We start from the raw sequence: 110,000 nt of genomic DNA, 5'->3' as shown, positions 1-110,000 counted from the left end.
CAAAAAAACACACATGACCCAGATGTGTTTATTGTTTAAAGGCCATTTGACTCTTGACTGCTGTAAGTGACGTGTTAAGTCACACACAGGTCGGCTGAATCAGTTTTTCTCTTTTAAGTCCCTTTTAAGGGCTTTTTAAGTCCTTTTTAAGTCCCTTTTTAAGTCCTTTTTCAAGTCCCTTTTCAAGTCCTTTTTTAAGTGCCTTTTAAGGGCTTTTTAAATTCCTTTTTAAGTCCTTTTTAAGTCATTTTTAAGTTCTTTTTTAAGTCCTTTTTTAAGTCCTTTTTTAAGTCCTTTTTTAAGTCCTTTTTTAAGTCCTTTTAAGGGCTTTTTGAGTGCTTTTTTACGTCCTTTTTTACGTCCTTTTTTACGTCCTTTTTTAAGTCCTTTTAAAGTCCTTTTTTAAGTGCTTTTTTAAGTGCTTTTGTCTCCTCTAAATATGGTTTACCTATTTTTGCTTTTTTCCTAAATTGAAATGGCTTTAATCATCAAATTGTGCTGCTTTGTGAAGCACTTTGTAACTTAGAATTTTGAAAAGTGCTCTATAAATAAAGTTTCTTATTATTATTATTATTATAATTATTACTATTAGTAGTAGTAGCAGTATTAGTAGAAGTATTAAGTGATTTTAAGGATATAAATGGCCAAAATAAAAGATAATCAATTGCTGAGTCATTAAATAAACAACCAAATACTTTACTATAAACTCTGACCTTTCTTATAACTATAATGTTAAGAATATGTATTTATTTTAAATGTAATAATTTGCTTTTAGATTAAAATTTTAGATTTAGTTTCAGGATGTGCAGAGTTTATGTATTTTACTTTTCACATATTTTGAATCTGTGTTTGAAAAACTGACTTTAAAACCTTTGAAACAGTGTTTTTTTTAATGCAATCAGCTTATTTAACTACTTCTGTGCAGACAACACTTACAGTAATGCTTCTTGTTGTCTATCATGCATTCTCCAAACATACAGTGAAGCAGTTTAACACAGTTTTTGAAGATGATGAAGAAAAAAGAAAACATTCAGTCTTGTGTTAAGAAATAATTTTAAAAAACAACAAAACAAAAATGCAACTAAATTGACTCCTTGTGTTGTTTGTCTTTCTGCTGCTGTGCTGTACAGGAAAATAGGGTAAGGCTGATTTCAGTGACGTCATATTTGTCAGATTTAAAGTTACTACGAGGAACTTTTGAACTGGTTATGAAACAGTGTCGTGATGATGACAGTGATATGACCAACATAAGCAAAGAAAACAAAAAAGATATTCACCGTAGAATCAGATGGAAAGATTTACACGTACATTACAGGAGCGGAAAAGAAGAGAGCAAGAAAAAAACAACTAAGTTTAACCTTCCTGTCGTCCTCCCGGGTCAAATTGACCCCGTCTGTTTTGACTGTTCCTTCTTTCCTTCCTTCCTTCTGTCCTTCCTCCCTCCTTCCTCCTCTATTTCTTTCCTTCTTCTCCCTTTCCTCCCTTCCTTCTTTCCTCCCTCCATCCCCTTTCTTCCTTCCTTCTGTCCTTCCTCCCTCCCTCCTTCCTTACTTCCTTCCTTCTTTTCCTTCCTCCCTTCCTACCTCCCTCCTTTTCTTCCTCCCTTCCTACCTCCCTCCCTTCCTTCCTCCCTCCTTTTCTTCCTCCCTTCCTACCTCCCTCCCTTCTTTCCTCCCTCCTTTTCTTCCTTCCTTCCTTCCTCCTTTCCTTCCTTCCTTCCTTTCCATCCTTCTTCCTCCCTTCCTTCCTTCTTCCTTCCTTCTTCCCTCCTTTCCTCCGTCCTTTTCTTCCTTCCTTCCTTCCTTCCTTCCTTCCATCTTTCCTTCTTTCCTTCTTCCTTCCTTCCTTCCTTCCTTCCTTCTTTCCTTCCTTCCTTCCTTCCTTCTTTCCTTCCTTCCTCCCTCCTTTCCATCCTTCTTCCTCCCTCCCTTCCTTGACTCGAGGACAACAGGAGGGTTAAAAAAAGAACAATTAAAATATTAAATATTAAATATAAAAAATGAATAGTGTCTAGTTAGTTAGTTTCTTTTACTCGCTTCCTAAACAAGTCTGGGGGGGGAAACACTACCGCTTTTGTCCACAGGGGGCGTTTAGATCAACGTAACACAAAATAAATGTTCCTTGTAGTAACTTTAACAACATATTCACCTGTAGAGCTGCAAGATGTGGACATAAAAATATATAATAAAGACAAATGAATGTGTGTGTCACATGAAAGTGTTGAAATGAACATTTCAGGTTAACTCAACACAAATGTTTCCTCCTGTTGTCTTCAGGTCAAGGAAGGAAGGAAGGAAGGAAAGGAGGGATGGAGGAAAAGAGGAAGGAAGGAAGGAAAGGAGTAAGGAGGGAGGAAGGAGGGAAGGAAGAAAGGAAAGGAGTAAGGAGGAAGGAAGGAAAGGAGTAAGGAGGGAGGGAGGAAAAGAGGAAGGAGAGAAGGAAGAAAGGAAAGGAGTAAGGAAGGAGGGAGGAAAAGAGGAAGGGAGGAAGGAGAGAAGGAAGGGAGGGAGGAAGGAATGAAAGGAGTAAGGAGGGAGGGAGGAAGGAAGGAAAGGAGGAAAAGAGGAAGGGAGGAAAGAAGGAAAGGAGTAAGGAGGGAGGGAGGATAAGAGGAAGGAAGGGTGGAAGGAAAGGAGGAAGGAAGGAGGAGGGAGCAAAGAAAGAGGGAAGGAGGGGAGAACGAAGGAAAAATTAAAGAAAGAGAGAGGAAGGAAGGAACAGGAGGGTTAATATCTTTGCACACGTTTCTAAAGAGTTTTGGGACTCGCTCACAACAACTGTAACAAAGTGTGCCAACAGGAGATCAAAGGATTATAATGTTCTGACATTTCAGCCCTTTGTGATGTTTTTCACTGTGAGAAAATCATGTCAGAGTAACTATAATAAAATATATATATATATATAAAAACATCTTGCAGCTCTGTACACAAACCTGCATATACCTGGTGTGTGTGTGTGTGTGTGTGTGTGTGTGTGTGTGTGTGTGTGTGTGTGTGTGTGTGTGTGTGTGTGTGTGTGTGTGTGTGTGTGTGTTTGTCCTGCTGAAATGTGGCTTTGGGATCGCTGCTGTTTGCTGTGGAGAGTCTGTTCAATGTTAAATCAGCTGTGTAGCACAATTAAAATACTTTAATCGAAATCAGCCAATAATAATAATATTAATAGTAGTGGATGAAACAAATTTTTAGTGTGTTTTAGAGTGGGATTTCTTTAGTCTAATGCCTGTAAAAATGCTTCCAGTACAACACTACATACTGTGTGTTTTTACTTATAGTTCTACACAATAAAAGACGTTTGTTTTCACTCTGTCTTTGTGAAGATTATCTTTTGAGCTTTGTGACAAACAAATGGTTCAGGATTAAGCCGGCACTTCAAAAAGCAGGTTGTGTGTCTGCTCGTGATTACAGTAACAGACATGTGACGACGAGGGAGAAACAGTTAGTTCACATGTTATTCTACTGATGAGAAAGAGTAACAACAACTATAATTAACCCTCCTGTCGTCCTCCAGGGTCAAATTGACCCCGTCTCTTTTGACTGTTAATTTGTTCTTCCCCTCCTTCCCTCTTTCTTTGCTCCCTCCTCCTTCCATACTTCTTTCCTCACTTCCTTCCTTCCTTCCATCCATCCTTCCTTCCTTCCTCCCTCCCTCCCTCCTTACTCCTTTCCTTCCTTCCTTCCTTCCTTCCTCCCTCCTTTCCTCCCTCTCTCCCTCCCTTCCTCCTTTCCTTCCTTCGTTGATTCCTTCCTTCCTTCAGCCTTTCCTTCTTTGCTTCCTCCTTTCCTTCCTTCTCTCCTTCCTTCCTTCCTTCCTTCCTTCCTCCTCCTTTCCTCCCTCGCTCCCTCCTTTCCTTCCTTCGTTGATTCCTTCCTTCCTTCATCCTTTCCTTCCTTTCCTTCCTCCTTTCCTTCCTTCTCTCCTTACTTCCTTCCTCTTTTCCTCCTTACTCCTTTCCTTCCTTCCTTACTTTCTTCCTTCCTCCTTATCTCCCTCCCTCCCTCCTTACTCCTTTCCTTCCTTCCTTCCTTCTTCCCTTCCTCCCTTCCTTTTCTCCTTCCTTCCTTCCTTCCTTCCTTCCTTCCTTCCTCCCTCCTATCCTCCCTCTCTCCCTCCCTTCATCCTTTCCTTCCTTCCTCCCTTCCTTCCTTCTGTCCTTACTTCCTTCCTCTTTTCCTCCTTACTCCTTTCCTTCCTTCCTCCTTATCTCCCTCCCTCCCTCCTTACTTCTTTCCTTTCCTTCCTTCCTTCTTTCCTCCCTTCCTCCTGTCCTTCCTTGACCTGAGGACAACAGGAGGGTTAAAGGGTTATAAAAGATGCCTCTATGTTACGGTCTTCTTTTAAATGATTATTCATTCACTTGGCATGTGTGTGTTCTGGATGCTACTTCCCTCCTTTTCTCCTTTTCCTTCCCTCCTTACCTGCCTTGTCACTCACATATTCATTCATTTAGTTATTAAAATCTTCATAATCATGGTTGTGATTTGACCTGGTCGTCCTGGCGTCTCTTAAATCCTGCAGGATCCCGTTTCGGACCATCGTTGTGAGCCTGCTGTCCCATCAGGTCTTGCTCCAAAACCTGTACGACATCCTGCTGGAGGAGTTCGTCAAGCACCCTGAAGTTAACGAGAAGGCGACGCCTGTGACCTCCGACTCCAAGCCGCCGTCTGCAGGCTTCCTGCGCTACATCTCTATGACTAATTTATCCATCATCCTGGATCTGCTGCTGGACTCCTACAGGTCACTGCACCAGTCTGTCATATATGAAGCGTTGGATGGATTTAATGATGCATTTCTAACGTGCAGCTGACTGATAAGTTGGTGTCGTCTCCTTCTGCAGGACGGCGCGGGACTTTGACACTCGGCCAGGCCTGAAGTACCTGCTGATGAAAGTGTCGGGTGTTTGCGGAGCGGCTAACCTTTACCGTCAGTCTGCCATGAGCTTCAACCTGTACTTCCAGGCGCTGCTGTGTGCAACACTGAGCCAGGCCGACACCATGACGGCACAGCAGGTAGGAACCAATCAGAAGGACTTCTCAGTAGTTTTAATGATGTTTTGTATCGTAAGCTCCACTTTTACTATAACTCTGCAGCTCCAGTCTGCTCTGCACTCCTTTCACTGTGTCTTTTAGCTTGTTGTTTTGGTTTAATGACTTACAACTTCAATGCTTTGGTGTTTTCAGCTCTGATAACTATACACTATAAACTTCTCACTATACTACTATACAGTCTGCAATTATTGTATTTCTTTTATAACGTTGTACTTGGACTCTGAGTGATTTTATTTCTTGTTGCTTGTTGTTTTGCCTTTAATTTTCTTGTCTTCCTTTGCTCTTTAGTGTGCTTTGTAAGAACTTTTTTAAAAGGTGCTCTACAAATAAATGTATTATTATAACAGGTGCGGTAAGTATACATGGGTCACGTGATCAATCATCACAATTAAAGCGAACATCAGGCAATAATGCAACAGATATGTGTGTCAGAATTTGGTGAAGATCAAACCAGAGCTAACAGGAAAGTCAATAGTGGACTTTAAATTCTGGGGTGGCCAGAAACTCCTAATTTAATAACTAATGTGTTATTAAATACACAACTAACAACTTACTAATAATTTCAGCTTAGTTTTATTTCTGTTTGTTATTTTATAAATGTTTTTTTTTACTTCTGCTTTTGTGTTTTTGGTAGGTTTAATGAAAGAAGTTCAGAGCAGGTATTTTTATATGTTTGCAACAAACGTCTCGTATTACTAAAACATCAAAACTAACTCATTGATTTCATTTATTGAGATTTTTTAAAATTATCTAATACTCTTTTCTTCATTCTACCCCGTGCATCTTAGCAACCACTCAGATTTTCACCTAATGAAGCAATCACATAGCACCATCATGGCAACCACCTAGCAACGCCGTGATAACCACCTAGCAACGTTGTGATAACCACCTAGCAACGCTGTTATAACCACATAGCAACGCCGTGATAACCACCTAGCGACGCCGTGATAACCACCTAGCAACGTCGTGATAACCACCTAGCAACGCCGTGATAACCACCTAGCAACGTTGTGATAACCACCTAGCAACGCTGTTATAACCACATAGCAACGCTGTTATAACCACATAGCAACGCCGTGATAACCACCTAGCAACGTCGTGATAACCACCTAGCAACGTCGTGATAACCACCTAGCAACATCTTAGTCCCCACTTTAAAGATGCTTCCAAAAAAACTCTCTTTCATTCATGTTGTTACCTTTCATTATAATCAGGTGAAGAGGATCTTGTACGAGGAAGAGGAGGGGAGCTCTGACTCCTCTCACCCCGGCTCTGCTTCCTCAGAGGATGAAGACATATTTGAAGAAACAGCACAGGTGACACATTTATACAATTAAACTGATTCTCAGTTAAAGAATGATTTGATAATTTCTAATCAGGAAAAAAAATCTCATCTGGACAAATTTGTTTCCCTTTTTATTTGAAATAAAAAAAGAGGAAGAAGAACTGTGTAGTTAAAATGAGCGGTGATGGCAATGAAAGCTAAATATGCAAAGAAAAACTGTGCAGAGGAGAGAAAGAAAATAATTGTTATTGCACAGATTCAAGTGAAAGAAAATATATATGTATATTATATGTATATTGCACACTTGAATTGAAATTAGTAGTATACAAGTATATATATTGGACATTAAAAAGTGCAGTGTGTCAAATTGTTCAGGTTGGGGAACAACAACTATAACAGATTTGTGTGGATTAGTAATTTCCCCTCTTTTTATTCATTTCCTCTTCAGTTTGTTCCATTTTTATTGAGGACAGTCCTCAACTTTTCACCCTCCTAATATAACGAGGATCCCTTGTGTTGTTAAAATATAAAAAGCAACTCACCCACTTGACTCTGTCTCCTCTCTGGCAGGTCAGCCCCCCTCGCGGCCGTGAAAAGCGTCATCAGTGGCGAGCCCCGAACCCGTCGCTCAGCGTGCAGCCTCTGGGCAGCGCCGACTGGGCCTGGCTGGTGAAACGCCTCTACAAGCTGTGCATGGATCTGTGCAACAGCTACATCCAGATGCACCGCGACCTGGAGAGCACGCTGGAGGAGACGCAGCTGCTGAGAGCAGGAGTAGCAGGAGGAGGAGATCACGTCTTCTTCCTGCCTCTCTTCCCGTCCGAGACTTCCACCCCGACGTCGGCTGGCGGGCTTTCGGCGAGGGGGACGCCTTCGGAGGAATCCAGGTCTCAGACGGCGGACATTAGCACAGCGTCACCAGGAGACACGCCAACACCCAGCCCAGGATACAGGTCCGACTTTATTCATCAAACACGTCAGATGAGGAGAATGTGTTGTGTTTTTCCACAGTAGGTACTGATCATTAGTGGTCTCCCAACTGAATACATGACTATACTGGATGAATCATTGAAAAATACAGCTGCCATGTAACAAGCAAGGGCTTTTAAAATTGTTCCCTATCATATTACTAAAAGTCTAATGTGTTTTGGTTGCTTATTCCATCTTGTATATCTGATGAAATAAACAGGCCTCAGTTTTAATCCACTCCTGCTTTATGTAGGTAAATGCAGGATTTTAGTCTATTTTCATATCTATGTGCATAACAGTCTTTGTGTACTAAGCTCATGTCAAGTCATTTTTATTTGTATACTCCATTTAAAAAAGAAAACAAAACATGCATATTTTTGAGATTAGGAAAAAAGAGCAATAAGCAACATAAGAGAAATGTGCAGGAGGAGCCATTTAAACCATTAAGGGCTTATCAGGTGGCCCTACTATGGTGAGACATATTACATAAAAACTTACATACAAATACATAAAAAGGCTAAACAAAAACATATCATAAGGTAAAGGTTGGTGTGTTTGATGGGAACCTGACACAAGATTAACTAGGATGAATGAGCTTCTTATTTTACAGCCACAGTCACATTATTAAAAGTCCACCTAGAGGAAATTTGTATAGGGTGTTTTTACAGATCTCAAGTGTTAAAATGGCTCAAATTGGACCCTGAACAGTATGTAAAGGTAAAGTCAGTGTGAACAACAATAGAGTAGCAGTTTTTCCTTTGTTCAGGGCCGAGTCAACAGATGTATAAACCATCCCGAGGGACCGCAGCTCAAATCCTGTCGTCCTCCTGTTCGGTAGATAACAACAGTCTGTAGAGTCGTCTGTCAAATAAAATCAATCATTCCATTTCTCTCTTCTCTCAGCTGCACTGGCAGTCTGCCTCACCACTTCCGCACGGGAGAGAGGAGAGACTCCGTCATCACAGGAGGCTCGGTGGGAGCAATCCCCAGCAGCTCGGGACCCGGGAGGAGAAAGGAATGGTGGGAAAGCGCCGGGAACAAACTGTACACCATCGCCACGGACAAAACCATCAGCAAACTGATGATGGAGTACAAACGCAGGAAACAGCAGCAGCAGCCGCAGCAGCAGAGCCACGTCAACCTGTTCATGAAGGAGCAGGGCCGGGCGGCGTCGGCGGCAGGAGGAGTCGGAGGGGAGAGGAGGGGTCCGGTGGAGCAGCAGAGGCTCCCGCAGAGGCCCCAGCAGCTGGTGGACCAGCAGGGGCCAGCGTTGAGGCACTCAGTCAGTGCAGGGCCAGAAGTCTTGAGGCAGGAGAAACGGCCACGGTCTGGATCCACCATCAGCTCCCACAGCATCTCACTGAGGGATTCTGAGGCTCAGATACAGGTGTGGAGGATTAAAGAGGAACAGCTACAATTTAGTTTTTATTTAATGTTAACAGCAAACAATTCATAAAGACAAAAATTATTCTTTGTTTGCCTCAAAAAACACAAATTATATTGAAATCACGTTGAATAAGACACAGTTTATTGCAGCTTTTGTCACTTTTTTCAGCTAATCTGAGGTGAAGTCATTGGTTAAGATTTTAGGTTTGCTTATATTAAATTAAACATTAAAGTTGGTGAGTTGAATCAGGTATAATTTTTTCCTGTGTATAATAAAATGTTACTAAATCTGAGGAGAATTCACCCACAAAAAAGCAGATTTTTTTTTCCCCACTTTCTTACTTCACTGATTATGCATTTCAGATAGTAGTGGGTTAAATTGACACATTTGTGAAACATTTAGGATACAGAAAAGTTATTTTCTTTGGGATTAAAACTGGAATTAGATTAGATGACATTAGGTTAAAGCAACGATTAACATTAAGGCCGGTTTAGGACTTTATGTTAAACATTCAAGTTAGTTGATGGTTACTAAACAAATTGATGATCGCAAAAGCTGTTGAACTGCTGTCAAATACAACACAGCTGACTGAGAACTGTTAAATATCCAGTCGCTGCAGGACACATATTATATACATATACTTATTATACAGGAAATGAGCCTAAAATACTTCTAAAAACAGCAAATTCGTTACTTTGTTTTGATCTAAAAACACCAAATGAATCTAAATTTAGAGAAAACTGACATGTGAAGTCAAATTTGTGTGTTAATATCATAGACTGTATATAAGAAATGGACGTAACATCCATGACGTCACCCATTGGTTTGTGGACTGCTGCTCGGAGGCCAATAGTATCGGATCTGAGCAGTGCCATCTTGAACATTTCAGGTGCATGCTGGGAAAAATTAAAACACGGATTCTACTTATATGGGCATCAGGAGGAGCATGAGGCGCCCTCCTGCACCTGTGAACCAATCTACCTGTCAATCACAACGTAGCCACGCCCTAATGCATACCCTGCTTTATCGTCAAATATAAAATCAGGGAGGCCAAAATGTCCCAAATGAACATCATACTGCATTGAAGAAGGCTTTAAACTAGCGATTGAGACCATAAACACATTTTGAAAACGTTTACTGAGGTTAGAAATCAAGTGAGAAGTTGGCCAATTCTCCATTGACTTGTAAGACGGAAGTCCTTTTGACACCAAAACAGTCGCCCCCTGGTGGCCTTTTGATAGAATGCAGCTTTAAGTTACTTCCGCGTTGGCCTCATTTCAGAGGACCGGAACTCCCCGCCTGGTAAATATGTGTAAGACAATAACCATTATTAAAATAATCTTCCTCTCCCCCTTTCCTGCAGGCATGGACCAACATGGTCTTGACTCTCCTCAATCAGGTCCTCCTCCTGTCAGACTCGTCCTTCCTGGCGCTCCAGCCGGTGCTCTACCCGTGCCTCAGCCAGCTCTCCTGCCACGTGACCGACGCCCGGGTCCGCCAGGCACTGCGCGAGTGGCTGGGCCGCGTCGGCAGACTCTATGACATCATCGTGTGACATCGCTGCGAGGGGAAAGAGAACGCGGAGGTATCGGTCGCACATCGGTCACTGAGGGACGTAAACTGATGGAGGAGGGATTAGATCGGTGGAGTGGAGACTCGTTTGGCGCCGTCACGTGATGATGTTCGCATGCAGTAGATTTGATTGATTGAAGAGCTGATTGGTTGACGCGAAGCAGAGGATGTGACATCATAGCGTCACAATACAACAGATTGGTGGAACGATGGAGGGTTTGACTGATGTTATCATATTGATTGATCGATTGAATGATTGATTGATTGCACTTTTTGAGGGGAACAGATAGGATACTGTCTGGACTCTGATTGGCCGACATCACATGACATCAGTTTTTAAGATATGATTGGCTGATGGAGTATTTCACTGGATTGTCAAGGATTCTTTGTGTAATGGAAGTTATTTGATAGCGAATGAGTCATTTCTGCCTCTTGTTCTTACGCTGATCTCCACACACACACACACACACACACACACACACACATACACATACAATTAGTGTGTCAGAGCCGTTAAACATGATGATGTAAGTTAAACTAATTTCGGTCATCGTTATCATCACAGTATTGTCATTTTCTGCAACATGCTCCCATTATGATGATAAATCATGTTGAATCTCTGCAGCTCTAACTGCACACGTGTCAATTCATGTTCATTGTTCATTTCATTAAATCAATCGGCCATTATTCTTGTTATTAAGTATAAAGTTCTTTGTTTATGTTAGGTTTCGATAATGCTGAAAAACAAATATTTGGTGTTATGTCAGTTCTAAACCCCATTATAGGTCAAAGCTTTGGTTTACAACAAATAGATTAGGTTAAAATTATAATATTTGTAATATTTAATGTAACAGGGATGATGTTGCCTCATCAGATCTCAGTCAAATTAAAACGTTTCCTTAAATTGCTTGAAAATTATGGCACCAACAAAAAAACGCCTGCTTCTTGACAATATGTACAAAATCAAATATCACAATATTTTTGACCAAATACCTCGATATCGATATCGCAACGATATTAGAGATGACTCTTGGTGCTTTTCACAAGATATATAAACAATGACATCACTTGACTATAATCCAGCCTTTAAAAACCCAGAAGATAATACTTATGACGTATTACGATTATCTACTACGATATCCAAAATCCAGTCTCATATCACAATAATTATGTAACATTGATATATTGTCCAGCTCTAAATCCCAGCACTAAAACTGATGCTAAACTATTATATAATGACAGTTTGATAAATGTGGTCCTTGATGAGCATGCGACAATCAACATTTCTCATCGCACTGGATCTGATTTTATGTGGTTTGGCACGTGGAAGTAAAGGAAGTTAGACAGCTGGACAAAGAAGTGTTTCTGAGTCACCAGCGGAGACTAGAGGAGTGCGGAGTACAAACACCCACTACACAGTGCTTTATAACCGACCAAATCATTATGTCAAGACCAGATTTAAACTAAACTCATCATCACTGATTATGTAATGATGATGCAAAACAGATTTGGTGTGATTGACGGGCAACAAATGGAAAAAAATTAAAACCATGAGTTTAAATAGTGTGAAGTTATGGGGTTTTTTTTTGCTAATGGGATTTTGAGATGATGAAGCAGCAGTGTTGAGGCAAATCCTCTCGAGCTGTGGCATTTATCTACCAATCAGGACTTACTGTATCATCACCTGGTGGCTTTTCACCTGTCTGTCCTCCAGGTTTTTAAATACTTCAGCATCCACTAAAAAAAAACAACCTTATTTTTGCTGATCTGTTGAAGTAGTAATGGTACGTTCCATTTGTACTCGAAAGTCAGATTTCCCAGTCCCAGTCCCAGAAATTTGAACTGGAATGCCCCCTGAATTGGATTTCCGACTCCATGGATCGGATGAACCTCGTCAGCCCCAACCTCAAAATCCATTGTGGTTGCCCCGCACTTCAGCTATGTGAAAGTTGAAATAACATCCTATTTATTAGCAGTTTGGTCTTATTTGCGTCTCATTAAATCAGGCGTACACACAGCACTAGAACTGGGCGATACGGACAGAATCAAATATCACTATTTTTTGACCAAATACCTCGAAATCGATATTTTGACAATATTATAGGGATGACTATCGGTGCTTCCACAAAATATTCACACAATGAGATTTTTGATAAAGGCAGATAATAGGACAGTCTGTTAAGTTCAGAAAATGCGGCCTTTAAAAGCAGGAAAAGACACCATATCACGATATTACGATATTCAAAATCTAAGACGATATCTATAAAATATCACGATATCGATATAACATCGATTTATTGCCCAACCCTAAACAGCACGGTCCAACTTCTTTCTGTGGATGTGTTGCTATGGTGATTGTATGAGAACAATACAGCGAAATGTGTCTTTATCAACTGGTTTATCAATGGTTAACCTGGCTAGAACTGGTTTTCTGACTTCTAAAGTGGAACCAATCAAACTGGGGTGTGACGCCATTCCCGACTTCCGACTTCCGAGATAAATGGAACAAAGCATAATGTCTCACCTTGCTGCAATGATGTAGGAGTGTTGTCCACACTTACCATAACCAACAGTGATGAAACAGGCTTTAAACTTTCAATTCAAAGAGAAATTACAATCAGGATGAAACTTCTTTTTCTTTTTATTGGGATTTTTCTGTTTTGCCATTTACATCATTAATTCATTCTCATCATTAAAGGACCAGTGTGTAGGATTTCCCCCTCCCCCTCCTCTTCCAAGCGTTCTTATGTTGTTCTTATTTTCAGGTGATTATACGCTAACTAAAACATACTATATTCCATTTTTGCCGAGTCTGTTCCTGCTAAATGCCAATTAATTCTACACACTGCACCTTTAACCTTTGTGTCGTCCTCCCGGGTCAAATTGACCCCATCTGTTTTGACTGTTCCTTCTTTCCTCCGTTTCTTCCTTCTGTCCTTCCTTCTGCCCTGGAAACTAGTTATTATTAGGTTTCGGTCAATATTGCGGTCAGGCTGCAGTTCCTCTTTTGATATCGTGGTTGAGTCATCGACCTGCAGTTACGTCAGCCAGGTGTAACTTCCTGAAAAACACTTCAAAACACACACACACAACTCTTGCACAAGATAATAACATCTTTAGAAAGTATAAAGACAACATATGAGATAACGTATATACAATTATTCCAACACTTACTCCCTCCTTATTTCCTTCCTTCCTCCCTTCCTTCCTTCCTCCCTCCCTCCTTTCCTTCTTCCTTCCTTCCTTCTTTCCTCCGTCCTCCCTTCCTTCTTTCTTTCCTTCCTTCCTCCCTCCTTTCCTTCAGTCCTTCCTTCTTCCTCCCTTCCTTCCTCCCTCCTTTCCTTCTTTCTTCCTCCCTCCCTTCCTTCCTCTCTCCTTTCCTCCCTCCTTTCCTTCCTTCCTTCCTTCCTTCCTCCCTCCCTCCCTCCTTTCCTTCCTCATTTCCTCCCTTCCCTCCTTGACTCGAGGACAACAGGAGGGTTAATTGATGTAACACTGCCTTTGTAAACTCTCTGCACACTTGCTTCAGGGGGAATTTGGAAGAAAAGCTGATTTAATGTTGTGATGAAAACACCAAAGACGACGCCAAAAGCAAACCTAAAGAATCTTGGAGATCATTTGCATCAAAAAACAAACAAATCTTTTTAAAAAAAACACCTGCTTTTTTTTAACATTGTGTTGTTTAAAAATCAGAGAGTGAGGCCATGTTACACCTGATGGATAATTGATGCTATTTTAAAGGAGGGGACAAAAAAAAGATGATGCAAATCTGTGTTTTGCATTTGTTCTGATTGTATGTGAATATTTTCTATATCCAGCTTTAAAATAACGTTCTGTCTCATTCACCTACACACGAATGTCTTGGTTTATTATTTAACTTAACTTAACTTAACTTAACGCCTGAAATGACTGTTTTTACCAGAATGGAGCAATCAAGTATTTATTTTAACCAAATGCCACATACACTTAATGTATTTTAATGTTTAATGCCTATAATATTATATACATGTTACTATTTTGCAGTTAATGTATGTACATGTATTTATGTAAATTATGTATGATTTAAGATATTTAATGTGTTGTAGGCTACTGAGCGTATTCTATTATTTTCTTTTTTCACTTGTTATATTCTTACTTGATGCAGTATGTGCTTGTAATATCTGATACAGTGCCTTTTTTTGTGTGTGTGTTTTTTTTTTGGAGTAGTGACACTGACACAAGCAAGGCACTACTGACACTGTCGGTGTTTGAGGTTTGGGGTTTGATTCCCACTTGGGCTGCTGTTGATGCTTTTTAAATATATTCTCCATCCCAAATTACTCAAGATCCACATTCCTTCTTCTGTACACATCCAACTACTTTTCTTCTTTCTTTTGATCGATTAATTCATCTTTTAGTCAATAAAATGTCACTTTCCCCTTTCCGTAATCCAGAGACAGAGGCTCTGTTCGAAACCGCATACTTTTCTACTACTCGTACTAACTGTGACGTCATTTGAAGTATGTAGTGTGTTTCAACTGCGTAGTATGAGATTTAGAGTATGCGAGAAGTTCCCGGATGGTTTACTAGATTCTCCAGAAATGCGGAGTATGCATCAAGAGCTGACTACTCACACTCAAATTACCCAAGATGCAACGTAACTTCTGAAAAAACCCCAAAATACAAACGTCACAGATCAAGTTAGCTACAGCGAGGGTATGTTCGCTTCCTGTTTTCAAAATAAAAGCACCAATTCTATCGTTATGGTTTTCTTAATAATAAAAGGTAACGGGTGTTTTATTCTGTGAAAATGACCGGTCGTGCGTTACTCGCTACGGCTAACTCCGAATTCGCAGGAACAAAACTTTAAACAGGTGTTATTTGGACAAATTAGCGTCACATTGTGGATCTAAAGGGCTACTTTACTTTCCCGCCTAAAAAGGTTAGAAATGTCTGATTTCCGCTTGGGTAGGAACGAAATGCATTGTGGGTTATCGTGTAGTTTACTACAGTGTAAATGGTCTGCTTACTATCTGGTCGTTTAGTGTGTAGTATAGAAGTATGTAGTATATAAGTATATAGTATGTAGTATGTAGTATGCGGTTTCGAACACAGCCACTAATTCACCTGTTACACATCAAGCTCCAATTAGTTTTTTCTCAATTAATTAAGTCTGTCTATGTGTCTGTCCCTATTAAATAAACCATAATAATTAGTCATATCTTTGGCATGAGTCCAGAAATATGCCATTTACAATTCTGTCAATCAAAAAAAAGCAACAAAATGTTCATTTTGAGAAGATAAAATCTAGCTTTCATAACACCGTATGACAAATAATCAATTATCTAAATATATAAAGGACATTTGCTGGGGATGTTCTCCATTCTCCAGAGAATGATAATGTTTTTTGACCCCTTTATTTTTCCTTTAGCACCACCATCAAATCACCTGTAGACAGAAAATATCAACATCTGATTGATACAATTGAATCTGATTGATTTAAATGACCACCTACAGCCAATAAAAGTTTATTATATGTATTTTTTTAAAAATCTATATTATTGATAAGATTCTAAAAATAGCTAAATTTTATGTTTTTTGGCCATGTTTTATTATAATAGGATGTAATGACCATTGTAGCCTCTGGGGGACATTACAAATACTTTTTATTTGTTCATATTTCAATACAGAAGATCTTAGAAGCATCTCGACTATCAGCAGAAATCTGCCAGTTTTTCTTTGTTTGTTATCAAGAACAATGTAGACCAAAGAAAATAAACTTGCACCCTGTTATACTGCATCATAACACATGCATAGCTACAATTTCTGCTTTGTAACAACCTGCAGAATCAGCTGAATCAGGACTGACCTGCATTCGTGCTACCGAGCATTTTAGGACAGATTATGAATGAAAGGAGTGTTTAACTGATGCTAACTTCAGCTCAGACCATATTGAGGGCAGACAGTCAGACAGGCCAGCCAGGGCGGAGCATCTGAAGCTCCAAAGAAGATTTACTCTTTCGTTCGTCATGTCAGCAGCTGGGGTTTTTGGGGGTGTTTTTTTAAAAATTCCCTTTCATTTGTACTCGTTGCGCTCTCTTTCCAACTTTCTCACTGGTGAACACTTTCGTCTCTCATGGAAGACAATCGCAGTGTTGTGAGTGAAATGGGACAAAAAAAAAGGGAACAGCCTTGGCTCCTTTCTCACCTCTGCACATCTGGCAGGTCATGTTGTGAAGCTGGTATGATGTCAGATTAGGACAATTATTAAAATTGGCAGAATGATGTTGGGGGGAGGTTAAGGGTTTTTTTTGACGCTATTTGACCATTGTAGAGCAGTTCTGATGAAGCATACTGGCTTGTTAAAAGTTAAAATTATCAATCTGTTTATAGTGTGCTAACTGAGCATGCTAATTTTGCAGATAGTTGCTCATAAACCAAAAAAACTGAGACAAATTAAGAGTCAGAAAATCAACATGTATTACAAATTCATCCTGAGGGCGACAAGAATGAATAATCTGTCGAGACATTTCACTCAAAACCAAAAATATCAACCTTGTGGTGGTGCTAGAGGGAGAGTGGAGGGGTGTCAACAATACAACAGACATGACTATCCTTAGATTGGCTAAAAATGTCTTTTTGACCCCCATATTGCAGGTTTGCAGGTCAGTATTACTCAGTTTTCTCTTGAAGAAAGCAGACTGCAAATATAATTACTAACTCAAAAAAAGTGGATTTAGTGTTTCATTAGAAAGGTGTTTTTAATGGAGCTCACAGAAGCCCAGATTTTAACATCATTCCCATGCTAGAAATGGTATAAAGTCACTTTTCGCCTACAATTTTTGCCGTCACACTGAGGTTAGATCAAATAACAGTGTCTCTGAAAACTTCCCGCCCCAGTTCCCTACTTGGAAATCATCCTTTGCACTTTTGCTCCCAGGAAGTAGTAATTTTCCTCCGTCTAGTGAATAAAAAAAAAAACAGCATTAGTGTCTGTCCCATCTTGTCTCTACTGTCCTGCTGCTGTCCCGTCCTCCTCCTCCTCCTCCTCCTCCTCTCAGTGTCCCTGACCTGTCCCTATTTGTCCTTATTCTCTGTTTGAGAGCGAGCAGCGAGTGGACAGATGTTGTCGGCCATCAGTGTGATCAGCAGCAGCAGCAGCAGCAAGGGAAGGATTTAGTTGGTGTTAAATCCATGACGGCGTTTCCATCTGAAAAAAAAAAAAAGTAGTCGACTAATGTGTCAGTGTCATGCAACGATTCTCCGCCAACATGTTGTGTGTCAGCTTCCACTCTGCCTGGTTTTCACACCATGCACATTCTCTCTGATGTTACTGTATGACATCGTTCACACGTGATGGTTATTTCTTACTTCTTGACTCCAAAGAGGAAATCAAATCTTTGATGTGCACTTCTTGCACGTTTTTACTACTAATGCGCATTTGACATATTAGAGCAGAGATTAAGACCAGATTGAATGATGAATGTAGTGACTGTGGCACGCCGAAGATCATCGCTGGCACAAAACTTCATCTGCACTCTAAGCAGATTTGATGCACTTGGGTATATAACTCAGTACTAAAGAGCAGAAGCAAATCCGTCCGCTGTCACGTGTTCCATCACTAAAACAATTTTATGTGAAAGTCTTTGTTAGATTTTAAGCTCTTATTTGCCAGCCTGTTAGCTCCATCTTCTATCGCCGTGCCCGAAAACTGTAATTGCATTTCTATTATTCATTTTCAGTAAAATCATCTACATTTTTGTGCATTTGAGTGATTATAGGGACTCTGAACTAACCTAAGAGGAAGTGACCTATTATACTGATTTTTCTCGATGCTCAGGCAGATTGATGAGAATTGACTGAGCAAAAGGGGGGAGGGAGGAAATCTTTAGTTAACAATGTTTGCATCCAAGTTTTGTAGAACGGATCTGATGAATGAGCGACAGTCAGGGAGGTTAAATGACTGTCTGCCTGTCTGAGAGCGTGGGAGTATAAAAGCAAAGCAGCTTTGACTCGAGGCAAAACACGGCATCGTCCTGTTGTCTGACACCGACGGAAAAAATATATATACATGACCCAGACATCTGACACAGTTTCTAAGAGAGGAGGATCACATGTCGGAGCGCAGCATCAGAATATATAGAAACCAGAGGAAGCAAGCAAGTCAACTAACGACTAATCTTTCCTGACGAAAAAAAGGCATATGTAGACTTTAAAATCAAGACATATTTTCTGTGTTTAATCCTTCAGTTTGATCCATGTCCAAGATTTTTTTTTTCTTTTTATGGAGGGGATTTTTTTGATAGAAGATGGTGTTGAAATTCATGCAATACAAAAAAAGACCATGTAAACTTGCATTTTCAATTCAAAATGATTGTTATTCTTGAGTATAGCTGCACCTTACGCACATAGAACAGCTCTGAAGGCACAAAGTCCTAGTCCTTTAGTTAAATATCTAAATTCCATCGTCCTCCTGTTGTGAGGGGTTGTGAAGGTTGGTACATTAGTTTAATTGTCCGTCCTTGCTCCTGACCTGGTCTGTGATGTGCCGATAATCATCAACCATGATGGATATTGCTGTAATTAGTGTTTCCATCTGTTACTCTGTATTGTTGATGTTGTTCTTGAGTGTGTATGCAGCTCTATGAAGACAAATATTGCACTCAAACGTGTCTTTAGGACTGTAAATTACCATTATTTTGATTACCAATTAATCTGGTCACTATTTTCTTGATTGATCGATTGGTTGTTTCATGTATACAATGAAAGAAAATGGTGAAAAAATGTTGGACACGGTTCCGACAGCCCAGGACGACACCATGAAATCAGATTTCTTTCTTAAAAATTACTATTGACTCTAAATGGACTCAAAACAGCTACTCAAGTATCACAATAGTTGGCGATTAATTGTCTAGCAATCAATTAAAATGACTTTATTGTTGCAGCTCGGGATGTCTTAAGGGGACATTTGGTGTTTTTTTTAGGTCTAACAAAAGTGTTGAATGCATTCCCTTCATCTTAAAACATTTGCAAAAGTATTTTAAATGCATCGTTTTCAAGCACATTTATTAGTTCACAGTCCAATTCTTAACGGCTTTTTCTAGCCACACCGTCATAAAACAATTGCTCCATAGAAGCTGCTAGAAGTCAGAAACACCACAAAGTACTTTTAAACTGTATTAGGGTCTAACATGTAGTAAAATAAAAGAAGAAATCGTAGTAATTGGATTGATAAATGGCGATCTATGTTAGTTTATTCAGCAGTGATAGTTTCTCTACTAGGCTTCTTTAAACCTAAAGTGCACGACTGTAACTAAGATAGCATCGGACTGAATTTGTATCTTCCCCGATTTTCTTCGCCATTTTCACAGCAGACATTTTGTCATAGTAGAAAAATAGAAAAAGCACAAGTGTTACATGGTCTTAAAGTCCGACCCAAAAACGTACAATGTCAAGATTGTTGTCTCCAGTTCAGGTTGAATTAGTTTGGGGTTAGTTGGGGTTTTTTTTTGGTCCTAGATATTTGTTTGTCCACTACACGCCTACATGTACCTACCAGGCGGGGAGATCCGCTCCTCTGAAATGATGCCAACGCGGAAGTACCTTAAAACTGCATTCTATCAAAAGGCCACCAGGGGGCGACCGTTTTGGTGTCAAAAGGACTTCCGTCTCTATACAAGTCAATGGAGAATTCACCAACTTCTCACTTGATTTCTAACCTCAGTAAACGTTTTCAAAATGTGTTTATGGTCTCAATCGCTAGTTTAAAGCCTTCTTCAATGCAGTATGATGTTCATTTGGGACATTTTGGCCTCCCTGATTTTATATGTGATGATAAAGCAGGGTATGCATTAGGGCGTGGCTACGTCGTGATTGACAGGTCGATTGGTTCACAGGTTCAGGAGGGCGCCTCATGCTCCTCCTGATGCCCATATAAGTAGAATCTGTGTTTTATTTTTCCCAGCATGCACCTAAAATTTTCAAGATGGCGCTGCTCAGATCCGAAACTATTGGCTTCCAAGCAGCAGTCCACAAACCAATGGGTGACGTCACGGATGTTATGTCCATTTCTTATATACAGTCTATGGTACCTACATATGTTTTTGTTGCTCAGACAAGATGGCATCTACTGTATGTATATAATGCAAACAGACCCTTTGAATGATAAAGAGACTGGACTGGATTTTTGCAATGGCACAGCTGTAAAATGTATGACATGTCCTTCAGTATCCCTGCAGACAGTCCTGTACATTCAGTCAGGTCGGTATGTTTGGCGGTTTGCTTCCTTCGCTGACCACGAAACGCTCCGCAGCTCAGACCGACATCAGCAGCTCGGCTAATATTGTGACTGTGATTTCTAAAAGTGTATTTCTTTATTTTCCTGCTTTTGATATGAAAGAAAAAGCACCTGTAATCTTTCTTCACGATGTTTCTAACCTGCTCTGGCTTCGCTGCCCCTCTTCTTCCTCCGAGCTCCGTCTTACATTTGTGTATCTGCTGTATGTTTCAAAACGCTTTTTCCAGCAGGCCTGTTTGCTCTGTGTGTTGTACAATAAAAGCAGTTTATCTCATGTGTTGTGTTCTCATGTCGTACATCCTGTTTCATATCCTCACATCTATGATAACTGTCCCACAGATTGTTATCTTTGCAAATTACAAAAAAAACAGTTCAGTTCAACAGGTCATTGTCAGAAAATCAATGTATTTACAGCAGATTACAATAATAAGCATCAACAAATTTGGTGATATTAATATGTAGAAACTAATTTAAATCCAGCAAATACCACGATTTAAGTTTTTCTGTAGATAATATTTACTTTCCCCGCCTCCCAGAAGTATATTCACATCTATAAACTGAGCTAAGATTTCTGGTAGCTGATCACATGACTTTTATGTGTTGGTGTTGCTTTGTGGAGCAATCACACACTCCTCCATTCTCACATCTTTTACACACACACACACACACACACACAGTTTGTTGTGCTGCTACTGACCACTCCCTGCAGCTGTAAATCCCCCCATCAGGACCAGTGACGTTTCTCCTCTCTGCTGGACACACTGACTGTCTGCTGCCCTCATTTTCTCCCCCCCTCCCTCCCCTCCCCTCCCCTCCTCATCCTCCTCGTCCTGCTCCTCACAGTCATTATTTCAGCCTGATCACTTCATCCCTGCAGTCAGTGTCCCTCTGAGCTGTCAACGAACTTGTCCTCCTCATCTCAACGTCCACCGTACCTCCTCTGAGCGCTCTCGGCCCCTATGGCCCCTGGCTCCGGCTGGGCTTCAGTACCCTCCACCATGCGGTCTCTGCTGGACAGCAGCTGGATGAAGTTTGGACCTGCAGGCCGGGACTCTCTGGACTGGTCGCCTGGACCCTCGGCTCTGCCCTCCACCGACAGACAGGCAACAGTGAGTTTATTTCATGTTGACTGACCAGCTCTTTTTTTATTCAATTCACCATTCGATCAAAATGTTCAAAATAGTGAACATTTAAAACTCCAGTAGATATGTGTACAGATTCACATATACATGGCTGCACATACGGTTTGTGCAAATGATGGCATTATGGAATTTGGCCAACAAGATGATATAACAAGATATGTCAAAAACGGGATGAATGCCAGATGAAGTCGTAATCTGATAGTGTTAAATGTTGTGAGTTATCGTAGCCAGCCAGAGCATAATAAAATTCAAAAAGCTGAAATGTTTAAGGATTTTTTTTTCTCCTTTTCTACTGAAATATAACTACATCATAAACTCTATTTTTATTTCAGGGCAAGTGTTACATGTGAAGATTATTTTCTACACTGATTTTTTTTTTACTCTCTGTTTTTAATTTACTGACACAATAAAGTGAACTTACTCCATTTAAAATTTTAAAAAATGTCTCAAATTACTTAAAAATTAAATTAATAAAGATCTGTTTCTTCCAGTAGCCAGTTTACTTTTCCCTGGCCACACATGAAGAAGAGAAGAACTTTAAGTCATTCCCTATGCAAAATAAAAATAGCAATAATCTTAAAAAAATAATAATAATAGTATTCTTTGCTTAGATTTAAATGCTCATCTTTTTTTCTTTTTTTCATATTCATTATGCATTTAAATTTAACACAAGTATGCAGTAGGATATTTAGTGGCTCCTTTAATAATAATAATAATAATAATGACTTCGATTTATATAGCGCCTTTCAAGGTACCCAAGGTCGCTTTACAAGAGTGGGAGTAGGGGGGTAGGGGCAGGGTGGGGGTTTAGGGAGGGTAGGCAAGAGAGAAGAGGTGTGTTTTGAGGTGCTTTTGGAACTGTGACAGAGAAGTAGCGGAACGGATAGGAGGGGGCAGGGTGTTCCAAAGGGTAGGGGCAATTACACAGAAAGCCCTGTCACCAAAGGTCTTGAGTCTGGTGCGGGGAGTGCAGAGTAAGTCCTTGCTGGTGGAGCGCAGGGACCGTGACTGGGTGTACTGGTGGAGGAGGTCGGTGATGTACTTGGGTGCCAGTGAGTGAAGTGATTTGTAGGTGAGGAGGAGGATTTTGTAGCTGATGCGTTGTTTGATTGGCAGCCAGTGGAGTTTCTTGAGGATGGGGGTGATGTGCTGCCACATAAGATTAATTTATGAGTTAGAGGCCGAACAGATGTTTGTGACAGAGAGTGCCCTCTGTTGGCCAGATGTTATCCGAAGCACAACTGACTCCAGTGATTAATGAATGTTGATTTACTCTCTTATTTTTCCCCCCACTATTATTATTTTAGGGTTATTATTAGTTTCTCAGTGTCTCTATCGTCTGCTTTCAACAACTACTTCTAACAACTAGCAAGTTTATTTCAGTTTAAGAGCACAACCATGAAAATCCTGCATGTGAATTAAAAGAACTGAGGTTTCATAGGCTTTTTAATATGTGAATAGTTTGCTAGTTTGTCATGTGGCAGTTGTAACATCAGATGTGAAAATGCTCAATTCACAGCTTAAACAGTGAAGGATTTAAGGATTATTATTGTCAGTCCAGCCATGTAGATACATGAAAGAGAACAAATTAGACTACTCATGTCCCAGTTATCATAGTAAAAAAGATACAAATATATAATAAAGAAAGAAAAGCTACACAAAAGGCGTAATGAGTCAATAAATAAAAAAGGCTGCATTGACATGAGGAATATAATAGTTAAAATCATGATAAAAGTAGCAGCAGGGTGGTAGCATAAGTCTGAATGAATGAATGGTAGTCAAACTATAGACAAACAAATGTAGACATAAAAACGTTAAATTTTATATAAAATGTGTAATATGCCAATATAAAATCTAAGTAAATATAGAGGTGTAAAATATGTGATTATACACTTAACTCTATTAGATTAGTAGGTTCTATAGTTTTGTTGATTGCTGCTGAGAGGAGCGATGATGTTCATGTTTTATCTCTACATGTGTTGTATGCAGAGCTTTACTGACTCTGAACAGGACATCAGGAATAATCACTTAATCACAAAGTATGCATTCATACTATCACACATTTCTTTATGTTCACACATGAAAAGCAACATGTATCCAAAATAACTTACTTAACTAAGAGTAAAATGTGATATTAAATGGAATATATAATAGTCTGTTCTTTACGTCTGACTTAACAGGCCCACCAGAGTTCAGGCGAGGCCATCAGCACAGGATCCGTCATCTACATCACCATAGCGACCGTCTCCTTCCTCCTCCTCTTCCTCAGCGCCCTGGGTTTTCTGATGTGGCGTCGCAGGCAGGGCTTCAGCCTCAGTGGAAAGCTGGGACTGGCCAACGTGATCGCCCTGGAGGACCTGCAGGACCCGGAGAGGAACTGCGAGCTGCTGTCCTCCATCCGACGCAGCAGGGAGCAGCACCAGATGCCCAACTCAAACTCCGAGCAGGACGTGAATGACGGTGTCTTCCTCATGGTCTACCTGCCGTCGCCGTACGAACACACGCTCACCAGGATCGCCAGAGCTGCGAGCACCAAAAGCTCCAAATCCTTCGAGGGTTTGGAGCTGCTGCCGCCGAGCCCTGGACCAGAGTTCGGCAGCGGATACGGAGAGGATGAGACGAGGCTGAAAGATGAGGCGACGGAACAAGAAGAAATTAAAGACTGATTCAAGCCTGGAAGGAAAATACAATGTAGAGGATAGTAAGAAGAAAAAAAAGCGAAGAGATAGAAACCGTCCCTTTCCAACAACAGCATCAACCTCTTTGCAGATCTGTGTAGATTATTGGATGTACATGAGGAAAGACTGGATGTTTTTGGAAAATACATAGGACAGATTTAGCAAACTGGAATCCAGGACACATTATCTGTCATCAAAGCATCCATTCACTGGGGAAAATATCCTTTTAAGACACATTCAAAGCGTCAAAGCAGCTGAAAAGTCATGACTGATACAAAATTTGGGGGTTTGAGGTGTCTTGTGTCGATGATGTTCTGTTACAGGAATCAAACTTGGACAGTCTTTTTATACTCATCCTGCAGCATAAAAATGACTGAAGAAGGTGCAATGTTTTTAAATTAACCTTTTTACAGTGTAAATCCCTCATGCATAACCTGGAAGTTGTTTTGTTTGCACCTAGGATTGTAAAATAAAATGTACATCTTTCTATTTTTTACTCTTTTAATGTGTGTTCTATCTGTAAAGGTGCGTTCAGACAGGGTGCGATGAACGCGACAAATGAGAATCTCATTTGTCGCGCCATCGCTTGAGTTTCGACGCCTGACCATTTTGTGACCATAATGTAAAATTCGGGAATATATAAGGGAAAGCCAGCTGGGCTATACGTCATGGCGATGTCGCCGCAAAAGTTCAACATTTTCAACTCGAACGATGAAGCGATGGACGCGATTTTTCGGCGTGAATTTGCGTCTAATCCATAGACTGTATATAAAATGGACGTAACATCTGTGACGTCACCCATTGGTTTGTGGACTGCTGCTTGGAAGCGAATAGTTTCAGATCTGAGCAGCGCCATCTTGAAAATTTCCAGTGCATGCCACGTAAAAAAAAACACGGATTCTACTTATATGGGCATCAGGAGGAGCAAGAGGCGCCCTCCTGAACCTGTGAACCAATCAACCTGTCAATCACGACGTAGCCACGCCCTAATGCATACCCTGCTTTATCGTCAAATATAAAATCAGGGAGGCCAAAATGTCCCAAATGAACATCATACTGCATTGAAGAAGGCTTTAAACTAGCGATTGAGACCATAAACACATTTTGAAACTTTTACTGAGGTTAGAAGTCAAGTGAGAAGTTGGTGAATTCTCCATTGACTTGTATAGAGACGGAAGTCATTTTGACACCAAAACGGTCGCCCCCTGGTGGCCTTTTGATAGAATGCAGTTTTAAGTTACTTCCGCGTTCGCATCATTTCAGAGGACCGGAGCTCCCCGCCTGGTGTAATCGCGTGTGGCGCGACATCGGGTCATTGCGCCCTGTCTGAACGCACCTTAACACTGCAGTAGCATCTGTTTAGACTTGTATCTTCCCCACATTGAGCATCAATAGCAGTTTTACAATCCATCATGAAAAACAGGAAAATCTTTATTTTGTAATAATGAGATTTGTATTTCTATTTTACTGTGTGATATTTGCAGTGCAGTTCATTTTCTGTCTCATTGTTTGAACTCTGGATACAATGACTGACAATAAAGTGGAGACGTCTGATTTCTTCAGTTCACTCTGTTTTGAAATCATATTTAAAGTGTAATTAAGTCAAAACATTTACTCGATTTACTCGACTCATAAGATAAAAAGTGTTTTGTTTCTTTTCTTTTTTTTTAACTTAAGCCAGTTTGTGATTTCTAAATTAATTAAATTTTCCAAGAAAGCTTCAATTAAATCTTTTAACCTTTGTGTCGTCCAGCCGGGTCAAATTGACTCCGTCTGTTTTGACTGTTCCTTCTTTCCTCCCTTCCTTCTTTCCGTCTGTCCTTCCTCCCTCCCTCCTTCTCTCTTTCCTTCCTCTCTCTTTCCTCCTTCCTTCTTTCCTTCCACCATCCCCCTTTCTTTCTTCCTTCTGTCCTTCCTTCATCTCTCCTTCCTTTTTTCCTTCCTCCCTTGCTTCTTGCCTCCCTCCCTCCTTCTCTCTTTCTTTCCTCCCCCTACCTTCCTCCCTTCCTTCTTTCCTTCTTTGCTTCCTTCCTCTTTTCCTTTCTCCCTCCCTCCCTCCTTCCTTCTTTCTTCCCTCCCTCCCTCCTTCCTTCCTTCCTTCCTTCCTTCCTTCCTTCCTTCCTTCCTTCCTTCCTCCTTCCTTCCTTCCTTCCTCCGTCCTTCCTTCCTCCCTTCCTTCTTTCCTTTCCTTCCTGCCCTCCTTCCCTCCCTCCTTTCCTTCTTTCTTCCCTCCCCCCTTCCATCCTTCCTTCCTCCCTCCCTTCCGTCTTCTTCCCTTCCTTCCTTGACTCGAGGACAACAGGAGGGTTAATCACAATAAAAATCTATTTTTTATATTATTTTATATTTTATATTTTATATACTATTATTATATTTTAAGAAATAAATGAGTGTAGGGGGAAAAGTAATGACTATTTCTCTATCAGGCCTCCAGGCCTCGTCCCAGTCTGGGCTGCACGGATCCCTCCGTACTTGTAAAGATATTTAAAAAGGGTGCAAAAGTGTTTATAAAAGTTGATGTTCCATTTTTTTGGACTAATCATGATAGTAGATGTAAGAATAAAAAAAGGGTTAGGACATAAATATCTTAAGGCATAAAAGAGAGAATTTAAAAGGAGAGAACACAAGAAAGTTTAGGATTTTAAATCACTGGAGCACAGGAATATAAATAAGTGCTAAAATTGGGTTAGTGGGTTAGGGTTAGGGTTGTTGTTAGGGTTAGGGTTGTTAGGGTTAGGTTAGGGTTAGGATTAGCGTTGGGGTTGTTGTTAGCATTAGAATTAGGGTTGTAGGGTTAGGGTTAGCGTTGGAGTTGTTGTTAGGGTTGTAGGGTTAGGGTTAGCATTAGTGTTGTTGTTAGGGTTAGGGTTGTTGTTAGGGTTAGGGTTGTTAGGGTTGGGGTTGGGGTTCAGGTGTTGTGTGGTAACATAAGGTGCACTGGCCTACAGACTTGGGCTACCCATGTCCCAAACAGAAACGTGGTGTGGAGTTGAAACATGGGGATTATGGCAGGTCAATGTAGCGTTAGGGTTGTTAGGGTTAGGTTAGGGTTACGATTAGGGTTAGGGTTAGGGTTGGGGTTGAGGTTCAGGTGTTGCGTGGTAACATAAGGTGCACTGGCCTACAGACTTGGGCTATCCATGTCCCAAACAGAAACGTGGTGTGGAGTTTAAACATTGGGATTATGGCAGGTCAATGGAGCGTTAGGGTTGTTGTTAGGGTTAGGGTTGTTTTTAGGGTTAGGGTTAAGGTTGTTGTTAGGGTTAGGGTTGTTAGGGTTAGGTTAGGGTTGGGGTTGGGATTGGGGTTCAGGTGTTGTGTGGTAACATAAGGTGCACTGGCCTACAGACTTGACCTACCCATGTTCCAAACAGAAACGTGGTGTGGAGTTGAAACATGGGGATTATGGCAGGTCAATGTAGAGTTAGAGATGTTGTTAGGTTTGGGGTTGGGGTTGGGGTTCAGGGGTTGTACTGGCCTACAGACTTGGGCTACCCATGTCCTAAACAGAAAGTGATATGGAGTGCTAGATAGATCCCACACACAGGGGAGCAGCCAACACGGCCACCCAAAGAACAAAATCTAAAAACCAGGTATGCAAGGGCGTTATGGTGTTGGTTTAAAATTGGTTAATTTGGTTGTGTTGCTAAATAAAATCATGTTAATCACTATAAATTTGTAAAAAAGTACATACATTTCTAACGTGTTTGTGGGTGAACAGATGTGGGAGGGTAAGCATGCATGGTTAAAAGTGATTTAAAACATGAAATAATATATACATATAATAAGAAAGGTAATAATATATACACACACACACATATAGTAAAAGCAATTATACACACACTAAATTCATAAAATCTCCCAATCTGTTCACCCCAAATTACTCATATATTTATTCATAAATTGTCAAATAAAGAAATAATAAAGACAATATATAAATAAATAGCAATATAATTATTAAACGATAATATACAACAATACATCCAACAGTTATGTTTAAAACCAAAGTGTGCCTGGTGTTTGTTTAAAAAAAACTTTATTAGTGGACAAAAAAAAAAAAAAAAAGGAAGGGGGATTAAATAATGGGAGACAGACAGTGTTATATGTTTTTATTTTCATTTTGGTCCGCTTTCTAGGGGGCACCTGTGGGAAAATGGTTATGTGTGAGAGAGAAGCTGGGTGGATAGATAAAGGAGGGATAGAGGTGAGTGGGGTAGGGGAAGGGGGTTGGGATTAGGGTTAGTGTTAGGGTAAGGGGTTAGGGTGGGGGGTAGAGGTTAGGGTAAGGGGTTGGGGTTAGGATAAGGGTTTGGGAGTTAGGGTTAGGGTAAGGGGTTGGGGTAAGGGGTTGGGGTAAGGGTAAGGGGTAGGTCTAGGGTAAGGGTAAGGGTAGAGGTTAGGGTTAGGGTAAGGGTGGAGGGTAAAGGTTAGGGTAAGGGATTGCGGTGAGGGTAAGGGGTGGGGTTGGGGTAAGGGGTAGATGTAGTGTTAGGGTTAGGGTTGTTGTTAGGATTAGCGTTAGGGTTGTTAGGGTTAGGGTTGTGATTAGGGTTCTAGGGTTAGGATTAGGGTTGTTGTTAGGGTTAGCGTTGGGGTTGTTGTAAGGGTTAGGGTTAGCGTTGGGGTTGTAGGGTTAGGGTTAGCGTTAGCGTTAGGGTTGTTGTTACGGTTAGGGATTAGGGTTAGGGTTAGGGTTAGCGTTAATCTTTGGACAACTTTTCTTTTGTCTGTCTGCCAATGAGTGGGACAGTTGCTTGCTCTTTTTGTTCCTGTCAGTGGACGGTATATGAAACAGAGGTGTATCTTTGCGTTCTAGCCAAAGGTTAATCCCCAGTCGACAAACAAGGTACTGATTCCCATTGCTCCTTGCAGACCGAGAGAGAGGAGTTATTTATGTTGTGATCTGTGTTCCTCACACTAAGCCTCTAACTGGGAATCCAGATAGGAAGCAAGACAGACTTTTGGACGTTTATGTTAACAAAACCAGCCATTTTTCAGCAGGGACAGCGGACAGTCTTCACCAGGCTGACCGACAGAAGACATTTACTGAACCAAAACAGTTTTCATGTTGTAGCCACAGTTTGTATTTAGTGATTCATTCATTTTATTTCCCTACTGTCTGTAGCAAGTGAGAGGAACCTACCTGTAGTGAAACAGGCCTGATCACAGGCAGAGTTGGAGGCTTTATCATTCAATGTAAGGTGTACTATATCTTATTACATCTCTAAGACCTCTTGTTGGTTGTTCTTCACTCCAGACTCAAAACTAAAGGAGGCTTTTCAAATTGAGTCTCCTGCACTCTGAAACTGTCATTGGATTTAGGATCTGTGGACATCTTTAAAACACTAACCCTAACCCTAACCCAACAGCTACTTTAATAGCCTATTACTCTTAGTGTCTTTTATATATTATTATTATATATATGTCTTTTATCTTGTATTGTGAAGCACATTGCAATGTCTGATGTTATGCCCCAGTCTAGGGGTGCCTAGGGCATAACGTGAATGAGCCCCCGTCTTCTCCAAATCCCAAATAGCCACAAGCCAAATTTTGTTTGGGTATAACAAAATATTTATTTATACAAATTAATAACTAAACTTATAGATATATAATATAAACTTCAGGGTGGACCAAGGCCAAAATAACAAACAAAACAATCCTATCTAAAAAGTAAGAAAATAGCCCTAAGAAAACAAATTACAAATCTTACCTTCCTATCTAAGAAAAACAAGAGAAAACACAGTAAACAAAACTGGCAGTCCACCCTTACTTCTCACAACTTAACTATCAACTATATACAATATCCATCAAGACAGAACGACAGTGTGGCCGGTTGGGAGAGGAAGAGGACGGGGAAATGCCTGCTGCCCACCAGACGGTCGCCATCTTGGCTCCTTTTGTAGGGGTTGGTTTCCGGCTGCAGCCAACCACAGGCCAGGGCTCAAACCTCGTCCACCAGTCACCTCCACGTCCTGGCACAGTCATCTATGAATGTCAAAATCAAAAAGAAAAAGGCACAGGGCACACAAGCACACAGCAGACCGAACAAAATAATGACCACAGTCATAACACTGATATAGAAAGATGCTATTTAAATAGACCCTGCTTACTTATTTACACTATGTTCATCATTGCTTACCTTCTTTTCTTTTTTGTTGGATGATTCATGCACATAGATAAGCTTACTTAGTAAAACCAAAGTGGATTTTTGTAGAAAAACCACAGGAAGGTTATCAAGAAACCACCATGACGCACGAATGCAGGTACATATACTGATGCAGATTATCTGTCTACAGACACCAAAAACACAGTGGATGTTTTCATTCACTATGAGATGGACAGATAGCATGTGTCATATGTGTGTCTCAGTTTACAGGACTGTTGTGACTGGACATTTTACATAGTGTACAAAAACAATAATTTGAATTAATCAAATAATTTCTAGATGTTGCCCAACCCTCGTTACAGGTGTATGTTTGTACATGTAACCTTTCCATGTCCTAGATCAAATTCTCTAAAAATGATTCACTTATGGAAACATTTTGTTTTAAGGAGAAATTACTTAATAAACACAACATTCAGAAACATGAATAAGTTTAGAGCAGCATGTTTAGTCTAAACTTCCCAGATTCAGTCAAGAAAGCACCATGGTCAAAGCAGTAATCCTTCTCCTCCCCTTTCCCGTGCTCATCTTCTCTGTGGTTGGAATCTTTAAAGCCATAGACAAGAGGGGTCATAGACAAGATTTTAGCCTCTGTGTGTTGTTGCAGGATGGAAACACAACAGGAATAGCAGCAGATCATCATGTAAATGATGACAGCATGTAGACAGTCAGCTCTGTGTAGGCAGAGGAAGTTATCAGAGTAAAGGAAGGGAGAAATTAGTAATTACTGTTATATTTAGGCATGTTGTTTAAATGATGATTCCAGTGTATTTCATCATTGCATATTTCCCATGAATGAGGTTTAAGAGTCATGCTCGCTTTGCAGCCTTATTAACCTATAGAGATTCAAGGAAGCAAGAACTCACTCAAAGCTTTCTGATTAAACATGATTTTTACACATTGTAATTCAGTTTGTTTCAGAGTCTTAATGAAAGGCTCCTCCAGACAGACTGCAGATCAATTTCTTTACATTTATTAAAGGCATGTTCTATAAAGTTGCTTTTTATTCCTAATTGTGATGCTTTCATTTTTTGTTTTTATGTATGTTTAGGTTATTTAAGTGACTTATTTATTTGTGTCTGTTTATTTTATTCATGTGTTATGTGTGTACAGCAGAGAAAAGTGTCATATAAATAAAGTTATTATGGAATAAGAGGAATAACAACAAAGGCCTTTAAAGTAAGCAACTCACTTTAAGTTGTGCATTCAGCCTGTTTTTTTGACGTGTGGCCAGCTCTGACATCTCTCCATAAAGTTATTAAACAGTGAGCAAGTTAAATTAGACTTTTTCCTCCATCTATCATCACCCTAAGAGAGCTTTTCGGCAGATAAATTCTGTCACCCTACGACTCATAATTGAGAATGACATCACCGGACCAGGCAGTCTGACAGGAGACTAGCCGACCTGGGCCATCTTCACAGCACCCTGCCCGGACCGGCGACGCTCTCTGAGATCTTCCACTTGGCATGCATACGCGTGGTTATGAAGGATGGACAGCTGGGGCCCTACATTGATGAAAGTAGGCTCCAAACATTGCATTAATCAAAGGTTTCCACATAATTACATATCCTTCATTTTAAATTCATCTTTCACCATCACCATTCATTCATGTATTGTGTTTTGCAAACAGTTTTAATGTTGGATTCACAGTTTGTTATTTATTGATTCATTCATTTTATTACCCTACTGTCTGTAGTCAGATCACAGGCAGACTGGGAGCATTGATCATTCAATGTAAGGTGTACTATATCTTATTATATCTCTAAAGTCCTCTTGTTGGTTGTTCCTCACTCCAAACTCAAAACTAAAGGAGACTGTGACTTTGAGGCTGAACATTGAGGCTCCTACATTATGGAACTGTTTCCCACTGGATTTAGGATATGTGGACAACTTTACAAAGCAGCTATCAAATAGCTACTTTACCTATTTGATTTATTATTCTTATAGTCTTTTTTATATATTACTATGTCTTTTATCTTGTATTGTGAAGCACTTTGTAATGTCTGATCTAGAAAGGTGCTATTTATATGTTTTGTTATATGCCACGTACACATAGATAAGCTTACTTAGTAGAACCAAACTGCCTTTTCATAGAAAAACCACAGGAAACATTAGTCATTAAGAAACCATGATGCAGAAGTGCATGTCAAATATAGATGTAGATTATCTGTCCACATACACTAAACACACAGTGGATATATTCTGCACACTGACTGGATGCAGAGGACAGAAAACAGACATCAGCATACAGAAGTCATTCAGGTTGTGGTCCTGCAGCTTTCAAAGGTACATTAACAACATTTATCACTTTCTTATTGATTAACAGACAGATCAGAGATATTGGTACATGTAGAAATTTAGGACGAGAAAACTGAAAGAGTCATTAAGATCAATATGCAGTTTTACGCATTTTTTGTATGTAATGCTTAATGTTTTGGGGTCGCTGTATATATACTCTACAGTCTTTGCGTGTATTTATGTGTGTGTGTGTGTGTGTGTGTGTGTGTGTGTGTGTGTGTGTGTGTGTATTTCTCTTCATAACCTCATAGGTCTATGAAGAATGGAGGATCTGTACAGCAACAACAGCTATCATGGTAGTGGTGTATTTGAGCTACAGATTCGACTACGTATTGTGTGTTGGATCGTCATCGTCATCGGTCTTCCTTTGATCATACTGGCCATCTACTATCTATATTCTCTGGTGCGTACATTATACCATATATTCATGTTTTTGTCTGTCAGTGAAGGATCTCAATAGATTTTGGGGTTAAAAGATTTGGCTGGCAATATTCTATCTTCTTTTTTTCAGCAAATCTCATGTGGAGAGCTAAATCAGCAATAAACTGATCCCACTTACAAGTGTTGTGCGTGTTTCTAAAGCCTGATATATCTTCCTCTGTGCAGTAGACCTCTGCTGTTGCCAAAAACTATTAAGAACATGTCAATGAACAGTCGCACAGGGTGACATGTTCTTTTGTTCCTGGTTACTGTAACTTATTTAGGATCAAGATAAATCAGATTTGGATACATGCACACATGCTTGGTGGTTTGGCTCTGCACATGACATTTGTTGACAAAGAAAAAATAAGAAAAATGTATATAAAATGCTGGTCAAGTCCTTTAAAGGCAGGTGTTAAAGGTAGGTGTATTTAATAAATAATTAAAATAACTCAAAGTAGATCATAGATGGGATCATCATCTTTTTTGAAGTTTTTTATATAGGGATCAATCAGTAGTCTTTACTGATGAGGGGTTTTCATAAGGTTTTTATAGTATGTAGTATTATTTAGTAGTATCGTTAGGACTGATATGGTTAGTTACCATCTGTGTTACTTTTTACTTAAAACAACCTTTTTGTTCATTTGTAATGACTCTGTTATACAATTTAGACATTATTGTGCACAAACAGTCATTTGAATTAATCAAATAATTTCAAGATGTTGCTCAGTCCTAGTTACAGGTGTATGTTTATACATGTAACCTGGCCATGTCCTAGATTATATTCTCTTAAAATGATTGACTTGTGGAAACACACACTGCTTTACATTTTGTTTTGTGGAGAACACAATATTCAGAGACATGACTAAGTTCAGAGCAGCATGTTTACAATTGAAGTGCTTTTTCTATTCATGTTCACCTGCAGGTACGTCATAATCACGTTGCTCCAATCTACGTCATCAACCTCCTCATCTCTGACCTTATTCAGCTCTGTTGCATGGCCACAATGTTGGGAAAACCCAAGTTTGATCAGGCTGACATCATCTTGTTAATTCACCTCCTTGGTGTAATGGCCAGTGTCGGCTTCATGGTCTGTATTTCCCTGGAAAGGTAACTATCTGTTTTCTTATTATGTGTGTACTTGCTAGGGTTGTCACTTTTTCAAAAATGTTTGAACAAAATTGCAACGACCTGCAATTAATGTATTAATATGAATGTTGCTGACACCAGACTGAGTGTGCTGAATAATATGCAGTCAAATGAGGTTGTACATTTGGTGCTGCTCTGCTCTTCTGTGTTGCCTCCACCTCCACTGGCTCAGTGGGTTGGTTAGCTAGCATGTTTTACAGAGTGGACTAATAGCCTTATCTTTGATCCTGACTTTGAACCCAAAATACTTCTACACACAGCTCTTCAGATGGATTGGTGTTGTAGTTGTTCGTTAAGGAGAGCTCTGCTCACTATTATCCTCCATTTTAACAAAACAACCACATATTAACAGTACCTCAGTTCATTGATAGATCAACAGGGCATGCAACAGGTCGAGCTGGCAGGTTTAAGAGCGCCCTCTGCTGGATCATAAAGAAAACTACTTCAAATGGTCCTACACAGACTGCAGCCTACATTCCAGCAGATCATTACAGCTGTAATATGAACTTTTCACCCCTGTGACAATAAAAAGGGGAGTCACACAGGTATTCATTACTGCAAGAGTAAATATAATCAGAAAACAACAGATAGGTAGGGTAAGCTGTAAAACCAGTCATCTAGGAAGTAGATGAGTGTGTGTGTGTGTGTGTGTGTGTGTGTGTGTGTGTGTGTGTGTGTGTGTGTGTGTGTGTGTGTGTGTGTGTGTGTGTGTGTGTGTGTGTGTGTGTGTGTGTGTGTGTGTGTGTGTGTGTGTGACAAGGTAAATGAACCAAGAAAGCAATGCAGGAGTGTTTTGGGGAGAGGAGATCCTGGCACACTGGGTCCAGGTGTGTCTCATCCTGCTAATCAGGAACCTCCCCTGCAGACAGAACACAGCAGTAACAAGAGCAGCAAAGCAGAGGAACCGTCACAACCCCACATTCAAACTAATGTTTACATTTAAAATAAGCAGTGGCAGCCCTAGTACTTGCATGCGTTTGATCATTAATTCTCATCAGATGTTTCTATCTTGTATTACAGGTATTTGCTCATCGCCTGGCCTCTGTGGTACCACTCCAGACGGACCATCAAGAGCTCATTGGTGGTCTGTGTTGTGGTCTGGGTTTTTGCTTTGGTCGTTATCTGTTCTGTCCTATTCATTGACAATAAACTCCTTCTCATTGGAATAATCCTTCTCCTCCCCTTCCCCGTGCTCATCTTCTCTGTGGTTGGGATCTTTAAAGGCCTGTCTGCTGCCATCTCGGTCTCCTCTGAAGAAAAACGACGAATTGTTGGAGCAACAATTCTGGTGTTGCTTAATTACACACTGCTGTTTCTGCCTTTCATAATTGGTACCATAACACCAAATGTTATTACGACTAACCCTTTGGCATTCGTCTTCTTAAATCCTCTTGGAGACTTGGTTCTGTATGTTTTCATGAGAAAAGGGGCCATAGACAAGATTTTAGCCTCTCTGTGTTGTTGCAGGATGGAAACACAGCAGCAGCAGATCATTGCTGTAAATGATGATAGAATGAAGACAGTCAGCTCTGTGTAGGGAGAGAAAGTTATCAGAGTAAAGGAAGGAAGAAATTCAGACAGTCAATTTAAAAAAAGTTTCTGTAGAAGCTCTGCCTCTTAGAATTTAAGCTCATATACTCATTTGCAACAGCAAATGTTGTGTTTTATTGTTATATGTCATCACTCAACATATATATTGTAGCCTGTTTGCATGCAGAGAACACAACATCACACTTGCTGCAGATTTCAAAGGTAAAATTTATGTCACATTGCTTTTTTTTAAATGAACACACGTGCGTACAGTTATTGTTAACATTGCTCTGTTGATAGATATAAGTACATAATGTTTTATGACATTTATAACATGATTTATAAGAAAGGTAACAGAAATAAATGAATATGCACACTTGATTTATATTTATTCATTTCTCCACAGGGACAATGTACATCATTCCACATTTTTCAAAGAACTAAAAACGTAAATGTACCCAATTGCAGCCAAGAATCCGGTACATAGGTGTTATTGTGGTTTTGATTGATCATAATGAATGACAGTGGTAGATATATGGACATTTAAGGGGTTAAAGTGCTGTAGTGCTGATATCCAAGTGCTGTCAGTTACAGAGTAAAGTACACGATAAAAAAAAAAAGGTATAGCGACACTGATATACAGATGAATATTTGACGCAATGGATAATATCACAAGCTTTTAACATACAACACATTATTAAAGATGTACTATGCAGGACTTTAATTTGAATTTAAAGAGCACGGTCTATACCTGCTCTATATGTAAAATACCTTGAGATGACTTTGGCACTATATAAATAAAGATTTCGTTCACTTACTGATTGATTGATTGATTGATTGATCGATTTGTTGGTTGGTGTATTGGAGTACTTGCAGTATTCAAAGCCTCCTCATCAACTCTGTGAGAAAGAGAAACAGAGACAGAGAAAGAGAGAGAGAGAACAGTTGTGGTTGAGTGAGCTATAGTATGAATAAAAGAGAGTGAGCAATATGGAGTTAGATTTGTAAATACCAATTCTGTTTAAATACCAATTCTAATTGAATCAGGAAATGTATTGGTTGATTCATGGATCAAACACCTGTTGTGAATTTTGCCGTTAAGCTCCTTGTTAGAGAACAGCAAGTTGTGCAGAAAGTACTGAAACATTGAACTGTTGGACATGTGCATTCAAAATTTTAGAGAAGGTCACATTAAGTTCACCTGTAAAGGTTATAGTGGATTTTAGGCCGAATATCCCTGACTTTTTGTGAGTAGTGAGTTATATATATAAATATATATATATATATATATATATATATATATATATGGGTCAATGACGTATAAGGATTTGGAACAACTCAATTGTAGAATAATAAAAAACAAGCATATCTAATGCAGTAGTTCAAACATTCAGAATGTTGTGTACCTGAAGATCCATATTATACATTTGAAATTAAGTGATTTTAGTGGGTTTTTTCAAGAATAATTGGCACTGGCCTTTAAAAAAGTCATGTGGTGCGACCATGATTCATCTTGAAATAAATTAATTTACTTAACACGCTTCACATCTTTTTTTTTTTTACAAGTTTTCAGTAATATAAAGTGTTTGGAAACAAAGTATTTGCATTTTTTAAACATTTTTTGTAAATGATGATCTTTTATTTATATAAGATATTTCAAGATGAATCATGGTCGCACCACATGACTTTTTTTTCAGGCCAGTGCCAATTAATCTTGAAAAACCCACTAAAATCACTTTCAAATTGTAATATGAATTTTCAGGTACACAACATTCTGAATGTTTGAACGACTGCATTAGATATGCTTGTTTTTATTATTTAAAATTGAGTTGTTGAAAATCCTTATACGTCATTGACCCATATATACACTACTGGTCAAAAGTTTTAGAACACCCCAATTGTGCCAGTTTTGTATTGAAATTCAAGCCGTTCAAGTCAAATGAATAGCTTGAAATGGTATAAAAGTAAGTGGTGAACTGCCACAGGTAAAAAAAAAAAGGTAAGGTTAAAATTGAAAATTATACAAAAAGACTTAAAAGTGTAGGTCTTTCCTACAGAGAAATTGCAAAGAAAGTCAAGGTGTCAAGGTCTGGCAGACCCAAATCCACAACAGAGTCAGAAGACAAGTTTCTGAGAGTCAACAGCTTGCGTGATAGGCGGCTCACAGGACAACAGCTTCAAGCACAGCTTCATAGTGGTCGTAGTAAGCAAGTCTCAGTTTCAACTGTGAAGAGAAAACTTCGAGTTGCAGGTTTGACAGGTCGAGTTGCAGCAAGAAAGCCGTCAGAATAAGAAGAAGAGGCTTGCCTCGGCCATGAAACACCACCAATGGACTACTGAAGACTGGAAGAAGGTGTTATGGACTGATGAATCAAAATTTTAAATATTCTGTTCATCACGCAGGAGTTTTGTACGCCGTCGAGTAGAAAGGATGGTTCCTCAGTGTGTGATATTAACTGTCCAACATGGAGTAGAAAGGATGGTTCCTCAGTGTGTGACATTAACTGTTAAACATGGAGGAGGAAGCATGATGGTCTGGGGCTGTTTTTCTGGATCCAGGGTCGGCTACCACAGCATTCTGCAGCGATGCCATGCAGAACCCTCTGGTATGCACGTAGTTGGTCAGGGGTTCATCCTACAGCAAGATAATGACCCAAAACATAAGTCCAAGCTATGACACAACTACCTTAGGAAAAAAGACCATGATGGTAAGCTTGAAAACATTTTTTCAATAAAAAACTGGAAAAATTGGGGTGTTCTAAAACTTTTGACCGGTAGTGTACATATCTGTGTGTGTGTGTAGCAGAACCTCCAGCCTATTGATGTCTCAGATTTCTCAGATATCTATGTATTCCCACAGTTGACCAGCCACACCCAGAGGAGGAGGAGATAGTGAGAGACGAGTGTGATCCAGCAGAAGGTTTACATAACATTACTTTATAGTATATACTTTGTTTGGAGTTAAGATTTGTTTGGTTTATGTTACAATTGTTTATGTACATTTCTCATCAGTTAATTTATGAAGAAGCATCTTAACTAGGGATGCTCAATATTGACTTTTCTGCCGATATTCTGATATTGTCCATATCTTATTTTCCGATACGATACCTTTACAGGAACGTCCTCTCACTCGGTCCTCTCAGCTGTTGTGTCTCCAGCAGAGTAGGACCCAATACACCAACCAACAAATCAATCAATCAATCAACAAATCAATCAATCAATGTTTATTTATATAGTGCCAAATCACAAAAAAGGTCACCTCAAGATATTTTATATATAGAGCAGGAATAGACCGTGCTCTTTAAATTCAAATTAAAGTCCTGCATAGTACATCTTTTATAATGTGTTGTATTTTAAAAGCTTGTGACATTATCCATTGTGTCAAATATTCATCTGTATATCAGTGTGCATATTCATTTATTTCTGTTACCTTTCTTATAAATTGTATGTTATAAATGTCATAAAACATTATGTACTTATATCTATCAACAGAGCAATGTTAACAATAACTGTACGCACGTATGTTCATTTTTTAAAAAGCAATGTGACATGAATTGTACATTTGAAAGCTGCAGCAACTGTGATGTTGTGTTCTCTGCATGCAAACAGTCTACAATATATATGTTGAGTGATGACACCCAGTAGCTTTGTGATTATCTACATCTTATCCAAGGAGGGGAAAAAAGATAGGAAGGCATGCATATGAATAGTATATCATCATTTTAACTATTTATATGGTGCTTTTCAAAAACAGATGATAAATGTGCTGTACACACATAACATACAATAAAGTAATGAAAGTAATGGGGAAAAAAGACAAGGTGTCCATTAAAGCAACTATTTGCTTATATTTGATTATAACAGATATGAATATAGAATCAGTATGAATCAATAAAACAAGTGTGATGTTGTGTTCTCTGCATGCAAACAGTCTACAATATATATGTTGAGTGATGACACCCAGTAGCTTTGTGATTATCATTTTAACTATTTATATGGTGCTTTTCAAAAACAGAGTTACAATGTGCTGTACACACATAACATACAATAAAGTAATGAAAGTCATGGGGAAAAAAGACAAGGTGTCAATTAAAGCAACTATTACAGATATGAATATAAAATCAATATACATGAATAAAACACACAAAAAGTACATGATTAAGTAAAAACCAAAATGAAAACAGCAATAGAAATATCACAACTAGAAAATTCCTGGGAAATTTTGAGTGCCACGGGGCTGCCGGGACGAGTACACGATTTATTTCCAGAGTTCAAAAGTCACCCTGATCATAACAAACTTTTATGAAATTGTTAAGTAAATCTTATCATTAAGAGAGTAGATTTTATATAGTTTTTATGACTGGAAATCTGCTTGAAAATTGACTGGAAATAAATCATATACTCATCCCGGTTCAAAAGTCACCCTGCATATTCTGGTAGTCAGTATCAAGTGTAATGTACTTTATTCTCAACTTAACATACCTGAAAATATTAAGTAAATTTTAATCATATTTAAACATAAATAATATCTTTTTAAACTAATTATAGTCCCTGTAAAGTAAGAATAAATATGTGTTCTGAGTTTGACATACCACAGAAAAGTGTGTTGTTAACCACCCTGCCAAATGTGAATGATTAAAGAAATCGCTAAATATGTGAAATTAGGCTTCAAAGTTGTGTAAAAATCAGCCTCTAGTCTCTGCTCCCAAGCGCTGTGGGCGTTCCCGCCAAGTTCGCTGAAGCCCCGCCCCCTACCGAGTGTCACCTGTCAATCAAAGTCACCACCTCTGTGGGCGTTCCCGCCGAGTTCGCTGAAGCCACGCCCCCTACAGAGTGTCACCTGTCAATCAAAGCCACCACCTCTACCCTAAACATGGATGCTATTACTGAGAGCTAGCTCGGTTAGCTGGCAAAACAGACAGGAATTAGCCAATCACAAAAAAGTAGGTCAGTTTCTGCCCAGCAACAGGCTGCCAAGGACAGCAGAGGTTCTGCGGTTGCTACGGTGATTTGAGAATTTGCTTGGAAAAAACTTCTCAAAATGCCCCAGAATTTGGCTTCTGACAAAGTCCCGAACAATTACAAACTGTGAGAAAACCATAACTCCCGTCCAAAAACCGAAAACACCGTGTGAGACAGAGAAGCCGGCAGATTCTGACAGTGTTTATTTTATTCAGATATTCCTTAAAATGAGAGTGTAAGCTCAGTGCGAAGACAGAGTGAGATTCTTTTGAAAAAAAAACCCCGATTACATTAGGGTCAATGGGGAGCGAGACAGGTATTGCCGCCGGTCTCGGCCCCCCCGTTTAAATTTTGTGCATGCCCCGCCTGTCAATGTCACATTTTATCAATCCCAACACCTATGTCTACATTTTGACCAAAAATTATTTGTCTCCTTTTTACGGTTTGGCCGTGAGCTCGAGTTAAAAATAAAAATGAAGTTTATATTTTACTGTTTCTCGCACTCAAGCAAACTGACGCTTCCACTCTAACTTTGAAGAAAAAGTGATTTCCACTCCTAGTTTGACTGCTCATAGTTTAAAAATTTTACATGTTATGTAAAAACAGTTTGGTGTTTTGGAGAGAGCACAAGTTTTCCTCCGTTTGAAAGTTTGAATCACATTTCTACGTGCAGGTATGAGAGAGCTAGGTGACTCCGAAAAAAGGGGAAATTTGGGGGTTTGAAAAAAAAATTCCCATTTATTTTCAATGGAGAATTTTCCCAGTATTTTGGGAATAAATTTGGGAAAAATGTATTACCAAATAAAAAAATAAAAAAGTGAACATTCCAAATAATAGCAGCCTTTCCTGATCGAGACTCATTTTTTGATGTATATATTGTCGGGGTTTTCTCAAAGCTGCGGGAGGAGTTACACGCCGAAATTTGGCGGAGGACTAAGAATAAGTATGAGGAAGATTAATGCACTCTCTCTGCAGTGTTACTGCTGAGAGAGTGCCTCGGAGCTTAGCACCCATGGCACTAATTAAGAATAAAAAGCATCTTTATACAACATCTCTTGTCTACCTTTCTAGCATGAGCTTGAATAAATGTAAAGGCAGCCAAAGCCTCACACATGTAAAGAAACTGCAATCTGTCCTGGATGTAGATCCCTAAGAAATGAGCCGTAATGGCTGCTACACGCAACTAGTTTCTGTGTTTACTTTCATTAAGACTTTAAAACAAGCAATTGAAATGAACAATGTTAAAATCTTGTCTATTCGGAAAGCTTTGATTGAGTTCTTGTTTCCCTGAATCTCTATAATAAGGCTGCAAAGTGAGCATGACTCATAAAACCATATGTATGGAAAATATGCAATGATGAAATAAACTGGAATCATATAAACAACATGCCTACATATAACCATAAAACACAACATTTGCTGTTGCAAATGAGTATATGAGCTTAACTTTTTAGAGGCAGAGCTTCTAAAGAAACTTCTTTTTTTTAAATTGACTGTCTGAATTTCTTCCTTACTTTACTCTCTCCCTACACAGAGCTGACTGTCGTAATGCTTTTATCATTTACAGCAATGGTCTGCTGCTGCTGTGTTTCCATCCTACAACAACACAGAGAGGCTAAAATCTTGTCTATGGCCCCTTTTCTCATAAAAACATACAGAACCAAGACTCCAAGCGGATTGAAGCAGATGAATGCATAAGGGTTAGTCATAATGACATTTGGTGTTATGCTACCAATTATGAAAGGCAGAAACAGCAGTGTGTAATTAAGCAACACCAGAATTGTTGCTCCAACAATTCGTCGTTTTTCCTCAGAGGAGACCGAGATGGCAGCAGACAGGCCTTTAATGATCCCAACCACAGAGAAGATGAGCACGGGGAAGGGGAGGAGGAGGATTACTCCAATGGGCTTGTAACGTTCAATGTGTTCCAAGTCACTGATTCCGACAAAACAGGAAATGACCAAAGCTAAGACCCAGACCACAACACAGACCATCAATGAGACCTTGATGGTTCGTCTGGAGCGGTACCACAGAGGCCAGGCGATGAGCAAATACCTGTAATAAAATATAGAAACATAGCTCATCTTAATATCATCAGTTCCAGTATAATCAGGATGATTCAGAAATATGATGAAACACATTGGTTTGAATGTGGGGTTGTGACGGTTCCTCTGCTTTGCTGCTCTTGTTACTGCTGTGATCTGTCTGCAGGGGAGGTTCCTGATTAGCAGGATGAGACACACCTGGACCCTGTGTGCCAGGCTCTCCTCTCCCCAACACAATCCTGCATTGCTTTCTTGGTACATTTACCTTGACTCACACATACACACACACACTCATCCACATTCTAGATGACTGTTTTTACAGACTAACCCTACCTATCTGTTGTTTCCTGTAGATGTTCACTATTCTGTTTTGATTATATTTACTCTTGCAGTAATGAATACTCGTGTGACTCCTTTTTTTGCCAGTCTAGACTCTAGGGGTGAAAATTTCATATTCAAGCTGTAATGAGCTGCTGGAATGTAGGCTGCAGTCTGTGTCAGACCATTTGAAGTAGTTTTCTTTATGATCCAGCAGAGGGCGCTCTTAAACTTCACCAGGTCAACCTGTTGCATGCCATTGATCTATCAATGAACTGAGGTACTGTTAATATGTGGTTGTTTTGTTAAAATGGAGGATAATAGTGAGCGGAGCTCTCCTTAACGAACAACTACAACACCAACCCATCTGAAGAGCTGTGTGTGGAAGTATTTTGGGTTCAAAGTCAGGATCAAAGATAAGGCTATTAGTCCACTCTGTAAAACATGCTGGCCTTTTGATAGAATGCAGTTTTAAATTACTTCCGCGTTGGCATCATTTCAGAGGACCGGAACTCCCCGCCTGGTAATTTCCCAGAGTGTTATATGGAATGTGACACATGTGACTCTGCTTCCTGTAAGTTTAATGTTAAAGTCAATATCTGACACATACAAACTTCTTATCAGATATTTCAGCAGTTGAGCTTCCTGAGTTTTCTAGATAAATAAATACTGCATACTGTTTGCCTGTGTTTGTGTGTTTTAAACACTAAAAGTAAAGTGAGGATGCCTTCAAAAATAATATCATTAGTTGTTTATTTATCAGTTAACTTATTATAAAGTTGAATAAAGAGCAGAAACTTAAATGAAATCAGTATTTGTTGTGAGCAGCTTTCCCTTTAATACAGCAGCAGTTCTCCTCGTACACCTGCACACAGTTTTTCAGGTACTCGGCAGGTCGGTTGTTGTTCCTCCATCTTGGAGAAGTTGGCAAAGTCCTTCTTCTTCTGTAGATTTCAGCATCTCAGCTGCTTCTGTCTCTTCATGTAATCCCAGACTGACTCCATGATGTTGAGATCAGGGCTCTGTGGGGGCCAAACCATCAGCTACAGGACTCCTTGTTCTTCTTGTTGATGAAGATTGTTCTTTATGACTCTGGCTGCATGTTAAATCATGACTTACTTATTTTAAGTGTGTTTTATGAGTCACTGCTTCCTGATACTATTCTCCTAATGTGTTTCTATTTTATTTTAATGTATTGGAGCTCAGTGTGACACACAGTGAACATCATCTAACAAGTGACACAAAGTCAACATCAACTTTATAAATATTGTGAAGAAAATTGTGTTTGCATCCACATATTAAATGCTACATAAATAACAATACCATTGTGGAATATACAATACATACAAAATACAGTTAGGAATTGACTTACATTAATTATAAGTAGGAACAATCAAATAATTAAATACAATGTATGAGAAACCAAAAAATGCCTTAAGAACTTATTAATGCTGTCGATGTGTCTACGGTCTTCAGGGTCTTTGCTGTTTCCCTCTCAGCTGTTGTCTGTGATGTCATACATTAGTCCAGTTTGAGTAGTTGGTCTCTATGGTGTACCTGAAGAGATTTTAAATGTATACTATCCGGGACCTTCCTAATAAACAATATATACACTTATAACCCACTAGTGTTTGGCAGTCTATTTATCCACAGAGACTCTGTCCTCTGCCTGTAAATTATTATTTTCATATTACTTTGCTGCGTTCAGGACACTTCTGGGCATCAACCTTTGTGCAGTAGGTGTGTAGCCCCAAGCTAAAAGCTCATAGGATGTGAGGTCAGGACTCGTAGCATAGTGATGAGGTTACATCTGACCTCGTCTCTCCTCTCGTTTTGTTCTCTTCAGTGTTGCTCACTCTCTTTATTCACACTATAGCTCACTCAACCACCACTGTTTTCTCTCTCTCTCTCACTCTCTCTTTCTCTCTTTCTCACAGAGTTGGGGAGGAGGCTTTGAATACTGCAAATACTACAAACACAAACCAACAAATCAATCAATCAATCAATCAATCAATCAATCAATCAATCAATCAATCAATCAATCAATCAGTCTTTATTTATATAGCGCCAAATCACAAAAAAAGTCATCTCAAGGTATTTTACATATAGAGCAGGTATAGACCGTTCTATTTAAATTCAAATTAAAGTCCTGCATAGTACATGTTTAATAATGTGTTGTATTTTAAAAGCTTGTGATATTATCCATTGTGTCAAATATTCATCTGTATATCAGTGTGCATATTCATTTATTTCTGTTACCTTTCTTATAAATCGTATGTTATAAATGTCATAAAACATTATGTACTTATATCTATCCACAGAGCAATGTTAACAATAACTGTATGCACATTGTTGTTCTTCATTTATGTAATTGCTACTTTATACCACAAGGCGGCACCGTAGTGATGTAAAGACGGTGATACGCAGTAGAGTTAGAGTGAGATACAATTTCCAAGATGGCTACTACCCTGTACATGTGCTAAGTTGTTACTGAATTATGTTTTGTTATTTTCTGTTGCATCCTAAGTAAACGGCACTTGTTGAGACTTTGGTGTACTTTTCATTTATGAGTCAACAGTACACACATTTTTTTAAAAGCAATGTGACATGAATTTTACCTTTGAAAGCTGCAGCAAGTGTGATGTTGTTTTCTCTTCATGCAAACAGGCTACAATATATATGTTGAGTGATGACACCCAGTAGCTTTGTGATTATCTACATCTTATCTGAGGAGGGGAAAAAAGATAGGCAGGAATGCATTTGAATAGTATATCATAATTTTAACTATTTATATGGTGCTTTTCAAAAACAGAGTTACAAAGTGCTGTACACACATAACATACAATAAAGTAATGAAAATCATGGGGAAAAAAGACAAGGTGTCAATTAAAGCAACTATTACCGATATGAATATAAAATCAATATACATGAATAAAACATAAAAAGTAAATGACTAAGTAAAAACCAAAATGAAAACAGCAATAGAAATGTCACATTTAAGAATAAAAAACATCTTTATACAACATCTCTTGTCTACCTTTGTAGCATGAGCTTGAATAAATGTAAAGGCAGCCAAAGCCTCACACATGTAAAGAAACTGCAATCTGTCCTGGATGTAGATCCCTAAGAAATGAGCCGTAATGGCTGCTACAGGCAACTAGTTTCTATGTTTACTTTCATTAAGACTTCAAAACAAGCAATTGAAATTAACAATGTTAAAATCGTGTCTTGTCTTGTCTTGGGAAAGTTTTGATTGAGTTCTTGTTTCCCTGAATCTCTATAATAAGGCAGCAAAGCGAGCGTGACTCATAAAACCACATTTATGGGAAATATGCAATAATGAAATAAACTGGAATTATCATATAAACAACATGCCTACATATAACCATAAAACACAACATTTGCTGTTGCAAATGAGTATATGAGCTTAAATTCTAAGAGGCAGAGCTTCTACAGAAACTTTTTCTTTTAAATTGACTGTCTGAATTTCTTCCTTCCTTTACTCTGATAACTTTCTCTCCCTACACAGAGCTGACTGTCCTCATGCTATCATCATTTACAGCAATGATCTGCTGCTGTGTTTCCATCCTGCAACAACACACAGAGGCTAAAATCTTGTCTACAGCCCCTTTTCTCATGAAAACATACAGAACCAAGTCTCCAAGAGGATTGAAGAAGATGAATGCCAAAGGGTTAGTCGTAATAAAATTTGGTGTTATGGTACCAATTATGAAAGGCAGAAACAGCAGTGTGTAATTAAGCAACACCAGAATTGTTGCTCCAACAATTCGTTGTTTTTCCTCGGAGGAGACCGAGATGGCAGCAGACAGGCCTTTAAAGATCCCAACCACAGAGAAGATGAGCACGGGGAAGGGGAGGAGGAGGATTATTCCAATGGGCGTGAGTTCACTGGCAATGAATAGGACAGAACAGTTGACGACCAAAGTTAAGACCCAGACCACAACACAGACCACCAATGAACTCTTTATGGTCCGTCTGGAGCGGTACCACAGAGGCCAGGCGATGAGCAAATACCTGTAATACAAGATAGAAACATAGATCATCTGAATACCATCAGTTCCAGTATAATCAGGACCTCAAGGATGATTCAGAAATACATTGAGAATTAATGATCAAACACATGCAAGTGCATGCACTAGGGGCTGTCACTGCTTATTTTAAATTTAAACATTAGTTTGAATGTGGGGTTGTGATGGTTCCTCTGCTTTGCTGCTCTTGTTACTGCTGTGATCTGTCTGCAGGGGAAGTTCCTGATTAGCAGGATGAGACACACCTGGACCCAGTGTGCCAGGCTCTCCTCTCCCCAAAACACTCCTGCATTGCTTTCTTGGTTCATTTACCTTGACACACACACACACACACACACACACACACACACACACACACACACACACACACACACACACACACACACACACACACACACAGTCACTCGTCTACTTCCTAGATGACTGGTTTTACAGACTAATCCTACCTATCTGTTGTTACCTGTTAATTTTCACTATACTGTTTTGATTATATTTACTCTTGCAGTAATGAATACCTGTGTGATTCCCCTTTTTATTGTCACAGGGGTGAAAAGTTCATATTCAAGCTGTAATGAGCTGCTGGAATGTAGGCTGCAGTCTGTGTCAGACCATTTGAAGCAGTTTTCTTTATGATCCAGCAGAGGGCGCTCTTAAACTTTACCAGCTCGACCTGTTGCATGCCCTGTTGATCTATCAATGAACTGAGGTACTGTTAATATGTGGTTGTTTTGTTAAAATGGAGGATAATAGTGAGCGGAGCTCTCCTTAACGAACAACTACAACACCAACCCATCTGAAGAGCTGTGTGTGGCAAAGATAAGGCTATTAGTCCACCTTGTAAAACATGCTAGCTAACCAATCCACTGAGTTAGTGGAGGTGGAGGCAACACAGAAGAGCAGAGCAGCACCAAATGTACAACCTCATTTGACTGCATATTATTCAGCACACTCAGTCTGGTGTCAGCAACATTCATATTAATAAATTAATTGCAGGTCGTTGCAATTTTGTTCAAACATTTTTGAAAAAGTGACAACCCTAGCAAGTATACACATAATAAGAAAACAGATAGTTACCTTTCCAGGGAAATACAGACCATGAAGCCGACACTGGCCATTACACCAATGAGGTGAATTGACACGATGATGTTGACCCAATCAAGCTTGGGTTTTCCCAACATTGTGGCCATGCAACAGAGCTGAATAAGGTCAGAGATGAGGAGGTTGATGACGTAGATTGGAGCAATGTGATTATGACGTACCTGCAGGTGAACATGAATAGAAAAAGCACTTCAATCGTAAACATGCTGCTCTGAACTTAGTCATGTCTCTGAATATTGTGTTCTCCACAAAACAAAATGTAAAGCAGTGTGTGTTTCCACAAGTTCAATCAATTTAAGAGAATATAATCTGGGACATGGCCAGGTTACATGTATAAACATACACCTGTAACTAGGATTGGGCAACATCTTGAAATTATTTGATTAATTCAGATGATTGCACAATAATGTCTAAATTACAAATGAACAAAAGGTTGTTTTAAGTCAAAAAGTAACACAGATGGTAACTAACCATATCAGTCCTAACAATACTACTAAATAATAATACTAAATACTATAAAAACCTAATGAAAACCCCTGATCATTAAAGACTACTGATTGATCCCTATATTAAAGGGAACCTTTACAATTACATTTGCAACTAACAGTTATTTTAATTATTTATTAAATACACCTACCTTTAACACCTGCCTTAAAAGGACTTGACCAGTATTTTTTGTACATTTTTCTTATTTCTTCTTTGTCAACAAATGTCATGTGCAGAGCCAAACCACCAAGCATGTGTGCATGTATCCAAATCTGATTTATCTTGATCCTAAATAAGTTACAATAACCAGGAACAAAAGAACATGTCACCCTGTGTGGCTGTTCATGTTCTTAATAGTTTTTGGCAACAGCAGAGGTCTACTGCACAGAGGAAGATATATCAGGCGTTAGAAACACGCACAACACTGATAAGTGGGATCAATTCATTGCTGATTAGCTCTGCACATTTGCTGAAAATAAGAATATAGAAAATTGCCAGCCAAATATTTGAACCCCAAAATTTATTAAGATCCTTCACTGACAGACAAAAACATAAATATCTGGTATAATGTACGCACCAGAGAATATAGATAGTAGATGGCCAGTATGATCAAAGGAAGACCGATGACGATGACGATCCAACACTCAATACGTAGTCGAATCGGTAGCTCAAATACATCCCTACCATGAGAGCTGTTGTTCTGTAACATGTTGTTGCTGTACTGTTCCTCCATTCTTCATAGACTTATAAGGTTATAAAGAGAAATACACACACACACACACACCCATATAAATACACGCAAAGACTGTAGAGTATATATACAGCAACCCCAAAACATTAAACATTACATACAAAAAAATGCGTAAAACTGCATATTCATCTTAATGACTCTTTCAATTTTCTTGTCCTAAATTTCTACATGTACCAATACCTCTGAACTGTCTGTTAATCAATAAGAAAGTGATAAATGTAGTTAATGTACCTTTGAAAGCTGCAGGACCACAACCTGAATGACTTCTGTATGCTGATGTCTGTTTTCTGTCCTCTGCATCCAGTCAGTGTGCAGAATATATCCACTGTGTGTTTGGTGTATGTCGACAGATGACATGCACTTCTGCATCATGGTTTCTTAATAGCCAATGTCTTCCTGTGGTTTTTCTATGAAAAGGCAGTTTGGTTTTACTAAGTAAGCTTATCTATGTGCACATAGCATCCAACAAAAAGGGAAAAACAAGTCAAGCAAGCATGAACATAGTGTAATCAATTGAGCAGAGTTAATTTAAATAGCACCTTTCCAGATCAGACATTACAAAGTTCTTCACAATACAAGATAAAAGACATAGTAATGTATAAAAAAGACTATAAGAACTCTCCAGGAGTATGGGGTATCGCACCCCCTGATACGGGCCGTCCGTTCCCTTTACAACCGGTTTCAGAGCTTGGTCCGCGTTGCCGGAAGAAAGTCGGACTCGTTTCCGGTAAGGGTTGGACTCCGCCAGGGCTGCCCTTTGTCACCGATTCTGTTCATAATCTTTATGGACAGGATTTATAGGTGTTGAGGGGGTCCGGTTTGGTGACCTCAGGATTGGGTCACTGCTTTTTGCAGATGATGTGGTCCTGTTGGCTTCATCGGACTGTGACCTCCAACTCTCACTGGATCGGTTCGCCATCGAGTGTGAAGCGGCCAGGATGAGAATCAGCACTTTCAAATCCGAGTCCATGGTCCTCAGCCGGAAAAGGGTGGAGTGCACTGTCCGGGTCAGGGATGAAATCCTGCCCAAGTGGATGAGTTCAAGTACCTCAAGGTCTTGTTCATGTGTGAGGGAAGGATGGAGCGTGAGATCGACAGACGGATCACTGCAGCGTCTGCAGTAATGCAGACTCTGCACAGATCCGTCGTGGTGAAGAGAGAGTTGAGCCGAAAGGCACAGCTCTCGATTTACCAGTCAATCGTTGTTCCTACCCTCACCTATGGTCATGAGCTTTGGGTAGTGACCGAAAGAACAAGATCGCGGGTGCAAGCGGCCGAAATGAGCTTCCTCCGTAGGGTGGCTGGGCTCTCCCTTAGAGATAGGGTGAGAAGCTTGGTCATCCGGGAGGAGCTCGGAGTAGACCTGCTGCTCCTCCGCGTTGAGAGGAGCCAGATGAGGTGGTTGGGGCATCTAGTTAGGATGCCTCCTGGACGCCTCCCTGGTGAGGTGTTCAGGGCACGTCCCACCGGTAGGAGACCCCGGGGAAGACCCAGGACACACTGGAGAGACTATGTCTCTCGGCTGGCCTGGGAACGCCTCGGGATCCCCCGGGAAGAGCTGGACGAAGTGGCTGGGGAGAGGGAAGTCTGAGCTTTCCCTGCTTAGGCTGCTGCCCCCGCGACCCGACCCCAGATATGCGGCAGAAGATGGATGGATGGATGGACTATAAAATCAATAGATTAAATAGGTAAAGTAGCTATTCTGTAACGTGTTGTTGCTGTACTGTTCCTCCATTCTTCATAGACCTCTGAGGTTATAAAGAGAAATACACACACACACACACACACACACACACACACACACACATAAATACACGCAAAGACTGTAGAGTATACATACAGCAACCCCAAAACATTAAGCATTACATACAAAAAAATGCGTAAAACTGTATATTCATCTTAATGGCTGTTTCAGTTTTCTTGTCCTAAATTTCTACATGTACCTCTGAACTGGTCAAACATCTCTTTTTTAAATGATCCTGTTTACTGAAGCAGCTGGTGATGTTCATATTAAAATCCTTAATAAAAAGAGTTTAATCTGTTAATCATATTTAGAAACAATATGTACGTATATGAGTGAAAGAAAAATGTGTGAGTGTGTCTTCAGAGCTTCATGCTTGCAACACTTTTTCTTCCGTTTTAATCTTAATTTTAGGGTGTTACATAATCACAATTTCCTAGAATGTGAAAAGAAGAAGAATGAAAAGCAGCTTTAAAAAATATGCCTTATCTCTTGTCTACCTGTCTACCATGAGCTTGAATAAATGTAAAGGCAGCCAGAGCCTCACACATGTAAAAGTCCAGCTCCTTCACAGGCTCAGTCTCGAGACATCAAAGAGAGTGCAGAAAGCCTCCTTACTGCAAATACGCCTTTTTTAAAAAAAGGAAGTATTCTTTCTCTTACTTTTCTTATTTTGACTTCCCCACTGGGCTTTTGGTTACAGCCATCACTGTCAATTTCCAGCTAAGTGATCATTTTCCCCACATTCCACAAAACAAAATGTAAAGCAGTGTGTGTTTCCACAAGTTCAATCATTTTAAGAGAATATAATCTAGGACATGGCCAGGTTACATGTATAAACATACACCTGTAACTAAGGCTGGGCAACATCTTGGAATTATTTGATTAATTCCATTTATTGTTTTTGCACAATAATGTCTTGGTGTTGATTTGGCTCTGCACATGAGATTTGCCAAAATACGAAAAATATAGAAAATTGCCAGCCAAGTCCTTTCACCCCAAAATCTATTAAGATCCTTCACTGACACACAAAATTAAAAATATCTGGAATAATGTACACACCAGAGAATACAGATAGTAGATGGCCAGTTTGATCAAAGGAGGACAGATTATGATCATGATCCAACACACAATACGTAGTTCAATTGTGAGCTCAATTACACCCCTTTCATCATAGCTGTTGTTCTGTAACATGTTGTTGCTGTACAGTTCCTCTATTGTTCATAGACCTATGAGGTTATGAAGAGGAATACACACACACACACACACACACACACCCGCAAAGAGGCAAAGAGAGTATATATACAGCGACCCCAAAATATTAAGCATTACATACAAAAAAACTGCATCTTGATTTTAATGACTGTTTCAGTTTTCTTGTATTAAATTTCTACATGTACCAATACCTCTGAACTTGTCTGTTAATCAACAATAAAGTGATAAATGTAGTTAATGTACCTTTGAAAGCTGCAGGACCACAACCTGAATGATTTCTGTATGCTGATGTCTGTTTTCTGTCCTCTGCATCCAGTCAGTGTGCAGAATATATCCACTGTGACCTGTATTTGACATTTCATTTCTGCATCATGGTTTATTAATAACCAATGTCTTCCTGTGGTTTTTCTATCTAAATGCATTTTGGTAAAGAATTGTGTGTGTTTCTGTAACAATAAAGCACAACAATACAGACTGATTAGTAATTAAGAATCTAGCATGGATATCAAAGCAAACCTAAGCCATAATTTACACACATAACAGCTAACATACAGAGCTGAAAGCTAGTGAGAATGGTGGAAAATGAGTGAACACTGAATAAATTCTCAAACAGCACAACATATGAATTACTGTCACTAGAACAGTCATTAATTAACAAGTATGTACATTTGTATAAGCAACAGAAAATAGCAAATGAAATGTGCAGAAGAATTATCTAGCATGATGCAATAGCATAACATTCATAAACTAATAGAGATCTAGCAGAGCATAACAAACATAAGGAATCTGTAACTCACATTTTTTGGATGCAAACTAAAAAAAAAGTGCATTAGACTTCGCCGTGGTCTGGGGAAGGTGAGGTCCTGCTGTCGTCTCTGTCTCTGTGTCACCTCTCTAGTTTGTAATGAGCTGCTGGAATGTAGGCACACTGTCAGATCATATGAAGTAGTTTTCTTTATGATCCAGCAGAGGGCGCTCCAAAACTTCACTAGCACAGGCTGTTGCATTCCCTGTTTTCCTATCAATGAACTAAGGTAATGTTAGTGTGAAATTGTATTGTTAAAATGGAGGATTATAGTGAGCAGAGCTGTCCTAAATGGACAACTACAACACCAAACCATCTGAAGAGCTGCACGTGGAAGTTCGTCAACACAAGAAACAAGAGAAATGCTGTCAATAAAAGATGACAGCTGATCAGCTGATTTAGGGCCAGTTTTACATTTTTAACTAACACAGTAATGGTCGTACTGAGCTGATTTCTGCTCAGCGGACGTTTGGCCATGCAGGTCTGATAGGTGAGCCATGAGATAAACACGCTGGACCTGCTGCTGCTGCTGGTCTGGCCGTTAATGAAGCAGGATGACGGTCACAGTGACAACGTCAACTGCTGGATGAAAACGCTGAAATCTGTCGATTGAGAGGTATGGACGGTAATTTAATGTTTAGTTATGTCGTAGTTCCCTCTGTATGTGTAGGAAAACTTTATCTAGCACTAAGTAGCAGCTAAAAGACGAACTACACTGCACTAGCTAGCTTAGCAGCCTGCAAACCAAGTTAAGCATTTAACATCAGCGTTTATTTAAGCATTTATTGTTTTTTTTAATTGTTATTTGGATACCGCCATGAAATATGAAACACTGTTTTCTGGACGGAAGACTGAGGGTTTTTTTTGCAGATGTGTGTGTTCAATAGAGCTAATGTTATATTTCTGACCAACCAGTGTGTGAAATATAGTGTGACAGTCTAGATTTAAGTAGCTATAACACAAGAACATACTGTGATTTATTTATTTGCTCTGTGATTTAAAGACTTTTTTCTTTCGGAGATAAAGGACTATTTGTTTGTATCAGTTAGCAATTATCAGTTTACATATTTTTAGACATTTAAATAGGCAGAGGCAGAGCAAATTGCATTCAAATGCCACAAATGCTTGAGATGCAATATGTGTTAATTGTGTTATTAAAAGTGATCGAAGATGTCGGTAGTTATGTAAAAGTAAACCTTTGTAGATACTATAAATAGACATAATTAGGCACATTGTTGACACCTCCTTTCTTTTTGACATTTTAATGGAGTCAAAGCTGTTATTTAAGGGGTTCCAGAGCCCCACGAACACCTGTATTTTGCACACTGATTCTAACCCAATCTGACAATGATCCTGCTTGTCGTTTGTAGTTATAGCTATTACTTCAAATTGACTGACTGATTGATTGATTGATTGAGTGATTGAATTACATTTCCCCCTGGGATGTTAAGAGAATAGCTATGAAGAGAAGCAGAGATATTCAGAGCTTCTTCAAAAAAAAAGAAAAGTCAAGTCAGCAGTCTAGGTACAGCAGTAGTGATGAAGTCAGTAGTCAATTGAAGTCAGTTGAAGTCAGTAGTCAGTTGAAGTCAGTTGAAGTCAGTAGTCAATTGAAGTCAGTAGAGTCAGTAGAAGTATTGTTTCTAAATATTTGCTTTGATTTTGATAAGCTGCTTGTTTTTTATTGCTTATATCATTAAACACACTCACACACACTCTGATGGTTTTTATACTGCCAATAAAAGTATTTGGGTTAAAATTACGGTTCCACTTGCGTCCTTCGTGCGATCAGATAAAAGGACTCTCCAAGCCAAGCTCCCGGGCTGCCCCAGCCCGCCCCTGGGCATGACGACATCATCACCTTAATTTACTTTGTTGGTCTAATGGCCAGTGTCGGCTTCATGGTCTGTATTTCTCTGGAAAGGTAACTATCTGTTTTCCCAGTATGTGTGTACATGCATGTGTCTGATCACATTTCTGAATCATACTTGAGGTCCTGATTATATTGGAACTGATGATATTGAGATCTATGTTTCTATCTTGTATTACAGGCATTTGCTCATCGCCTGGCCTCTGTGGTACCGCTTCGGACGACCCATCAAGGTCTCAGCGGTGGTCTGTGTTGTGGTCTGGGTCATAGCTTTGTTTACTGGCTGTTTTGTCAGATTCAGTCACGATAGAACCATGGTCAAAGCAGTCAACTTCCTCCTCCCCTTCCCTGTGCTCATCTTCTCAGTGGTTGGGACCTTTAAAGCTCAGTCTGCTGCCATCTCGGTCTCCTCTGAGGAAAAACGGCGAATTGTTGGAGCAACAATTCTGGTGTTGCTTAATTACACACTGCTGTTCCTGCCTTTCATCATTTTGGGCATAACACAAACTTATACTTCAACTACACCTCGTACATTCATCTATCTCAATCCTCTTGGAGACTTGGTTCTTTATGTTTTCATGAGAAAAGGGGCCATAGACAAGCTATTGGCCTCTGTGTGTTGTTGCAGGATGGAAACACAACAGGAATAGCAGCAGATCATCACTGTAAATGATGACAGCATGTAGACCAGGGGTATGTGAAGGTCCAGAACATCATAATGTCCTTGTTATTTTGCAGTACCTTGAAGTAGCATTGTGGTTACATCAGCATCTGTGTCTAGTGGCTAGATTGTAGACTGTCAAATAAACACAGTATAATTCATTTATTAGTATTTACACTGAACTTGAGGTCTTGAGCTGGCCTCTGGACGGATGAACATGTAGCTTCCTGTTCAGTCTGGATTAAAAGCTCTGTTTTCATTGTCCACTTTCCCTTTTTTTTAGCATTCCATGTGAAATAGTTACCTCTTATCTGCCACCTCTCTGCTGACAGTCGAGTTTCTCCGCATGTCCGAAAGCACGGATTTGATTGGATGATTAGCGTCACGTGAGGAGATTCTTGCTATGCATAATGGTCTGTGAGTTTCTGAGGGCCGCTCCACTTTTACTGTAATAGCTGGAGAAGCAAAATTTTACAATCCTCAATATTTCATCAGTTATATGCCTATTAGTGACCTCTGATGTTGACAGTCAGCTCCGTGTTGGCAGAGAAAGCTAACAGAGTAAAGGAAGGGAGAAATTCAAGTAAATAGAAAGGAAAGAGATACAAGCTGGCCCGGATCTACCATCTGTGATGTGAGAAAAAAATACTCACAGAAATAGACACACTGTCTTGATGTTGATTATTATTGTTGTTTTTATGCAAAGCAGATAAAGTCTCACGATTGACGGCTGGTAAAGTGACGATTGGTCAGCATGTCACAATGCACTGTGGTTAGATTGTATCATCTGGTGGTTGGGGAAAATGATCACTTATCTGGAAATTGACAGTGATGGCTGTAACCAAAAGCCGAGTGGGGAAGTAAAAAAAGAGAAGTAAGTGAAAGAATAATTTCTTCTTTTTTTTTTAAAGGTGTATTTACAGTAAGGAGGCTTTCTGCACTCTCTTTGATGTCTCGAGACTGAGCCTGTGAAGGAGCTAGACTTTTACATGTGTGAGGCTCTGGCTGCCTTTACATTTATTCAAGCTCATGGTAGACAGGTAGACAAGAGATCAGGCATATTTTTTAAAGCTGCTTTTCATTCTTCTTCTTTTCACGTTCTAGGAAATTGTGATTATAGATTAAGAAATTAGCAAATGTGATTATGCAACACCCTGAAATTAAGATTAAAACGGAAGAAAAAGTGTTGCAAGCATGAAGCTCTGAGAACGCGACTGATGGAAAGTCACACACACATCTTTCGTTCACTCATATACGTACATATTGTTTCTAAATATGATTAACGGATTCAACTCATTTTATTATAGATTTTAATATGAACATCACCAGCTGCTTCAGTAAACAGGATCATTTAAAAAAGAGATGTGTGCTCCAATCAATGAGGAAAAAAACAAAGTCTCAATACAGTAGTATTTAAAGTTTTTATTATAAAGCTGTCACACTTCATGTAATACTCAGAACAGTTCATACAACCATTTATACATTTTCATACTTAACTTCCTGCACACTTCCAAAAAGCTACAAGAAGCGTTTGGTTTTTCAGATCTAGAAGGGGTCACTTGGGTCTGATATGCACCTTGCAGGTACTGATTCCCATTGCTCCTTGCAGACCGAGGGAGAGGAGTTATTTATGTTGTGACCTGTGTTCTTCACACTAAGCCTCTAACTGGAATCCAGATAGGAAGCAAGACATACTTTTGGACGTCTCTGTTAACAAAACCAGCCATCTTTCAGCAGGGACAGCGGACGGCCTTCACCAGGCTGACCGACAGCAGAAAGTTACTGAACCAAAACAGTTTTCATGTTGGATCCACAGTTTGTATTTATTGATTCATTCATTTTATTTTCCTACTGTCTTTACAAGCGAGAGGAACCTGCCTGTAGTGAAACAGGCCTGATCACAGGCAGACTGGAGCCTTGATCATTCAATATAAGGTGCACTATATCTTATTATATCTTGTTGGTTGTTCCTCACTCCAGACTCAAAACTAAAGGTGATTGTGCCTTTAAAATTGAGGCTCCTAAACTTTAGAACTGTCTCCCACTGGATTTAGGATCTGTGGACATCTTTGATAAACAGCCACCAACTAGCTATCTGGATTTAATTTTTTATTCTTATTGTCTTTTTTTTATATTACTATGTCTTTCATCTTGTATTGTGAAGCACTTTGTAATGTCTGATCTGGAAAGGTGCTATTTAAATTAACTCTATGTGCACATAGATAAGCTTACTTAGTAAAACCAAACTGTCTTCAATAGAAAAAACACAGGAAGACATTGGTTATTAAGAAACCATGATGCAGAAGTGCATGTCATCTGTCGACATACACCAAACACACAGTGGATATATTCTGCACACTGACTGGATGCAGAGTACAGAAAACAGACATCAGCATACAGAAGTCATTCAGGTTGTGGTCCTGCAGCTTTCAAAGGTACATTAACTACATTTATCACTTTCTCATTGATTAACAGACAGTTCAGAGGTATTGGTACATGTAGAAATCTAGGACAAGAAAATTGAAAGAGTCATTAAGATCAATATGCAGAAAAGTGATGTGGTGTCTTACTACTGAAGTGCATTTGATCAATGATACTATCTGTTTGCTAAGAAATATATTAGTATGTACTGTATGTGACATTTGACTGAATCTGAAATTAGGTGAGTTAAATGATTCCACTGCTCACTATGTTAACTGCACATTTCTGTGTGCAATGTTGTTTAATGTTTTGGGTTCACTGTATTTGTACTCTGCAGTCGTTGATATCACTGATAGTATATATATTTATAGGATATATGTTTTACAAAACTTCTTTCCTCTTTATAACCTGATAGGTCTCTGAAGAATGGAGGAATGGTACAGCAACAACACATTACAGAACAACAGCGTTTTAGATATTTCTCATGATTTGTACAACTACAGTTATGATTATTTTGATGATTTCTTTTTTAATATCGACCCATCTTTGCTCAACACTGAGGAATATATTGCCTGTTGGATCGTCATCGTCATCGGTCTTCCTTTGATCATACTGGCCATCTACTATCTGTATTCTCTGGTGCGTACATTATACCAGATATTCACGTTTTTGTCTGTCAATGAAGGATCTTAATAGATTTTGGGGTTAAAGGACTTTTTTTTTTTAAAGGAATTTTCTATATTCTTTTTTTCAGCAAATCTAATGTGCAGAGCCAAATCAGCAATGAACTGATCCCACTTATATGTGTTGTGCGTGTTTCTAAAGCCTGATATATCTTCATCTGTGCAGTAGACCTCTGCTGTTGCCAAAAACTATTAAGAACATGTCAATGAACAGCCGCACTATATGATATGTTCTTTTGTTCCTGGTTATTGTAACTTATTTAGGATCAAGATAAATCAGATTTGGATACATGCACACATGCTTGGTGGTTTGGCTCTGCACATGACATTTGTTGACAAAGAAGAAATAAGAAAAATGTACAAAAAATATTGGTCAAGTCCTTTTAAAGGCAGGTGTTAAAGGTAGGTGTATTTAATAAATAATTAAAATAACTCAAAGTAGATCACAGATGGGATCATTTTTAACTTTTTTGAAGTTTTTATATATAAGGATCAATCAGTAGTCTTTACTGATCAGGGGTTTTCATTAGGTTTTTATAGTATGTAGTATTATTATTTAGTAGTATTGTTAGGACTGATATGGTTAGTTACCATCTGTGTTACTTTTTGACTTAAAACAACCTTTTGTTCATTTGTAATTTAGACATTATTGTGCACAAACAGTCATTTGAATTAATCAAATAATTTCAAGATGTTGCCCAATCCTAGTTACAGGTGTATGTTTATACATGTAACCTGGCCATGTCCTAGATTATATTCTCTTAAATTGATTGAACTTGTGGAAACACACACTGCTTTACATTTTGTTTTGTGGAGAACACAATATTCAGAGACATGACTAAGTTCAGAGCAGCATGTTTACGATTGAAGTGCTTTTTCTATTCATGTTCACCTGCAGGTACGTCATAATCACATTGCTCCAATCTACGTCATCAACCTCCTCATCTCTGACCTCATTCAGCTCTGTTGCATGGCCACATTGTTGGGAAAACCCAAGGGTGTTCTGTTCCTCATCAACGCATTAATTCACAGCATTGGTGTAATGGCCAGTGTCGGCTTCATGGTCTGTATTTCCCTGGAAAGGTAACTATCTGTTTTCTTATTATGTGTGTACTTGCTAGGGTTGTCACTATTTCAAAAATGTTTGAACAAAATTGCAACGACCTGCAATTAATGTATTAATATGAATGTCGCCGACGCCAGACTGAGTGTGCTGAATAATATGCAGTCAAATGAGGTTGTACATTTGGTGCTGCTCTGCTCTTCTGTGTTGCCTCCACCTCCACTGGCTCAGTGGGTTGGTTAGCTAGCATGTTTTACAGAGTGGACTAATAGCCTTATCTTTGATCCTGACTTTGAACCCAAAATACTTCCACACACAGCTCTTCAGATGGTTTGGTGTTTGGTTACCTTTGTTTATTAGTAGGTCAACAGGGCATGCAACAGGTTGACCTGGGGAAGTTTTAGACTGCCCTCTGCTGGATCATAAAGAAAACTACTTCAAATGGTCTGACACAGACTGCAGCCTACATTCCAGCAGCTCATTACAGCTTGAATATGAACTTTTCACCCCTGTGGCAAAAAGGGGAATCACACAGGTATTCATTACTGCAAGAGTAAATATAATCAAAACATAACAGTGAAAATTAACAGGAAACAACAGATAGGTAGGGTTAGTCTGTAAAACCAGTCATCTAGGAAATGGATGAGTGAGTGTGTGTGTGTGTGTGTGTGTGTGTGTGTGTGTGTGTGTGTGTGTGTGTGTGTGTGTGTGTGTGTACTAGGTATTCCTAATGTTGTGGGGACTTAAATCTGTTCACACAGTTATGTTATGGGGACTCGCCTGTCTTATGGGGACAAAAAGCAAGTCCCCTTAAGGTAAATGATTTATTTTAGGGTGAAGACTTGATTTAAAGTTAATATAAGTTTAGGGGTTATGTTAAGTTTAGGATAAGGGTTAAGATTAGGCATGTAGTGGTTATGGTTACGGTTAGGATAAGTGTCCAGTAAATGAATGTAAGTCAATGTAATGTCCCCTGAAGTGATGGAAACATGGTGTGTGTGTGTGTGTGTGTGTGTGTGTGTATGTGTGTATGTGTGTGTGTGTGTGTGTGTGTGTGTGTGTGTGTGTGTGTGTGTGTGTGTGTGTGTGTGTTGGGGAGAGGAGAGCCTGGCACACTGGGTCCAGGTGTGTCTCATCCTGCTAATCAGGAACCTCCCCTGCAGACAGAACACAGCAGTAACAAGAGCAGCAAAGCAGAGGAACCGTCACAACCCCACATTCATACTAATGTGTCTCATCCTTAATTCTCATCATATTTCTGAATCATCCTGATTATACTGGAACTGATGATATTAAGGTGATCTATGTTTCTATCTTGTATTACAGGTATTTGCTCATCGCCTGGCCTCTGTGGTACCGCTCCAGACGGACCATGAAGGTCTCAGTGGTGGTCTGTGTTGTGGTCTGGGTCTTAGCTTTGGTCGTTACTTGTTCTGTCCTATTCATTGCCAGTGAAGACACGCCCATTGCAGTAATCCTCCTCCTCCCCTTCCCCGTGCTCATCTTCTCTGTGGTTGGGATCTTTAAAGGCCTGTCTGCTGCCATCTCGGTCTCCTCTGAGGAAAAACGACGAATTGTTGGAGCAACAATTCTGGTGTTGCTTAATTACACACTGCTGTTCCTGCCTTTCATAATTGTTACCATAACACAAGATCATACTATGACTATCCCTTATGCATTAATCTACTTCAATCCTCTTGGAGACTTGGTTCTGTATGTTTTCATGAGAAAAGGGGCCATAGACAAGATTTTAGCCTCTGTGTGTTGTTGCAGGATGGAAACACAGCAGCAGCAGACCATTGCTGTAAATGATGATAGCACGAAGACAGTCAGCTCTGTGTAGGGAGAGAAAGTTATCAGAGTAAAGGAAGGAAGAAATTCAGACAGTCAATTAAAAAAAAGTTTCTGTAGAAGCTCTGCCTCTAAAAAGTTAAGCTCATATACTCATTTGCAATAGCAAATGTTGTTTTTTATGGTTATATGTAGGCATGTTGTTTAAATGATGATTCCAGTTTATTTCATCATTGCATTTTTCCCATAAATGTAGTTTTATGAGTCACGCTCGCTTTGCAGCCTTATTATAAAGATTCAGGGAAACAAGAACTCAATCAAAGCTTTCCGAATAGACAAGATTTTTAACACTGTTCATTTCAATTGCTTGTTTTGAAGTCTTAATGAAAGTAAACATAGAAACTAGTTGCCTGTTGCAGCCATTACGGCTCATTTCTTGGGGATCTACATCCAGGACAGATTGCAGTTTCCTTACATGTGTGAGACTGTGGCTGCCTTTACATTTATTCAGGCTCATGCTACAAAGGTAGACAAGAGATGTTGTATAAAGATGTTTTTTATTCTTAATTGTGATATTTCTATTGATGTTTTCATTTAGGTTTTTACTTAGTCATTTACTTTTTATGTGTTTAATTCATGTATATTGATTTTATATTCATATCTGTAATAGTTGCTTTAATTGACACCTTGTCTTTTTTCCCCATGATTTTCATTACTTTATTGTATGTTATGTGTGTACAGCACTTTGTAACTTTGTAACTTTGAAAAGTACCATATAAATAGTTAAAATGATGATATACTATTCAAATGCATGCCTGCCTATCTTTTTTCCCCTCCTCAGATAAGATGTAGATAATCACAAAGCTACTGGGTGTCATCACTCAACATATATATTGTAGCCTGTTTGCATGCTGAGAAAACAACATCACACTTCTGCAGCTTTCAAAGGTAAAATTCATGTCACATTGCTTTTTAAAAAATGTGTGTAGTGTTGACTCATAAATGAAAAGTACACCAAAGTCTCAACAATTGCCGTTTACTTAGGATGCAACAGAAAATAACAAAACATAATTCAGTAACAACTTAGCACATGTACAGGGTAGTAGCCATCTTGGAAATTGTATCTCACTCTAACTCTACTGCGTATCACCGTCTTTACATCACTACGGTGCCGCCTTGTGGTATAAAGTAGCAATTACATAAATGAAGAACAACAATGTGCATACAGTTATTGTTAACATTGCTCTGTGGATAGATATAAGTACATAATGTTTTATGACATTTATAACATACGATTTATAAGAAAGGTAACAGAAATAAATGAATATGCACACTGATATACAGATGAATATTTGACGCAATGGATAATGTCACAAGCTTTTAAAATACAACACATTATTAAAGACGTACTATGCAGGACTTTAATTTGAATTTAAAGAGCACGGTCTATACCTGCTCTATATGTAAAATACCTTGAGATGACTTTTTTCGTGATTTGGCCCTATATAAATAAAGACTGATTGATTGATTGATTGATTGATTTGTTGGTTGGTTTTTGTAGTATTTGCAGTATTCAAAGCCTCCTCCCCAACTCTGTGAGAGAGAGAGAGAGAGAGAGAGAGAGAGAGAGAGAGAGTGTCAGTATCCTTGCATGTTCATTGACACCTGCTGGACATTTTGTGTGTTGCAACCATGTGCTTTTGTTTGTTTTGGGTAATGACTCCGCCCTCACCTGTCATGCTTCCATGTGGTCATTGTCGGCCATTTTGTGCTCACCTGTACTCCGTTAAGTCCTAATGATTAGGCCTACTTATTCTGTGCTCTGTCAGCCCCAGTTTGTCAGATTGTCCCAGTCTTTTGTTCTGAGCACATCTACCGTTGTTGCCTGCTTTGCCTGTCTGCCAACCTGCTTGTTTGTACTCTGCCTGTGAACCTGGTTTTTGGATTTTGCCTGCCGATTTGGATTATCTGCCTGTTTGGACTGCTTATTTGGACCTGACCCTTGCCTGCCTCTAGACCACTCTTTGGACTGCCCTCTAGTTTGTCAGCTCTTCTCCTGTTTCAGTTTTGTGGCCAAGAGCCTGCATTTTTGTTGAGTTTTTTCACCGTTTGACGGGACATTCTTTGTTGGAGTTGTTTTTTGACTTTTTCTGTTCAATTAAAAATTCTTGAATTTGGAACTTTCTGCATTTGGGTCCGAACTTTCTACAAAACCTGACAGAGAGAGAGTGAGAAGTGTGAATAAAGAGTGAGCAACACTGACAAGAACAAAACAAGAGAGGGGAGACGAGGACAGATGTAACCTTGTCACTATGCTACGAGTCCTGACCTCACATCCTATGAGCTGTTATTAGCTTGGGGCTACACACCTACTGCACAAAGGTTGATGCCCAGAAGTGTCCTGAACGCAACAAAGTAATATGAAAATAATAATTTACAGGCAGAGGACAAGGTCTCCGTGGATAAATAGACTGCCAAACACTAGTGGGTTATAAGTCTATATATTGTTTATTAGGAAGGTCCTGGATAGTATACCTTTAAAATCTCTGCAGGTACACCTTAGAGACCAACTACTCAAACTGGACTAATGTATGACATCACAGACAACAGCTGAGAGGGAAACAGCAAAGACCCTGAAGACCGTAGACACATCGACAGCATTAATAAGTTCTTAAGGCATTTTTTGGTTTCTCATACATTGTATTTAGTTATTTGATTGTTCCTACTTATAATTAATGTAAGTCAATTCCTAACTGTATTTTGTATGTATTGTATATTCCACAATGGTATTGTTATTCATGTAGCATTTAATATGTGGCTGCAACACAATTTTCTTCACAATATTTATAAAGTTGATGTTGACTTTGTGTCACTTGTTAGATGATGTTCACTGTGTGTCACACTGAGCTCCAATACATTAAAATAAAATAGAAACACATTAGGAGAATAGTATCAGGAAGCAGTGACTCATAAAACACACTTAAAATAAGTAAGTCATGATTTAAGGTTGGTTGTAGGGAAAAATTCACATTATTGACCTGCTTCATGCAGTGGTTTCCCACACATACAATACTGTTCAAAAGGTTTGGGCACTTTTTCTTATCTATCATGCAATACCATCATCCCAAATGTATTCTGCATTGTGACAATGAGTCCAAACATGCAGCCAGAGTCATAAAGAACAATTTTCATCAACAAGAAGAACAAGGAGTCCTGTAGCTGATGGTTTGGCCCCCACAGAGCTCTGATCTCAACATCATGGAGTCAGTCTGGGATTACATGAAGAGACAGAAGCAGCTGAGATGCTGAAATCTACAGAAGAAGAAGGACTGTGCCAACTTCTCCAAGATGGAGGAACAACAACCGACCTGCCGAGTACCTGAAAAACTGTGTGCAGGTGTACGAGGAGAACTGCTGCTGTATTAAAGGCAAAGTTGCTCACAACATATACTGATTTCATTTAAGTTTCTGCTCTTTATTCAACTTTGTAACAAGTTAACTGATAAATAAACAACTAATGATATTATTTTTGAAGGCATCCTCACTTTACTTTTAGTGTTTAAAACACACAAACATAGGCAAACAGTATGCAGTATTTATTTATCTAGAAAACTCAGGAAGCTCAACTGCTGAAATATCTGATAAGAAGTTTGTACGTGTCAGATATTGACTTTAACATTAAACTTACAGGAAGCAGAGTCACATGTGTCACATTGCTAGGAAATTAGCAAATGTTATTATGTAACATCCTAAAATTAAGATTTAAACGGAAGATAAAGTGTTGCAAGCATGAAGCTCTGAAGACAAGACTGACCCTAACCCTAACCAGGCAGAATGGGAGCCTTGATCATTCAATGTAAGGTGTATTATATCTTATTACATCTCTAAGACCTAATGTTGGTTGTTCCTCACTCCAGACTCAAAACTAAAGGAGACTGTGCCTTTAAACTGTCTCCCACTGGATTTAGGATCTGTGGACCTCTTTGATTACCAGCCACCAACTAGCTACTTAATCGCTATTTAGTGTTTTATTCTTATCATCTTTCTATTTTTTTTATTATTATTGTGAAGCACTTTGTGATGTGTGAAATAGCTATTTAAATTAACTGTGCTTACTGAGTTACACTATATTCATGCTTGATTAGCCACATAGATAAGCTTACTAAAAAAAAAAAAAAAGAGAGAAAAAAAAAGTAGAGAGGACATTGGTTATCACGAAACCATCATGACACACAAATGCATGTCAAATACAGATGTAGATTATCTGTCCACAGACACCAAAACACACAGTGGATATATTCTGCACACTGACTGGATGCAGAGGACAGAAAACAGACATCAGCATACAGAAGTCATTCAGGTTGTGGTCCTGCAGCTTTCAAAGGTACATTTACTACATTTATAACTTTCTTATTGATTAACAGACAGTTCAGAGGTATTGGTACATGTAGAAATTTAGCACAAGAAAACTGAAACAATCATTAAGATGAATGTGCAGAAAGGTGATGTGTTCACTTACTATTGAAGTGCATTTGATCAATGATACTATCAGTTTGCTAAGAAATATATTAGAATATACTGTATCTGACATTTGACTGAATCTGAAATTAGTTAACTGCACATTTCTGTTTGAATGTTTTGTGTAATGTTTCGGGTTCACTGTATGTATATATATATATATATATTTATTTATTTTTTAATATGTCCTCCTCTTCACAACCTGATAGGACTCTGAAGAATGGAGGAACTGCACAGCAACAACACGTTACAGAACAACAGCTCTCATGATTATGATTATGATTATTATCATGATTATGATTTTCTCCCATTTGAGCTAAAGATTGTGTGTTGGATCGTCATCGTCATCTGTCTTCCTTTGATCATACTGGCCATCTACTATCTGTATTATCTGGTGCGTACATTATACCAGATATTATATAGTGAAGGATCTTAAAAGATTTTGGGGTTAAAAAGACTTTGCTGGCAATATTCTATATTTGTCTTATTTTAAGCAAATCTCATGTGCAGAGCTAAACCAGTAATTAACTGATCCCACTTACAAGTGTTGTGCGTGTTTCTAAAGCCTGATATATCTTCCTCTGTTCAGTAGACCTCTGCTGTTATCCAAAAACTATTAAGAACATGTCAATGAACAGCCGCACTGGATGACATGTTCTTTTGTTCCTGGTTACTGTAACTTATTTAAGATCAAGATAAATCAGATTGTGATACATGCACACATGCTTGGTGGTTTGGCTCTGCACATGACATTTGTTGACAAAGAAGAAATAAAAAAAATGTACAAAAATGAGTGTCCTTAAAAAAATAGTCCTTTAAAGGCAGGTGTATTTAATAATAATAATGCTAATTTAATTGTAAAGGTGCCCTTTAATAAACTCAAAGTCAAAACTCAAAGTAGATCATAGATGGGATAATTTTTAACTTTTTTTTAAAGTTTTTAATATAGGGATCAATCAGTAGTCTTTACTGATCAGGGTGTTTTCATTAGGTTTTTATAGTATTTAGTATTATTATTTAGTAGTATTGTTAGGACTTATATGGTTAGTTACCATCTGTGTTACTTTTTGACTTAAAACAACCTTTTTGTTCATTTGTAATAACTCTGTTATACAATTTAGACATTATTGTGCACAAAAAATCATTTGAATTAATCAAATAATTTCAAGATGTTGCTCAGTCCTAGTTACAGGTGTATGTTTATACATGTAACCTGGCCATGTCCTAGATTATATTCTCTTAAAATGATTGAACTTGTGGAAACACACACTGCTTTACATTTTGTTTTGTGGAGAACACAATATTCAGAGACATGACTAAGTTCAGAGCAGCATGTTTACAATTGAAGTGCTTTTTCTATTCATGTTCACCTGCAGGTACGTCATAATCACGTTGCTCCAATCTACGTCATCAACCTCCTCATCTCTGACCTTATTCAGCTCTGTTGCATGGCCACATTGTTGGGAAAACTCAAGTTTGTTTGGGTCGACATCATCTTCTCAATTCACAACATTGGTGTAATGGCCAGTGTTGGCTTCATGGTCTGTATTTCCCTGGAAAGGTAACTATCTGTTTTCTTATTATGTGTGTACTTGCTAGGGTTGTCACTTTTTCAAAAATGTTTAAACAAAATTGTGAAGACTTGCAATTAATTTATTAATATGAATGTTGCTGTCGCCAGACTGAGTGTGCTGAATAATATGCAGTCAAATGAGGTTGTTCATTTGGTGCTGCTCTGCTCTTCTGTGTTGCCTCCACCTCCACTGGCTCAGTGGATTGGTTAGCTAGCATGTTTTACAGAGTGGACTAATAGCCTTATCTTTGATCCTGACTTTGAACCCAAAATACTTCCACACACAGCTCTTCAGATAGTTTGGTGTTTGGTTACCTTTGTTTATTAGTAGGTCAACAGGGCATGCAACAGGTTGACCTGGGGAAGTTTTAGACTGCCCTCTGCTGGATCATAAAGGAAACTACTTCAAATGATCTGACACAGACTGCAGCCTACATTCCAGCAGCTCATTACAGCTTGAATATGAACTTTTCACCCCTGTGACAATAAAAAGGGGAGTCACACAGGTATTCATTACTGCAAGAGTAAATATAGTCAAACCAGAATAGTGAAAATTAACAGGAAACAACAGATAGGTAGGGTTAGTCTGTGAAACCAGTCATCTAGGAAGTAGATGTGTGTGTGTGTGTGTGTGTGTGTGTGTGTGTGTGTGTGTGTGTGTGTGTGTGTGTGTGTGTGTGTGTGTGTGTGTGTGTGTGTGTGTGTGTGTGTGTGTGTGTGTGTGTGTGTGTGTGTGTGTGTGTGTGTGAGACAAGGTAAATGAACCAAGAAAGCAATGCAGGAGTGTTGGGGAGAGGAGAGCCTGGCACACTGGGTCCAGGTGTGTCTCATCCTGCTAATCAGGAACCTCCCCTGCAGACAGAACACAGCAGTAACAAGAGCAGCAAAGCAGAGGAACCGTCACAACCCCACATTCAAACTAACATTGTTGAGGTCCCAATTATGCTGGAACTGATGATATTCAGATGATCTATGTTTCTATCTTGTATTACAGGTATTTGCTCATCGCCTTGCCTCTGTGGTACCGCTCCAGACGAACCATGAAGGTCTCAGTGGTGGTCTGTGTTGTGGTCTGGGTCTTAGCTTTGGTCGTTATCTGTTCTGACATATTAAGTCAGGGTGGACCCATGCCCATTGCAGTAATCCTTCTCCTCCCCTTCCCCGTGCTCATCTTCTCTGTGGTTGGGATCTTTAAAGGCCTGTCTGCTGCCATCTCGGTCTCCTCTGAGGAAAAACGACGAATTGTTGGAGCAACAATTCTGGTGTTGCTTAATTACACACTGCTGTTTCTGCCTTTCATAATTGGTACCATAACACACGATTATACTATGACTGACCCTTTGGCATTCATCTTCTTCAATCCTCTTGGAGACTTGGTTCTGTATGTGTTCATGAGAAAAGGGGCCATAGACAAGATTTTAGCCTCTCTGTGTTGTTGCAGGATGGAAACACAACAGCAGCAGATCATTACTGTAAATGATGACAGCATGAAGACAGTCAGCTCTGTGTAGGTAGAGGAAGCTAATATAGTAAAGAAAGGGAGAAATTAAGGAAAATACAAAAGCAAGGTGGACAAGATCGTCACTGATATACAGTAAGACACCTGACAGTCAATTAAAAACAAATGTTTCTGTAGAAGCTCTGTCTCTTTAAAATTAAGCTCACATACTGCATCAGCAATTTTTTTTTATGGATATATTTAGGCATGTTGGTTAAAGGGGCACCCTAACCCTAATTTCAACATTGTATATTTCAAATAAATGCGGCTTTATGGGTCATGCTCACGTTTTACTCCCCAGCCTTGTTATATAGATTTAGGAAAATGAGGACTGAATCAAAGTTTCACTTCAATTGTTTGTTTCAGAGTCTTAATGAACACAGAAACTAGTTGCATGTAGCAGCCATTACGGCTCATTTCTTAGGGATCTACATCCAGGACAGATTGCAGAACATTATTTTACATGTGTGAGGTTGTGGCTGCTTTTACATTTATTCAAGCTCATGGTAGAGAGGTAGACACGAGATCAGGCATGTTGTATACAGATGCTTTTTATTCTTAATTGTGATGTTTGTATTTGTTTTTATTTTGGTTTTTACTTATTCATTTACTTTATGTTTTACTCTTTTGTATTGATTTTTATATTCATATCTGTAATATGTGCTTTGTTAACTGAAACCTTTGTCTTTTCCCCCTGATTTTGTAACTCTGTTTTTGAAAATTGAGATAGAAATAAAATTGATATTGCTTTCAAGTTTCCAAATTGCAGTATTTAAATGGCAACATAATGTACCAACTGTGCAGTTTAACACAGCATGTTAGGTTTAATGTTTAGTAAAAAATAAAATAAAAAAGGTGAGCATTTAACATTTAACTTCTGACTATTTATACATCCTTGCCTGCCTAGCTTTTTTCTCTCCTCCTCAGATAAGATGTAGATAATCACAAAGCTACTGGGTGTCATCACTCAACATATATATTGTAGTCTGTTTGCATGCAGAGAACACAACATCACACTTGGCTTTCAAAGGTACATTTTATGTCACATCGCTTTTTAAAATGAACATACAAACATAAGATTCATTTATTCATTTTTAAAGATTATTGCCAAAGATCAGTGCTCATTTTATAACCCTGATAACAAAATTGGTTTTGCACTCCAGTTTCATACACCATGCTCTCACAGACTGATAAGATATTTTATGCAACAGCAACCCTCAGTCTTCCTGTTCATGAGAATGCACCAACAGTTATGGTCCTAGGTATTGAAACATCACTCTTTGCTCTGCGTGACAACCTTTATTTAGCACAACCTACAAAAAGAGCAGTTTTTGCATCTGTATTTAGTTTTTATTGTGTTATAAGATGCAACAACTAGTAGTAGAAAGGTTTGTCATTCGTGCAGAAGTCGGGCTGCAGGCTCTCAAAGGTGCAGTCGGACGTGTCCATGGCACAGCGGCTGCAGTGACAGCTCAAAGCCACGGGGTAGGTGACCATGGGATCCACACCGCTAGGACAGTCGGGAAGCTCAAAGGTCTTGTAGTAAAAGTCCCGATACGTGCACACATGGTGGTACACTTTGCTGTACGGTATCTTGATGACAGGGTCCTGGAGGGAAGCACAAGTAAAGAGTAAAGACTAATGCCACACACTGCAAAAACTACATGTTAGGGCTTTTAAGTGTAGCTGTACTGTTTTTAAGATATGTTGCCTAACATAAAACGTTATTGGAAGATGATGGCACTAGCATATGCTGAATTTAAGCACATTTTCCTACATATTGAGAAAATACATCTTAAATATTTTCCTTATATCAGTACAGATCTACTAGTTTTTAGTATAAATACACCAGTTTTAAAACATCTGCAGGGTTTTTGAGGCTAGATATATTTACTTGTTTTAAAAAATCTTGCCAAGTCAAACTTTCCTGTTCTGTTGGCAGATCATTTTGCTTATTTTAAGTAATATATTCATTATTTCATTACTTTTTTGCAGTGCAATACTCTCAGCCTACATAGCATCTCAGACTGATTGTCTCATGCATTGCAGACAGTGTACCTTGGTGATGCAGTGGCCGCTGCAGATGGTTGTTTCCACCGGGTGACACGTGGCACAGCCCTCTTTCTCCACAGACACCGTCTGGTTGACGAGCTGGCAGGGTGGCAGCTGGAAGGCCACTAGTGATGGAAGATACTGCAGGTTGATTTAAACATGTCACATACTATAACTCTATGTCTGAAGAACTGTTCATTCTGCAGTATTGACATTTGAGTGTTTTCTAATGTCTGCTTGCAGCTTTTTTTTTAAAGCACTAATTAAAACGACACAGAAAACAATGATATGCAGTCATTAGGAACAAATTGATTGACAAAGACTTATAGGATAGATAGATAGATAGATAGATAGATAGATAGATAGATAGATAGATAGATAGATAGATAGATAGATAGATAGATAGATAGATAGATAGATAGATAGATGGATAGATAGATGGATAGATAGATGGATAGATAAAGATAGATACATAGATAGATAGATAGATAGATAGATAGATAGATAGATAGATAGATAGATAGATAGATAGATAGATAGATAGATAGATAGATAGATGGATAGATAAAGATAGATGGACGGATAGATAGATAGATAGATAGATAGATAGATAGATAGATAGATAGATAGATAGATAGATAGATAGATAGATAGATAGATAGATAGATAGATAGATAGATAGATACTTGATTTACAGCACCTACATCCATACTTAGGACAGCCACATGTAACATCACATAGAAACACATCTTTAACTATCCAATGGTAAAAAATAAATAATAAAAAAACCAACAACGTATTACATGCCAGTAAAAGTGCACTGAAGTATAAAAAAAAACCCCAAAAAATGTTAAAATATGAATAAAGACATTGCTGTAAAAAAAAGAAAAAAAAAGAAAAAAGATTTGATGTCAGGTCTTTTCCAACTTTCTAATAATAACATGCAGATTTTTATCATATTTGATTAAATAAGTTTGAGATTAACATGCTCTCTAAAGATTACACGGATTACTGATTGTCTTACCTGCAGGAGTCAGGGGCCAAATGGGAGATGAGAACGCTAGAAACAAACTGAGCATGAGGGGAAACATCACTCTGGTAACCTGGACAACCATCGTCCTGGAAGAGATGAAGCTGGTTCGCTAAACAGTTAATTAGCAGGATCACTTGCTCGTTAACATGGTTGGTCTCAGAGGAGAGAAGCATGAGGCGCCCTCCTGAACCTGTGAACCAATCAACCTGTCAATCACGACGTAGCCACGCCCTAATGCATACCCTGCTTTATCGTCAAATATAAAATCAGGGAGGCCAAAATGTCCCAAATGAACATCATACTGCATTGAAGAAGGCTTTAAACTAGCGATTGAGACCATAAACACATTTTGAAAATGTTTACTGAGGTTAGAAATCAAGTGAGAAGTTGGTGAATTCTCCATTGACTTGTATAGAGACGGAAGTCCTTTTGAACACAAAACGGTCGCCCCCTGGTGGCCTTTTGATAGAATGCAGTTTTAACTTACTTCAGCGTTGGCCTCATTTCAGAGGACCGGGACTCCCCGCCTGAGTATAACATAATTACTAAGGGTTTAAACAACTTTATATAAATGTTAAACGTTATATAAACTTTTTTTTATTAATTTACTTGGAACTGTGACACATTTTATTGTACATCAGACATATTAAAAAAAAGCAAAGCAAAGATTAACTAAAAATCATCACTGGATTGTTACTTTTTTTTGTTTTGTATTGTTGTTTGTTTTTTTACTGACTGAGTATCTCTCCTTTAGCTTGAGGTGTGTGTGTAATGTAATATATACCATATGTTAATAATTATAATAGTAACAACCACGAGTAAACATAACAGTGTTATCATTTTAAATTTTAATCCTTTATTTTTTTTGGTCTATATTCTCTACTTGTGTTGACTTTTCAATTTTAATTAATCAAATATCCTTTTTTTATTGCTCATTTGGGAGTTTAAAGGCCCTAAAACACATTTTCTGTGTTTTTTCCCCAAATTAGAAATATTTTACATATTTTATATCAAAGATTTATGTGTTTTATTTCTTTCTTTCTTCTTTTTTTTTTTTTTTATCATTTTACTCGTTTGTAGTGGGCTGAGATCAGCTGGACAAATGGTTCTTGAGTGTGAAACTCTTAATAAAAATTGCCTTTATTGCTATCCACAAAACTGAGTTTGAGGTGTCTTAAAAACTAATAATAATAATATATATTGTAATTATAAAAGTAACAACCAGGAGTAAAAATAACATAATTATTGTTTATTTTAGTTTTTCGGTCTATATCCTGTACTTGTGTTGACTTTTCAGTTTTAATTAATTAGGGAAGATACTCTAATGGTGAGTTATGAAAGAATTTGAGCCAATAATTAAGTATATAACTGTAGTAACATTTTGTAAAGAGGAAAAACACACATGCTGTTCTACCATTTATATTCATTGACGTCTATTTATGATATTGGAGTTGCTATTATTCACTACATTAAGTTTTTTTAAATGAAATCAATCAATAAATCTCCTTTTTTATGACCGACTTACCTTATAGTGAAGTCTCAGCCGGTGTGCTGAGGCCGACTGTCCTGCTCAGTATTTATGCAGCACAGAGGAGTCTGGTATCCAGGATGAAACTCGCTCGATGTCACGCTGCTTCGACCCTGGTCACCTGTTTCCATGACGCTTTTACATCCAAACACACACAAGTTTCCGGTATGCAACCCAAAATAATATAATGTTAAAAAGGAGCAGTTGGAAGTTCAGCATATAGCTTGAGAAGATTAATGAGTGAATCACAGTGTAGAGTAGTAAAGAGACATAAATGAAATATATTGATTTATTAGCATGTAGTTCTTTGTCTATTTCACTCTCTTTGTATTAAATGTTCAATATTGGTTTTTAGTATTAGTGATATTCAATGGCACAATGTAACTAAGTACTGCAGCCTACTGAAGTACAATTTTAAGGTACTTGTACTTTACTTTAGTATTTCCTTTTTATGCGACTTTGCACTTATTCTTCTACATTTTAGAGGGAAGTATTATTAAATATATTATATTATTATTTTTTATAATATTAGTATTATATAATCTTTACTGCATTGAATTTATTTTTTCTCAGATGAGTATTTTATACATAAAACATGTTATAGATTAGACTATACAGTAGAAATTAAAATTAGCTTCACAGTGACAGCTTTAAAATATCACTTATTAATTATATATTTATAATAAATACTCACTTAGCATTTTTTATTGTTATCCTCTACTGTTCATATTACTTGTTTTACTTACTTATTATTTATTGTTCTTTACTTTTATTATTGATGCTCTCTCTGTTTTTAATATCCACTTTACTGATGTGACTTGTACTCTTTGGACTAATGAAGGATTATATTATTTTATCTTATCTTAAATGGGGACAATTTGCAGAATTAGCACCTTTCCTTTTAAGATTTGTATGTTAATGTGATGAAGTTTTGTTTTTTTCATTGTGTTGCTGCAACTTTAACTAAAAGATCTCAGTACTTCTGTGTATTTTAAGCAGTAGTTTACATTATGTGCAACCTACAGTACACTGTTTCATTTGCCTTTGTTTATTTATATGTGTATATAGTAAGATTTTTATATAGATTTTTTTAATGAGTCTATTTATCTGTAGATGTGTAGAGGGGGAAACCACTGAGAATTGCTGATTCACTGCAGAATGGAGGATAGATTATATTTATTGAGTAATACAGTTGATGAAAATATATTGTCTCAAGTATAACTGGTTTCAATATTAGCAACTAAACTGACGCCGTAGCGGTTGTCATGGCAACTAACATAGCGACGTAGCGATCATCATAGCAACTAAGCTAGCACCGTAGCGATCGTCATTTAGTGCACTTTACATACAATAATCACATACAACGCCAACCACACACAAATAGTAAACTCACCCTCCTCAAGGACGCACATGAGCACACAATGACACATCTTATTACACTTAGTAAACTTATATGATTCTAACTTTGTCCACTTATAACAACCAGAGAAGAAGAAACGGCTCAGTGGTAGTAGAATTCCACAGCATAACGGACGCGCCATCTGGTGGTCGCATATCAACTTAACATAAACACAGTGAACATGTATTATAATTGGAGCCTTTCTAACAGGGCCCCATGAAAAAAGATATCACTCTGGGTCCCACCATCACACACAGGCAACGCCAACCATGTGCAGTTTCTGTAACTACACCTCCAATACAGATAAAGTGTTGGTTTAATTCTAAATTAAATATTCTATTAAAAACCATAAATTATGTTTGTAAAAAAATAACTAATGTTCTAATATGTTTTCAGGGCCCCTGTCAGTCACGGGCCCTCACAACTTTTCACCCCCTAATGGTTCCTCTTATCTTTTGTGTAATAAAAGCTGGTTGAAATACATGAAAAAGTACTTGTCCCCATTTTTTATTTCATAATGATAATATTCAATGATTTTTCACCGTATTGAAAATGTCCCCGATGTTCATTTCAGAAATCTGGTCACCTTTATATCTTTGGTCCTGACTTTGAACCCAAAATACTTCCACACACAGCTCTTCAGATGGGTTGGTGTTATAGTTGTTCGTTAAGGAGAGCTCTGCTCACTATTCTCCTACATTTTAACAAAACAACCGCATATTAACATACATTAGTTCATTGATAGATCAACAGGGCATGCAGCAGGTTGCAGCTGTCAACAGTTTTAGAGCGCCCTCTGCTGGATCATAAAGAAAACTACTTCAAATGGTCTGACACAGACTGCAGCCTACATTCCAGCAGCTCATTACAGCTTGAATATGAACTTTTCACGCCTGTGGCAATAAAAAGGGGAATCACACAGATATTCATTACTGCAAGAGTAAATATAATCAGAAAACAACAGATAGGTAGGGTAAGCTGTAAAACCAGTCATCTAGGAAGTAGATGAGTGTATATGTGTGTGTGTGTGTGTGTGTGTGTGTGTGTGTGTGTGTGTGTGTGTGTGTGTGTGTGTGTGTGTGTGTGTGTGTGTGTGTGTGTGTGTGTGTGTGTGTGTGTGTGTGTGTGTGTGTGTGTGTGTGTGTGTGAGACAAGGTAAATGAACCAAGAAAGCAATGCAGGAGTGTGTTGGGGAGAGGAGAGCCTGGCACACTGGGTCCAGGTGTGTCTCATCCTGCTAATCAGGAACCTCCCCTGCAGACAGAACACAGCAGTAACAAGAGCAGCAAAGCAGAGGAACCGTCACAACCCCACATTCAAACCAATGTTTACATTTAAAATAAGCAGTGAAAGCCCTAGTATTAGCATGTGTTTGATCATTAATTCTCAATGTATTTCTGAATCATCCTTGAGTTCCTGATTATACTGGAACTGATGATATTAAGATGATCTGTGTTTCTATCTTGTATCACAGGTATTTGCTCATCGCCTGGCCTCTGTGGTACCGCTCCAGACGGACCATCAAGGTCTCAGTGGTGGTCTGTGTTGTGGTCTGGGTCTCAGCTTTGGTCATTACCTGTTCTGCCGGACTCAGTGATGATGAATTTAAGCCCCTTGGAGTAATCCTTTTCCTCCCCTTCCCCGTGCTCATCTTCTCTGTGGTTGGGATCTTTAAAGGCCTGTCTGCTGCCATCTCGGTCTCCTCTGAGGAAAAACGACGAATTGTTGGAGTAACAATTCTGGTGTTGCTTAATTACACACTGCTGTTCCTGCCTTACATCATTTTTTACTTAATACCAACTCATACTACGACTAACCCTTTGGCATTCATCTTCTTAAATCCTCTTGGAGACTTGGTTCTGTATGTTTTCATGAGAAAAGGGGCCACAGACAAGATTTTAGCCTCTGTGTGTTGTTGCAGGATGGAAACACAACAGCAGCAGATCTTTATGTAAATGATGATAGCACGAAGACAGTCAGCTCTGTGTAGGGAGAGGAAGTTATCAGAGTAAAGGAAGGGAGAAATTCAGGGAAATAGAAAGGAAGGGGGACAAGAGAGTCACTGATATACAATAACACATCAGACAGTCAGTTAAAAAACAAGTTTTTGTAGCAGCTTTGTCTCTTAAAAATGAAGCTCATATCCTCCTTACTTGCAACAGCAAATTAGTAATTACTGTAAAATTTAGGCGTGTTGGATAAAGGATAATTTCAGTTTATTTCAACCTGGAATATTTTCCATAAATGTGGCTTTATAGGTCATGCTGGCAATGCAGCCTTATTATCCTATAGAGATTCAGGGAAACAAGGACTCACTCAAAGCTTTCTGATTAAACATGATTTTTACACATTGTAATTCAGTTTGTTTCAGAGTCTTAATGAAAGGCTCCTCCAGACAGACTGCAGATCAATTTCTTTACATTTATTAAAGGCATGTTCTATAAAGTTGCTTTTTATTCCTAATTGTGATGCTTTCATTTTTGTTTTTATGTATGTTTAGGTTATTTAGGTGACTTATTTATTTGTGTCTGTTTATTTTATTAATCTGTTATGTGTGTACAGCAGAGAAAAGTGTCATATAAATAAAGTTATTATTGCTTTCCAGTTTGCAAATTGCAATATTAAATGGTAAGAAGAACTGTGTAGTTTTAATAGATTACTGCTGGACTTACAGACTGTCATCCCTCACACAGCATGTTAGGTCTAATGTGCTCATACATGGAAAAAAGCCGGCAGGTATTAAACATTTAACTTGTTCTGAGGTACTATTACATCCATGCCTGCTTGGCTTTTTTCTCTCCTCCTCAGATAAGATGTAGATAATCACAAAGCTACTGGGTGTCATCACTCAACATATATATTGTAGTCTGTTTGCATGCAGAGAACACAACATCACACTTGGTGCTGCAGCTTTCAAAGGTAAAGACATTTTGAAAATACTAAAGGTAAAATGTGTGCTCCTGCTGACAAGTGTATAAAAATAGAAATGCAAACAATCATAAAAATCATGCAAAACAAAAACAAACAAATTGAATAAAGCCAGCTTTGAACCAAAGTTCAGACTAACTATCTAGGCATCTATCTATTTGCATTTTATTAGTTTTTTTCCCTTTTGGTGTGAGAAGGTACGTGAAAACTAGAGAGGTGACACAGAGACAGAGACGACAGCAGGACCTCACCTTCCCCAGACCACGGCGAAGTCTAATGCACTTTTATATTTAAATCCAAAAAATGTGAGTTACAGATTCCTTATGTTTGTTATGCTCTGCTAGATCTCTAATAGTTTATGAATGTTATGCTATTGCATCATGCTAGATAATTTTTCTGCACATTTTATTTGCTATTTTCTGTTGCTTATACAGGAATAGACTATTGTCTAGTCTATGTTTGTATGTTGAATCAATGTCTGTTTATATGTCTGGACCCCCTCGAAAATGAGATGATGCATCTCAAGGGGTTTATCCAAATAAATACATTTCAAATAAATACAAATGTACAGTGCAACATTGTTAATTAATGACTGTTCTAGTGACAGAAATTCATATGTTGTGCTGTTTGAGAATTTATTCAGTGTTCACTCATTTTCCACCATTCTCACTAGCTTTCAGCTCTGTATGTTAGCTGTTATGTGTGTAAATTATGGCTTAGGTTTGCTTTGATATCCATGCTAGATTCTTAATTACTAATCAGTCTGTATTGTTGTGCTTTATTGTTACAGAAACACACACAATTCTTTACACTGGCTGGATGCAGAGGACAGAAAACAGACATCAGCATACAGAAGTCATTCAGGTTGTGGTCCTGCAGCTTTCAAAGGTACATTTACTACATTTATCACTTTCTCATTGATTAACAGACAGTTGAGAGGTATTGGTACATGTAGAAATTTAGCAAAAGAAAACTGAAACAATCATTAAGATGAATATGCAGAAAGGTGATGTGTTCACTTACTACTGAAGTGCATTTGATCAATGATGCTATCAGTTTGCTAAGAAATATATTAGAATATACTGTATCTGCGTTTGACTGAATCTGAAATTAGTTAACTGCACATTTCTGTTTGAATGTTTTGTGTAATGTTTCGGGTTCACTGTATGTATATATATATATATTTATTTATTTTTTAATATTTCCTCCTCTTCACAACCTGATAGGACTCTGAAGAATGGAGGAACTGCACAGCAACAACACGTTACAGAACAACAGCTCTTATTATGATTTTGAGTATGATTTTCTCCCATTTAAGCTAAAGATTGTGTATTGGATCATCATCGTCATCTGTATTCCTTTGATCATACTGGCCATCTACTATCTATATTCTCTGGTGCGTACATTATACCAGATATTATATAGTGAAGGATCTTAAAATATTTTGGGGTTAAAAAGACTTTACTGGCAATATTCTATATTTTTCTTATTTTAAGCAAATCTCATGTGCAGAGCTAAACCAGTAATTAACTGATCCCACTTATCAGTGTTGTGCGTGTTTCTAAAGACTGATATATCTTCCTCTGTGCAGTAGACCTCTGCTGTTATCCAAAAACTATTAAGAACATGTCAATGAACAGCCGCACTGGATGACATGTTCTTTTGTTCCTGGTTACTGTAACTTATTTAAGATCAAGATAAATCAGATGTGGATACATGCACACATGCTTGGTGGTTTGGCTCTGCACATGATATTTGTTGACAAAGAAGAAATAAGAAAAATGTACAAAAAATACTGGTCAAGTCCATTAAAGGCAGGTGTTAAAGGTAGGTGTATTTAATAAGTAATGAAAATAACTGTTATTTGCAAATTTAATTGTAAAGGTTCCCTTTAAGAAACTCAAACTCAAAACTCAAAACAGATCATAGATGGGACAATTTTTAACTTTTTTGAAGTTTTTTATATAGGGATCAATCAGTAGTCTTTACTGATCAGGGGTGTTTCATTAGGTTTTTATAGTATGTAGTATTATTATTTAGTAGTATCGTTAGGACTGATATGGTTAGTTACCATCTGTGTTACTTTTTGACTTAAAACAACCTTTTTGTTCATTTGTAATAACTCTGTTATACAATTTAGACATTATTGTGCACAAACAGTCATTTGAATTCATCAAATAATTTCAAGATGTTGCCCAATCCTAGTTACAGGTGTATGTTTATACATGTAACCTGGCCATGTCCTAGATTATATTCTCTTAAAATGATTGAACTTGTGGAAACACACTGCTTTACATTTTGTTTTGTGGAGAACACAATATTCAGAGACATGACTAAGTTCAGAGCAGCATGTTTACGATTGAAGTGCTTTTTCTATTCATGTTCACCTGCAGGTACGTGATAATCACGTTGCTCCAATCTACGTCATCAACCTCCTCATCTCTGACCTCATTCAGCTCTGTTGCATGGCCACATTGTTGGGAAAACCCAAGGGTCCTCTGTTCCACGCCATCACCTTGTTAATTCACCTCATTGGTGTAATGGTCAGTGTCGGCTTCATGGTCTGTATTTCCCTGGAAAGGTAACTATCTGTTTTCTTATTATGTGTGTACTTGCTAGGGTTGTCACTTTTTCAAAAATGTTTGAACAAAATTGTGAAGACCTGCAATTAATGTATTAATATGAATGTTGCTGACACCAGACTGAGTGTGCTGAATAATATGCAGTCAAATGAGGTTGTACATTTGGTGCTGCTCTGCTCTTCTGTGTTGCCTCCACCTCCACTGGCTCAGTGGGTTGGTTTGCTAGCATGTTTTACAGAGTGGACTAATAGCCTTATCTTTGATCCTGACTTTGAACCCAAAATACTTCCACACACAGCTCTTCAGATGGTTTGGTGTTTGGTTACCTTTGTTTATTAGTAGGTCAATAGGGCATGCAACAGGTTGACCTGGGGAAGTCTTAGAGCGCCCTCTGCTGGATCATAAAGAAAACTACTTCAAATGGTCTGACACAGACTGCAGCCTACATTCCAGCAGCTCATTACAGCTTGAATATGAACTTTTCACCCCTGTGGCAATAAAAAGGGGAGTCACACAGGTATTCATTACTGCAAGAGTAAATATAATCAGAAAACAATAGATAGGTAGGGTAAGCTGTAAAACCAGTCATCTAGGAAGTAGATGAGTGTGTGTGTGTGTGTGTGTGTGTGTGTGTGTGTGTGTGTGTGTGTGTGTGTGTGTGTGTGTGTGTGTGTGTGTGTGTGTGTGTGTGTGTGTGTGTGTGTGTGTGTGTGTGTGTGTGTGTGTGTGTGTTGGGGAGAGGAGAGCCTGGCACACTGGGTCCAGGTGTGTCTCATCCTGCTAATCAGGAACCTCCCCTGCAGACAGAACACAGCAGTAACAAGAGCAGCAAAGCAGAGGAACCGTCACAACCCCACATTCAAACTAATGTGTCTCATCATATTTCTGAATCATCCTGATTATACTGGAACTGATATTAAGATGAGCTATGTTTCTATCTTGTATTACAGATATTTGCTCATCGCCTGGCCTCTGTGGTACCGCTCCAGACGAACCATGAAGGTCTCATTGGTGATCTGTGTTGTGGTCTGGGTCTTAGCTTTGGTCGTTACTTGTTCTGTCCGATTAATTGTCTTTGGAAAGAAGCCCATTGCAGTAATCCTTCTCCTCCCCTTCCCCATGCTCATCTTCTCTGTGGTTGGGATCTTTAAAGGCCTGTCTGCTGCCATCTCGGTCTCCTCTGAGGAAAAACGACGAATTGTTGGAGCAACAATTTTGGTGTTGCTTAATTACACACTGATGTTCCTGCCTTTCATAATTGGTACCATGACACAAAATTATCCTACGATTATCCCTTATGTATTAATCTTCTTCAATCCTCTTGGAGACTTGGTTCTGTATGTTTTCATGAGAAAAGGGGCCATAGACAAGATTTTAGCCTCTCTATGTTGTTGCAGGATGGAAACACAGCAGCAGCAGATCATTGCTGTAAATGATGATAGCACGAAGACAGTCAGCTCTGTGTATGGAGAGAAAGTTAGAGGAGTAAAGGAAGAAATTCAGACAGTCAATTAAAAAAAAGTTTCTGTAGAAGCTCTGCCTCTTAGAATTTAAGCTCATATACTCAACTGCAACAGCAAATGTTGTGTTTTATGGTTATATGTAGGCATGTTGTTAACATGATGATTCCAGTTTATTTCATCATTGCATTTTTCCCATAAATGTAGTTTTATGAGTCACGCTCGCTTTGCAGCCTTATTATAGAGATTCAGGGAAACAAGAACTCAATCAAAGCTTTCCAAATAGACAAGATTTTTAACATTGTTCATTTCAATTGCTTGTGTTGAAGTCTTAATGAAAGAAAACACAGAAACTTGCCTGTAGCAGCCATTACGGCTCATTTCTTAGGGATCTACATCCAGGACAGATTGCAGTTTCTTTACATGTGTGAGGCTGTGGCTGCCTTTACATTTATTCAGGCTCATGCTACAAAGGTAGACAAGGGATGTTGTATAAAGATGCTTTTTATTCTTAAATGTGACATTTCTATTGATGTTTTCATTTATGTTTTTACTTAGTCATTTACTTTTTATGTGTTTAATTCATGTATATTGACTTTATATTCATATCGGTAATAGTTGCTTTAATTGACACCTTGTCTTTTTTCCCCATGACTTTCATTACTTTATTGTATGTTACGTGTGTACAGCACTTTGTAACTCTGTTTTTGAAAAGCACCATATAAATAGTTAAAATGATGATCACAAAGCTACTGGGTGTCATCACTCAACATATATATTGTAGCTTGTTTGCATGCAGACAACACAACATCACACTTCTGCAGCTTTCAAAGGTAAAATTTATGTCACAGTGCTTTTTTAAAAATGAACATACGTGCGTACAGTTATTGTTAACATTGCTCTGTGGATAGATATAAGTACATAATGTTTTATGACATTTATAACATATGATTTATAAGAAAGGTAACAGAAATAAATGAATATGCACACTTGATGTATATTTATTCATTTCTCCACAGGGACAATGTACATCATTCTACATTTTTCAAAGAACTAAAAACGTAAATGTACCCAATTGCAGCCAAGAATCCGGTACATAGGTGTTATTGTGGTTTTGATTGATCATAATGAATGACAGTGGTAGATATATGGACATTTAAGGGGTTAAAGTGCTGTAGTGCTGATTTCCAAGTGCTGTCAGCTACATAGTAAAGTACACGATGAAAAAAAAAAAAAAAAAAAAAAAAGGTATAGCGACACTGATATACAGATGAATATTTGACGCAATGGATAATATCACAAACTTTTAACATACAACACATTATTAAAGATGTACTATGCAGGACTTTAATTTGAATTTAAAGAGCACGGTCTATACCTGCTCTATATGAAAAATACCTTGGGATGACTTTGGCACTATATAAATAAAGATTTCGTTGATTTTCTGATTGATTGATTGATTGATTGATTGATTGATTGATTGATTGATTGATTTGTTGGTTGGTGTATTGGAGTATTTGCAGTATTCAAAGCCTCCTCCTCAACTCTGTGAGAAAGAGAAACAGAGACAGAGAAAGAGAGAGAGAGAACAGTTGTGGTTGAGTGAGCTATAGTATGAATAAAGACAGTGAGCAATATGGAGTTAGATTTGTAAATACCAATTCTGTTTAAATACCAATTCTAATTGAATCAGGAAATGTATTGGTTGATTCATGGATCAAACACCTGTTGTGAATTTTGCCGGTAAGCTCCTTGTTAGAGAACAGCAAGTTGTGCAGAAAGTACTGAAACATTGAACTGTTGGACATGTGCATTCAAAATTTTAGAGAAGGTCACATTAAGTTCACCTGTAAAGGTTATAGTGGATTTTAGGCCGAATATCCCTGACTTTTTGTGAGTAGTGAGTTATATATATATAAATATATATATATATATATATATATATATATATATATATATATATATATATATATATATATGTATATATATATATACACTACTGGTCAAAAGTTTTAGAACACCCCAATTGTGCCAGTTTTTTATTGAAATTCAAGCCGTTCAAGTCAAATGAATAGCTTGAAATGGTATAAAGGTAAGTGGTGAACTGCCAGAGGTAAAAAAAAAAAAAAGGTGAGGTTAAAACTGAAAATTATACAAAAAGACTTAAAAGTGTAGGTCTTTCCTACAGAGAAATTGCAAAGAAAGTCAAGGTGTCAAATTCTGGCAGACCCAAAGCCACAACAGAGTCAGAAGACAAGTTTCTGAGAGTCAACAGCTTGCGTGATAGGCGGCTCACAGGACAACAGCTTCAAGCACAGCTTCATAGTGGTCGTAGTAAGCAAGTCTCAGTTTCAACTGTGAAGAGAAAACTTCGAGTTGCAGGTCTGACAGGTCGAGTTGCAGCAAGAAAGCCATCAGAATAAGAAGAAGAGGCTTGCCTCGGCCATGAAACACCACCAATGGACTACTGAAGACTGGAAGAAGGTGTTATGGACTGATGAATCAAAATTTTAAATATTCTGTTCATCACGCAGGAGTTTTGTACGCCGTCGAGTAGAAAGGATGGTTCCTCAGTGTGTGATATTAACTGTCCAACATGGAGTAGAAAGGATGGTTCCTCAGTGTGTGATATTAACTGTTAAACATGGAGGAGGAAGCATGATGGTCTGGGGCTGTTTTTCTGGATCCAGGGTCGGCTACCAAAGCATTCTGCAGCGATGCCATGCAGAACCCTCTGATATGCACGTAGTTGGTCAGGGGTTCATCCAACAGCAAGATAATGACCCAAAACATAAGTCCAAGCACACAACTACCTTAGGGAAAAAGACCAAGATGGTAAGCTTGAAAACCTTTTTTCAATAAAAAACTGGAAAAATTGGGCTGTTCTAAAACTTTTGACCGGTAGTGTACATATCTGTGTGTGTGTAGCAGAACCTCCAGCCTATTGATGTCTCAGATTTCTCAGATATCTGTGTATTCCCACAGTTGACCAGCCACACCCAGAGGAGGAGGAGATAGTGAGAGACGAGTGTGATCCAGCAGAAGGTTTACATAACATTACTTTATAGTATATACTTTGTTTGGAGTTAAGATTTGTTTGGTTTATGTTACAATTGTTTATGTACATTTCTAATCAGTTAATTTATGAAGAAGCATCTTAACTAGGGATGCTCGATATTGACTTTTCTGCCGATATTCCGATATTGTCCATATCTTAATTTCCGATACCGATACCTTTACAGGAACGTCCTCTCAGCTGTTGTGTCTCCAGCAGAGTAGGACCCAATACACCAACCAACAAATCAATCAATCAATCAATCAACAAATCAATCAATCAATGTTTATTTATATAGTGCCAAATCACAAAAAAGGTCATCTCAAGGTATTTTACATATAGAGGAGGTATAGACCGTGCTCTTTAAATTCAAATTAAAGTCCTGCATAGTACATGTTTAATAATGTGTTGTATTTTAAAAGCTTGTGATATTATCCATTGTGTCAAATATTCATCTGTATATCAGTGTGCATATTCATTTATTTCTGTTACCTTTCTTATAAATCGTATGTTATAAATGTCATAAACATTATGTACTTATATCTATCCACAGAGCAATGTTAACAATAACTGTATGCACATTGTTGTTCTTCATTTATGTAATTGCTACTTTATACCACAAGGCGGCACTGTAGTGATGTAAAGACGGTGATACGCAGTAGAGTTAGAGTGAGATACAATTTCCAAGATGGCTACTACCCTGTACATGTGCTAAGTTGTTACTGAATTATGTTTTGTTATTTTCTGTTGCATCCTAAGTAAACAGCAATTGTTGAGACTTTGGTGTACTTTTCATTTATGAGTCAACACTACACACATTTTTTTAAAAGCAATGTGACATGAATTTTACCTTTGAAAGCTGCAGAAGTGTGATGTTGTTTTCTCTTCATGCAAACAGGCTACAATATATATGTTGAGTGATGACACCCAGTAGCTTTGTGATTATCTACATCTTATCTGAGGAGGGGAAAAAAGATAGGCAGGAATGCATTTGAATAGTATATCATCATTTTAACTATTTATATGGTGCTTTTCAAAAACAGAGTTACAAAGTGCTGTACACACATAACATACAATAAAGTAATGAAAGTCATGGGAAAAAAAGACAAGGTGTCAATTAAAGCAACTATTACCGATATGAATATAAAATCAATATACATGAATAAAACACACAAAAAGTAAATGACTAAGTAAAAACCAAAATGAAAACATCAATAGAAATATCACATTTAAGAATAAAAAACATCTTTATACAACATCTCTTGTCTACCTTTCTAGCATGAGCTTGAATAAATGTAAAGGCAGCCACAGCCTCACACATGTAAAGAAACTGCAATCTGTCCTGGATGTAGATCCCTAAGAAATGAACCGTAATGGCTGCTACAGGCAACTAGTTTCTGTGTTTACTTTCATTAAGACTTCAAAACAAGCAATTGAAATTAACAATGTTAAAATCTTGTCTTGTCTTGTCTTGGGAAAGTTTTGATTGAGTTCTTGTTTCCCTGAATCTCTATAATAAGGCTGCAAAGCGAGCGTGACTCATAAAACCACATTTATGGGAAATATGCAATAATGAAATAAACTGGAATTATCATATAAACAACATGCCTACATATAACCATAAAACACAACATTTGCTGTTGCAAATGAGTATATGAGCTTAAATTCTAAGAGGCAGAGCTTCTACAGAAACTTTTTCTTTTAAATTGACTGTCTGAATTTCTTCCTTCCTTTACTCTGATAACTTTCTCTCCCTACACAGAGCTGACTGTCCTCATGCTATCATCATTTACAGCAATGATCTGCTGCTGTGTTTCCATCCTGCAACAACACACAGAGGCTAAAATCTTGTCTACAGCCCCTTTTCTCATGAAAACATACAGAACCAAGTCTCCAAGAGGATTTAAGAAGATGAATGCCAAAGGGTTAGTCGTAATAAAATTTGGTGTTATGGTACCAATTATGAAAGGCAGAAACAGCAGTGTGTAATTAAGCAACACCAGAATTGTTGCTCCAACAATTCGTTGTTTTTCCTCGGAGGAGACCGAGATGGCAGCAGACAGGCCTTTAAAGATCCCAACCACAGAGAAGATGAGCACGGGGAAGGGGAGGAGAAGGATTATTCCAATGAGAAGGAGTTTATTGTCAATGAATAGGACAAAACAGTTGACGACCAAAGTTAAGACCCAGACCACAACACAGACCACCAATGAACTCTTTATGGTCTGTCTGAAGCGGTACCACAGAGGCCAGGCGATGAGCAAATACCTGTAATACAAGATAGAAACATAGATCATCTGAATACCATCAGTTCCAGTATAATCAGGACCTCAAGGATGATTCAGAAATACATTGATAATTAATGATCAAACACATGCAAGTACTAGGGCTGTCACTGCTTATTTTAAATTTAAACATTAGTTTGAATGTGGGGTTGTGACGGTTCCTCTGCTTTGCTGCTCTTGTTACTGCTGTGTTCTGTCTGCAGGGGAGGTTCCTGTTTAGCAGGATGAGACACACATGGACCCAGTGTGCCAGGCTCTCCTCTCCCCAAAACACTCCTGCATTGCTTTCTTGGTTCATTTACCTTGTCTCACACACACACACACACACACACACACACACACACACACACACACACACACACACACACACACACACACACACACACTCACACACACACACACACACACACACACACACATACACACACACACACAGTCACTCGTCTACTTCCTAGATGACTGGTTTTACAGACTAATCCTACCTATCTGTTGTTGCCTGTTAATTTTCACTATAATGTTTTGATTATATTTACTCTTGCAGTAATGAATACCTGTGTGATTCCCCTTTTTATTGTCACAGGGGTGAAAAGTTCATATTCAAGCTGTAATGAGCTGCTGGAATGTAGGCTGCAGTCTGTGTCAGACCATTTGAAGTAGTTTTCTTTATGATCCAGCAGAGGGCGCTCTTAAACTTTACCAGCTCGACCTGTTGCATGCCCTGTTGATCTATCAATGAACTGAGGTAATGTTAGTGTGAAATTGTATTGTTAAAATGGAGGATTATAGTGAGCAGAGCTGTCCTAAATGGACAACTACAACACCAAACCATCTGAAGAGCTGCACGTGGAAGTTCGTCAACACAAGAAACAAGAGAAATGCTGTCAATAAAAGATGACAGCTGATCAGCTGATTTAGGGCCAGTTTTACATTTTTAACTAACACAGTAATGGTCGTACTGAGCTGATTTCTGCTCAGCGGACGTTTGGCCATGCAGGTCTGATAGGTGAGCCATGAGATAAACACGCTGCACCTGCTGCTGCTGCTGGTCTGGCCGTTAATGAAGCAGGATGACGGTCACAGTGACAACGTCAACTGCTGGATGAAAACGCTGAAATCTGTCGATTGAGAGGTATGGACGGTAATTTAATGTTTAGTTATGTCGTAGTTCCCTCTGTATGTGTAGGAAAAACTTTATCTAGCACTAAGTAGCAGCTAAAAGACGAACTACACTGCACTAGCTAGCTTAGCAGCCTGCAAACCAAGTTAAGCATTTAACGTCAGCGTTTATTTAAGCATTTATTGTTTTTTTTTATTGTTATTTGGATACCGCCATGAAATATGAAACACTGTTTTCTGGACGGAAGACTGAGGGGTTTTTTTTGCAGATGTGTGTGTTCAATAGAGCTAATGTTATATTTCTGACCAACCAGTGTGTGAAATATAGTGTGACAGTCTAGATTTAAGTAGCTATAACACAAGAACATACTGTGATTTATTTATTTGCTCTGTGATTTAAAGACTTTTTTCTTTCGGAGATAAAGGACTATTTGTTTGTATCAGTTAGCAATTATCAGTTTACATATTTTTAGACATTTAAATAGTCAGAGGCAGAGCAAATTGCATTCAAATACCACAAATGCTTGAGATGCAATATGTGTTAATTGTGTTATTAAAAGTGATCGAAGATGTCGGTAGTTATGTAAAAATAAACTTTGTAGATACTATAAATAGACATAATTAGGCACATTGTTGACACCTCCTTTCTTTTTGACATTTTAATGGAGTCAAAGCTGTTATTTAAGGGGTTCCAGAGCCCCACGAACACCTGTATTTTGCACACTGATTCTAACCCAATCTGACAATGATCCTGCTTGTCGTTTGTAGTTATAGCTATTACTTCAAATTGACTGACTGATTGATTGATTGATTGATTGAGTGATTGAATTACATTTCCCCCTGGGATGTTAAGAGAATAGCTATGAAGAGAAGCAGAGATATTCAGAGCTTCTTCAAAAAAAAAAGAAAAGTCAAGTCAGCAGTCTAGGTACAGCAGTAGTGATGAAGTCAGTAGTCAATTGAAGTCAGTTGAAGTCAGTAGAAGTATTGTTTCTAAATATTTGCTTTGATTTTGATAAGCTGCTTTTTTTTTATTGCTTATATCATTAAACACACTCACACACGCTCTGATGGTTTTTATACTGCCAATAAAAGTATTTGGGTTAAAATTACGGTTCCACTTGCGTCCTTCGTGCGATCAGATAAAAGGACTCTCCAAGCCAAGCTCCCGGGCTGCCCCAGCCCGCCCCTGGGCATGACGACATCATCACCTTAATTTACTTTGTTGGTCTAATGGCCAGTGTTGGCTTCATGGTCTGTATTTCTCTGGAAAGGTAACTATCTGTTTTCCCAGTATGTGTGTACATGCATGTGTCTGATCACATTTCTGAATCATACTTGAGGTCCTGATTATATTGGAACTGATGATATTGAGATCTATGTTTCTATCTTGTATTACAGGCATTTGCTCATCGCCTGGCCTCTGTGGTACCGCTTCGGACGACCCATCAAGGTCTCAGCGGTGGTCTGTGTTGTGGTCTGGGTCATAGCTTTGTTTACTGGCTGTTTTGTCAGATTCAGTCACGATAGAACCATGGTCACAGCAGTCAACTTCCTCCTCCCCTTCCCTGTGCTCATCTTCTCAGTGGTTGGGACCTTTAAAGCTCAGTCTGCTGCCATCTCGGTCTCCTCTGAGGAAAAACGGCGAATTGTTGGAGCAACAATTCTGGTGTTGCTTAATTACACACTGCTGTTCCTGCCTTTCATCATTTTGGGCATAACACAAACTTATACTTCAACTACACCTCGTACATTCATCTATCTCAATCCTCTTGGAGACTTGGTTCTTTATGTTTTCATGAGAAAAGGGGCCATAGACAAGCTATTGGCCTCTGTGTGTTGTTGCAGGATGGAAACACAACAGGAATAGCAGCAGATCATCATGTAAATGATGACAGCATGTAGACCAGGGGTATGTGAAGGTCCAGAACATCATAATGTCCTTGTTATTTTGCAGTACCTTGAAGTAGCATTGTGGTTACATCAGCATCTGTGTCTAGTGGCTAGATTGTAGACTGTCAGATAAACACAGTATACTTCATTTATTAGTATTTACACTGAACTTGTGGGATTTAAATAAATAAGAATATAAAAGAATGTGATGAGAACATTTTCTTTTCTCATATCAAATGAAGATGGCATTTAAAAAAAAAAGTGCATTACAGACAGCTTTTGGCCACCGTCTCAGACCGTATGAGACATACAGGTCTTGAGCTGGCCTCTGGACGGATGAACATGTAGCTTCCTGTTCATATGCACACTGATATGAAGATGACTATTTGACACAATGGATAATATAACATTTAAAATACAACACATTATTAAAGTGTTACTATGCAGGACTTTAATTGAATTTAAAGAGCACGGTCTAGACCTCTACATGTAAAATACCTTGAGATGACTTTTTGTGATTTGGCGCTATATAAATAAAGATTGATTGATTGATTTGTTGGTTGGTATTTGTAAACACACAGTATTCAAAGCTTCCTCCTCGGCTCTGTGAGAAAGAGAGAGAGAGCAGTGGCAACAAATACTGATTTAATTTAAGTTTCTGCAGTTTATTCAACTTTATAACAAGTTAACTGATTAATAAAAACCATTAAAGACATTATTTTTGAAGGCATCCTCACTTTACTTTTAGTGTCTAAAACACACAAACACAGATAAACAGTATCTTTCAGGAAGCAGAGTCACATGTGTCACATTGCTAAGAAATTAGCAAATGTGATTATGCAACACCCTAAAATTAAGATTAAAACGGAAGATGAAGTGTTGCAAGCATGAAGCTCTGAGAACGCGACTGATGGAAAGACACACACATATCTTTCGTTCAATCATATACGTACATATTGTTTGTAAATATGATTAACGGATTCAACTCATTTTATTACATATTTTAATATGAACATCACCAGCTGCTTCAGTGAACAGGATCATTTAAAAAAGAGAAGTTTACTCCAATCACAGTGAAAGAAACAAAGTCTCAATACAGTAGTATTTAAAGTTTTTATTATAAAGCTGTCACACTTCATTTAATACTCAGAACACACTGTTCAGATGCACAAACATGGTTTCTATGACTGTCACTAAGCATTTTTAATCTCTCAGAAGTTCATACAACCATTTATACATTTTCATACTTAACTTCCTGCACACTTCCAAACCTTCCAAAATTGATCTCAAAGCATCCATCCATCCATCCATCTTCTTTCCGCTTATCCGGGGTTGGGTCGCGGGGGCAGCAGCCCAAGCAGGGAAACCCAGACTTCCCTCTCCCCAGCCACTTCGTCCAGCTCTTCCCAGGGGATCCCGAGGCATTCCCAGGCCAGCCGAGAGACATAGTCTCTCCAGCGTGTCCTGGGTCTTCCCCGGGGTTTCCTGCCGGTGGGACGTGCCCTGAACACCTCACCCGGGAGGCATCCGGGAGGCATCCTAACTAGGTAACTATCTGTTTTCCCAGTATGTGTGTACTTGCATGTGTCTGATCACATTTCTGAATCATACTTGAGGTCCTGATTATACTGGAACTGATGATATTGAGATCTATGTTTCTATCTTGTATTACATGTATTTGGTCATCGCCTGGCCTCTGTGGTACCGCTTCGGATGACCCATCAAGGTCTCAGCGGTGGTCTGTGTTGTGGTCTGGGTCATAGCTTTGTTTACTGGCTGTTTTGTCAGATTCAGTCACGATAGAACCATGGTCACAGCAGTCATCTTCCTCCTCCCCTTCCCTGTGCTCATCTTCTCAGTGGTTGGGACCTTTAAAGCTCAGTCTGCTGCCATCTCGGTCTCCTCTGAGGAAAAACGGCGAATTGTTGGAGCTACGATTCTGGTGTTGCTTAATTACACACTGCTGTTCCTGCCTTTCATCATTTTGGGCATAACACAAACTTATACTTCAACTACACCTCGTACATTCATCTATCTCAATCCTCTTGGAGACTTGGTTCTTTATGTTTTCATGAGAAAAGGGGCCATAGACAAGCTATTGGCCTCTGTGTGTTGTTGCAGGATGGAAACACAACAGGAATAGCAGCAGATCATCACTGTAAATGATGACAGCATGTAGATCAGGGGTATGTGAAGGTCCAGAACATCATAATGTCCTTGTTATTTTTCAGTACCTTGAAGTAGCATTGTGGTTACATCAGCATCTGTGTCTAGTGGCTAGATTGTAGACTGTCAAATAAACACAGTATACTTCATTTATTAGTATTTACACTGAACTTGTGGGATTTAAATAAATATGAATATAAAAGAATGTGATGAGAACATTTTCTTTTCTTATATCAAATAAAGATGGCATTTAAAAAAAAAGTGCATTACAGAAAGCTTTTGGCCACCGTCTCAGACCGTATGAGACATACAGGTCTTGAGCTGGCCTCTGGACGGATGAACATGTAGCTTCCTGTTCATATGCACACTGATATGAAGATGACTATTTGACACAATGGATAATATAACATTTAAAATACAACACATTATTAAAGTGTTACTATGCAGGACTTTAATTGAATTTAAAGAGCACGGTCTATAACTGCTCTATATGTAAAATACCTTGAGATGACTTTTTGTGATTTGGCGCTATATAAATAAAGATTGATTGATTGATTTGTTGGTTGGTATTTGTAAACACACAGTATTCAAAGCTTCCTCCTCGGCTCTGTGAGAAAGAGAGGAGAGCAGTGGCAACAAATACTGATTTAATTTAAGTTTCTGCAGTTTATTCAACTTTATAACAAGTTAACTGATTAATAAAAACCATTAAAGACATTATTTTTGAAGGCATCCTCACTTTACTTTTAGTGTCTAAAACACACAAACACATATAAACAGTATCTTTCAGGAAGCAGAGTCACATGTGTCACATTGCTAAGAAATTAGCAAATGTGATTATGCAACACCCTAAAATTAAGATTAAAACGGAAGATGAAGTGTTGCAAGCATGAAGCTCTGAGAACGCGACTGATGGAAAGACACACACATATCTTTCGTTCACTCATATACGTACATTTTGTTTGTAAATATGATTAACAGATTAAACTCATTTTATTACATATTTTAATATGAACATCACCAGCTGCTTCAGTGAACAGGATCATTTAAAAAAGAGAAGTGTACTCCAATCAACGATGAAAAAAACAAAGTCTAACTACAGTAGTGTTTAAAGTTTTTATTATAAAGCTGTCACACTTCATTTAATACTCAGAACACACTGTTCAGATGCACAAACATGGTTTCTATGACTGTCACTAAGCATTTTTAATCTCTCAGAAGTTCATACAACCATTTATACATTTTCATACTTAACTTCCTGCACACTTCCAAACCTTCCAAAATTGATCTCAAAGCATCCATCCATCCATCCATCTTCTTTCCGCTTATCCGGGGTCGGGTCGTGGGGGCAGCAGCCTAAGCAAGGAAACCCAGACTTCCCTCTCCCCAGCCACTTCGTCCAGCTCTTCCCAGGGGATCCCGAGGCATTCCCAGGCCAGCCGAGAGACATAGTCTCTCCAGCGTGTCCTGGGTCTTCCCCGGGGTTTCCTGCCGGTGGGACGTGCCCTGAACACCTCACCCGGGAGGCATCCGGGAGGCATCCTAACTAGGTAACTATCTGTTTTCCCAGTATGTGTGTACTTGCATGTGTCTGATCACATTTCTGAATCATACTTGACGTCCTGATTATACTGGAACTGATGATATTGAGATCTATGTTTCTATCTTGTATTACATGTATTTGGTCATCGCCTGGCCTCTGTGGTACCGCTTCGGATGACCCATCAAGGTCTCAGCGGTGGTCTGTGTTGTGGTCTGGGTCATAGCTTTGTTTACTGGCTGTTTTGTCAGATTCAGTCACGATAGAACCATGGTCACAGCAGTCACCTTCCTCCTCCCCTTCCCTGTGCTCATCTTCTCAGTGGTTGGGACCTTTAAAGCTCAGTCTGCTGCCATCTCGGTCTCCTCTGAGGAAAAACGGCGAATTGTTGGAGCTACGATTCTGGTGTTGCTTAATTAAACACTGTTGTTCCTGCCTTTCATCATTTTGGGCATAACACAAACTTATACTTCAACTACACCTCGTACATTCATCTATCTCAATCCTCTTGGAGACTTGGTTCTTTATGTTTTCATGAGAAAAGGGGCCATAGACAAGCTATTGGCCTCTGTGTGTTGTTGCAGGATGGAAACACAACAGGAATAGCAGCAGATCATCACTGTAAATGATGACAGCATGTAGACCAGGGTTATGTGAAGGTCCAGAACATCATAATGTCCTTGTTATTTTGCAGTACCTTGAAGTAGCATTGTGGTTACATCAGCATCTGTGTCTAGTGGCTAGATTGTAGACTGTCAAATAAACACAGTATACTTCATTTATTAGTATTTACACTGAACTTGAGGTCTTGAGCTGGCCTCTGGACGGATGAACATGTAGCTTCCTGTTCATTCTGGATTAAAAGCTCTGTTTTCATTGTCCACTTTCCCTTTTTTTTAGCATTCCATGTGAAATAGTTACCTCTTATCTGCCACCTCTCTGCTGACAGTCGAGTTTCTCCGCATTTCCGAAAGCAGAGGATTTGATTGGATGATTAGCGTCACGTGAGGAGATTATTGCCATGCATAATGGTCTGTGAGTTCCTGAGGGCCGCTCCACTTTTACTGTAATAGCTGGAGAAGCAAAATTTAACAATGCTCAATATTTCATCAGTTATATGCCTATTAGTGACCTCTGATGTTGACAGTCAGCTCCGTGTTGGCAGAGAAAGCTAACAGAGTAAAGGAAGGGAGAAATTCAAGTAAATAGAAAGGAAAGAGATACAAGCTGGCCCGGATCTACCATCTGTGATGTGAGAAAAAAATACTCACAGAAATAGACACACTGTCTTGATGTTGATTATTATTGTTGTTTTTATGCAAAGCAAATAAAGTCCCACGATTGACGGCTGGTAAAGTGACGATTGGTCAGCATGTCACAATGCACTGTGGTTAGATTGTATCATCTGGTGGTTGGGGAAAATGATCACTTAGCTGGAAATTGACAGTGATGGCTGTAACCAAAAGCCGAGTGGGGAAGTCAAAAAAAGAGAAGTAAGAGAAAGAATACTTTTTTTTTTTTAAAGGTGTATTTACAGTAAGGAGGCTTTCTGCACTCTTTGATATCTGGAGACTGAGCCTGTGAAGGAGCTGGACTTTTACATGTGCGAGGCTCTGGCTGCCTTTACATTTATTCAAGCTCATGGTAGACAGGTAGACAAGAGATCAGGCATGTTTTATAAAGCTGCTTTTTATTCTTCTTCTTTTCACATTTTAGGAAATTGTGATTATGTAACACCCTAAAATTAAGATTAAAACGGAAGAAAAAGTGTTGCAAGCATGAAGCTCTGAGAACGCGACTGATGTAAAGACACACTCACACATTTTTCGTTCACTCATATACGTACATATTGTTTCTAAATATGATTAACGGATTCAACTCATTTTATTATAGATTTTAATATGAACATCACCAGCTGCTTCAGTAAACAGGATCATTTAAAAAAGAGATGTGTGCTCCAATCAATGAGGAAAGAAACAAAGTCTCAATACAGTAGTATTTATAAAGTTTTTATTATAAAGCTGTCACACTTCATTTAATACTCAGAACACACTGTTCAGATGCACAAACATGGTTTCTATGACTGTCACTAAGCATTTTTAACCTCTCAGAAGTTCATACAATCATTTATACATTTTCATACTTAACTTCACTTGGGTCTGATATGCACCTTGCAGGTACTGATTCCCATTGCTCCTTGCAGACCGAGGGAGAGGAGTTATTTATGTTGTGACCTGTGTTCTTCACACTAAGCCTCTAACTGGAATCCAGATAGGAAGCAAGACATACTTTTGGACGTCTCTGTTAACAAAACCAGCCATCTTTCAGCAGGGACAGCGGACGGCCTTCACCAGGCTGACCGACAGCAGAAAGTTACTGAACCAAAACAGTTTTCATGTTGGATCCACAGTTTGTATTTATTGATTCATTCATTTTATTTTCCTGCTGTCTTTACAAGCGAGAGGAATCTGCCTGTAGTGAAACAGGTCAGATCACAGGCAGACTGGAGCCTTGATCATTCAATATAAGGTGCACTATATCTTATTATATCTTGTTGGTTGTTCCTCACTCCAGACTCAAAACTAAAGGTGATTGTGCCTTTAAAATTGAGGCTTCTACATTATGGAACTATCTCCCACTGGATTTAGGATCTGTGTAGTCAAATAGCTACTTTACCTATTTAATCTATTGATCTTATAGTCCATCCATCCATCCATCTTCTGCCGCTTCTACCTATTTAATTTATTGATATGTTACTATGTCTTTCATCTTGTATTGTGAAGCACTTTGTAATATCTGATCTGGAAAGGTGCTATTTAAATTAACTCTGCTTACTTAATTACACTATGTTCATGCTTGCTTGACTTTTTTCCCTTTTTGTTGGATGCTATGTGCACATAGATAAGCTTACTTAGTAAAACCAAACTGTCTTTTCATAGAAAAACCACAGGAAGACATTGGTTATTAAGAAACCATGATGCAGAAGTGCATGTCATCTGTCGACATACACCAAACACACAGTGGATATATTCTGCACACTGACTGGATGCAGAAGACAGAAAACAGACATCAGCATACAGAAGTCATTCAGGTTGTGGTCCTGCAGCTTTCAAAGGTACATTTACTACATTTATCACTTTCTTATTGATTAACAGACAGTTCAGAGGTATTGGTACATGTAGAAATTTAGCACAAGAAAACTGAAAGAGTAATTAAGATGAATATGCAGAAAGGTGATGTGTTCACTTACTACTGAAGTGCATTTGATCAATGATGCTATCAGTTTGCTAAGAAATATATTAGAATATACTGTATCTGACATTTGACTGAATCTGAAATTAGTTAACTGCACATTTCTGTTTGAATGTTTTGTGTAATGTTTCGGGTTCACTGTATGTATATATATATATATATATATATATATTTATTTATTTTTTAATATGTCCTCCTCTTCACAACCTGATAGGACTCTGAAGAATGGAGGAACTGCACAGCAACAACACGTTACAGAACAACAGCTCTCATGATTATGATTATGATTATTATCATGATTATGATTTTCTCCCATTTGAGCTAAAGATTGTGTATTGGATCGTCATCGTCATCTGTCTTCCTTTGATCATACTGGCCATCTACTATCTGTATTATCTGGTGCGTACATTATACCAGATATTATATAGTGAAGGATCTTAAAAGATTTTGGGGTTAAAGGACTTTGCTGGCAATTTTCTATATTTGTCTTATTTTAAGCAAATCTCATGTGCAGAGCTAAACCAGTAATTAACTGATCCCACTTACAAGTGTTGTGCGTGTTTCTAAAGCCTAATATATCTTCCTCTGTTCAGTAGACCTCTGCTGTTATCTAAAAACTATTAAGAACATGAACAGCCGCACTGGATGATATGTTCTTTTGTTCCTGGTTACTGTAATTTATTTAAGATCAAGATAAATCAGATTTGGATACATGCACACATGCTTGGTGGTTTGGCTCTGCACATGACATTTGTTGACAAAGAAGAAATAAAAAAAATGTACAAAAATGAGTGTCCTTAAAAAAATAGTCCTTTAAAGGCAGGTGTATTTAATAATAATAATGCTAATTTAATTGTAAAGGTGCCCTTTAATAAACTCAAAGTCAAAACTCAAAGTAGGTCATAGATGGGATAATTTTTAACTTTTTTTTTAAAGTTTTTAATATAGGGATCAATCAGTAGTCTTTACTGATCAGGGTGTTTTCATTAGGTTTTTATAGTATTTAGTATTATTATTTAGTAGTATCGTTAGGACTTATATGGTTAGTTACCATCTGTGTTACTTTTTGACTTAAAACAACCTTTTTGTTCATTTGTAATAACGCAGTTATACAATTTAGACATTATTGTGCACAAAAAATCATTTGAATTAATCAAATAATTTCAAGATGTTGCTCAGTCTTAGTTACAGGTGTATGTTTATACATGTAACCTGGCCATGTCCTAGATTATATTCTCTTAAATTGATTGAACTTGTGGAAACACACACTGCTTTACATTTTGTTTTGTGGAGAACACAATATTCAGAGACATGACTAAGTTCAGAGCAGCATGTTTACAATTGAAGTGCTTTTTCTATTCATGTTCACCTGCAGGTACGTCATAATCACATTGCTCCAATCTACGTCATCAACCTCCTCATCTCTGACCTTATTCAGCTCTGTTGCATGGCCACAATGTTGGGAGAACCCAAGCTTGATTGGGTCAGCATCATCTTCTTAATTCACCTCATTGGTATAATGGCCAGTGTCGGCTTCATGGTCTGTATTTCCCTGGAAAGGTAACTATCTGTTTTCTTATTATGTGTGTACTTGCTAGGGTTGTCACTTTTTCAAAAATGTTTAAACAAAATTGTGAAGACTTGCAATTAATTTATTAATATGAATGTCGCTGACGCCAGACTGAGTGTGCTGAATAATATGCAGTCAAATGAGGTTGTACATTTGGTGCTGCTCTGCTCTTCTGTGTTGCCTCCACCTCCACTGGCTCAGTGGGTTGGTTAGCTAGCATGTTTTACAGAGTGGACTAATAGCCTTATCTTTGATCCTGACTTTGAACCCAAAATACTTCCACACACAGCTCTTCAGATAGTTTGGTGTTTGGTTACCTTTGTTTATTAGTAGGTCAACAGGGCATGCAACAGGTTGACCTGGGGAAGTTTTAGACTGCCCTCTGCTGGATCATAAAGGAAACTACTTCAAATGATCTGACACAGACTGCAGCCTACATTCCAGCAGCTCATTACAGCTTGAATATGAACTTTTCACCCCTGTGACAATAAAAAGGGGAATCACACAGGTATTCATTACTGCAAGAGTAAATATAGTCAAACCAGAATAGTGAAAATTAACAGGAAACAACAGATAGGTAGGGTTAGTCTGTAAAACCAGTCATCTAGGAAGTAGATGTGTGTGTGTGTGTGTGTGTGTGTGTGTGTGTGTGTGTGTGTGTGTGTGTGTGTGTGTGTGTGTGTGTGTGTGTGTGTGTGTGTGTGTGTGTGTGTGTGTGTGTGTGTGAGACAAGGTAAATGAACCAAGAAAGCAATGCAGGAGTGTTGGGGAGAGGAGAGCCTGGCACACTGGGTCCAGGTGTGTCTCATCCTGCTAATCAGGAACCTCCCCTGCAGACAGAACACAGCAGTAACAAGAGCAGCAAAGCAGAGGAACCGTCACAACCCCACATTCAAACTAACATTGTTGAGGTCCCAATTATGCTGGAACTGATGATATTCAGATGATCTATGTTTCTATCTTGTATTACAGGTATTTGCTCATCGCCTGGCCTCTGTGGTACCGCTCCAGACGAACCATGAAGGTCTCAGTGGTGGTCTGTGTTGTGGTCTGGGTCTTAGCTTTGGTCGTTATCTGTTCTGACATATTAAGTCAGGGTGGACCCATGCCCATTGCAGTAATCCTTCTCCTCCCCTTCCCCGTGCTCATCTTCTCTGTGGTTGGGATCTTTAAAGGCCTGTCTGCTGCCATCTCGGTCTCCTCTGAGGAAAAACGACGAATTGTTGGAGCAACAATTCTGGTGTTGCTTAATTACACACTGCTGTTTCTGCCTTTCATAATTGGTACCATAACACCCGATTATACTATGACTGACCCTTTGGCATTCATCTTCTTCAATCCTCTTGGAGACTTGGTTCTGTATGTGTTCATGAGAAAAGGGGCCATAGACAAGATTTTAGCTTCTCTGTGTTGTTGTAAGATGGAAACACAACAGCAGCAGACCATTGCTGTAAATGATGATAGCATGAGGACAGTCAGTTCTGTGTAGGTAGAGGAAGCTAGTATAGTAAAGAAAGGGAGAAATTAAGGAAAATACAAAAGCAAGGTGGACAAGATCGTCACTGATATACAGTAAGACACCTGACAGTCAATTAAAAACAAATGTTTCTGTAGAAGCTCTGTCTCTTTAAAATTAAGCTCACATACTGCATCAGCAATTTTTTTTTATGGATATATTTAGGCATGTTGGTTAAAGGAGCACCCTAACCCTAATTTCAACATTGTATATTTCAAATAAATGCGGCTTTATGGGTCATGCTCACGTTTTACTCCCCAGCCTTGTTATATAGATTTAGGAAAATGAGGACTGAATCAAAGTTTCACTTCAATTGTTTGTTTCAGAGTCTTAATGAAAGTAAACACAGAAACTAGTTGCCTGTAGCAGCCATTACGGCTCATTTCTTAGGGATCTACATCCAGGACAGATTGCAGAACATTATTTTACATGTGTGAGGTTGTGGCTGCTTTTACATTTATTCAAGCTCATGGTAGAGAGGTAGACACGAGATCAGGCATGTTGTATACAGATGCTTTTTATTCTTAATTGTGATGTTTGTATTTGTTTTTATTTTGGTTTTTACTTATTCATTTACTTTATGTTTTACTCATTTGTATTGATTTTTATATTCATATCTGTAATATGTGCTTTGTTAACTGAAACCTTTGTCTTTTCCCCCTGATTTTGTAACTCTGTTTTTGAAAATTGAGATAGAAATAAAATTGATATTGCTTTCAAGTTTCCAAATTGCAGTATTTAAATGGCAACATAATGTACCAACTGTGCAGTTTAACACAGCATGTTAGGTTTAATGTTTAGTAAAAAATAAAATAAAAAAGGTGAGCATTTAACATTTAACTTCTGACTATTTATACATCCTTGCCTGCCTAGCTTTTTTCTCTCCTCCTCAGATAAGATGTAGATAATCACAAAGCTACTGGGTGTCATCACTCAACATATATATTGTAGTCTGTTTGCATGCAGAGAACACAACATCACACTTGGCTTTCAAAGGTACATTTTATGTCACATCGCTTTTTAAAATGAACATACAAACATAAGATTCATTTATTCATTTTTAAAGATTATTGCCAAAGATCAGTGCTCATTTTATAACCCTGATAACAAAATTGGTTTTGCACTCCAGTTTCATACACCATGCTCTCACAGACTGATAAGATCTTTTATGCAACAGCAACCCTCAGTCTTCCTGTTCATGAGAATGCACCTACAGTTATGGTCCTAGGTATTGAAACATCACTCTTTGCTCTGCGTGACAACCTTTATTTAGCACAACCTACAAAAAGAGCAGTTTTTGCATCTGTATTTAGTTTTTATTGTGTTATAAGATGCAACAACTAGTAGTAGAAAGGTATGTCATTCGTGCAGAAGTCGGGCTGCAGGCTCTCAAAGGTGCAGTCGGACGTGTCCATGGCACAGCGGCTGCAGTGACATCTCAAAGCCACGGGGTAGGTGACCATGGGATCCACACCGCTAGGACAGTCGGGAAGCTCAAAGGTCTTGTAGTAAAAATCCCGATACGTGCACACATGTTGGTACACTTTGCTGTACGGTATCTTGATGACAGGGTCCTGGAGGGAAGCACAAGTAAAGAGTAAAGACTAATGCCACACACTGCAAAAACTACATGTTAGGACTTTTAAGTGTAGCTGTACTGTTTTTAAGATATGTTGCCTAACATAAAACCTTATTGGAAGATGATGGCACTAGCATATGCTGAATTTAAGCACATTTTCCTACATATTGAAATACGTCTTAAATATTTTCCTTATATCAGTACAGATCTACTTGTTTTTAGTATAAATACACCAGTTTTAAAACATCTTAAGGGTTTTTGAGGCTAGATATATTTACTTGTTTTAAAAAATCTTGCCAAGTCAAACGTTCCTGTTCTGTTGGCAGATCATTTTGCTTATTTTAAGTAATATATTCCTTATTTCATTACTTTTTTTGCAGTGCAATACTCTCAGCCTACACAGCATCTCAGACTGATTGTCTCATGCATTGCAGACAGTGTACCTTGGTGATGCAGTGGCCGCTGCAGATGGTTGTTTCCACCGGGTGACACGTCACGTGGCACAGCCCTCTTTCTCCACAGACACCGTCTGGTTGACGAGCTGGCAAGGTGGCAGCTGGAAGGCCACTAGTGATGGAAGATACTGCAGGTTGATTTAAACATGTCACATACTATAACTCTATGTCTGAAGAACTGTTCATTCTGCAGTATTGACATTTGAGTGTTTTCTATTGTCTGCTTGCAGCTTTTTTTTAAAGCACTAATTAAAACGACACAGAAAACAATGATATGCAGTCATTAGGAACAAATTGATTGACAAAGACTTAAAGGATAGATAGATAGATAGATAGATAGATAGATAGATAGATAGATAGATAGATAGATAGATAGATAGATAGATAGATATATAGATAGATAGATAGATAGATAGATAGATAGATAGACAGATAGATAGATAGATAGATAGATAGATAGATAGATAGATAGATAGATAGATAGATAAATAGATACTTGATTTACAGCACCTACATCCACACTTAGGACAGCCACATGTAACATCACATAGAAACACATATTTAACTATACAATGGTTAAAAAAAACAAAAAAAACAAAAACGTATAACATGCCAGTAAAAGTGCACTGTAGTATAAAAAACCCGAAAAAAGGTTAAAATATGAAAAAAGACATTGCTGTAAAAAAAAAAAAGAAAAAAAAAGATTTGATGTCAGGTCTTTTCCTACTTTCTAATAATAACATGCAGATTTTTATCATATTTGATTAAATAAGTTTGAGATTAACATGCTCTCTAAAGATTACACTGATTACTGATTGTCTTACCTGCAGGAGTCAGGGGCCAAATGGGAGATGAGACCGCTAGAAACAAACTGAGCATGAGGGGAAAAATCCCTCTGGTAACCTGGACAACCATCGTCCTGGAAGAGATGAAGCTGGTTCGCTAAACAGTTAATTAGCAGGATCACTTGCTCATTAACATGGTTGGTCTCAGATGAAGGTAGTAACTGGAGGATTTAGTGAAATGTGGATTCACAAGTGGTTAAATTCAGTTAATTCTTCTAATTTGACCTATATGTGATCTTTTTTTTTTTTGCAGATTCCTCTTTACTTTATTCTTTGTCTTTTCCTTGATTGTTACCATTTATATATCTAGGTACAGTATAATCATAGACTGTACTTAAGAAATGGATGTAACATCTGTGACGTCACCCATTGGTTTGTGGACTGCTGCTCGGAGGCCAATAGTATCGGTTCAGAGCAGCGCCCTCTTGAAAATTTCAGGTGCATGCCGTGAAAAATAAAAACAGGGATTCTACTTATATGGGCATCAGGAGGAGCATGAGGTGCCCTCCTGAACCTGTGAACCAATCAACCTGTCAATCACGACGTAGCCACGCCCTAATGCATACCCTGCTTTATCGTCAAATATAAAATCAGGGAGGCCAAAATGTCCCAAATGAACATCATACAGCATTGAAGAAGGCTTTAAACTAGCGATTGAGACCATAAACACATTTTGAAAACGTTTACTGAGGTTAGAAATCAAGTGAGAAGTTGGTGAATTCTCCATTGACTTGTATAGAGACGGAAGTCCTTTTGATACCAAAACGGTCGCCCCCTGGTGGCCTTTTGATAGAATGCAGTTTTAAGTTACTTCCGCGTTGGCCTCATTTCAGAGGACCGGGACTCCCCGCCTGAGTATAACATAATTACTAAGGGTTTTGTAGTAACTCAACGGGAGGCTTCTTGCTGAACAATGGGGGTTTATTTTATTCTTGACGAACACATTTTAATCTCTCTCAGTCACCACATTTCTTCACAGTCTTCAGTATAAACTATACTTCTTCTATCCTCTGTCGGACTCCCCAACAGGTAACAACTCTAGCCAACGCCACCTAGTGGACTGGCAGACATCTACATATTATGTCAATTACACAGTTACAACAGGTTTAAACAACTTTATATAAATGTTAAACGTTATATAAACTTTTTTTTATTAATTTACTGGGAACTGTGACACATTTTATTGTTCATCAGACATAACACGACTGCTTAAAAAGAAGCAAAGCAAAGATTAACTAAAAATCATCACTGGATTGTTACTTTTTTTTGTTTTGTATTGTTGTTTGTTTTTTTACTGACTGAGAATCTCTCCTTTAGCTTGAGGTGTGTGTGTAATGTAATATATACCATATGTGAATAATTATAATAGTAACAACCACGAGTAAACATAACAGTGTTATCATTTTAAATTTTAATCCTTTATTTTTTTTTTGGTCTATATTCTCTATTCAATTTTAATTAATCAAAGATCCTTTTTTATTGCTCATTTGGGAGTTTAAAGGCCCTAAAACACATTTTCTTTCTTTTTTTCCCAAAATTAGAAATATTTTACATATTTTATATCAAAGATTTATGTGTTTTATTTCTTTCTTTCTTCTTTTTTAAATAATTTTACTCGTTTGTAGTGGGCAGAGCTCAGCTGGACAAATGGTCTTTGAGTGTGAAACTCTTAATAAAAATTGCCTTTATTGCTACTATCCACAAAACTGAGTTTGAGGTGTCTTAAAAACTAATAATAATAATATATATTGTAATTATAACAGTAACAACCATGAGTAAAAATAACATAATTATTGTTTATTTTAGTTTTTATGGTCTATATCCTGTACTTGTGTTGACTTTTCAGTTTATCAATTAGGGAAGATACTCTAATGGTGATTTATGAAAGAATTTGAGCCAATAATTAAGTATATAACTGTAGTAACATTTTGTAAAGAGGAAAAACACACATGCTGTTCTACCATTTATATTCATTGACGTCTATTTATGATATTGGAGTTGCTATTATTCACTACATTAAGTTTTTTTTAAATGAAATCAATCAATAAATCTCCTTTGTTATGACCGACTTACCTTATTTATCTATTTATCTGTAGATGTGTAGAGGGGGAAACCATTGAGAATTGCTGATACAATGCAGAATGGAGGATAGATGATATTTATTGAGTAATACAGATGTTTCTATTAGATTGTCTGTAATTAGGATAAATCTGAGGCTTCACTTCCTTTGACAGATATCTTCTCCTATATGGTCTAAAAGTTAGGATTCCTGGTTTTCACCCAGACAGCTCTTTTTGATTGAGAGTTAAAATACAAAATGTGTTTTCTACTGATAGTACCAAAATGTGCATAATGTCAACAGAAAAGAAGAAAAATGTCCGTTACCCCATGTGAGACATTAAATAAGAATCTATCTAACACATAATGAAATAAAATATTATTGACTCTATCTTAAGCAATTGTATCTATTGGTCTTTAATGCTCCTGTTGTCCTCGAGTCAAGGTAGGAGGGAGGGAGGGAGAAAGGAACGAGGGAGGGAGGAAGGAAGGAAGGAAAAGAGGAAGGAAGGAAGGATGGAAGGGAGGAAAAAGAAGGAAAGGAGGAAGGAAGGATGGAAGGAAGGAAGGAAAGGAGGGAGGAAGGAAAGGAAAGGAGGGAGGAAAGGAAAGAAGGAAGGATGGAAGGGAGGAAGAAATAAGAAAAGGAGGGAGGAAGGAATGGAGGAAAGGAAAGGAAAGAAGGAAGGAGGGAAAGAAGGATGGAAGGTAGGAAGGAAAGATGGAAGGATGGAAGGAAGGAAGGAATGATGGAAGGGAGGAAGAAAGGAAGGAATGGAGGGAGGAAGGAAGGAAGGGAAGGAAGGAGGATGGAAGAAGGGAAGGAGGGAGGAAGGCAAGAGAGAAAGAGGGGGGAAGGACAGATGGAAGGATGGAAGGAAGGAAAGAGAGAAGGAGGAAGGACAGACGGAAGGATGGAAGGAAAGAAGGAACAGTCAAAACAGAAGGGGTCAAATTGACCCGGGAGGACATTATATGCCATCATTACATTTAAAGGAACTTTTTTTGTAGTCGACTCCTAAAAATGATCAGACTGTTTTTGTATTTCTCTGAAGAGCTAGTTGAGGAAATCTTTCCCACACAGCTTCCACAGGATGAGCGACTGTCAGGTAGTAATCTGCTGCTACCGGTGAAATAATCCTGTTTTTATCAGCGTGGGATCACTGTGACACACTGACTTCCTCCTGACATGGTTTATTTTAGACTTTGATTCTGTGTCATTTAGAGAAGGAAGGTTATCAAAGGGTTAAGGTGACACAGTATGATGATGCTGCCTGTCTGGGACAAATAAGCAGCCCTCAACCTTGAATTACAATGTGATTAATTGCTTCTATTCTAGGTAACATTAATTGTGTGGATCATAATATAAAATCCCAGAGTGAAAATTTGACTCACAGGAACAAAAAATACATAAATGTATAAATATTTTATGCTGCCCACTTTTAGGTTTGACTGTAAAATGCTCTGTTGCATGGCCACATTGTTGGGAAAACCCAAGTTTGTTCTGTTCCTCATCTCCATTGTAATTCACAACATTGGTGTAACGGCCAGTGTCGGCTTCATGGTCTGTATTTCCCTGGAAAGGTAACTATCTGTTTTCTTATTATGTGTGTACTTGCTAGGGTTGTCACTTTTTCCAAAATGTTTGAACAAAATTGTGAAGACCTGCAATTAATTTATTAATATGAATGTCGCCGACACCAGACTGAGTGTGCTGAATAATATGCAGTCAAATGAGGTTGTACATTTGGTGCTGCTCTGCTCTTCTGTTTTGCCTCCACCTCCACTGGCTCAGTGGGTTGGTTAGCTAGCATGTTTTACAAGGTGGACTAATAGCCTTATCTTTGCCACACACAGCTCTTCAGATGGGTTGGTGTTGTAGTTGTTCGTTAAGGAGAGCTCCGCTCACTATTATCCTCCATTTTAACAAAACAACCACATATTAACATACATTAGTCTATTGATAGGTCAACAGGGCATGCAACAGGTTGACCTGGGGAAGTGTTACAGCGCCCTCTGCTGGATCATAAAGAAAACTACTTCAAATGGTCTGACACAGACTGCAGCCTACATTCCAGCAGCTCATTACAGCTTGAATATGAACTTTTCACCCGTCACAGCCTGAGTCTAGACTGTGGCAATAAAAACATGAGTCACAGAGGTATTCATTAGTGTAAATTTAATCAAAACAGAATAGGGAAAATTAACAGGAAACAACAGATAGGTAGGGTTAGTCTGTAAAACCAGTCATCTAGGAAGTGGATGAGTGAGTATGTTGTGTGTGTGTGTGTGTGTGTGTGTGTGTGTGTGTGTGTGTGTGTGTGTGTGTGTGTGTGTGTGTGTGTGTGTGTGTGTGTGTGTGTGTGTGTGTGTGTGAGAGAGAGAGAGAGAGAGAGAGAGAGAGAGAGAGAGAGAGAGAAAGAGAGAGAGAGAGAGAGAGTGAGAGAGAAAGAGAGAGAGACACTTTGCAACCCGGTGTTACACTGTGTTTGGTGACCCATCACATTCTGTGACTGGCAGTGTTGGAAGAAGTACTCAGATCCTTTACTGAAGTAAAAGTGTCTAATAAATGAAATATATTAAACAAAGAACATAATTAATACAAAATTCAAAATTATCAGTCACAGACGATGTTCTGCTACATAAGTAGGGGAGAACGGGGTTGGTAGTCACTTTTTTAACTTTCCTTTGAACTCCCTTATATAATCTAGTAATTCTGAAATGTTTTGACACAAGGGACATCAGTATATTGAGTATAATATCAAAAAATTGTTCTCTGATTTAACAAGGAAACATCTCAGGGATTGCATAATAATATTGGGTGTTGATATAATGTATTGGATTCATATGTAAATAAGGTAAACAAGTCAGAATAGCAAAAAGTTCACCCTACTTTAAGTATATTTAGCTGGTTATACTTCTATAAGTTTTACTCAAGTAATAATAATAATAATAATACATTTTATTTGTATAGCGCTTTTTTGAAACTCAAAGACGCTTTACAGAAACACAGGTAAAAAAACCCCCAAAAGAACAAACAAAAGAAACACAGTGAACAGTGAGTTAAAATAAATATAAAAACATTAAAGTACACGTAAAATGAAATAACACTGTAAAACCAGACGGGGAGTTCGGGTCCTCTGAAATTATGCGAACGCGGAAGTAACTTAAAACTGCATTCTATCAAAAGGCCACCAGGGAGCGACCGTTTTGGTGTCAAAAGGACTTCCGTCTCTATACAAGTCAATGGAGAATTCACCAACTTCTCACTTGATTTCTAACCTCAGTAAACGTTTTCAAAATGTGTTTATGGTCTCAATCGCTAGTTTAAAGCCTTCTTCAATGCAGTATGATGTTCATTTGTGAAATGTTGGCCTCCCTGATTTTATATGTGACGATAATGCAGGGTATGCATTAGGGCGTGGCTACGTGGTGATTGACAGGTTGATTGGTTCACAGGTTCAGGAGGGCGCCTATTGCCTCTCCTGATGCCCATATAAGTAGAATCCGTGTTTTTTTTTTACCCAGCATGCACCTGAAATTTTCAAGATGGCGCTGGTCAGATCCGATACTATTCACTTCCAAGCAGCAGTCCACAAACCAATGGGTGACGTCAGGGATGTTACGTCCATTTTATATACAGTCTATGAGTAAAACGCTTGACACGGGCATTAATCATGTATTAAAAGCAATTCTAAATAGGTGTGTTTTGAGCAGTGATTTGAATGTGGGCAGGTTGGTACAGTCGCGGATGTGATTGGGGAGCGAGATCCAGAGGGAGGGGGCGGCGATGGAGAAGACTCTGTCATCCCAGGTCCGGTGCTTGGTACGGATGGGGGGGGGGGGGGGGCAGGAGGTTGGAGTCGGCAGAGTGGAGGTTGCGGGAAGGTTTGTGGTTGTGGAGTAGGGCAGTGAGGTAGGAGGGGGGCCTGGCTGTGGAGAGTTTTGTGGGTGATGAGAAGGACTTTGAAGTGGATGCGTTGTGGTACAGGGAGCCAGTGGAGAGTACGAAGGACGGGGGTGATGTGGTCACGGGAACGGGTGTGGGTGAGCAGGCGGGCAGCAGAGTTCTGTATGTACTGGAGTTTATTGATGATTTTGGATGGTGGGCCATAAAGAATACTGTTGCAGTAGTCGAGTCTGGATGTGATGAAGGCGTGGATGAGAGTTTCAATGTTTTTAAGGTGGAAGAAGGCAGTTCTTGTGATGTGGTTGACGTGGTGTT

General features: G+C 38.5%; 12 protein-coding genes and 1 pseudogene across 13 annotated transcripts in view; 9 read left to right on the top strand and 4 right to left on the bottom strand.

Moving 5' to 3' along the window:
* arfgef3 (ARFGEF family member 3) overlaps window positions 1–10,241 on the top strand; it is a 55,202-nt gene extending 44,961 nt beyond the window's left edge. The window contains 6 exon segments of the mRNA XM_062430452.1: window positions 4,516–4,734; window positions 4,835–5,006; window positions 6,260–6,361; window positions 6,901–7,283; window positions 8,290–8,686; window positions 10,050–10,241. Coding sequence (XP_062286436.1) covers window positions 4,516–4,734; window positions 4,835–5,006; window positions 6,260–6,361; window positions 6,901–7,283; window positions 8,290–8,686; window positions 10,050–10,241 — 1,465 coding nt within the window.
* A 22,837-nt stretch (window positions 10,242–33,078) lies between these two features.
* Window positions 33,079–36,046, top strand: LOC133991558 (G-protein coupled receptor 4-like). Its single transcript, XM_062430014.1, has 3 exons — window positions 33,079–33,219; window positions 34,162–34,346; window positions 35,406–36,046. The coding sequence occupies exons 1-3, from the start codon at window positions 33,079–33,081 to the stop codon at window positions 35,920–35,922; spliced, it is 843 nt and encodes a 280-aa protein (XP_062285998.1). The 3' UTR covers window positions 35,923–36,046.
* A 6,357-nt stretch (window positions 36,047–42,403) lies between these two features.
* On the bottom strand, window positions 42,404–43,183 carry LOC133991557 (uncharacterized). Its single transcript, XM_062430013.1, has 2 exons — window positions 43,017–43,183; window positions 42,404–42,932 (listed from the first exon to the last, which is right to left on the bottom strand). The coding sequence occupies exons 1-2, from the start codon at window positions 43,181–43,183 to the stop codon at window positions 42,404–42,406; spliced, it is 696 nt and encodes a 231-aa protein (XP_062285997.1).
* A 3,370-nt stretch (window positions 43,184–46,553) lies between these two features.
* Window positions 46,554–52,494, bottom strand: LOC133991886 (G-protein coupled receptor 4-like). 2 transcript variants are annotated; one of them, XM_062430482.1, is made up of 4 exons: window positions 49,856–49,954; window positions 49,451–49,616; window positions 48,364–48,548; window positions 46,554–47,275 (listed from the first exon to the last, which is right to left on the bottom strand). In XM_062430482.1, exons 2-4 carry the CDS (start codon window positions 49,604–49,606, stop codon window positions 46,762–46,764), a joined length of 855 nt encoding a protein of 284 aa, XP_062286466.1. In that variant the 5' UTR covers window positions 49,607–49,616; window positions 49,856–49,954; the 3' UTR covers window positions 46,554–46,761. The 2 variants fall into 2 exon arrangements, with proteins under 2 accessions (XP_062286466.1, XP_062286467.1); XM_062430483.1 differs by lacking the exons at window positions 49,451–49,616; window positions 49,856–49,954 and adding an exon at window positions 52,428–52,494.
* Window positions 52,495–54,555: 2,061 nt separating this feature from the next.
* Window positions 54,556–55,905, top strand: LOC133991556 (mas-related G-protein coupled receptor member X4-like). The gene is made up of 3 exons (XM_062430012.1): window positions 54,556–54,561; window positions 55,185–55,309; window positions 55,437–55,905. The coding sequence occupies exons 1-3, from the start codon at window positions 54,556–54,558 to the stop codon at window positions 55,903–55,905; spliced, it is 600 nt and encodes a 199-aa protein (XP_062285996.1).
* Window positions 55,906–58,868: 2,963 nt separating this feature from the next.
* Window positions 58,869–62,621, top strand: LOC133991555 (ovarian cancer G-protein coupled receptor 1-like; the record flags this gene model as incomplete). The annotated part of the gene is made up of 3 exons (XM_062430011.1): window positions 58,869–58,976; window positions 59,919–60,103; window positions 61,410–62,621. Coding segments are annotated over 3 exons (810 nt in total), but the record flags the coding sequence as incomplete, so codon positions are not given.
* A 3,539-nt stretch (window positions 62,622–66,160) lies between these two features.
* LOC133991554 (G-protein coupled receptor 4-like) lies at window positions 66,161–69,476 on the top strand. Its single transcript, XM_062430010.1, has 4 exons — window positions 66,161–66,258; window positions 66,709–66,786; window positions 67,769–67,953; window positions 68,960–69,476. Exons 1-4 carry the CDS (start codon window positions 66,190–66,192, stop codon window positions 69,474–69,476), a joined length of 849 nt encoding a protein of 282 aa, XP_062285994.1. The 5' UTR covers window positions 66,161–66,189.
* Window positions 69,477–70,837: 1,361 nt separating this feature from the next.
* LOC133991530 (gonadotropin subunit beta-2-like) lies at window positions 70,838–72,630 on the bottom strand. The gene is made up of 3 exons (XM_062429980.1): window positions 72,540–72,630; window positions 71,522–71,640; window positions 70,838–71,071 (listed from the first exon to the last, which is right to left on the bottom strand). The coding sequence occupies exons 1-3, from the start codon at window positions 72,628–72,630 to the stop codon at window positions 70,838–70,840; spliced, it is 444 nt and encodes a 147-aa protein (XP_062285964.1).
* Window positions 72,631–76,920: 4,290 nt separating this feature from the next.
* On the top strand, window positions 76,921–77,430 carry LOC133991553 (G-protein coupled receptor 4-like). The gene has a single exon (XM_062430009.1). The coding sequence runs from the start codon at window positions 76,921–76,923 to the stop codon at window positions 77,428–77,430; it is 510 nt and encodes a 169-aa protein (XP_062285993.1).
* A 2,210-nt stretch (window positions 77,431–79,640) lies between these two features.
* Window positions 79,641–85,463, top strand: LOC133991552 (ovarian cancer G-protein coupled receptor 1-like). Its single transcript, XM_062430007.1, has 4 exons — window positions 79,641–79,799; window positions 80,797–80,984; window positions 81,936–82,461; window positions 85,431–85,463. The coding sequence occupies exons 1-4, from the start codon at window positions 79,641–79,643 to the stop codon at window positions 85,461–85,463; spliced, it is 906 nt and encodes a 301-aa protein (XP_062285991.1).
* A 4,007-nt stretch (window positions 85,464–89,470) lies between these two features.
* On the top strand, window positions 89,471–90,771 carry LOC133991551 (mas-related G-protein coupled receptor member X4-like). Its single transcript, XM_062430006.1, has 3 exons — window positions 89,471–89,476; window positions 90,051–90,175; window positions 90,303–90,771. The coding sequence occupies exons 1-3, from the start codon at window positions 89,471–89,473 to the stop codon at window positions 90,769–90,771; spliced, it is 600 nt and encodes a 199-aa protein (XP_062285990.1).
* Window positions 90,772–97,977: 7,206 nt separating this feature from the next.
* LOC133991550 (G-protein coupled receptor 4-like) lies at window positions 97,978–100,811 on the top strand. Its single transcript, XM_062430005.1, has 3 exons — window positions 97,978–98,151; window positions 99,128–99,312; window positions 100,295–100,811. The coding sequence occupies exons 1-3, from the start codon at window positions 97,978–97,980 to the stop codon at window positions 100,809–100,811; spliced, it is 876 nt and encodes a 291-aa protein (XP_062285989.1).
* A 1,367-nt stretch (window positions 100,812–102,178) lies between these two features.
* LOC133991529 (gonadotropin subunit beta-2-like) lies at window positions 102,179–103,787 on the bottom strand (annotated as a pseudogene).
* Between the last annotated feature and the right edge of the window lie 6,213 nt (window positions 103,788–110,000).

Source organism: Scomber scombrus, chromosome 12 (genome assembly GCF_963691925.1).
Source record: "Scomber scombrus chromosome 12, fScoSco1.1, whole genome shotgun sequence".
In the NCBI taxonomy this organism is placed as follows: domain Eukaryota; kingdom Metazoa; phylum Chordata; class Actinopteri; order Scombriformes; family Scombridae; genus Scomber; species Scomber scombrus.
Note: the sequence above shows the minus strand (reverse complement) of the source record. Positions and strands in the feature narration are given on the sequence as shown.

What these genes read in the sequence shown, in the direction of transcription:
- LOC133991558 (XM_062430014.1), top strand. Translation starts at nt 33,079, where the DNA reads ATGGAGGATCTGTACAGCAACAACAGCTATCATGGTAGTGGTGTATTT. An exon ending in TCTACTATCTATATTCTCTG is followed by an intron (nt 33,220 to 34,161) that starts GTGCGTACATTA and finishes GTTCACCTGCAG; the next exon opens with GTACGTCATAATCACGTTGC. An exon ending in GTCTGTATTTCCCTGGAAAG is followed by an intron (nt 34,347 to 35,405) that starts GTAACTATCTGT and finishes CTTGTATTACAG; the next exon opens with GTATTTGCTCATCGCCTGGC.
- LOC133991557 (XM_062430013.1), bottom strand. Translation starts at nt 43,183, where the DNA reads ATGTACCAAGAAAGCAATGCAGGATTGTGTTGGGGAGAGGAGAGCCTG. An exon ending in AACCCCACATTCAAACCAAT is followed by an intron (nt 42,933 to 43,016) that starts GTGTTTCATCAT and finishes ATTTTATTACAG; the next exon opens with GTATTTGCTCATCGCCTGGC.
- LOC133991886 (XM_062430482.1), bottom strand. Translation starts at nt 49,606, where the DNA reads ATGGAGGAACAGTACAGCAACAACATGTTACAGAACAACAGCTCTCAT. An exon ending in TCTACTATCTATATTCTCTG is followed by an intron (nt 48,549 to 49,450) that starts GTGCGTACATTA and finishes GTTCACCTGCAG; the next exon opens with GTACGTCATAATCACATTGC. An exon ending in GTCTGTATTTCCCTGGAAAG is followed by an intron (nt 47,276 to 48,363) that starts GTAACTATCTGT and finishes CTTGTATTACAG; the next exon opens with GTATTTGCTCATCGCCTGGC.
- LOC133991556 (XM_062430012.1), top strand. An exon ending in GTCTGTATTTCTCTGGAAAG is followed by an intron (nt 55,310 to 55,436) that starts GTAACTATCTGT and finishes CTTGTATTACAG; the next exon opens with GCATTTGCTCATCGCCTGGC.
- LOC133991554 (XM_062430010.1), top strand. Translation starts at nt 66,190, where the DNA reads ATGCAGAGGACAGAAAACAGACATCAGCATACAGAAGTCATTCAGGTT. An exon ending in TGGTCCTGCAGCTTTCAAAG is followed by an intron (nt 66,259 to 66,708) that starts GTACATTTACTA and finishes CTCCCATTTGAG; the next exon opens with CTAAAGATTGTGTGTTGGAT. An exon ending in TCTACTATCTGTATTATCTG is followed by an intron (nt 66,787 to 67,768) that starts GTGCGTACATTA and finishes GTTCACCTGCAG; the next exon opens with GTACGTCATAATCACGTTGC.
- LOC133991530 (XM_062429980.1), bottom strand. Translation starts at nt 72,630, where the DNA reads ATGGTTGTCCAGGTTACCAGAGTGATGTTTCCCCTCATGCTCAGTTTG. An exon ending in TTGGCCCCTGACTCCTGCAG is followed by an intron (nt 71,641 to 72,539) that starts GTAAGACAATCA and finishes TTCCATCACTAG; the next exon opens with TGGCCTTCCAGCTGCCACCC. An exon ending in GCGGCCACTGCATCACCAAG is followed by an intron (nt 71,072 to 71,521) that starts GTACACTGTCTG and finishes GCTTCCCTCCAG; the next exon opens with GACCCTGTCATCAAGATACC.
- LOC133991553 (XM_062430009.1), top strand. Translation starts at nt 76,921, where the DNA reads ATGATCTGTGTTTCTATCTTGTATCACAGGTATTTGCTCATCGCCTGG.
- LOC133991552 (XM_062430007.1), top strand. Translation starts at nt 79,641, where the DNA reads ATGGAGGAACTGCACAGCAACAACACGTTACAGAACAACAGCTCTTAT. An exon ending in GTCTGTATTTCCCTGGAAAG is followed by an intron (nt 80,985 to 81,935) that starts GTAACTATCTGT and finishes CTTGTATTACAG; the next exon opens with ATATTTGCTCATCGCCTGGC. An exon ending in GCTCTGTGTATGGAGAGAAA is followed by an intron (nt 82,462 to 85,430) that starts GTTAGAGGAGTA and finishes GTATTCCCACAG; the next exon opens with TTGACCAGCCACACCCAGAG.
- LOC133991551 (XM_062430006.1), top strand. An exon ending in GTCTGTATTTCTCTGGAAAG is followed by an intron (nt 90,176 to 90,302) that starts GTAACTATCTGT and finishes CTTGTATTACAG; the next exon opens with GCATTTGCTCATCGCCTGGC.
- LOC133991550 (XM_062430005.1), top strand. Translation starts at nt 97,978, where the DNA reads ATGGAGGAACTGCACAGCAACAACACGTTACAGAACAACAGCTCTCAT. An exon ending in TCTACTATCTGTATTATCTG is followed by an intron (nt 98,152 to 99,127) that starts GTGCGTACATTA and finishes GTTCACCTGCAG; the next exon opens with GTACGTCATAATCACATTGC. An exon ending in GTCTGTATTTCCCTGGAAAG is followed by an intron (nt 99,313 to 100,294) that starts GTAACTATCTGT and finishes CTTGTATTACAG; the next exon opens with GTATTTGCTCATCGCCTGGC.